A 143390-nucleotide genomic window follows, 5' to 3' on the forward strand; every position below is an offset into this window, starting at 1 on the left:
AGATTTTTGTCCTTTTAGCAGACCATGATACTTTTAATATTCTTCTCCAACAACACGGTGCAAACATATCAATTCTTCTTAAGTCTTCCTTATTCAGTGTCCAACTTTTACATGTATATGAGGCAATCAAAAATACCATGGGTGGAGTCAGGAGCACCTTATCCTAAAAGTAGCGTCCTTGATTTTCAATCCTCTAAAGAGGCCCTGAGCAAAGGATTTCCCACTTTTTAAAGCATTTTTGTACATGTATACTCACAACCACCTACTTCCTACCGCTGCCAACGTTGAGGGTCTAGTAGCAGTAAACACACCTAACACCCAGATCAGTGTAAATGTCATTCTCCAAAAAAATGAATCAGCGTTTCCTGAAGTAAAGTCCATTTTGAGAAGTCAGACTAAAAAAAAGACAAGACGGGCCTCGGGCACTGGCAGAAAGTACAATGGGGACATGAGAAATGAAATGAATCTACTTTAAGGACGCTCCTACTGACCACATTAAAAGCAATGGGAGTCAGAAAAGGAATACAAATTAGCGTAAACAGTTCTTTGTGGTGGACAGCCAACGAATTATACACGACCAGGAATTTCAGTTAAACCCTGTGAAGTTTATTACGTATTAGAATTGTCCCCTGCAGGAACTGAAGCCCTGCACCCTCTGTTCACTGGCAATGAGGTAGATCCTCCACCTCCCAACTGCTTGCTTTCACTGTAAGGAGCAGGCTGCAGACAGAGAGCCAGTAACATCACTCAGGGAGATACGCAGTGCAGGGTTTATGCCCCCATATTTGTTCTCCCCCTCACGTGGTCGCCCCATAGCAGGAGTTCAACAGTCTCATACGCCTTGACACTGTAGGACCAGGTGAGTGGGTGGTGGAGTGGGGGACGAGCGGTGAGAAAGACTACATGTGTGACAACACGGATGAACACTTTGCGATATGCACCAAAAACATGATCACTGTTGTTGTAGTACCACGTTAGAGATGATTTAGTCTCTCTGGAAGTCTTACTTTTAATGCATCCGAAGGGTACACTACACACATTACCCACGGTCATCACTTCAATTCCAAATCACAGTGAACACACAGGATGAACTTTTGGTCCTCGGGATTCCTGAAACCTTGCTCTGTAAAAGCAGGTGGCTTCGTGTATCTTCTGCAGAGTGGCTGGTGGGTTTGAATCAGCAACCTCAGGGTTTGTAGTTTAACCCACAGCACTTCCAGGGCTCCTTCTGTCTACTAAGACAATCATGTGACTAACTGACATCAGGTTAAGAACCACACATAACTTTTCTGACTGACATATAAATTCAACCAAGAGATTTAAGAATGGGGCACATTTGTCATCTGGGATGGTTATAAACATTTCAATATATAAATAAAGGGGTAACAAGTTGAGGGGTGGTGGGAAAACCTAAGCCTTGCAAATTTCAAATCAATGAATCCAGAAGGAATGATCAGAACAGGGAGGGGAAAAAACCCCATTTTTCAAAAAGCACAATCATAGTGAGTAATCACGAGAGAAAGCTGAATTAGTTGGCCTACGTTTGACGAAAAACAAGATAAGTTGCACATTGCCAAAGTACTGACCTGTGAAAGTGTTTGCAAATGAAAACGGTAAAATACAATGGGATTGAATGGAAGGTAATGTGTCACAAGGTGGAAACAAAACTCTGAGAGCCACTAAAAGATGATCGCATTTAATTGCACGCAAATGACATCCACAGAAACACATTTCCCCAAGCCTGCTCCCTGTAGTTTTCTTTGCATTAGCCATGAAATTAAGAAATGTAAAGTGTAACTTGGAATGAGAAATGAATAAACTCTGAAGAGGAAAACCTGCCTTTACAACGAAACTGTCATTTCTTCCAAAAGGGCAAAGACCCACTCCAAACTCATTGTCATTGGGTTGATTGTGACTCATAGTGATCCCATAGGACAGAGTAGAACTGCCCCTCTGGGATTCCCAGACTGTAGTTTGTTTGTTTTTTGTTTTTAGCCCCCTCACTCTCCCACCGACTGTAGCTCTTTATAGGAGTGGACAGCCTCGTCTTTCTCTCAAGGTGCAGCTTGTGGTTTCAAACTGATGATCCTATGGTTACCAGCCCAATGCATTATCATTACGCCAACAGGGCAAGGTGGATATAAAAACTCCTCTTTTGAGTTAGTCTTGGTTTCTTACTCACTGAGAAATGCTGTTATTTGATGGCAGACTTTGGAAAACTCGCTGTGTGGAATTATAGCATTAAGGATGGAATGTTCCATTTCTGACATCTGTCCACTAAGAATTCTTCCACTATTGGCAACCTCACCACTCTGTGTTTTTGTATGTTCAGGATGACCTGAGGAGCACTTACAGGCTCTGTCACATTCCTCACATTCATTAAGCCTTCCCCACTATGAATGATTTTTCTGGTTGGTTTCGGAATGAGGAACAGCAGAAAGATTGAGCACATTTCTTACACTCATAGGGTGTCTCTCCAGTGCGAGATCTTAAATGTCGACCGAAGACTGAGTTATCACTAAAGATTTTCCCACACCACTGACATTCATAAGGCTTTTCTCTATTGTGAGTTCGCATATGTGTGTGAGGGAGAAGGAACTGCTGAAAGCTTTCCCACACTCCTTACATTCATAAGATTTCTGCCTTCTGTGAGTTTGCCTGTGTCTAATGAGGTGGGAGGAACATCGAAATGTTTTCCCACATTCTTTACACTTAAAGGGCCTCTCGCCGCTATGAATTCTTTTGTGTTTAGTGACATCTGAGGCTTGCCGAAAGACTTTCCCACACTCTTCACATTCATAGGGTTTCTCCCCGCTGTGAGTTCGCATGTGCGTGGTGAGGGAGAAGGACCGACTAAAGGTTTTCCCACATTCCTTACATTCATGGGGCCTCTCTCCACTGTGAATCTGCATGTGCCTCGTGAGGTGGGAGGAGCACCTAAAGCTCTTTTCACATTCCTTACATTCGTAAGGCCTCTCCCCACTGTGGATTCTTCTATGCGTAATGAGGTCTGACGCTTGCCTAAAAACTTTCCCACATTCCTTACATTCATATGGCATCTCCCCACTGTGAATTCTTAGATGGTTAATTAGGAATGAGGAACAGCGGAAAGTTTTCCCACACTCCTTACATTCGTAAGGTTTCTCTCCAGTATGCGTTCTCGCGTGTTTCGTGAGGGCTGAGGCGTGACTGAAGGCTTTCCCACACGCTTTACATTCGTACGGTTTTTCTCCACTGTGAGTCCGCATATGTGTTTTGAGGGAGAAGGACCGGTTAAAGGCCTTCCCACATTCCTTACACTGGTACGGTTTCTCTCCACTGTGAGTTCTTTTATGTTGATTGAGGGATGAGGCCTCACTAAAAGCCTTTTCACATTCCTTACATTCATAGGGCCTCTCTCCACTGTGAATTCTTCTGTGTGTCGTGAGGGACGACAAACAGCTGAAGGTTTTCTCACATATCTTACATTCGTAAGGCTTATCTCTGTTACGGATTTTTTTATGTGAAAGGAAGGATGGGGGACGATTCGGGGATTTACAATAGTCCTGACATCCGTACTTATAACCTCTCCCATGGGTCCATACCGGTGAGAAATTACAGAATTCTTTCCCACACTTGTTACACGCACAGGATTTCTCACCAGTGAGAGTGGTCGCAGGATGACGAAGGGCCGAGACACACAGGAAGTCCTGCCCACATCCCTCACACCTGTGAGCCTGTTTCCCATTCACGGTTCTCACTGGAGTGGTGGGTTGAGAGGAGCAATTCCAGGCTTCTCCGCATTCATTACACTGGCAGATACTGCATCCAGCGTGAGGTCCAATCTGCTGGTTCTCTAGCGCGTGATCCATGAAGATGTTTCCGTACTCACAGCATTCAAACAGATTGACTTCTAGAGGATTTCTTTGTAGAACTGTAAGGCTTGGAATCTCACTGAAGGTTTTCCCACAGTGGCCGCCTTCATTCACTTCACACATGTTCTCTATCGCATGATTCCTATTAAAGACAGGCAGCATGCTGTTGGAAAATAAACATGTTTACACATGGCCATCACAAAACACAATGAATCTTCATGGGCTTTCCCCTGACTCGTGAAAACCCCTAAACAGCAATGTATGGACAGACTAGTACCAGTGAGAGCTCTTCCAAAAGTTCACAGAGCATCAAGGAAGGAATTGGAACAAACTTACGAACCTTGGCTCCGGGAACAATAGGCTAACTGCAATAGGGAAGGGCAGACACACAGGTGAACCTGAAGTCGACAAATAAGTTAGAGGAAGAATAAAACTCCTGTGTGTGTAAAAAGACTTCACCAAGAGCGTAACCAGGGAGCCCACTGACTGGGAGAGGATTTTTAGCAATGACACAACATACGAAGGGCTTATTACTAAAATCTACAACGCCCTCCTGGTCTGCAGAAAGAAAACAGCACTGTGAGGAAGTGGGAAAAAGACCTCAACAGAAGTTTCACTGGGGAGGAGACCCCAATGGCCAATAAACATGAGAAAATGCCCCCGATCATTAGTCATCAGAAAAATGCAGATTAAAACAAGCATGAGCTACTGCTTAACACGCTTGAGGCTAGCCTAAATCAGAAAATCACAGAGCAACAAATGTTGGAGGGATCTGTTGAGATAGAAACTGTCCTCCACTGCTGGGGGTCATGTAGATATTTACAGCCTCTGTGGAAAGTGACATGGCAATATTTAAGGCGAATGTAAATTAAGCTACCTTAGGACTCAGGTATCCCTCTACTGAGCATATACCCAGAAAAGGTAAGAAATAGACCACAACCAGTCATCCGTGCTCCAAAGCTCATTGTGGTGCAATTCACAATAGCAAAGAATTGGAAACAACCTCAATTCCCACCAATAGACGAGTGGATTAGAAAACTCTGGCACATACACACAATGGAGTACTACGCATGGCTAAAAAGCACTGATGATCACAGGAAGCGAGTCCTCTCATGGGAAGAGTTGGAGGAAATTATGTTAAGCGAAGCTAGCCAGTCACAAAACGACAAGTACAACCCGAGTCCCCTGAGGTAGTACAATCAGCCCAATAAAGTAAAGAAGAAATGCCACTATCTCACACTACATGGGTTGAGGAACGGGCAGTCGGGGAGGGGACAGACCACACCCAAGGTTGTACATGTTATTCCAACAAAAAGAAGGGGAAAAGAGAAGGGGGAGGAAGAAAAAGCAGGGCGGAATAAAGAGGGAGATGATGGCATTGGGGGGAGCAGGGCACTAACCCACCCAGGGGGGGAGTATTAGTTATGTCTCCAAAGAATTGGGAATGTGCCTGCAGACCCCACCATGGCACAACAAACCTTAAGGGCAACGTAACTACACGGAGCAACGCATGAATGGAGTAGGCTCCAGGGCCAGCCCCCATCAGAGCCAAGCTGCCCCCCTCCCTGGGAGCATGTGCTACAGAAGACAACACTAAACCTACAGATTGGGGAGAGGGGCCGCATGCCATGGCCACATGGGAATAAACCAAGAAGGAAAGACAGCGAGAGCCTAGATCCCCATATTGACACAGCAAGACCTGGGAATGGCAGTCCGGAATGGAGCTGCTAAGACACAGGGGGGACTGGAGGGTCGACAACAGCTCGAGACACCATGTCCACTCGCTGAAGCATACCGTGACAGAGGATAATACTGGGGACACATGGCAGGGAGTGAGTCCGGTCTAAACCCCTCCCCCCAGTGGGGTGAAACAAGAAGAGAATCTAACAGATCAGCAATGAGGGCAAAGCAAAGCCACAAAGCCCCCAAGGAGTCCTAAAAATAGACTTCAGACTAGGAGGAGCAGTTCCCAGAATCCCCCAGGACCAATAGGTCAGTGTTGTGACCTAGATTTATGTATGCTTTGGGGGTATTTTTTTTAAACAATTTATTAGGGGCTTATACAACTCTTATCACAGTCCATACATATACATACATCAATTGTATAAAGCTCATCTGTACATTCTTTGCCCTAATCATTTTCTTTTTTTCTCCTCTTTTCTTTTTTTTACATTTTATTAGGGGCTCACACAACTCTTACCACAATCCATACATATACATACATCAATTGTATAAAGCTCATCCATACATTCCCTGTCCCAATCATTCTCAAAGCATTTGCTCTCCACTTAAGCCCTTTGCATCAGGTCCTCTTTTTTTTTCCCTTCCCTCCCCGCTCCCCACTCCCTCATGTGCCCTTTGTAATTTATACCTCGTTATTTTGTCATATCGCTTTGGGGGTATTTTTTGCTAGGTTTTTTTTCCTTCTCTTTTTTTAAAAATCATTTTATTGGGGGCTCGTACAGCTCTTATCACAATCCATACATACATCACTTGTGTCAAGCACATTTGTATATTTGTTGCCATCATCATTCTCAAAACATTTGCTTTCTACTTGAGTCCTTGGTATCAGCTCCTTTCCCCCCTCCCACCCTCATTCTCCCTCCCCTCATAAACCCTTGATAATTTATAAATTATTATTTTTCATGTCTTACGCTGACCAATGTCTCCTTTCACTCACTTTTCTGTTGTTCATCTCCCAGGTAGGTGGTTATATCTAGATCATTGTGAGCGGTTCCCCTTTCTCTCCAAACCTTTCCCTAACCCTCCTGGTATTGCTACTCTCATTATTGGTCCTGAGGGGCTTATCTGTCCTGGATTCCCTGTGTTTCCAGCTCTTATCTGTACCAGTGTACATGCTCTGGTCTAGCCGGATTTGTAAAGGAGAATTGGGGTCATGATAGTGGGGGGGGGGGGGAGATAAGCATTAAAGAACTAGAGGAAACTTGTATGTTGCAATGGTGCTAGACTGCACCCTAACTGGCTTGGCTCCTCCCTGAGACCCTCCTGTAAGGGATGTCCATTGCCTACAGATAGGCTTTGGATCTCCACTCCGCACTTCCCCTCATTCACAGTGATATGATCTTTTTGTTCTGTGATGTCTGATACCTGATCCCAATGCCACTGTATGATCACAGAGGCTGGTGTGCTTCTTCCATGTAGGCTTGTTGCTTCTCAGCTAGATAGGTACTTGTTTATCTTCAAGCCTTTAAAACCCCAGACACTATATCTTTTGATAGCCGGGCACCATCAGCTTTCTTCACCACATTTGCTTATGCACCCATTTTCTTCTCTTTTTATTTCCTTTTTGGTTTTTGTCCATTATTGTTGGTTTGTCTGTCTGTGTAAGATAGGCATGGGAAGCAAGCAAAGGACAAAGCAACAGGGCTGACAGTTCCAGAGGGACTTGGAGGGAAGGGGAGGCGGGGAAAGGAGCGGTGAGCGAACAATGCCATAGACAGGGGAACAACTAGGGAATTAAAAGCAACAATGAGGAGGATGTAGAGATCCCGGTGGTGTTGGAGCAACAGCAGTCTGAGAGGAATTGCTAAGCGGCAGAAGAAGGGCACACATGGTGGGACAGGAGGAGTCTAAAAGGAAAAGAGAAAGATCTAGGAAGCAAAGCTATGGAAAGAGGTATGAACATAGATGTGCACTTATGCAAATATATTAATTCATGAAAATAGAAGTTTTGGCTTATAAACACATATTTATATGACACTTTGTTCTAACAACCTGGCATTCTATGATGCTTACCGTCCCAACAAGATCACTGAAGACAAAATGGGTGCACAAGCAAATATGGTGAAGAAAGCTGATGGTGTCCAGGTACAAAAGATATAGCTTCTGGGGTCTTAAAGGCTTAAAATTAACAAGCACCATCTAGCAGAGAAGCAACAAGTCCATATAGAAGAAGCACACCAGCCTGTGTGATCATGAGGTATTGATGACATTGGGCAACAGACATCCAAAGACCAAAAACAAACAAACAAAACATATTGTTGAGAATGGGGGTTGGAGCAGAGACCCAAAACCCATCTGTAGAAAATAGGACAGCCCCTCACAGAAGGGTCACACAAAGGGATGAGTGTATCAAGATACAGTACTGCACCAATGAAACACAATATTCCTCATCCCCCATTATCATGACTGTAGTCCTGCCTTTCACTGTGGACTAGACCGGAGCATGTACACCGGTACAGATAAGAGCTCAGGACACACAGAATCCAGGGCAGATAATCCCTCAGGAACAGGAATGGGAGTAGAGATACCAGAAGAGTAGGGAGAAGAGGGGAGGAAGGGGGAACCGATCGCAATGATCAACACACACACACACACACACCAGAGGGACTATCAACAGGAACCATGGGGAAGGGAGACAGCAGCCAGTGTAAGATATGAAAACAATAATAATTTACAATTTATCCAGGGGTCGTGAGGGTGGAAGAGGGAAAAAGGAAAGCCAACACCAAGGGCTCAAATAGAAAGTAAATGTTTAGAAAATAATGATGACAACCTACCAATAAATATGCTGGATACAATTGATGTAAACATTGTTATAAGAACTGTAAAAAGCCCCCAATAAAATGATCTTTTAAAAAAGAAAAAGTTCATGGGAAAATGGAATAAAGATATCATGAAATTTTTCCACAAATGTCTTGAAATTCTCTCATATGTCAGTTATATGAAGGCTTTGAAACAGTTTGTACAAGTCTAGCAATTGCCAAGATGGGACCAGTCAGAAAAAAAAATCAGTATTCCACTACAGTGAATGAGCGTCACTTCAAAGTCCGGCCAAGAGTTCAACTTCCCATGTGGATCCTAAAACTTTCAGTATCCTGATGCAGGAGACTGGATGATTAGCAAGACTGTGAAGAGCAATACTCATTCACAATGGATTAAAAATGTAATGATAAATAAATACAAAGAAGTAAGTAAGTAAACAGAAACAAAGTGGCCCAGTGAGTTGGATGTCTTTGAGTGGAGCAGGTAACTGTTTCCAATATAAAATCACTCAGGTAACAGATCTGGCTGTTCTGTGCCTCCCATCCTTTCTTAGTTTACCATGACAATAGGTTTGAGGTCCTGGCACACACACATGTAAATCAACATACACACATGTGTTTTATAGTCAGGACATCTCAAGACTCACCTCCAATGTGTCTCCTGGGTTCGATGGGGATCTTTATCGCCATGTGCTTCAGAGATGTCTCGTACCACGGGGGACAAGGTGTTGTTCTTCATGAACTGCACCATGATATGCTCACTGGATAATTCGTCTCCATCAGTGGGGTTTCCAGAGTCTGACCCAGAAGTTCAAGTTGAGGTTCATAAGGTGAAACACAAACATCGGCGTTATAAAGACAAAGAGGCTTCAGTGAACCAAGAAGCACTCTGATATCTTTTGCCGTGTCCCTGCTTCGCGGCGTTGGTCAGAAACCATTTACTAGGTACAGATAAGAGCTCAGGACACACAGAATCCAGGGCAGATAATCCCTCAGGAACAGGAATGGGAGTAGAGATACCAGAAGGGTAGGGAGAAGAGGGGAGGAAGGGGGAACTGATCGCAATGATCAAACCACACACACACACACACACCAGAGGGACTATCAACAGAAACCGTGAGGAAGGGAGACAGCAGCCAGTGTAAGATATGAAAACAATAATAATTTATAATTTATCCAGGGGTCGTGAGGGTGGAAGAGGGAAAAAGGAGAGCCAACACCAAGGGCTCAAATAGAAAGTAAACGTTTAGAAAATAATAATTGAGGATTGAGATCGACGGTGACAAAGATAGGCACGCTTAATAGAATTAAGTTTAAAAATACTTGATAGCTGTGGTTGAAGCGTCCAGTAAACCCCCTCTGGCCACAGACCAGGACTATGAAAAGCCGTGTTATCACACAGAATGCACTGGAAAATGGACTAATGCAGATGCAGGTGGGTTAAAGTTCAATGCCTTATCTTTGGGACTCCCTGTTGAGCCAAATCTGTTCCAGTTTTTAATATTTTATGCTTTCTTTTCTATTGAGATTTTTGTTTTACTTTTTATTGTACAGTTGTTTTTTTTGGGGGGGTTATTCTGTTTTGTATGTTCTTTCTGCCTATGAAATCCTGGAAAAGTGAATCTATACAGAAAGGAACTGGGTCAATAGTTTCTTACGGGGAATTGGGGGGACATGAGGTAACAAGTAAAAGACATAAGAAAATATTCTAAAACTGATCATGGTGTAAAATTAATCATGTAACTTCTTTTTAATACGAAAGAACTACTGCATTGTACATTATGTAAATTATATGCAAAAAAATAAAAAGGATACGGGGACAATACACATGTATTGAAAGAAAAAAGGAGGGCTTGTGAAACACAGAGGTGAGAGGTTCATAAAACCAGGGAAGGAAGCTCAGGCACCTGTGAAATTGCGTCCTCAACTCAAGAAGAGACTTTTTGCTAACTGACTGATTCAAATGTAACCCCCTGCACGAAATGCTGGTCTTGTGGGGAAAAAAAAAGTCTAGCTTTCCAGGTGCTGCTGTACACAGTGGCCCTGGATGAGCTCCATCTCCTGTGTGCCTGATGTTTACCGTGCTTCTCTGGGAAAACAAGCGACACAGCAGACATGGTGCTCAGAGAGAAGTAACACAAACTGAGGAAAACAGTAGAAAACCATACACATTTCCCTGGACGCTGGGTTAATACTTTGCTTTTATGGGGCTCCATAGATGAAGAGGTCTGAGTTTATGTCAGCAAAATAAATGGTCAAATTTGTGATCAACACTGAAACTCCCTACAGGGTCCAAAAAATTCTCAGGGCACCAAGGTGACTTCCGAAGCCACCGTGTATGCATTTACAACAACACAGAGCCAGTGAGCTTTTCACTGTGAGTTATGAAAGTTCGCTTTAATACAAAGAACTCTATTTTCGTGGGAAATTCAGGGATAGGAGTTCCACCTCTCAGCCCAAGGACAAGACTCAAAGTCAGTGAGCTGCTGTGTGGAAAATGAATTCGCTCTATAAACATCACAACAGAACGTGGCTTTATAACACATGCGATTCTTACCGACGGAGGCCACATTTTTCAAGGTCTCCATCATCACGTCCCTGTAGAGTTTCCGCTGAGCCAGATCCAGCAGAGCCCACTCCTCCCGGCTGAACACCACGGCCACGTCCTCAACATCCACGGAGTCCTGAAACAGTCCACACGTTCTGAATCAGCAAGGAGGCTGCTATGTAAAAGTACAAAGGGTGAGGAGGGTGGTCCTGGAAACCTGAGAAGTTGTGGGCGTTTGACATAAGGTCTGTGTTCTAGGGGGTCTAGTCTGGGGTACCGCCACCAGCCCCATCCTGTCCATGAGGACATACACTTTCTCAAGGAATATGCCCTGTCTCACAGACCAGACACATTGTAACAATCTCTCCACCGCTTAACAGACTTCTGACACATTGTAACAATCTCTCCACCACTTACTAGACTTCCAACACATAGTAACAATCTCTCCACCACTTGAGACTTCTGACACATTGTAACAACCTCTCCACCTCTTACTAGACTTCCAACACATTGTAACAACCTCTCCACCACTTAACAGACTTCTGACACATTGTAACAACCTCTCCACCACTTAACAGACTTCTGACACATTGTAACAACCTCTCCACCTCTTACTAGACTTCCAACACATTGAAACCATCTCTCCACCACTTAACAGACTTTGGACACACTCTAATAATCTCTCCACCGCTTGTAAGCGATAGCAGTCTTATTCTTCTCTCCTTAGGGACAAAGAGATGTAGAACATAAGCAGAAATGAGAGAGACATTTGCCTTCCAGCGATCACTGTGATTACTTGTGAACAGTGCACACCTCCTTCAGCACGATGCACCGGATCATTTAACAAAACACAAAGCAGAGGGTGAAGGCAAGGTTAACCACACGGGGAGGACAAGAAAGAATGCCAGTTTTTCCTTTGGCTCCAACCCCCAGGCCCTCTGCCATGGGAGAACCATGGGACTGTGCACACAAGCTGCCAACCCATGGCCCCCAGGGGTCAGATTTTCTTCAACTCTAGAATATCAAGAGAAGGGAGGCTCTACTAGCAGAAATGAAGAATTATAATTTTTTTACATGTCAGTCACTATTATAGATTTAATTGTGTCTCCTCAAAATGTGTGTCAATTTGGCTTGGCCTGGGCGCTTCCATTTTATGTAATTATCCCTAAGCCTTAAATCCTCATCTCTCTGATGTTAAAGAGGGAGAATCAGAGGCAGTTACGGCAGCAGGGTACAATCTACAAGATTAGGCTGTACCTTCAGCCAATCTCCTTTGTAACATAAAACATTAAGGGCACGAGCAAAGATTCAGAGAGATCTTGTCCCCACAAAGAAATATGAGCTGAGAGTGAAGCAGGTGCTTAGAAATTAGGGCCCCTGCCTTGAAAGGACTGCTAAGCCCAGGAAAAAGATTTATGACAAGGACCTTGAGAGCTGGCACCCTGAATTATGACTGTTAGCATCCTGAGGTGTGAAAAAATAATTTCTGTTTGCTAAAGCCATGCACTTGTGGTACTCTAAATAAAGTGTACTGCTAAAGAATGACGTCCATGGTGTCTTTAAAAATAAATTAAAACTCCGCTGCCCTGACATCCTCTCTGCCCCTTTCAGAGAGATAGGCAAAGATAACAGAAGTTGAAAGGCAGTCTGAGGGACTGGCCCCAATCCCAACTACGTGGATATCTCCCCCTTCCCACAGAAGAATTCACTCCAGAGGACAATAATGACACTGCAGCTCAGTGAGAGGGGCATGTCTGATCAAAGCACAAGGGAGCAAATGAAGGGGGAGGGAGAGAGAGTGGAGCACATCCTGGCCCACCAAGCCCTGAGGACGATATTCCCGCTCAGAGCACCCAATGCACAGAGAGGCCCAAAGGACCAGCCCCACGACACACGACGTCCCTCACTGACCCATAGCGCTACGGGGTACAGCACTAGAGACACAGTGAGGGGATTGCACCTGATCTGACCCCACCACACTGGGGCATAACACTAAGAGTGTGCAACAGCAAGGGGAACAGAGCAACAAATTCCCCAGGGAACACCAAAATTAGACTTTGGGGCCAGGGCATGGGACCCCATCAGACTCAACAGGAAAACAGTCCTAAAGGCCCACAAACAGACCTTGAACTATTTACAGGCTTTTCTTTCTTGGCGTTAGTTTTTTTGGGTTGTTGTTTTATTTCCTTTTGTTGCTTTGTTTTGCATTGTCTTGTTTTCTGTGCAAATTATTATCTCTGCAGGTCTATCTAGATAAGATAGACGGGCTACACAATCTGGAGGCAAAAACAACAGGACAGACCATTCTGGGGGGACATGAGAGAGGGGAAGGCGGGGAAAAGGAAGTGAGTGTTAACAAATCCAGAGACAAGGGAACAAGTGATCCAAATCGAAGGCAAGGAGGGTGTAGGAGACCTGGTATGGCTCGATCAAGGGCAATGTAATTGAGAGGAATTACTGAAACCCAAATGAAGGCTGAACATGACAGTAGGACAAGAGGAAAGTAAAAGGAAACAGAGGAAAAAACTAGGAGGCAAAGGGCATTTATAGACGTCTAAATACAGGCATGTACATGTAAAAATATTGATATATGATGATGGTGGAAAAGATCTATGTGCATATATTTATAGGTTTAGTATTAAGGTAGCGGATGGACAATAGAGCTCAAGTGCTCCGTCAATGGAAGAACACCTTGTTCTATTAAACTGCCATTCCATGATGCTCCCCTTCCCAACACGATCACTGAAAACAAAGCGGGTGCATAAGCAAATATGATAAAGAAAGTTGATGGTGCCTGGCTATCAAAAAATATAGTGTCTGGGGTCTTAAAGACTTGAAGATAAATAAGCGGCCATCTAGCTCAGAAGCAACAAAGCCCACATGGAAGAAGCACAACAGCCTCTGTGATCACGAGATGTGGACGGGATCAGGTATCAGGCATCAAAGAACAAAAAATCCCATCATTGTGAATGAGATGGTGTGTGGAGAGGAGACCCAAAGCCCACCTGTAGGCAACTGGACATCCCCTTACAGAAGGGCCTCGGGGAGGAGACGAGCCAGTCTGGGTGCATATAGCACCAATGAAATATATAACTTTCCTCTAGTTCTTTAATGCTTCCCATAACCCACCCCCACTATAATGATCCCAATTCTACCTTACACATCCGGCTAGACCAGAGCATGTACACTGTACAGATAAGAGCTGGAAACACAGGGAATCCAGGACAGATAAGCCCCTCATGACCAATAATGAATGTAGCAATACCAGGAGGGGAAGGGAAGGGTGGGGGAGAAAGGGGAAACCGATCACAAGGATCTACATATAACCCTCTCCCTGGGGGATGGACAACAGAAAAGTGGGTGAAGAGAGACATCGGACAGTGTAAGACGTTGACAAAATAATAATACCATATATACTCGAGTAGAAGCCGAGGTTCCTAACTTTACCACAAACATCTGGGGGGCTTTCTCAGCATAAAATGCTGAAAAAAATGTGACTGGTACTCAAGTATATATGGTAATTTATAAATTATCAAGGGTTCATGAGGAAAGAGGGTGAGGGAGGAAGGGGGAAAATGAGGAGCTGATACCAAGGGCTCAAGTAGAAAGAAAACGTTTTGAGAATGATGATGGCAACCAATGTACAAATGTGCTTGATACAATGGATGGATGGATGGTTTGTGATAAGGTATGTACGAGCCCCCAGTAAAATGATTTTAAAAAAGGAAAAAAGAAATGGGGAGCTAATAATAATGATTACAAGAAAGGATAAAGTGTTCTAAAATTGATGGCTGCACAACTCTTTAATATGTTAAACTACTGAACTGTACAATATGTGAATATGTAGATAGAGCTATTAAAATGTCAACAACAACAACAAAAGCAGTTGAAAAGAGCTAATTGAGACAGGAAACATGAGAATCCATAGCTTCTCCACATCAGCATTTCTAAGGCCCGGTGTATGCCCATTACGAGGGAATGCCCCTCAACAAAGCTAACGACAAGCACCCTCACACGAAGACAGTAACCGCGTGTAGTGGATGCAAACGTTAGGAAAAGCAACAAAATTATTATGACACAAGATACTAATTACACTGCGTTAGCCTGGGTGGACTAGAGAAACAAATTCATAGACACGCAGATGTGTCTAAGAAAGAGCTTTATAGACAAGAGCAACTGAATATTGAGAAAACATCCCAGCCCCGTCCAGATCAAGTCCATAAGTCCGATATTAGCCTGTACGTCTGATACCAATCTATAAAGTTCTCTTCAGACTCACGCAACACATGCAATAATGCCAAGTACAGGAAGGTCACAAGCTGGTGGGTGGAAATTCTTGTGGCTCCAGTGGTGGTAGAAGCATCTCAGTGCTGGCGTGGGTCTCCATGGCTCCAGCTCCAGGGCTCTAGTGTAACTCCATGTCTCTTCTCAACAGGAATATCTCGCAGGGCATGATCATGTGTACCGCCTCCAGGGAGCTTTTAAATGCCTTAGCACCTCCAAATGAGGTCATCAAGTTGTGACCTGAATGACAGGCTAAACTCCACCCCTTCACTCATTTCAAATTGACAACAGATTATGTAAGGACCACATACACCAAAGGGGCAGAATGCAGACTGTGGGTGATCGTGAAATCACAGGGGCCCTCAGCAGCATCCTACCTCCATGGCGCAGGTCTGTTTTCTTTACCCTTCACCCCATTCATCAACTATAAGGTTTCCTACGTCTGTCAGGAACACCCCATTTTAGAAGTGAAAAGAAACATGTACCATTTGTAAAATGGCACATACAAAGCACATGTCCCACATTCAAGCTCACTCCCACCGTCGAGTTGACTCTGACTCACAGTGACCCTACAGGACACGGAAGAACTGCCCGTGTGGGTTACTGAGACAGTAACTCGTAAGCAGAGTAGACGGCCTCATCTTTCACCTGCGCAGTGGCTAGCAGGTTTGAACTGCTGACATCAATCTAAGCAGCCCAGTGCGTAGCTCGCTGCACCTTAAGTGCCCCCATAAGTCCCAAGGCACAACATACGGAAGAATACACTTACCTAGGAAAAGCAGATAAAAAATAGTAACACCCTGTGGTCGTTACATGATCTGTTGTCAATGTGAGACTATTCAGAGTGAGGGGTGGAGTTTAGCCCGTCAATCAGATCACAGCTTGGTGACCTCATTTGGAGGTGAAGGGAGATAAATAGTTCCCTAGAGGCCAGACCCACACTCTCTGCTTTGTCTTCCTGCTGACAAGCCATGTGGAGTTTTGCTGATGACAGCCAGAGCCCTGGAGCTGGAGGAGCCACATGGAGACCCACACCAGCGCTGAGATGCTTCCACCGCCACTGGATCCACAAGACTTTCCACCCCCTGGCCTGTGATCCTCCTGCATTCGGCGTCATTGCACATGTTACATGAACCTGAAGAGGAATTTACAGATTGGTATTGGACATATGGGCTGATATCAGACGTACTGCCTTGATCTGGACTGGGCTGGGATGCTTTCTTAATCTACAATTACTCTTTGATATAACGTCCTCTATTACACACATATCAGTCTCCCTGCATTTGTTTCTCTAGTCTACCCGGACTCACACAATCTAGGAACACACAAAAAGGCCAGTGGGGATAAAACAATACTGGAAAAGGCTCTCACAATATAGAGAGTGGACGGAAGACACAGCAAGCACGGCCAGGCAGCGACAGAAGGCGCACACACACATCAATGCGTGGGGCAGTGATCATGGCATGGAATCTCTGAGTGGCACAAAAGGTTGAGCTCTCTGCTGCTAGCAGAAAGGTAGAGCCCACCTGTCAGCACCTAGGAAGAAAGGCCTGGAGGTCTACTTCCAAATAACTGGTCACTGCCAACCCCAGAGAGTGCATTCCGATTTGAAACACATTGGGTGGGCAGGTTGCCCTAACTCAGGATATGATCCGTGCAAGCCGTTTTAGGGAGTTTTCACATGGACCCAACTGAAATGATGAATCCATTCTGCTTGGTCCCGTACGTCAGAAATCAAGTCCAGGTAGATAAGTTTTATGCATGAAAGAGTAAAATCATCATTCCATAAGTTGAAAGCGAGTGAACTGTGACATCACACTAGAGAAAACAATGTTAAGGCACAAGACTGACCAATCCGACGATGTCACAAAGGGCTACCCTTTATCCCAGAGCAGAGTGGGATGAAGAGACCACATAGCTACACACCAGCTGAAACATTCCCCAGGTGTGTCAGAATGCACATCTTCCCAAAGTCATCTAAACCTAACCGTGAGAAAATAGGCAAAGGCTCACCAGGAGGCAAGTCGCGTAAGGTAACGACGGAATGTACTGGGAGAGCATTTCCCCCTCCTGATGACGGCAAAACTCCACACCAGGCGAGCAGTGAACAACGGAAGCCGCGTGCGCCATTGCGGGAGAAAACGTTGAAGGGCAAACACATCCGTATTCCCTAGATCTGAACGTAGGTTCCGTCGGTCACCCGGCCATTTCCCCGCACAGGGGAGTTGGGTGGGAGCAAGCACACAGAGCCCAGGTGAGCAGGTGAGGGGCAATACGCACAAGAGCAAAAAACACACTGCTGTTGTTAGGCTCCAACCCATACACGCCGGAATGAAGCACTAGTCCTTGTGTGATCCTCGCCATCATGGCTACACCTGAGCCCACGGATGCAGCCCACGTGTCCATCCGTCTTACCGGAGGACAATACAAACCCTGTAAGTTTCACGGACAACGGCTAGATGGAACATGGCCCATTTGTACCACGGGGGAGTAACAGCATCTAAATACAGACGGGTACGATCTCAAGGCAGGAGCCAAAGAGATCAGGGTGGGACACACAGGGTGTCTACGGAAACTCACTCCATGTATTACCAGAGACGCGGATGAGCATTCCAGCGATCGAAGAGAAGCTTATGATGCAGATGAGATGGTTGATCGTACATAATTTAAAACACTACGGCCATAGATGGGTCCAAACAGTATTTAAGACACATGAAAAGTATCAGGTATCAAATATACATATCGATTATATAGTCGCATGTTTGCTTTTTAATTTACGTACTTTTCTTCAGGCCTTTTATACCTACTCTGGTAACACTTGGACAGGAATAACTTATAGTTACTAAAACAAGTTTGTTTGTTTTTCAACGTCATGGCCACAACGAAAGCGTCCGTTCACGGTGACACAGTCAAAACCGACAACAACAGAAATAAACCTAACGCAAGCTCTATGTGGTCTTACACCATTTGGTAGGAATTTAGACCTACGCTCTCTATGTACTGTTATTAGACTTTTTTTTAAAGGAAAGGAAATGTGGGATATAAAAAGGCTTCTCCCCAACTTTGTCTTCCCCAAAGATATGCCAAACCCGAGAGTCTGTTTGCCAGCACTTGGTGGGAGGTCAGATGCTTAGAGATGTTCTCTCTGAAGGCATTCAGCCATCAGACTACTGTCTGGTCCACCGTGGGTGGGGCTCACATCCTACTGATAAGGACAGTGATTGTTCCCATGGGGAGACGAGAAGGGGTCAAACCTGCTCAGTGACATCCACAGTCAGGCTGCCATCCTGCATCTAGGATCCGCCCATCTTGTCGCATGTGCGCCCCCAATCCCTCCACTTCCTATTGTGTGTACATCCCTAGACCACCCCCCTCCCATTGCTGTTATTACCCACAGTACAACCCCTTCCTGTGACCTATGTCTGTCCCTGTAATCAGGGGGCTTACACGCCCCCCCCAAAGATATATAAACTTTGGTTAGAAATAAATCACTCTCCCCTGCCATTTCCACCTTTCTTCCACATCCCCAGGTGGACCACCATGCAGGACTGAGGTGAGCATGCTGCCGTGAAATGTGTCTGACTCCTTCCTTTTACTGTCTCTCTTCTCTCTCTCACTCTGTAAGACTTTACTGTAATCTTTACACATTATTGCTGTCCACTTGCGCCTGCCGGGCCTGTGACGAGTCGGTAGGGGCTGGCTCCCCTGACAAGGGACGACCACCAGGAGAATTCCTTCATTTGAAACTGAGAACCAAGCCAACCACCATCGAGTCTATTCTGACTCTCAGCCACCCTCTCCCGGGTTCCCAATGCTCTAAATCTTTATTCATGGGAGTTAACATCTTCATCTTTCCCGAGAAGCCATTGGTGGGTGTGAACTACCGAACCTATGATTAACCGTCCAACAATAACCTGAGAATGTAAGTTTCATACCATCAACTGGGGGAAATAATCATTTCTTCGTGCTATTCAATTGCTTCTACATCAACGCTGGCAAGAGGCCCCAGACGACAAAGGTGGTTATTTTAAAGGTAGCTGGGGAAACAGCGATGAGCTGGATTGAGGGCTAGTGTAGAAACACATCTTCATAAACTATTTTGAAAGCTTCTACTGAGTTTGAACTTCAAAGGTGCTACCTGCCGTGAAACGTTGATTTCGACAAACGATATGTTGCTTCTAAAAATGATAGTCAAAAAGATATTGTAGCTGTTACATGTCACTGCTTAACGGTACCTCCTTATGGGTGTGGCCTTCTCATAAGGAGGGCCCTGAGAACCTCCCCCTCTCTCACTACCTTCAACTTCCTGCTGGCAAGCCACGCTGGGACATGCCAGAGCCCTGTGGTGTGGACACCACCATCGGATCCACAAGATTTTGCATCCACCAGCCTGCGATCTGCCTGCCTCGTTGCATGTGGCTGCGTGAGTCTGAAGAGGTGCTGATGGGCTCGTATCAGACTTATGGACTTGATCTGGACTGGGCTGAGCTGGTTGCTGGATATAAAGCGCTTTCGTTTCTTTCTAAACCTCTTTCACTGTTTCTAAAGCTCAAACAGGAGTGTCACTGGATTTGTGTCTCTAGTCAACCCAGCCTGACACAGACACCCAAGGTTTTTAGGATGGATTCGTGTTTGCGTGAAACCATTGAACATTTAACCAGTTAGGGCCCAACTGTCAAAAGAGGAGGGACATAGACGAGCAGATCTCAGGTCCCACAGCCAAAGCTGCTGCACCCGCAGAGTTAGTAAGGGGGTCTGCCATGCAGCACAGAGCACCGAGGCCCCGGCTGGGGAATGTTCAGGCCCCACGGTGCCAGCTCTGAGGTGATCCCAGGCATCCAAACCTCCCAAAGGCAGATAACTAAAAAAAAAACCCTCACTGCTATTGAGTTGGTTCTGACTCATAGCAACCCTGCAGAGCAGGATAGAACTGCCCGTGGGGGTTACAAACCTGTCAATCATCATGGGAACAGAAAGCCTCGTTCGTCCTCCCTCAGAGTGCCTGGTGGTTTCGAACGGCTGCCCTTGCGGCTTGCAGCCCAGTGAGTTACCGCTACGTCCCCAGGGATCCTTCAAAGGCACATCCTCATAGGAGGAAGGACGCAGTGACAGCAGAGCAGGGAGTACGGGGCTTCGTCCTGCTCGGCCACCTTGTCTCTTCATGGAGAGAGCGGACCCAGCGGGGCCCCAGGCGTCACACCAGCCTCTCCCGCGATGGGTTAGAAGGACCCAGTTCTGCACAGAACTCACCATCTCCTGGCTCTGCCGTCTGAAGCGACTGTTGTCCCCGCGGCCAAGAAGCCACGTCAGGGTTGGCAGCAGAAGGGGGGCACGGGGCAGGCCGGAGGCAGGTGGGCACGCTTGGTCCGCACACCAGCCAGAGCGCTTGGAATCCTCCTGACGAACGGCGATGGCAATCCCGGAAGCTGGACTTGGCTTTCCAGAGGCCCGGGCTGGACGAGCCCCGCTGCACCACACGACACCTGAAATGGAAAGAGGGCGGGAGCAGACTGTGCAGCAAGCAGGCAGGGACGGGTGTTTGCCTTCCTCCAGGCCTCGGACCCGGGACCGGGACCCCGGGACCCGGCACCCGAGACTGGACCCGCCGCGGACACAGGGCGACCGGCACCCGAGAGAGCGCGGCGGCCGCTCGCGGACGCACAGCGCCGCTTCCGGTTTGGCTGGCGTTGGGTGCGTCGGGATAAGGCTTCCGGGCGGAAGCGCAGAGCGCACTGATTGGGACCGTGCGGCTCAGGGGTTCCGCCTCGGGTCCCGCAGCTGGTGCACCCGCGCAAGTTCCGACTCGCCGCGACCTCTAGCACGGAGGCAGGACACCGGCCGTGCAGACTCTGCGCTGAAGGGGAAATCGTGTTGGGATCGTTTTGCAATTAGCATCTTCAAGGGACCAGGCGCGGGCTGACCTGACCTCTGGGACCGAGAACTGGCTAGATTTCTGAAAGGCGTGCGTGAACGGAAACGCCCGTTTAAGCAGTTAATTAAGGCCCTTGGAGGTGGGGAGGGCAGAGAAAGATATTTGCTTTTTTTTTAAGTTGAAAAAAATCTGGATGATGCTCGTGAGCTTTAAGGTGGTGCCCATCCCGGGTTTGGCTTCAGGCTCTTGGATGCACATCAGATATGTCTCCCTGGGAACAAGGGACAGACTGCACTGTCCCAGGCTGCTTGCTCTCTGCAAGGCCTGGAGACGGAGCTAGTCCGTTAAGATTTAAACAAACCTTGCAGGGCTGGATAGGACAGAGGCTGTACACTGGTACATATGAGGGTTGGAGATACAGGGAATCCAGGGTGGATGATACCTCCAGGACCAAGGGCGTGAGGGACGATGCTGGGAGAGTGGAGGGTGAGTGGGTTGGAAAGGGGGAACTGATTACAAGGAGCCACATGTGACCTCTTCCCTGGGAGAGGGACAGCAGAGAAGGGGGGAAGGGAGACCCCGAATAGGGCAAGATATGACAAAATAACGAGGTATAAATTACCAAGGGCATATGAGGGAGGGGGGAAAAGGGAGGGAGGGGGGGAAAAAAAGGAGGACCTGATGCAAGGGGCTTAGGTGAAGAGCAAATGCCTTGAGAGTGATTGGCACAGGGAGTGTATGGGTGTGCTTTGTACAATTGATGTATGTATATGTATGGATTGTGGTAAGAGTTGTTGGAGTCCCTAATAAAATGTAAAAGAAGAAAAAAAAAAAAGATTTAAACAAATCGACTTAACAAAGAACGGGCTCACTCCTCCAACGGGGGCAGTGGACAACGAGCAGAGAGGATTAAAGAGGGCACCTGGAAGGATTAAAAATATATATTATTATTGATCATTTTATTGGGAGCTCTTACAGAGAGTATCACAATCCATAATTCAGTGAGACCCAGCATAATTGAACAGTTGCTGCCAGCATCAGTTTCAAAACATTTTCTTTCTTCTTGAACTCTTTGATATCAGCTCCTGGTTGTCCCCTCCCTCCCCCACTGGACTCCCAAGCAACCCTCTTATTATGTTATATATTGTTATTATTATTAATATTATCATTTTGCCGTATCTTACACCACTCCCTGTATCCACTCACCTACAATTCTGTTGTTTCCCTCCAGTGGGGTGATACAGTCATCATTGCTGTCAGCTCCCCCTTCCCTCCCCTTCCCACACCCTCATGGAATCATTACTCCCTTTACTGTTTCTGGAGGGTTATCTCTTCTAGGCTTGCAGGCATGTAATGAACTTAATTATATAAATGAACGTACACAGGTCTAACAAGATTAATGAGGTAAATCAAAGACCACGCTAGTAAGGTAAGGTGACCAGATTTTAATATTGATAAAGCGGGACACCATTGATAAAACTCATATCCTGGCAAAATAGCCACATGGCAGCCAAAAACCGTATACCCTAGCTTGTCATGCATTCTTTCCAAAAATTGGGACTTTTTTAAAAACGCCGTGGAACAGGGGAAATTGTTAAAAATCGGGACTGTCCTGTCAAAAGCGGGACATCTGATCACCTTATTTAAGGCAAAGAAATATTAAAGAACTAGAGGTTAGTTACGTGTTTCCTCACTGCTATACCACACCCTGGATATGTAATCTCTTCCTTATATTAACGTTTTTTTATATAAAAATAATTTTATTGGGGGCTTTTACATATCTTATCACAATCCATTAAATTCATCCAGTGTGTCAAGCACATTTGCACATATGCCACCATCATCATGTTCAAAGCATTCTCTTCCCACTTGAGTGAGCCCCTGACACCAGCTCCCCATTTCTTCCCCTTCCCTCCCTTTATATTAACATTCTTTCCCAAGGATATAATTCAAACGCGCCCGTTCTTCTGTCTTCCTTACTCACTGGCCAGGTTCCACAAGCTTTTGAGGTGACTGCAAAGACCGTGGTTGAGTGAGGTGCATCTTCGTCTCAACGTAGCATCTTTGTTTGTAACCATTTTAAAGGGTTCTTTCCAACATAACGTCATAGCAGGAACAGACAGTAGCACACACATGGTCACCACAGAACTATTCACACGAGCAAGACGCGGCCACAACCTCAATGTCCGTCCGGTGGGAGAAGAACTAAGTAAATAATGATGCCCACATGAGATAATGCGCATCGCTGAAGAACAAAGATGAAACTGAAACGCTTGGTGGCATGGATGGATCTGAAGGCCATCACGCTGAGGGAAGTGAGTGCATCTTGACAGGATATATTGCATGTGACAACTGCTCTAAATTAAATAAATTAGGATAAAGGTTTTTCATACCACAAGAAACCGACTTTGATTGTTGCCGGGAGCAGGAAGAGTGGAGACCAAAGAGATACAATAGACGAGAGAGCGGACAAATGTTAGCGAAGGGAAAGATAATATTCTACAAGAGGGAGAAGAAATTAAAATAAGTGATTTGGAGGTTTAATAACTTATTTAAATTGTTGCATACAAAAATGATGATCTGAGACGAGCCAGTCAGGGTGCAGTGTAGCATCAATGGAACATATAACTCTCCTCTAGTTCCTAAATGAGGAAAAATGAGCTGATGCCAAGGGCTTAAGTGGAGAGCAAATGTTTTGAGAATGATGAGGGCAACGAATGTTCAAATGTGCTTTACACAACTGATGTGTGGATGTGTTGTGATAAGAGTGGCATGAGCCCCCAATAAAATTATTTTTTTTAATCCCAAATCACACACACACCCAAAAAAATGATGATCTGCCTTCCAGATTCATTAGCCCTCAAACCCAAACAGTGGTGTCTGAGTGGCTTAAGGAAAAAAGGAGGAAAGTGAAACTGTAAAGGAACTGGAGTCTTGTGACAAACAAGTTCACTTCAAGCAATAACACACACACACACACACACAAATGATGATCAGTGTCAGGCATGAAAAAATAATAATTTATAAATTATCTTGGGTTCATGGGGATGGAAGAGTGGGGGACAAAGGGGGGGAAATGAGCTGATACCAAGGGCTCAAGTAGAAAGAAAATATTTTGAGAATGATGATGGCAACAGATGTACAAATGTGCTTGACACAATGTTTGGATGCGTGGATTGTGATGAGAGTTGTACGAGCCCCCAATAAAATTATTTTTTTAATAAAATTACTTTTTTAGCTTGGGCATGCACAGTTGTTCATTGCCATTCTTATAAATTTTGTTGTTAATAAAAGATATCAAATTTAAAAAGAAGAAAAATTATGATCTAAAATGTAAGCCCTACCCAATTCATCATACAAAGGTTTTTAAAGGAAAATATGATAGTCACTCAATATATCTAGAGAATCATTTGCAATGCACTAATTATAAATGATATATATGTCATTTGAACATTAAAAAGCGGTTTTTTGCTGTTAATTTGCTTACTGTGTGCGTCATTTTATTTACACTTACAGTATTTATTATCTACAGTTTTATTGATGTGTAATTCACAGACCATAAATTACTATGGTTTAAACACATAATCATGTTTTAAAACCACATTAACTAAATATGGTTTATACTTGAGTTTATAATTAAAGTTTAAACCATATTAAGAAGTTATTCAATCATCACTTCAATTTCTTTTTATTGGGGGGATTTTTAAAATCGTTTTATTGGGGTTCATACAACTCATCACAATCCATACATATATCAATTGTACGAAGCACATGTGTACATTCGTTACCCTCATCATTCTCAAAACATTTGCTCTCCACTTAAGACCCTGGCATCAGCTCCTCATATTTCCCCTCCCTCCATCCCTCCCCCCTCCCCCATGAACCCTTGAAAATTTATAAATTATTATTTTGCCATGTCTTACACTGTCTGACGTCTCCCTTTACCCACTTTTCTGTTGTCCATCCCCCAGGGAGGAGGTTATATGTAGATCCTTGTAATTGGTTCCCCCTTTCTACCCCACCTTCTCTCTACCCTCCTGGTATCGCCACTCTCACCACTGGTCCTGAGGGGTTCATCTGTCCTAGATTCGCTGTGTTTCCAGTTCCTATCTGTACCAGTGTCCATCCTCTGGTCTAGTCAGATTTTTAAGGTAGAATTGGGATCATGATTGTGGGGGGAGGAAGCATTTAGGAACTAGAGGAAAGTTGTATGTTTCATTGTTGCTACACTGCACCCTGACTGGCTCGTCTCCTCCCTAGAACACTTTCTTTATTTGACATTTTATTTTCTATTGTCTTGATGTATATGGATTAGGATCCAAGAAAAATAAAATCCCTAAAGACTTCAAGATTTTCTACATTTATTATTGACACACCTGTGAGAATTTTTGTTTTATGTCAGTGTGTAATCAGTATGAGCCAAAGGCAGTATTTGAACCACAGGCACAGAGATGGACGTTTCGTCACATGATTTGAGGGAATTCAATGCAGGATATGTGAATAAAATAACTTGTAGAAAGCGAAGGTTTTCGTGCTTCCAAGAGGCTGGAAGGATCGGGAAAGAGAAAGTGTTTGCTTAAAGGACTTATATTATTGGTATTAGAATTATTTCCAAAAGGCAAGTGAGAAGGTTGTACAACATGAATAATGTAATCATTGTCACTTCGTAGTTTAACTTCTGATGTTTCTGCGTTTTAATTATGTTTCGGTTCTATTTATTCTGGATGCCAGGGAACTTAGTGTTGCCCCTATTTTTTTTTTCTGTAATGTTTAAAGCTTTTTCTTTTATATTTAGTGTCGCAGTCACAGAATCTACAGTCAACTTGAGCGAAGGGGTGGACCTAGCCTGTCAATCAGGTCATAGTCAATGAGGCCTCTGTGTGGGCGTGGCCTTCTCTTGAGGATTCTGGAAACTCCCTGGAGGCGGGACACAGACTCTCTGCTTGATAGAGCCCTGGACCTGGAGGAGCCACGTGGAGACCCACACCAGTGCTGAGATGCTTCCACCACCACTGGATCCACAACTTTCCACCCACTGGACTGTGATCTTCCTGCATTTGGCGTCATTGCATATGTTGCGTGAGTCTGAAGAGGAATTTATAGACTGGTATCGGAGCTATGGGCTGATATTGAACTTGATCTGGACTGGGCTGGGATGTTTCCTTTGGGGGGGGATGTTTTCTTAATATACAATTACTCTTTTATATAAAGCTCTTTCTTATACACGCAAGTGTCTATGAATTTGTTTCTCTAGTCTGGGTAGTCCAGGTTGCCAGACAACTACATCAGTTTTGGAAATCTACAGCCAGAATGCTCCTCAGGTGCCTCGTGTAGTTTGTAGACTAGTCCTTGGAAAGGATAAAGTAGCGGGACACTGGGAAAGGAGAAAACTCTCCGAAAACTCTCTCCATTTCTCAGAGCAGCGGTTCTCAACCTGTGGGCCGCAACCCCACCCCCACAGGGGTTGAATGACCCTTTCACAGGGGTTGCCCAATTCATAACACTAGCCAAATGACAGTGATGAAGTAGCAACAAAAACAATTTTATGGTTGGGGGGGTCACCACACCCTGAGGAACTCTAGGAAGAAGAGTTGTGGCATCAGGAAGGTTGAGAAGCACTATCTTAGAAGCCTCATTCCAAGTCATAAAAAGGAAAGGGTTCGAACACTGGCAGAAATCACATTCAAATCGTAAGTGGGACCTGTCAAAAACTGGAGAAGCCTACTTCAGGAGGCCTTCTGATGGTAAAATCTAGGGCAATTTATGCAAAAAAAGACAAAATATATATGCATTACATAAAACAGATAGTCCCCAGACCACAATGTTCAACCCATAGTTATGAATTAACCCTCGTAAAGCTTCTTATGAACGATGCCCCTCTCTGGGTTAATGGAAACTCCAATCTACAGCTAAGTGAGTCTCCACTCCACTCAAAGGGTCCCCCCCTCAGTAACCCGACCCTTAAAAACCTCCGGGATGACCATCCCGGGGCAGCAAGTCCCTACAGTTGTCCGATTATCTTGTGGCGCTGTAACAAAAACACAACTTGGATCACTTTAGTACACAGACATTTATTATTTCACAATAAAGGAGAGTCTATCATTCTATATCCAGGGTTCCACCAATAGATTTCTCCCCCTGACCATGCAGGGGAATTGTCTTTGTCCCAGCATGTGTGGGGACTAGCATTTCTTGGAGATCTCCACGTGTCTTGGCAAAACTAGTTAAAATCCAAGTTCAAGAACTACTCAAGGTAGTGTTACAACGCGCTCCTCCTGGGTCTAGGAGGTTCTCCACTCAGTTCTCCTCAGTCCAATGTTCAGGCTCCACTCGGGCTCTTGTTTCTTTGTGGGGATGAGAGCCCCACCTCTGCCTGCTTCTCTCTCCTATAAATTCTTATACGATAAAGGGTGACTCAGGTAAAGGCATGACTTGAGTCTTACTCCTAGGAAAGAGGGGAGACAATACATAACACACCTTAATCCTGCCTAATTAACAAATGAACAACTCACTACTGTTAAGACAGGTATAATCTAAGATTTAAAGTACATCACCAATAGAAAGATAATTACATCAGATTTACACAGTAAAGGACAACCACATAATATGAGGTCTCACGTCACAGCCAAGTCAGCACATATTTTTGCGGGACACAAGTCAACCCACAAGGACGTACAGACAAATTTGACTTAAGAGAAACTCAGGAACAGAACTTGTTCTTATTCCGGGGACTGTCTGTAGTAGTCTAAAGCATTTAATAAATAAAGGGTACAGAAAGGAAAGTTACTTCTAGCATAATCACAATTAATACACAAAGAAGAAATGACAGGTGCAGGAACTGTCACTTGGTACGTAGCACAGTATTGTCATCATAGTTAACACATATCAATAGATACTAAAGCTATTAGGTCAGAGTACCACGGAAAGCAAAATATTTACAGGCTCATGTACTGCTTTCTGAGCAACTTACTAATTACAAAACAGAAAGTACGCTTACAATAAGAAGGAATAGAAGCAAGTGTTACATATGAAACCGCACAAAGCACTATTACAACAAATACAGGGTGTGTACTTAATTATAGGCACACAGCATTAACACAAACATTTAAACACACACGCACACAAATATTTTTTTTTGTTTTTTTCACGCAAATATTTTTAAGCGTATTCCTTGGCAGCTGTATTTCAGTCGCCAAAGCCTTCAGGAAAGCTGAAATGTTTCTTGCACTTGTAACGAACACTTCGGAGGACAGTCTCACAGCTGTGATGAAACTGCCTTTCTCCCAAAGGTCACAGAGTTCCTCTAATGACCCCTTCTCTTAGCGAATGATGCGTTCTTACTGTGTGGTTTCTCTCCCTTACAGAAAGACCTCTGAAAATGTGCTGCTTGAAATTCCAGCAGCAAGGATGACCTATTCCACTTTCCACCTGGTGCGTCTCAAACACCAGTTCTTACAGGTGAAATGAGGTGTGCAGCCTCAGCCTTCTACAGGCCTGACAGCCATAAGGCCTCTCCACTGTGAGTCTGCATCTGCAGTGAGGATGTGTACCCGACGAAAGCCTTTCCCACATTCCCAAGGCTTCCTAACACTGTCTCAGTCCTCTGTGCAGTAAAGATCGAAGGATGGCTAGAGCCTTTCCCACAACCCTTACACGTAGAAGGCCTCTGTTCACCCAGTTCTTACGTCCTGTGGTGCCGGGAAACAACAGAAGGCTGTTCCAGGCTCCTGACTGACACGGTTTCCCTGCACTTGAGCTCCGTGTGCATAAACTGAAGAGATGCGGATAAACGGAAGGATGTTCCATGCTGCTGAAATTGACAAGGGCGTACGCAGCTGTGAATTCTTGTGGGGCTAATTTCGAGATGAGGCACGACTGGAGGCTCACCCACATTCTGTACAATCAGGAGGCCTTTCTCCAACTGTGGGTCTGTGTGTGTCTGGTAAGGTTGAAGGAACATGGCATAAAGGTTGTCATAAGGCCTCGGCCCGATGAGTTACTGTATGTTTAGTGAGGGCCGAGGCAGGAGTAGAGATTATCCCACATTCGTTACATGCATAAAGCTTGGGTCTATCTTGAGTTATTTCATGTGTGATAAGGGCTGGTGAATAACGAAAAAAATTCCCACATTGCCGACACCCCGACTTTTTGTGTATTGTGTGTGGCAGGCCCGAAGGAAGGTAACAACAGGGCGTTCAGTCTTTCCGCTCGGAGCGCGTCTCTCCGTGGTGCGACCGCAGATGGGCAGTGAGGTGGGCGAGATGAACGAAGGCTTTCCCACACTGCCTACACATGTACGGCCTGGCTCTTCTGTGAGTGCGTTTGTGTCTCGTGAGGGAGGAGGAGCAGCTGAACACTTTCCCGCAGTCCTGACACTGGTACGGCCTCTCTCCGCTGTGTGTCCGCCGGTGGGTGTTGAGGTTGGAGGGCTGTCTGAAGGTTTTCCCACAGTCCTCACACTCAAACGGCCTCTCTCCGCTGTGAGTGCGCTTGTGTGTCGTGAGGTGCGCGGCCTGAATGAAGGTTTTCCCGCACTCCTGACACTCGTACGGCCTCTCCCCGCTGTGGGTGCGTATGTGTGTGGTGAAGGAGGAGGAGAAGCTGAACGCTTTCCCGCACACTTTACATTCGTAAGGCTTCTCTGAGGTGTGGGTCCTGTGGTGCGAACTGAGGGCTGAGAAGTAATTAAAGGTTTTCCCACACTCTCTACACTCGTACGGCTCGTTTCTCTTATGCATTTTCTTACGCAAAACGGACAAAGGGCTGCAGGCTTTAGAGTATCTCTTGAACGCACACTGACGATCGTTGATGTGCGTCCAGAAGGAGGAGAAAGTACAGAAATCCTGTCCGCACTTGTTACAGATGAAGCACTTCTCCTCGGTGAGCGCCGTCACGGGGTTCCTGAGGGCCGAGATGCAGAGGAAATCCTTCTCCCACACCTTACGCTTATGTGACTTCTTCCTTCTAAGAGTTCTCCCAGCAGTGGCTGGGTGAGACTGACAACAGCCTCCTTCTCCCCCTTCCTGGTCTGGGCAGCTGTGCCGTCCACTGTGGGGTCTCGTGGGATGACTGCGGGACGAGGGACCCCCAAAGTCTCTTCCAGACTCTCGGCCGTCAACATCGGCAGGATCTCGTGTTTCACTGAGATGCGGGATCCAGCTCGGGGTTTTCCAATCCTGATTCCCTTCGCTGTTTTCCAGGAGGCTCTCCACTGTGGGACTTCTGTTGAAAATAAGCGGCAGGCGGTTGGACATGCGTTTGTTCTCATTTCACCAGCACCAAACACCGTGACGGTGCATGATGGTTACCCTCCTTTCCATCCTGCTTCACGGGTGACAGCACCTCACAATCACAATCACACCTCCACTGCACCATCCCTCCTTTCCATCCTGTTCACAGTGACAGTATCATCTCACAATCATACCACCACTACACTATCACCCGGTTTCTGAAACACCAGGCTTTTGGGTCACTGTGTACAATTAAACTATGCATCAATACTATTTATCTGGCTTCCAGGTTTGAAAACGTTCTATAATAAATACATAAAATAGTGTTAAGAATGAACTTAAAACCATGATGGAAAAACTCTACCATCTTACAATCCATTGTTCAACTTTCTTTCTTTATTTATTTTATTTCTTTATTTTTTGCCTTTGAACCTTCTGCAGCTCCTTTGTATTGGGAAAATTTGCCCAACACCTAATCTCACAACTGTGGTCATAATGCAAGTGTAGAAGTAAACCTGTACGTGCGCATTCACATAGCAGCGTCTATCAGGTCTCTGAGCACATTGTTCATGCTCTGGCAACTGACAATGTAACTTGCAGCTTGAAGAGCGTCCCAATCCCAATCTGCTGTTGGATTTCGACCTGATTGGGGAGCAAACAACTACGCCCCACAGTTTATAATGTGTCCGTCGTCAGTCTTGCCAGTAAGCCCGTCCCCTGCCGGGGTCTCTGAGGTTTCAGGACCTGAACTGGAGGACTGGATTACCGGGAGGACTGTGAAGAGCGACACACATTCCAAGTGGCCCAGTCTGGATCCGTTGTTGGGCGAGACATCGCTTGGTGTGTCCGTTTGTCTGAGCAACATCCGACAGGTAACAAGACCCGGCTCCTACTCCCTGACTAGCCTACACTCATCTGAACCATCACTGACCCGCGCTGAACGTGCTCAACATCCCAGTAAATATGATTGTGGGGCCCAAAAGTTCATGGAAAAACGGAATGAAGAGATGATGTAACATCTTTCCCACAAACTTCCTCAAGCTCCCTCCTAAGTGCGGGGCGTGACAGCTGAGGCCTTTCTCTTTGGAATCATTTTTAAAATTTATTTTACATTTTCATTCATTCATTCACTCAGTCACGGATCCTCCTGTGACGGTCACTCACCCGAAATACCGCCCTTGGTTTTGGTTCTCATCTGGATTGTCACTTGACTCCGAGCTTCCCACCAACATGGAGAACCAGGCGTTGTTCCTGGTGAGCTGCCCCATTCTCTTGTCACCAGGTAACTTCTCCTCGTCACTAACGTTCTGAGAGACTGACCCGGTCATTCAGAGTGAGGTTGAGGGAAACAGAAAGGAAAGGGACTGTGAAGGCCACGGGCTGCGGCGAACACAGAAACCCTTCCCCACGGCACGCAGTACCGGCAACTTGGCTTACGGTGAAAAAGAAAGTCCCTGGGCAATCCTTCCATGGAAATGAATGAAAGGGCCGGTTCCATCGACAGGGGCCATCCCCACTGTCCACGTCCATCGAGTCAAAACCAACCCACAGGGACCTAATAGGGCAGAGAACTCTCCCTTCGGAGGTTCAAGGTAAAAAATCAGAGGTTCTCAAACTACCTGGCCTACTACCCTCTTTCCAGAAAAAAATAAAGGACATTATTCACTGCCACTGTGGCAGTTGAAAGCTTTGTACCCCAGCCCATAATGCAGGGATAAAGTGGGGGGGATCTGCCTCTGCTGCACCCTGGATTGTTTCCGTTTCCCCCAGGGGGCAGGGCAGCCCACTCTGGGGAGCACTAAGTATGGACAGATGGACACAGCCTCACCTCTGTGCTGCTGAGCAGCTGGTGGGTTTGAACTGCTGACCGTGCATTCAGCAGTCCAAGGCTTACCCAACAGAGCCCCAGGGGCTTCTTGAAGGGACAGTGCGGAGAGCTAAGTGGAAAGGTGCTGTACACCATATGTGCGTCACACAACTCCCTAGTGAGTGCTATCTCCGGACTCTTAAGGGTGGAGATGAAAAGAGACACAGGAAGAGGGTCCCCATGAAAGCAGCTGCTAGAAGATTATTAAAATCCTCTTGACAAAAACACGACCAGGTTCATCTGTGACGTGGTATCTTCAACACCAAAGTGATTTCCTGAACGTGGCTGATGCAAACCACTGTAACGCTTTCCCTCCAAGAATGCCCTGAAAACCGAACTGCTTTCCTGGTGCTTCTTGACACAAAGCGCATGAGGGGGTCCTTTCTCCAAGAGCCCAAAAGTCGGGGTGTCAGCAATGTGGGCTTCTCTGAGAAAACAAACGGGGACATCTGGCCCAGCGCTCGCGGAGAAATGTCCATCACACAGGGAAAACAGTAAAGAACAGGGAACTATTTCTTTGACATGGAACCTACACTTGGCTCTCCGGGGTGAAGATGGGCAAATGGGAGTTTACCTGCCACCAAATAACCATGAAAAACTCACCACAGGGAAACGTTCTACCAGGTCCCCAAACACAAGCTTCTTACTGCCCTACAGTGACGTGGAAGCCATTGCTTACACTTTCAACGTGTTAAAAACCTGTGTTTTATCAAAAGAGGTAGGAAAACTCCCAGGACTGCGTTTTCATGGAAAAACCAGGATGTGTGAGCGCCACATCTTTCTTATTAAAAATGTTTTCTCGTCTAGGAACTGAATAGAGTCCGGGTGCCTCCTGAAAGGGGAGTGGGGGGGAGTGGTTTCTTGAAGAGAATCTGAGGGTGAAAAACCAAAAAAAGAAATGACAGCTCATTCTGAACTCAATTATTTTTCAATGGAACATTCAAGAAGATGTGTGTGTCATGGATATTGACTTAAGATAACTTGTCACTGATCAGGTTGTATCTCAAAAAGGGACTCCCCCAATTATGTATTTTACATATTAAGGCAGCGCTCAAAGTAAAAATTACCAGACCTAATTATGAGTGATCAGGTCAAATTCATTGTGGAGAAGCTCAATAAAGATCCTTTTAGAAAGAGCTATAATTTAATCACATTTGACTCCCTGGAGCCAATGCAGCTATTACAAGTTCTCAATGATGTCCTGGCTGAGATTGACCCAAAGCAAGTTGTTGGTATCAGAGAGGAGATGCCAGAACAGACAGCCAAACGGATGTTGAGCCTTCTTGGTATCCTTAAATACAAGCCTCCAGGAAATGCTACAGACATGAGTACCTTCCGTCAGGGTGATTGGAAGTAAACCTGTCATCTACGCAGTGCTCCACTGGCTTCTTCAGAGGACTAATGAACTAAAGAAAAGAGCACATTTAGCCCGTTTTTTAATAAAACTTGAAGTACCAAGTGAGTTTCTTCAGGATGAAACTGTGGCTGATACCAATAAACAGTATGAAGAATTGATGGAAGCCTTTAAAATTTTGCATAAAGAATGTGAGCAACTTAAGACTTCTGGCTTTTCTACGGCAGAAATAAGAAAGGATATCGGTGCCATGGAGGAAGAAAAATATCAGCTCATTAAGAGAGTGGAACGCTTGAAGAAAAGGGTGGAGACAGTTCAGAATCACCAACGGATGCTTAAAATAGCCAGGGAACTTCGAGTTGAAAAATAGAGAGAGAAGAGTTCCTTGCACAGCAGAAGCAGGAACAAAAGAACCAGCTCTTTCATGCAGTGCAGCGATTGCAAAGAGTGCAAAACCAGCTCAAAAGCATGCGCCACGCAGCAGCAGATGCAAAGCCTGAAAGTTTAATGAAGAGGCTAGAGGAGGAGATAAAGTTTAATTCATACATTGTAACTGAAAAATTTCCCAAAGAACTAGAGAACAAGAAAAAAGAATTGCATTTTTTACAAAAAGTGGTTTCAGAGCCTGCTATGGGCCATTCTGATCTTCTTGAACTTGAATCTAAGATGAATGAAATAAACACAGAAATTAGCCAGCTGATTGAAAAGAAAATGATGAGGAATGAGCCAATTGAAGGCAAACTGTCCCTGTACAGGCAGCAGGCATCCATCATTTCTCGTAAAAAAGAGGCCAAAGCTGAAGAGCTTCAGGAGGCAAAGGAGAAGTTATCCATCCTCGAGAGAGGTGTCCTTGAAGACCAACCAGACCCGGGAGTTCGATGGCACTGAAGTCCTCAAGGGTGATGAGTTCAAGCGGTATGTCAGTAAACTTCGAAGCAAGAGTACAGTTTTCAAAAAGAAGCACCAGATAATAGCTGAATTCAAGGCAGAATTTGGCCTCTTACAGAGGACAGAAGAACTTCTTAAACAACAACATGAAAATATTCAACGTCAACTGCAAACGACTTAGGAGAAAAGGGGGATATCTGGATACAGTTACACCCAAGAAGAGCTAGAGAGAGTGTCTGCACTGAAGAGTGAAGTGGACGAGATGGAAGGACGGACACTGGACGACATGTCTGAAATGGTGAAAAAACTAAATTCACTGGTGGCTGAGAAGAAGTCTGCTCTAGCCCCAGTTATAAAAGAACTACGACAGTTGCGTCAGAAATGCCAAGAACTAACCCAGGAGTGCGATGGAAAGAAATCCCAGTATGATAGTTGTGCAGCAGGCCTGGAAAGCAACCGGTCCAAATTAGAACAGGAAGTCAGAGTACTCTGTGAGGAATGTCTTCAGGAAGAAAGTAAATGCCATTACACAAATGGTGTGATTAAGAACCTTGGAGTACAACTTCGCCGTGCTACTGACGAGATGAAGGCTTATGTCTCATCTGATCAACGAGAAAAGAAAGGCAATCAGGGAACAGTTTACCAAACACACTGCTGAACAGGAGAACCTTGGAAAGAAGCTCCGGGAAAAACAAAAAACTGTACGAGAAAGTCATGGTCCAAATAGGAAACAAGCAAAAATGTGGCGTGATTCTGAACAACTGATGGAATGTAAGAAACAGTGCTTTCTGAAACAGCAAAGCCAGACGTCCAGTGGTCAGGTAATTCAGGAGGGAGGCGAGGATCGACTGAAACTCTGAACGCCTGTGTCCCCTACATTGAGTTTTAATTAATGTCAGTAGTGATCAACACAACCCTATGATGCATTTCCCTGAAAGCAATTTATACCTTTTCCTTTCAGATTAGCCATCCCCTATTAAGTTTTCTTGGAACATAAAGTTACGGTAGATTTAAAGTTATAAAGTTTTTTAACATATAAATGCGACTTTTACTGCTCTGTTTAATTGAGACACCAGTGGTGTCTTCTCAGTTTCATGAGACAGGAAACTAAGTTTACTATCTATAAATGTAAACATATGTCCATTAAGAAGCATGTAGGTTTTAAAACACTAATAACTCAATGGCTTAATGTTTCTCTTAATCTTTTTTTTTTAACTTTAGAGGAATCTTTTAGGAACTAGTATCTCTTGTTTTGAAGAAACATTTATCTGAAGTTCAGCAATTCCTAGTTTCACTTCAGTTTCTTTTCCTTCTGTTAAATTCAAGAAAATTGCTTAAATATTCTAAGCAATGTGTTTGTACTATTCATGTAATTAAAAGGCAAATAAAACTTGTTGCATTAAAAAAAAGTTTTCTCATTCCACCATCCAAACACTTTTTTGGGGGGTGGGGGGTGGGTGTTGATGAGGAAAACTCTCTCCTTCCCTCCAGGATGACACTGTTTTAAAACATGCACATTCTTACCCACGGAGGCCAGGTTCCTCAAGGTCTCCATCATCACTTCCCGGTACAGCTTCTTCTGGGCAACGTCCAGCAGAGCCCACTCCTCCTGGGTAAAGACCACGGCCACGTCCTTGGCAAACAGTGAGTCCTAAAATATCACACACGTTCGAGATCAGCGAGGTCCCATGTCTCCCTCAGTCAACAAGAAGGAAGGCCAAGCAAATAAGCATAGGGAGCTGAGAGTCAGCAGGGACCTCACACGAGGGTCTGCGTTCTAGCCGGGTCCACTGCAGGGGACGCCATCCAGACACGTTCACCTCCCCACTGATGGAAGCCTGTCCCAGAGCCGCAGCCCCTGAACTCATCAGTCCCTGAGAACCACAACAGAAGAGGGCCGTGAGGCTTGCGCTCAGGAAGACTCCGACGCAGCATTAGAGAACCATCTCCTTGTGCTTCGCTCCACGACTGGGAAGGGAAAAGGAGCCGTTCTGGAAACTCCCAAGAAAGTTCGGCTCTCCCTCATAAGACCTGCCCTCGGAGACCCTATTTCACCAGAGTCGAGCTGACCAGCAAGGTGCTCTGGTGGGGTAGTGGGTGTGGTCGTTACATACTCTGGTGTCCATTTGAGGATTAAGAGTATACGGGTGGAGGCCATGCAGGAAATAGCCAATGAGGCGTCTGTGTGGGCATGGCCTAATCCTGAGGATTCTGGGAAATCCTGGTTTTCCTCCTTGGAGATGGGAGACACTCTCTGCTCACTCCCTGACAGATGCTCTACTGACAAGACACGTGGTGCTAAGATGATGGAGCCCGAGCCCTGGGAGCTGAAGGAACCACGTGGAGACCCACGCCAACGCTGAGATGCTTCCACCACCACTGGATCCACAAGACTTCCCACCCACTGGCCTGTGATCCTCCTGCATTCGACATCATTGCATGTGTGTCTTGAGTCTGGAGAGGACTTTATTGATTGGTATCAGACATATGGGCTAATATTGGACTTAGGTACTTGATCTGGACTGAACTGAGATGTTTTTTCAACATTCAATTTCTCTTGTATATAAAACTCTTTTTCATACACATGTGTGTGTCTCCCAGGATTTGTTTCTCTGGTCCACCGGGACTAATGCAGAGGGTAACGCAAAGGGCTGCTAACCAGAAGGTCGGCTATTCAAACCCACCAGCTGCTCTGCAGGCAGAAGAAGAGGCTGCGTGCTCCCATGAAGATACACGCCGTTGGACACCTGGGGGGGGTGGTTTTCTCTGCTTTACAGGGTCTCCAAGCACCAATCCACTCGACTGGCGTGGCTTTCCTTTCATGTGAACCGGCCTGGAGGGGTGGGACACCCACGCACAATCAGTCTGCTCTAGGGTTCAGTTCTCACCACAGTGAGTGAGGGGTGAGCTGGAGAAAGCCCCAGACACAGGCCCCCCAGACAACCGGGACGTCATCCTGTCCACTTCCCGGTTCCCCTCTGGTCCACACTGGACACATCCACGGGGCTCGCCCACGGGCACGGGGTGCCACAGAAAGACGGGCCGTCTCAGAGCTGATTCAACCCGTCCCCGGGAAGCAGACGAGGCTGCTGAGAAGGGAACTGAGAAGCGTCACCCACAACTAAAGGTGGAGAGGAAGCGTGACGCCACTCCCAGAAGGGGGCACACGGAATCCCACACGAGGCTTATGAAAGCCAGGACCGGAGGAAAAGACAGAAAGCTGGAAAGGAATCAACTGAACCCACGAGCCCCTCCTCAGGAGAAAGCCGGAGCAGTCGGTGTGCACACGCAACAGCCCTGGAAGCCGGCGGACACTGCGAACCGGAAGTGGTCCAACAGCTCAGAGATGACGACGCGAGTGAGAGCAAGCATCCAGCCCTGTGACCAGCCCGCGAGTGCTGCCGGGCTGTGTCACCATCGCCCTCCACGAGGGGAATGCACGATGCAGGACGAAAGGGCAGGAGATCCCAGGATCCCCGCGCGCAGGCACCTCTGTGAATGCTGAAGCAACGCTCTGAGCTATGACCTGGGCTAAAGGTCTGGTGGCTCCCTCACCAGGGTCGCCCAGAAAGGTCTCTCTCTCTTGGGAGCTCTTAGGAGCCAGAGGCCTGAGTGTGTCCTGAGGGCTGAGTCCTATGGGCGAAGCTTAATAAAACGCAAATGACTGTGCGTGGAAGAGGCCTGGGGAGGACGGGGGTAGAAATTCAACTCGGGGGTGCACATAAAATAGCATTTTCAGACAATGTAAGTTCCAGAACAAGGGATCTTATCACCGGATAGAGAGAAACATCACAAGATGAAAGCATCATATTGCTTCGACACAGAACCGCCTCCCAGGAGGGCGGACAGCAGCAAACTGGGTGAAGGGAGACAGCGGTCTGTTTAAGACGTAACAAATTTAATAAAAGGAAAATTAATAATGTATAAATCATCAAGGGACCGTGAGGGAGGGAGGGTGGGGGAAATGAGCGGATACCAAGGGCTCAAGTACAAAGAAAATGTTTTGAGAAGGATGATGGCAACCCATGGACAAACGTGCTGGACACGATGGACGTACGTATAGCTTGTGATAAGAGCTGTAAGAGCCCCCAACAAAATGATTTTAAAAGGGTCACATTGCTAAGATGACACATGCATGTGCCTAACAACAGACGGCCAAACGGTGAGGCAAACACCTGTACAGACGCAGAGAGTAAAATAAGGAAATCGACCGTGGTTGGAGACGTCGACACTTCTCAGTTAGGAACAGGCGGGAGACAAATCAACCCAATTGATAACAGGTCCTCGGCAGAGCCAACAGCATACTGAAGCACAGTCATCTTATGAGACTGCCCGTCCGGGAACCTTAAGGCTCCTTCTGAAGGAACGGGAACCAAGACAGTGAGGCACTGACCAAACCCAGACAAGCAAACAGAAGGGAAGCTTTCCTATCAGACCAGACAGAATCAACTGACCTTTGACTACGGCCCAACGGCAAGTCAATGTCCACAGGGCAGCTGACTCACAACATCATGCTGCAGGACTGACACATCCCAGAGAGGTGGACGGAGATCTCACACTTTTCACAAACCTTAATTCCCAGAGGGCCAAGCCGTCCACGTCAATGCAGGAGGACAAAGCTCTAAGACAACACCATGATGCATTGCCGGTGGTCGTGGGTTGTGCCGGGCTGTGAATCCTGTACTGTCTCCTCTAGCCAGTCTCCACCTCCACGAAAGGGCCTTTCCCTGCACGAGTCTGCTGTGAAGGTGGGGGGGATACTGATAGGATTCACCTGTAACTGCCAACAAGACTCCCTGGACTGGCATCCATCTGTGTGTAAAGTGAGGGAGGGGAGAGGGGAGAGAGGGAGGGAGGAGGAGGGGAGAGAGGGAGGGAGGGAGGTGGGAGGGAGGAGGGGAGAGGGAGGGAGGAGGAGGAGACAGAGGGAGGAGGAGGAGGGAGGAAGAGGAGGAGACAGAGGGAGGAGGACGAGGGTTCTCATTGCCAGCAAGAGCCAAGAGTGGAGTTCGCTCGGCCTCTGGACCCTGAGATCCCAGCACAGTGAACTGGACTCAGATGACAGCTGGACGATCAGAGGATCAGCGGCAGAACCAGGAGCCAGAGCACGGAACAGACTGATGGACTTCCAGCCCATGGAGTGAGTTAAAAAGACGGGGTTTTTGTGCAGGAGACTGGTGTGCAGACAGGATGCCTCTGGGCACTTAATTGGGGGGCAGTTAGAATCGCTGACCCACAGAAGCGGAGCTCAGTGCCTCTGAGCTGAGGCTTACTGGACAGAGGTGCCTCTGGACACTTCCTGCAGGGAGCTGGGTTTGCTCACACACAACTCTCTAAATCCCTAATAAACCCTTTAATCATGAAGGTGTCTGTGCGTTCCTCGATAGCCCTTGCCATGGGCATTAGAAACTAGAGATCACATTTAAGGCAACACAGGTCGTGTGACTGTCTAGAAACACTGAAAGCAGGGGGTGGGGAAGGGGTGGAGAGTGGATATGTGATGGGCAGGGTGGTTGACACGAACGCCCTGGTGAGGGAGACATGTCATGTGAACGACCAAACAACAAACCCACTGGCCTCGAGTCGGCCCTGACTCACAGGGAACCCCCGTTGGCCAAGGCAAAGTGGACTCTGTGGGCGTCCCAGGCTGCACATCTTCACAGGACAAGAAAGCCTCATCCTTCCCCCGAGCCCCCAGCTCGTTTTTGAAGTAGCATTAAACAATCGAGAGCTGAGACCTGCTTGCACAAAGACGACACCCCAGAAGCAGCGAGCCCACAGTTCTGCTCTGTACTGCCCGGGGCCACCGCTAGTCAGGACGGACTCAACCCAAAAGCAGGCTGGCTTCTCTTGTTCAAAACATACAAAGAATTCTTAAAATTCAACAAGCAAAAAACAAAAAACTTGAAGACCAGACAAACAGCTGCAGGAAAAGATGCTCGGCGTCAGGTCCTGAAGTCGCTGCCGATTACAGAATGGCATCGTTACAAACTCCCGAACCACTAAACAACCAAACTCAACCACACTCTCACAGCCCAGAGCCGATTAGGATTCAAGGCAAGATACAGGACTGGGCAGAACCGCCCCAGGGGGTTCTGAGACTGCCATCGTTAGAGGAGTGGACGCCTCGTCTCTCTCCTGGGAAGCCCAGCGCATAGGCCCTGTTACCCTGCAGGGATTCCGGTCACTAACGAGGGGATGCCCACTGATCAACCAAGTGGGCAGGTTCTGTACACTGAACATACTCAGCGTGTGACCAGTGATGGCATTCCCTGGAACTTGCTCCTGAGGGCTGAAAGCGATATCCACACAAAGGCACGCAAATCTTCCTATCAGCTTTATTCAAGTCTGCCCCCAGCACGAGGTCCTTCCCCGTGACGTGACGTGTGTGTGTGTGTGTGTGTGTGTGCGTGGTGCATCTAGAGGCTGAGCGACGGCTCAGCAGCGCCGAGAAACCAGCGTCTGAACGTCATGAAAAGACCCGGCGAGACACGAAGTTGCTAAGTGACAGCCGTCACCTACAGCTGGGGGAGGGGGCACCACCAGGATGGTGACGACACAACTCATTTAAAAGTGACTTAACCACGGGGGGGGGGGGGGGGGGGGGGGGGGGGAGGAGAGAAAGCTCCAAAAACTGACTGGTGAGGATCGTCCAGCTCTCCTTGGTATGACGAGGTGCTGAGTTGTATGATAGTGACATTAATGGGGGCAATAAAACTGTCAAAAAAGAGCTACAGATGGCAGCGTGTATAACCAGGTGTCCTCAAACTGCGGCCCGCCAGGGATTTATCCGGCCTGCCAGAATTTGTTCATAGTATTTTTTATTTAAACTATAGTCCGGCCCTCCAAAGGGTCTGAGGGACAGTGAACTGGCCCCGTTAAAAAAAGTTTGAGGAAAAAAACAAAAGTCTGAGGACCCCTGCTCCAGATCAGCACAAAACCACTGGCTGCAGACTTCAGGATCGAGCGGGACGGGTGAGCCCTTGGGATGTAAGGGGGCGTTTTAAACTCTCTCCCCCTCACTTCCTCCAGTCAGCTCTGACTCAGTGGGCCCCAGGGGAGGGGACAACTGCCCCTGTGCATTCTATAACTCATTTTAATCATTTCTTCGGGAGTTCTTACAGAGACTGTAGCATCTCAAAGTTCAATTGCATCAAGCAGGATTATACAACCGCTGCCTCAATGTTCAAAACATTCTCCTCCCCGCTGAATTTCTTGATATCAGCTCCCCCATAACCACCCCCCACCCCCAACGACCCTGATATAGTTACTGTTTGGGCTGCGTATTACGTCGTCCACAAACAACTCTGCTGTTCAGTCCCCTTGAGCGGGGTTACACGGTTCTCGATGCCGTCAGCTCCCCCTTCCCCCTCTAGACCTCCTTCAGGAGGAGAAAGCCCGGTCTTTCTACCACGGAGACCTGGTGCTTTCCAGCTGCGGGTCACGACACAAGGCAGGACCACGGGGCCAGGGCTGCTGTGTGGCCAAGGGGCTGGGGCGCACTGGGATCTTCCGTACGTGATAAGAGTGGACACGGGAGACTGTGTGTTAGCCACGTCCGATCGAGTCCTCACACACAGAGCGCCCTGATGCACACAGGTTTCTGCCAGTGACGCCAGATCCACCCTGGCGATCGCTGTCATGCAAGCAGCCCCCAAGCACTGCGACCGGGAAAGCCGAGTTCCTGGGCAGGAGGAAGTGGGGTCAGATGCGAACAATGTCCGTTCCACACAGTCCCTCTACACTCGAACTGCTCAACCATAGAAAATCTGCTTATTAGAAAGACAGACAAGCTAAAAGTCACAGAAGCTAAACAAATCTCAATGCGCCTAAAACCTGTCAAAAGTCAGAGAACTCACTGAACTCCAGGGCTGGTGGCTCCGCAGTCAGCAAGAGCACCTTCCACCAGGCGCACACAGGAGGGGGATAAGCAGCCCCGGGAAGAAACGTCGCTACTAGACAATGGAATGTCTCCATGAACTTCGGAAGTCAACCAGAAAGTACTGTGACTGGGGTTCAAGGTCACACGTGCACCGGTGTTCTCCACACTAAACACCCTGACGCATGTCTCTGCCACCAGTCCTGGGGCAGACGCGTCCTCTCGATCGCTTATCGGTCCTGGCTTGTGAAGGAACCTCCTGAACAAAACTCCGCTCCAAACAGTGGCTCCTCAGTGAAGGGCGAGGCCGGTGAAATTCAAGAATCGCATCTGCCCAAAGGGTGGTGGTGGCTGGTTTCTGGGACCCGAAAGGGGTTAATTTAAGTCTGGCAGAGTTTCTCAAAGAGCACAGGGCAGTTGTGGGGGTTACGGAGATGTGGTGACAAACTGGAGGGACGAGCTTTGCAGCCAGGAGGGTTGTCATGGAGACAGAGTGGCTGCTCACAACTTTAGGGCCGTCAGAGCTGAACCGTGCAGATTCTGCTGGGAAACAGCCTCCATCCGACCCCACAACCCTGGTCTTAGGCCTGCGGACCCCTTTCTCTTTCCCAACTTCAAGGACATTCAGGACATGAGTTTGAGTCCCGTTAGGCTGCCCAGACTGCTGCTTCAGGGGGATGTACCTGAACCCCCCAGATTTCTGTGGGAAAGGATTAGACCGAGGAACTATTATGTCCACAGAGGATCTGGTGGGAAACCAGTAGTTTTGATTTTCACAAATCTGATCCAATAAAGCTTTCTAGCAATAGTTTTTGACTTACCCTTATTTTTACGTATTTACGTGGGATTCTCTAAGAGCCTTGTCCACATGTAAGCTTTACATTCAGTCAGTTAAAATAAGCATCTATGTGAGAAGCTTACACAATAGGGCTTCGAAAAGCAGAAAAGTCCCATCAGGTTAAATTCTATTTTTCCCAGGAATGATGGAGATACAAACTTTTAAAATTCTCAATAGGAATCATCTATAAATTGTCTTCCAGTGAAAACTACAGTCTCAAGAACTTAAATACACACATTTCACGTGTTGAACTTCTCTGCCAAAATCAAGCCCTTTCCCTTGAGAGGCTAATTCAAGATGATGGAGAACAGGCACAGTGATGGGGATGAAAGGGCAGCTCTAGTCATAGGTGGGAGCCCCAGACTTAGCCTGGGAGTCATGCTCTGCTCACACTTGAAAGCATCAGAGCTGAAGCATTCTGTCCTGGAGGAGAATCAATCAATCAATCATCAATCCATCAACGAAAGGGACTGGACACTTCACGCAGATGAGGCTGGACTTACTTTGCAACGTCACACCTTTCGTGACATCAGGGGACCACAGACCACCCGGGACTCAGAAACAGACAAGGCCCTCCCGCTGTGAGCGGTCACATGCTGTGAGATGGAGCTGAAGCTGCACAACTGCCCTTCAGAGAGCCTCCAGCGCCGGACAAGCTCAGCTACGTGCTGAGAGAAGGGGCAGGGACGGCTCTGGGGGAGTGGGTCTCAGCCTCCACACCCACAGCTGCTCCACCCTCGGGCCCTGGACAGGGGACTCTGACATTCAACACAGAGCACTGAGACCCAGGGGGGATGTCCTTGCCCCACGGGGCCACTCTGAGCCACAAGGGAACGGCTGACCTTGGGATCCAACTCTTGACCAGCCAGACGTGACAAGAGAAGGGCCCACTATCAGTGGAGCAGGGCCCCAGAACGCCGCCCAGGTCTTAGACCCGTGGTCTCCTCGGCCACCATCTTCATTCACGGAGAAGCCACAGCTCCAGCACACACCTGGTCCCCCAACCACTCACTCCCAGCTTCATGCCAGGTTCTTCACACGACTTACCATTTCTTTCCGCGGCGGCTGCAAGTCTCAGGGAACGGTGTCTCTAAGGCCGAGAAGCCACTCGGGAAGAGCGCTGGGTCTGGAAGCAGAGAGCACCGGGCAGTGCGGGAGCAGATGAAGGCTTGGTGCACACACCGGGCGTCCCTGCGGTGACCCTTCCCTGCGGTGAGACACTGGCCAGGTGAAGACCCCGGGGCTCCAGGTGCCGGGGCTGGACTAGCTCTCCCTGCAGACACCAGAGATCTGCAAAGGGAAACGGAGGACAGGAAGCAGTGTCCAGAGAGATGGCGTGTGGCCTCCTTCCAGGCGCAGGGCAGTGATCCACACGGAGCACGTCTGCCCTGGAAGGAGACCAGCCCCACCTGCAGAGCACAGCCCTGCCTTCTCCACACAGCTGCGGGGCCTCCTCTTCCAGGCACCGAGGTCAGACGTGGAGGGGTTTGTTTAGGAGCAAGCTCAGCCAGGCTGGGAGGCTGGAAGCTACTTCCTCAGGGAGCACACGGCCCGTGCCGGCATTCTGGGACCCCCACATCCCCCCGTCCCTGGAAGAACAGCACCGCACTCACTGCTCTGTGACAGGAACACGGGGGTTTCCAGCAAGGCCCCGTTGTGTCCCTAACCCCTCATGGTTGACTCGCCAATTTTTAATGACGTAATTGAAGTCCCTCCGCTGTGCTCTCCCGTTTCATTTCTGTCACAGGACTGCAAGATGTCATCCGTCCTCCCGTTCATTTTATAACGAACATTTCATTCGTTCCTTGACCCCCCCTTTGTTCTCAGTGACATGACCGGTCCCTAAGCTTTGGGGAAATCTGGGAGGATTCCTGAACACTTAGTATTTCAACCTGATAACGAATCAATTGACAAAAAGATCAGAAAATGATGAAGCTTCCCCCAGGGCCGACCCCCTCCTCTGTTCCCTGTTCTTCCCACGCTGCCCCCCCTCCATTGACTCTGGGGGGACCTGTACGCCCCCGTCTCCCCCGGAAGCCTTAGTCTCGCATTTCTTCTCGTCTCTAAAGGCCTGCTCCCTGTTGATTCACTCCTGAATCTTATTTGCAGCAAACATCAGGTAGCTTGTTCCCTGCGTAGAATCTCAAGCCCAAAGCAAAATGTCTGAGCCCCAAATGCACCCTCTTAGCAGATTCCTGGTTGATTCAAATGCACCCTCTTAGCAGATTCCTGGTTGATTCAAATGCACCCTCTTAGCAGATTCCTGGTTGATTCAAATGCACCCTCTTAGCAGATTCCTGGTTGATTCAAATGCACCCTCTTAGCAGATTCCTGGTTGATTCAAATGCACCCTCTTAGCAGATTCCTGGTTGATTCAAATGCACCCTCTTAGCAGATTCCTGGTTGATTCAAATGCACCCTCTTAGCAGATTCCTGGTTGATTCAAATGCACCCTCTTAGCAGATTCCTGGTTGATTCAAATGCACCCTCTTAGCAGATTCCTGGTTGATTCAAATGCACCCTCTTAGCAGATTCCTGGTTGATTCAAATGCACCCTCTTAGCAGATTCCTGGTTGATTCAAATGCACCCTCTTAGCAGATTCCTGGTTGATTCAAATGCACACTCTTAGCAGATTCCTGGTTGATTCAAATGCACCCTCTTAGCAGATTCCTGGTTGATTCAAATCCTCACTCTTAGCAGATTCCGGGTTGACTCAAATGCACCCTCTTAGCAGATCCTGCTTTGCCCGCTCCGATAAACAGCTCCGAGACGCAGCGCGGGTCCCGGGAGCCCGCAGCGCAGGGAGTGGACGTCCTCTCAGGGCCCCTCTCACCCCTGCACCCCGAGCTCGCCTTAGCGTCCTCATCCAGCCCCAGCCTCCCGGGCGGCGTCGCTCAGCCTGCCGCGCGCATTCAGAGCAAGCTCGGCCCGACGCCGTCCATCCGGGGCCGGTTCCCAAGCCCGCGCGCAGCAGCCGCGGCCTCACGTCCGTCGGCGGCGCCCTCCGGCTGCAGAGGCCGCGACGTCAGCCCGGCTCCCAGCGACCTGCCGCGACCGCCTCCCCCACGGCGCGTACACCGACCCCCCATTTCTTTCTCTCAGCTGCGATTCCCAAGGGCGGGCTGACCCTGGGCTCCCCCCGCTCGGGACGGACGGACGCCTTCCCTCAGCGCCAGGACCGTGCACCCCCCGCCCCCCATCAACCGCAGCGGATGGAAACTGACGCCCCTCATCGCCTCCCTCAGGCAGGTTACGTCATCGCACCCCGCCCGTTGCCATGGAAACAGGCGCCCCTCCCCCGCCGGCTCCGCACTGCGGGCGGCCAGGTCTGCGCATAATAAACGGGGCGCGGGGCCCCCCCCCACACGGACACACACACACACACCCCGCAGGCCCCGACCCTGCTCCCGTCAGCTCCCCGCGGGGGACAACGACCTGCAGCCGCTCCTCAGCGTCCGGGCGGCGCGGCGGCTGAGGGGCCCGGGCCGGGCGCGCAGGCGGGCGGCCGCGGGTCGAGGAAGAACGGGGTCCGAGAGCGAGGACGAGCGAGGGCAGCGACTCAGAGCCGATCCAGGGACCTGCGGACGCGGAGAAACGTCCGCTCCAACGCCAGCCAGCAAATGCAGCTGCGTAGCAAGGCGACACCCCCGCTTCCGGCTTCTAGAACGTCGGGGGGCCGCAGCGGAAGGCTTCCGGCGGGAAACACAGCGGCTTCCGTCTCTCGCGGGCACACGGCGCCCCCTGGTGGGCGGACCCGGCCACGGCTGCCGGCCTTCCCGCGACGGGGAAGGGGCTGCATTGTGTGCCATGCGGGCTGACGCTCGGGCAACGTCTCCATGCGGGAACGCGCCATCACGTCCTTTAGGGAAACCTGTCTTTTGCGTCTGTTTCGGCACCTTTGGAACTGTTCGCGGCGCCCGTGCACAAGCGGAACCTCTGGCACGCACTAGACACGGAAGCGTTTCCCTGATGCACCAGTCGGTAGAGAAGCCGGAAGCAGGAAGAGGCCATGTCGTCAGACAGCCGAATTCCCGGGGTTTCTAGTCGTTTCCCAGCGCTGTGTGCGCGCCGAGGGCCAGCGTCGGAGCTGCGTGTGTCCGTGCGGTGACAACATCCCCGCCCTTCTGCTTCCCCACCCCCCGCGAGCCATCATTTTGTACAAAAACTCAGGTCACAATTCAAATGCCACCTCCTGATAGCGTGCCCCACCCCCCCCACCGCCCCCATTTTTTTTCAGAATGACGTCCATCTATTTTGTCCTGATACGGACCTGCGTGGAGCCAGGACAGGCGGATCGAGGGGCTTCTCCCACTTGGAATTCACAGTACGACTGACTGGCTTGCAGGACACAGAAAACGGATGGCCTGCCTGCGGGGTGGGGAGGAAGGCAGTTTTCACTCCCTCCCTGCTGTTTGGGTCGCTGAAGGTGAGTGCACTTGACCTGTGGTGTCCACCAGCAAAAGCCAAGCCAAGCTAGCTGCCCTGGTCAAAGCTGGCTCAGGGGGACCCAAGACTACGTGGTGTGCCTCATCTTTCTCCTGGGGAGTAGCTGGCTGTGTGAGTCTGGGTACTTTAGAGAAACAAATCCACAGAAACGCATGTATAAGAGAGTTTTATATCAAGGTTAACTGTGCATCACATCAAGAAAACATCCCAACCCAGTGCTGCCCAAGCCCACAAGTCCAACAAAGTCCAACACCAATCCACAAAGTCCTCCTCCATCTCACAAAACACACACATTGACGCCGACTGCAGGAGGAAAGCCGAGTCAGTGAGTGTGTAAGCATCTCAGTGCTGGCAGGGTCTCCACACGGCTGCTCCAGCTCCCAGGGCTGCATCGAGGTAGGTGCATGTGGCTTCTCCTGGGGGATGTCTTGCAGGAAGTCAGCCTTGCCAGCAGAAGCAGGCAGCTGCACCCTGGTCCGACTATCAGAAAGCAAGAGACCCAAGAACTAGAAAGGCGAGGCTCACCCAGCCCTTTATCCCTCCTCCCTTCACTTAGCCCCACGTGTGTTTATTGGCCAGGTTGGCACAATAAACTAACACGAATGGCTAACCTTGTGGCCAGCAGCCTCTCATGCCAACACCTGCCACCAGGGCTCCCTCCAGTAGCCAGATGTCAACGTTTTGCCCAAAGTTCATTTTAAAAGAAAAACGTCACAGAGAAAAAACGTCTAGTTTCTTAGTTGCAGCAATCATCTATCCAAAACTCACTACAGTCTAATCAGTTCCAACCCACAATGACCCCAAGTTAACAAGAGCAGAACTGCCCGCCTATGAATTTCTGAGGTGGTGCATCCTGAAGGGAGCAGGCTGCCTCATCTCCCTCCCTGGGGTCAACTGGTAGGCTTGATGCATGATGTTTTCCATTTGCAACTCAGTCCTTAAGCCACCGTGCTAAAAGCATTCACATGTTGCTAGCGGCGGCCGTGTTGGCCTTTGCAGGAACAACATGTCTTTCTTAGAACATTCTCTCGGACGTCCCTGCTGAAGAGTATATAAAACCGGTGATGGCCTGTGTGTCACTAATGATCAGCTTCAGAGGCCAGCAGGAACAAGAAAACACAGGGTGTCTGCCCCAATTGATGTACAATCTAGCATACATAAGAGACTGGCCTGAATAAATCATGAAAACCCAGGCACATGTGTAACAGAAAGGCGTAAGCTGGCAGTCACGGGAGAATGATTGGAAAAGGGCATTGTGTATGTGACCTGCCAGAGGATGGGTTTTCTTTGCGTGTGTGGTTGTTTGGGGCTGGTAACGTGGTGTGATTGAAGGATGAGAGTGTAACTCTGAAAATGAATGTATGGATCCTGGAGGCAGCAGAGAACCCCACATCCCTTGCTGGACATCAGAGATGATTGAAGCAGAGGAAATGGCATGTGGGCCTTTACATTCGTGAGGCAGACTGGAGGTGGCAGTGTCTATAACCGTGCTGACTTCTGTGGGCTCTTTCAAGGTCAGTGAACAGCCACTGGGACGCATCTGTCCTGGAAGTAGATTCTGGATGCACCAACCATGTTTGAAGGATACCAGGCAGTGTCGTACATGAGCCGGACAAGGACAACTGAGACGTGAGATTGAAAGAAATAGAAAAGTTTATTAGCAAAAAAAGAAGAAGATGAAGAACCTGTGCAGGGGCCAGAGACCTGAAAAGAAAAAAATGGATCGCCGGTCCCCCTTGCTTAGAGACTTGGGTTTTTATAAGGTTTTATTAAACTGCTGAGCTGTGCAAGCAAGCTGGTACAGAAGCAGAACTTGTGGTTAAGCAGCACAACTGAGCAAGCAGACTTTGCAGTTGCACAAGTTCCTGGTACAAGATAGTCTTTTGCTGGTTTTTAGGAACAAGGGCTCTTTGGTTTTGTTTGTTTGTTTGTTTTTGCTATAAGGCCTGAGGTTGCACTTAGGACTGGTGCAGAATGATTGCTTAATATAAAATGACTTTATTTAGCCTACCTATTACAGCAGAAGCTTTTTATGAAGATGTTAAGGAAGACTGAGGAGGCCTGGAACTGGATCAGGAAGCTAGCACAGAGATCTCATCAATAAAAACCTTTTCTAAAACCCCAATCCAAACTCGCTGCCTTCGAGTCAATGCCGATTCACAGTGACCCTGCAGGACAGCTCTCCCCTATCGGGTCGCCAGGATGAACTCCATGCAGTGAGTTTGAGTTGGATTCGCATGGTGAAAGGAAGAGGCATGTATATAAGGGAGATGGTGGTTGAAGATCATTCAAGAGAACACTGGCATGGAAACCAAGAGTTAAAAGAGCAGGAGTGTGTTAGTCCGGTCAACTAGAGAAACAAACCAGGGAGCCTCGTGTGTGTGTGTAACAGAGAACTTTTGATCAAAGAGCAGGTGTACATTAAGAAAACATCCCAGCCCAGTCCAGATCAAGTCCATAAGTCTGATATTAGCCCATATGTCCAATACTAGTCCATAAATTCCTGTTTAGACTCACACAGCCATGCAATGAGGCTGAGTACAGGAAGATCACAGGTCAGTGGGTGGAAAGTGTGGATCCAGTGGCGGTGGAAATATCTCAGCGCTGGCAGGGGTCTCCCCGTGGCTCCTCCAGCTCCAGGGCTCTAGCGTAGCTCCATGTGTCTTGTCAGCAGGAAGATGAAACAGAGAGTCTGTGTGTATCTGGCCTCCAGTGAGCTGGTTATCTCCGTGTTGCCTCCAAATGAGGTCATCAAGCTGTGCCTGATTGGCAGGCTAAACTCCACCCCATTTGCAAGTTGACACCAGATGATGTTGCCGCCAAGTGACTTTGTGAACAGAGGTGAGGGGTGGCAAGTTAGAAGTAAACAGATTGGTTTTCTGATGGATTTATTATAGATTTGAAAGATAGTGTTTACAAAAATCCTTCCCAATGTGCCCCAAGGATTTCTTCTTCGTAAGTAACTTCCTCTTTTAATTCGCTTTATGGTGCGTCAGGTGGTGCACTGCTTCCCCCACAGTTCAGACACGCGTCCCTCCACCTTGTTCATTGCCATCACCTGCAGGCACTGTCCTGTCTCCCCCAGGGGGGGCGGGTGTCTCCTGTCTCCCCTCCTGCTATCTTAACCCTCTGTCATTTGTCCTTGGATACAGGGTGCTTTTTTGGCCTGAGACAGGGTGTGTGTGTGGGGGGTGGGGTGGGGATTCAGTTGCAGACCTGAAGGATGAGTAAGGGATTTTATGGTTCTCCTGCTCTGGGATAAGTGATTCCGCCATCTCTGGCTGTTAGAGAGAAGAGGCCCGGGGAAGTACGTGCAGAATGAATGCAGGGGTGTGCCCAGGACGCTGCAGCGTGTTCATCCTGTGTGCATCGGCCCTCGGTGCAGAACATTGTCCCACGCCTGGGAGAAAGCCACACACACCCCTCTCCTCCTCTTGCGTCTATCCCAGGTCTCAAATGTGCTGCAGGGAGAACTAGCCCACACCTGTGCATCCGAAATCACAAGGCAGGGTCCCAGCCGCCCAGACGAGCGTGTGGACCAACCTTCTTCAGCTCCTGCCTGCCCTCTGCTCCACTTACACTCCTCACTCTTTCTGAAGCATCTTCGGGGCTGACAGGCGCCAGTGCCTAGAACCTCCAGAAGGTGGCACAAGGAAGCAGTGAGCTCCGTGGAGAGCTGGGATATGCTTACTGTCAGGGGGTGAGATTGGATAAGAAAGGTTGGGGTGCACCTCCGTGCTGTGAGACTGTGATTCCTCCCTGGAAAGGTGTTTGTGATAGTTACATAATCTGGTGTCAGCTTGCACAGGGATGGAGTATAGCCTGCCAATCAGGTCACGGCTTGATGACCTCATTGGGAGGTGCCACGGTGATCAATAGCTCACTTGATGTGGGACACTCCGTCCCTGCAATGCATTCCAGAGGACAAGACACATGGAGCTCAGCTGGAGCCCTGAAGCTGGAGGAGCCACGTGGAGACTCCTGCCAGCGCTGAGATGCTTCTCTGCCACACTGGATCACAAGACTTTCCCACTGGCCTGTGATCTTCCTGCATTTTGTGTCATTCCATGTGTTGCATGAGTTGGAAGAGGAATTTATAGATTGGTATTGGACATATGGGCTAATATCGGACTTACGGACTTGATCTGGACTGGGCTGGGATGTTTTCTCAATATTCAATGGCTCTTGTCTATAAACCTCTTTCTTATCTACATATGAGCATCTATGAATTTGTTTCTCTAGTCAACGTAGACTAACACAATGGGGTAGCTATGTCATCTCATGTCAACTTGATATATAAAAGTGTAGGGATAGAGTCTAGCTTGTCAATAAAGGTCACAGGCCGGACGGTGACTCCTGATGGGCACGGCCTTCCCATCAGGATGGTCCTGGGAATCTTCCCCTTCTCCCTTCACCTTCCTGCTGGCAAGTCATGCTGAGGCCTGCCAGAGCCTGTGACGCTTACACCACCATTGGACACACGTGACTTTGAAGCTGCCAGCCTGTGATCTTCTTGCATCCTGCATCATTGCATGTGGCTGCGTGAGTCTGGAGAGGGACTTATGGACTGGTATTGGACTTGTGGACTTGATCTGGAGTGGGATGTCTGCTTGATATGTAATTACTTCTTGATATAAATCTCTCTCTTATACAACTCTGAGTGTTTCTGGGTTTTTCTAGTCAGCCCAGCCCAACACAAAGGGGAAGTTGGCAGAGGAGGCCACAGGACTGAATCCTAGGCGGCATACAGAAGCCCTGCTCCACTGCCATTGGCCCTTCCTGTACACAGGTGACGTTTCAAGACCTCAGTACCTGGAGTCACCTGGTCTGTGTGTCTTCCAGGACTGGCGCTGTGGGCTACCTTGGTGCCCTGTGTGGACTGACAAGGTCTCCTAAGCGGAGCAAAACCAAACTCGCTGCCATCCAGTCAGTTCACACTCGCAGTGATCTATAAGGGGCAATGGTGGCCTAGTGGTTATTAATTATGCTGCCTGCCCCAAAGTGATCAGTTCAAAACCACCACCCACTCCAAGGGGGGAAAGTTGAGGCTTTATAGTCCTGAGAAGAGTTAGAAGCTTGGAAACTCACAGGGGCCAGTTCTGTCCTGTTCCATACGGTCACAGTGAGTTGGCATTGATGCCATAGCAGTGAGTTGGGTTGATTTCGACATGAAAAAAATTCCAAATTTCCAAACACAACATCCTTTGTTTTCTCCTAGCAGATGGACCTCTCCTGATCTCTTAGAGCTCATGACAATGAGACCACTCTGGGCCATGAATTTCCATTGTTCATGCAGGCCCGTGGCAATAGGAAACCGTACTGTCTCTCGGTGCTTCCTGTGGGCTTGTTTTTGCTTTATTGTAGTGTTATCATGAATCTTACAGCACCAAGTGTCATTATTTGATCCGAGTGAGAGCCCGTCTTTTTTCTGCTTCATTTTCTCGCTGTTCCAGGCCACAGACGGTGAGAGACTGTGGCTGCGGTCCACTGCGGTTGAACTGTGAAGAGGGTTGTCTTAGTCTGGGTGGACTAGAGACACAAATTCATAGACACTCATGTGTACAAGAAAGAAATCCATATCCAAGAATCATTGTGTATTGAGAAAACGTCCCAGCCCAGTCCAGATTAAGTCCATAAGTCTAATATTAACCCATATGTCCAATGCCAGTCCATAAATTCCTCTTCACACACATGCAACACATGGAATGCAGGAAGACCAAATGCAGGAAGATCACAGGTCATGCGCACTGGGAAAGTGAATGTAGTTGGAGAAGGAACAGGCTGGTGGCTAAACCTAAAATAGATCTTCCTGGAACAAGGAAGATCCGTGTGTGTGCAGAGCCTGCGATTCTCAGTTGCTCAGGGATTCTACCCTCACGTTTATAGTCTTGTAATCATTGGAATACACGATACCTCTCTGACCCAGATCGTGTGGGATGCTTTAGGGCTCAGTTGTCATCGAGGATGTGGTCTGTAGCCAGGAGGAGCCGGCTTTGCTGAACCTTGCTCAGAAGAAACTCTGCAGGGACGAGGTAATGATAGAGACCTTGAGGAACCTGGCTTCCATAGATAAGAAATCATTTAAATAAATCTAATCCCCTCAGGGCAAACTCACTGCCATCTCCCTGCTCTAAAAATCCATTTACTATGTTGATATTAAATTGATAAGAACAGATGCCACACTGGATCTTAGCCAAAAGGCCGAGAAGCGATCAGGCTCAGTTCTCACAGACCTTTCTAACAGACTGCTGAAGTGCTGCAAGAGGGCGGTGTGCAGAAGCCTTCCTTTGCCCACAGCACCACCTTTTGTGCAAATAATTTCATTTTTCGTTTCATATTGTGGATCTCAATTGGAATTACGAGGTCAAACTCTGCAGTCATGAAGATTAACACTTGGTCCAATGTCCTAAGAGACACTGTCAGGGACCAGCCTCCACAACCCAGTGGGTCCTGGGGGGTGGGGGGATGTCATTGAAGTGTAAATTAAAGAAACAACAAAGACATGCAAGGGCTCACCTCTCCCATGGCGACTGGAACCAGAGTGAGGGCTGAATGCATTCTCTCACAGTTTATATAATCTCAGCACTCAATCCCTGTCACACGCATACGTAACAGGAATGGGCTGTATTAAAGGCAAACTACTAACAGGAAGGGGACGAGCTAGGGGTAGACACGCTATAGGGAGGAGAGGTACTAGCGGCACCCATGTCATAGGAAGGTGCACACGTAACACGATGGGTGGGCTCTAGAGCCAAGATGGCAGCCTAACCTTGACCTTCTCTGAGCTGGTTTGACCTTAAGTGTCCCTGAGCATTTCTCTGGTCGAACAATCTATGATCAATCTATCAGAAGGGAGTGGGCCCTACTTAGGGTTTTCTCAGGGGAGCCAGCCCTTAACAAATCATCACAAGCCCGGCAGGTGCAATTGTGCAGCGATAATAAGTAAAGATCATAGTAAAGTCATAGAGAATAAGAGAGAAGAGAGAGTGGCATAAAGGAGTCAGATTGATCTCATGGTCGCATGCTCACCTCAGCTCCTCTTGGTGGTACAGGGTCAGAGAGAGAGATTTATTTCTAACCACGGCTTATATGTCTTTGGGGGCATACATGCCCCCTAATTACAGGTAAAGACATCCATCACAGGAAGGGGTTGTACTATAGGTAATACAGTAATGGGAAGGGGGGTCATCTAGGCGTGTACACACAAAAGGAAGTGGAGGGATTGGGGGCGCACATGCGACAAGATGGGCGGATCCTAGATGCAGGATGGCAGCCTAACTGGATGTCATTGAGCAGGTTTGACCCCTTCTCGTCTCCCCATGGGAACAATCAGTGTCCTTATCAGTAGGATGTGAGCCTCACCCATGGTGGACCAGACAGTAGTCTGATGGCTGAATGCCTTCAGGGAGATTATCTCTAAGCATCTGACCTCCCACCAAGTGCTGGCAAACAGACTCTCTGGATTTGGCATATCTTTGGGGGAGACAAAGCTGGGGGGGGGAGTATTTTTACATCCCACAGGGTTTAGATGATCTGATTGCTTTTGGTGGCAAATAACCTCAAAGTAGTTAACCCTTGGGAGTGTAATAGCAACCATGCGCTTTCAAACAGCACCTTAAAAGTGGCGTTATTACCGGGGGATATTGTGGGGAACAACTTTCACTTACGACAGGGAGGGAGTGTCTACCACCCAAGTAGCGCCCGCTCCCTTCGGATATGGAGAATGGATTGTTTCCCTGAAGGAGAGTTCAAAGACACTTAAGGTCAAGCCCGCTCAGGGCGGACCAAGGTTAGGTTGCCATCTTGACTCTAGAGCCTGCCCATCTTGTTACGTATGTGCCTACCTGTCACACGTGTGGCCCTAGCGCCTCCCCTTCCTATTGCGTGTATTCCCCCTAGCTCATCTCCCTCCTGTAGGCATATGCCTATTGTCCGATCCCTCCCTGTTGCATATGTGCTTACCCTGACCTGAATGCCTGAGATGAAATCAAGCGGTGAGATTACATTACTTGCCCTCTGCTCAGACCTTGCTTTATCTTGTCCGATGCCTCTTTCATTTACCCTTCGATTACACAACTGTCCTTTAGATCTGTTCTGTGGTGGGGAAGCTGGTCCCCCACATTTCCAGCAAACAGTCGAGTAAAGAGTGTGGTCCTATCTGCCCTCTTGTTGGCCGAATAAGAAAAACTACCATGAGGGAGAGGTCAGACAAGCATCCACTCTCCATCTTCATGACTCTTTTCTCTAGTACCCAACTCCCAAGGGACCATCTTGTGTTAGGCAGATTGAGTAGAGAAATACATTCGCTAACGCTCATATAGGTGTAAAAAAGGAGCTTTATATAACAGGAAAGCGTCCCAGCCCCGTCCAACTCAAGTCGATAGGTGCCTCTTCAGACTTACGCAGCTGTGCGCAATGCTGCAGGCTGCAGGAAGAACACAGGCCGGTGGGTACACGGTCACGTGCATCCAAAGGTGCAGTTCATCCCAGGCTCTGGCAGGAGCCAGAGTCGGACAGCAGGAAGGTGAAGGCAGAGAGAGAGAGCGAGGTTCCCAGGTCTCTCTTTATGAGAAGGCTGCGCCCACAAGGAGGCACCATCAGGCTGTAGCCTGATTGACAGGCTAAACTCCACGCCTACACTTTTCTATTTCTCAGATACTGCTGTGGTTCTTACTTGGGCCACACTCCAACGGACAACAGATGTAGTGGCTACAGAATGTGTACACTGTTTATGCCTGCAATTGCTGAACGACTGAACCTGCTGAAAACCTTGACATCTAGCGATATATATAACACGTATGTGTTAGTGACACATATAACACGTATGTGTTCCTATATATAAGCCTTGTTGTAACATCCTGTGTTCCGAGAATGTTAACAGTACATCGTTTTTATAACTGTGTTAGATACTCAGAAAACTTACCTTTTTGAAAAGCTGTGTCATTCATCATCTCTGAGAGATGATATAACTTACGAGCTACGAGACAAGCCAAGGCAAAAGCCATTCACGTTCACTGCGTTTGATGCTGTGAAATGGACACAAATTTATTTCCAATAAAGTGTTGCTTCTTTGTTAACAGAAGTCAAACAGTAGAAACTTTCATGAACACAATGAAGGCTATCCATGTGGGAAAACATGCAGCCGTGTGGCAAACTTGATTGTGCAACAAAGAAATCTTCCAGCCATAAATCTCTTCGACTCCTTTCAGCGTGGGAAAGCCTGTCTGGATCATTCATTACCTAACCATTGCTGTGAACTTCACACTGGATTCAAGGCCTCTCAGGTTAAAGAAAGTGGGGACAATGGCCGGTGTTCCTTTCAATTTACTGTTAGGTTTCTGGAACGAGTTATAGCTTGATTCATGGCTTCACACACAAAGAATTCAGACAGAAGTATGATAAGTGAGTTTTCATGAAGGAAAGGAAAAGGTTTTTCAGGTTCTACAGTCTCAAAAGGGTACACGCTGTCTGGAAAGCGTGCCAGGCCGGGCAGAAGGTGCGCTGGGGTGCGGAGCAGGCCCTGAGGGGCATTCAGGCTTGTAATCACTCTCCTTACAGCACGCCCCGCTGAGCGAGGGCAGAGCAAATGAGACCGGCGCTTGGCCAAGAGGGCGAGGACTGAAGAGCAGTGCTTTCAGCCTTGACTCTACCCGGCCCCCTGGCCAGGGGAGGTGTGGTTGTAGGTACTGGATGGCCTCCTCGGCTGAGTTCAGGCCCACCTGTGTGATGTACCTAAGGTGGGTGTGTCCAAGGTGTTGGTTTTGCCTGGGCCGGGGTGGGGGTCTTGTGTCTGAGCATGCTCAGTTCTGGGTTTCTCCCACAGGTGTTTTAATTGGGTGCATGATTTCTTTCCAACCTCATCTATGGGGGCCTTCGCAGGCATGGGAGGGCCAGCACCCTAAATCTCGCTACCTAACATAACCACTCCTGAGAGCAGTTTTAATGGGAAAATAACCATAAATACGTCATGTGAAAAGGGCTTGAATTCTGTCTGAACCCTTAAGAATCCTGTGACATCGCTCACAGGGGAAACAGTATGAATGTCAGGAATGTGGGAAAGGTTTCTGTAGTTGGTCATTACTTTGGATTACACCTGTGAGAGGTCATAAGTGGGAATGTAAAACTTTTTTTAAATCATTTTATTGGGGGCACATACAACTCCTATCACAATACACACATACATCAATTGTGTAAAGCACATTTGTACATTCGTTGCCCTCATCATTCTCAAAACACTTGCTCTCCACTTAAGCCCCTGGCATCAGGGTCTCATTCTCCCCGCCGCCCCCCCCATGAACTCTTGATAATTTATAAATTATTATTTTGTCATGTCTTACACTGTCCGACGCCTCCCTTCACCCTTTCTGTTGTCCGTCCCCCAGGGAGGAGGTTTTATGTAGATCCTTATAATCGGTTCCCCCTTTCCACACACACCCTCCCTCCACGCGAATGTAAAACTTACATTCTTCACCCCTCCTTTCATTACATGAAAGGTTTTATAAGTCTGATAAACTTTATGAATGTAAGGAATGTGGGAGAGTATTTAGTCAGCATTCACAACTCACTAGATGTGGCAGTTACATAATCTGTCCATTTACAAAGGGGTGGAGTCTAGCCTGTCAATCAGGTCATAGCTCAATGACCTCAGTTGGAGGTGCAACAGAGATAAATAGCTCACTGGAGGGCAGACACACTCTTTCTGTGAGACATTCCTGCTGATAAGCCACATGGAGCCACCCTTGACGGAGCCAGAGCCCTGGAGCTGGAGGAGCCCCATGGAAACCCACACCAGTGCTGAGATGTTTCCACCACCACTGGAGCAACAACACTCTCCACCCTCTGGCCTGTGACCTTGCCCTGTTTGGCGTCATTGCATGTGTGAGTCTGAAGAAGGTTTTGAAGACCGGTTTCAGACATATGGGCTGATATCAGACTTGTGGACTTGATCTGGACTAGGCTGGGATGTTTCCTTAATAAACAATTACTCTTTATATACAGTTCTTTCTTATTCACATATGTGTCTATGAATTTGTTTCTCTAGTCCACCCAGACTAACACACTACACATATAAAAACTCAGGATGGAGAAAAACCTCATGAATGTAAGGAATGTGGACACTGTTGGGGGTTCAAATAAATGGCAGCCACTATACTGTCTTGCTAATTTACAAGAATCTTTATTTGGTTACAGCCGGACTGCTAAAATCTAAAAGCGATTCTTTGATTGCAGTCCCAAGTCCACATTCAGTCCATCTTTTAAAAACAAAAAACTCATTTTCCACAGAAAGCTAAATTAGTGTTGTCATTCTTTGGGGTTAGGGAGCATTACAGGGCATAGCATTGATTATAACATTCTGGTAACATCAAGAAGACCAGGCATGCATTTCCAAGGTACATTCCTGATCATAAAAGAAACAATACCAAAAACCAATGGTTCTCAAACTTCCTAATGCTGTGACCCTTTACTTTAATGCAGTTCCTCATGGTGTGGTGACCCCCAACCATAAAATTATTTTTGTTGCTACTTCATAACTGTAATTTTGCTACTGTTATGAATTGGGTGACCCCTGTGAGAGGGTCGTTCGACCCCCAAAGGGGGGTCCACAACCTACAGGTTGAGAACCACTGAATTATAACATCCTGAATTATAACATCAAGATTAACTATAACATCAAGATTAAGAGGACCTGATGCAAGGGGCTTAAGTGGAGAGCAAATGCTTTGAGAATGATTGGGGCAGGGAATGTATGGATATGCTTTATACAATTGATGTATGTATATGTATGGATTGTGGTAAGAGTTGTATGAGTCCCTAATAAAATGTAAAAAAAGAAAAGAGAAAAAAATGATTAGGGCAGAGACTGTACAGATGTGCTTTATACAATTGATGTATGTATATGTATGAACTGTGATAAGAATTGTATGAGCCCCTAATAAATTGTTAAAATTAAAAAAAAACATCAAGATTAACTATAACATCAAGATTAACTATAACATTAAGATTAATTATAACAACCGCTGAATTATAACATCAAGATTAACTACACCTTCAGATTACAGCATCAAAAGGAACTATATTAAAACAAACGAGATCTTGAAGACGACCGGTAGTTGAAACTAATTGTAGTGTCCAGACCTGGGACCAAGGGAGTCCATGCAAAAATCAATCACCAGTGGACTTTCCCAACAGGGGAGGGAGAACAAGCAGGTCAACTAGCTGTCAACTTCCTGAGTTTGGAGGAAAGGGCAAGTTACTTAGCAGCTTACAAAAATGGAGTTTCTCTTGCTTGTCTGCCTCCGACAGTTCTGTAGAGAAGCCTCAGACCTCACTGTACGTGGAAGAATCCAGAGTGGAGGCAGACCCTTTCAATGTAAGGAATGTGGCAAAACTTTAATTCGTCCCTATTGCCTATCTGAACACTTAAGACTCCACAGCGGAGAGCAAGCTCGTGACTGTAAGGAACGTGGGAAAGGCTTTAGATGTTTCTCAGACCTTACTAAACATGGAACTCCCAGTGGGGAGGGGCCCTTTGAATGTAAGCAATGGGGGGAAGTCTTTCTCTCGAGGTTCAAACCTCATGCACAGGAGACTGCAGAGTGGAGAGAGACTTTACGCGTCTAAGAAGTGACCTCACCCCTTACCACACATATAAAAAATCATCGTACAGAGATTATTCTTGGTCAAAAGTTGCACGTTTTGTCCTTACTGCTTTAAGTGTACACAAGGAATTTCTGAAAATTCGTGATCCGAGAACCAAGTTTCTCCATAATCATAATACCAACCCAATTCAGGGTTCACTAGACCGACTTTGTGGGTTAGGAAAAAAAGTGACAGCTTCATTTATCTGCAGCCCCGTCTTCGTAAGCGTTTACGTTCTCATTCCAAACTAAACTGTACCTTTATTAAAGTCTTCATACTCTTTTATGTAAGAGTGTAAGCAAGACAACTGAGGAAACGGACCTTCCTCATTTCAATGCTTTCATTGATGGTTTTACATAGGAATAAAATGCGCTAATCTTGTGTTTGGTTTTAACACATTTCTGCTAGGTAGCTGGATCAGGGACAAGGGGGGGGGAAGGGGTTGTCCCTCCCATGCCTGCAAAGGCCCCCATCAAGGAGATTGGGAAGAACACAGGCCACCATTAGACACCAATGAAGTCCCTAACTGAGCATGCTCAAATTCAGGCCCCCTGAGCCACATGGGAGGTATCTGGTCAGTACAAACTAGGCCCAGGCCCAGAACATCGCCCAGGTGGGGCTTAGCACAGCCAATGGGTCAGCCAGTACCTTCAACCACCCCTCGGTCCCTGCGATCCCTCCCCCAGTTCGCTGTGGGTGCACTGTCCCAGGAGGCTGCTCCTGACTAACTGTAAGCAGCTTGTGTGAGCTCAACACCCTTTCCCGAAACAGCGTGTACTCTTTCGAGACTGAACCTGAAACGTCTGCCGTCCTTCATAAAAAACCCACTGGATGACAGACGAGCTTCGGCGTGAACTCTTTCTCCTGTGAAGCCAAGACCCGAGGTGTCACCCGCCCGAAAAAACTGCCATCTCCTCCCATTCTTCCCCACTATCAAACTCACTCTCACTGGTTCATCCCAGGAAATAGTTTGATTCCGTGAAAACAATGGTTTGCAAAAAGCACACAAATAAACAAAAACACTGGTTTGCACCATACTTTGGCCTAAGAATAACGATACCTTTTATAATTGTAACCTATATTCATTACTTCTGAGTGATTTACGGTTTCCGTGAGGATCATGGATGGCTTCTTCCCTGAGTTACTAGAATTCTGCAAGGCATTCCGCAAGCCTTCTCTCCTTTTTTCACCGCTCCCGTCCCTCCCTGAAATGTGTCAAACACTAATCATCTAGTTTATAAAATGTTATAGGAAGAACAAGTGAGAGCGAACTTAAGACAATTCATCGAAACATTCCATGACCTTAAAATTCCCTTTTGTCTTTGAACTTTCCTTAGCGCCCTCGGGTTGAGGAGACTCGCAGAACACATCATCCGACAGCTATGGTTGTAGTGATAAAAAACAGAAACAAAACGTGTGCATATACACCGCTGTATCTACCAGGGGCTGTTATTGTTTTTAACTCATTGGTAAGGGCTCAAAAATCGTCATCATGATTGAGGGCAGCATCCAGTTTGGACAGCAACTAAATCTGCAAACTAGGATTTTTACCTGTAGATTCGATTAGATTATTGGGAGGGCCGTGCAGGGACCCACATTCCAAGTGCTTGATGCCCCAGAGGGGCCCGCGCGACGCTGTCTGTCTGTCTTTCTGTCTGTGTCGGGGAGCTGCGGCCTTGAGATTTGGGGCTGAGGCTGGAACTTACCCTGGAACCTACGAAGGCGGGAAGTGCACAGAGCGGCCCGATCCTGCACCTGTCACCTCTGCGTCCCCCACGGGGACGCTGTGCCTGGGGACGCGCAGCTCCACCGCTGCTCCCCGGGCTCCGGGGGGCGCCGGACCCGGGAGAAGACACCCCGGAGCCTAGGCCGGGAGCGCGAGGCGCGGGCGGCGCTTCCGACCCAGACGGGGACCGCGTCCACGGCGTACGCACGCCAACAGGGACGCCCGCCAACCCGGCTGCCGAACGCGGACGTGCACTTCCGCTTCCGGTGTCTAGGCTGGTTGGTGTTCCACTGTAGCATGTCCGTGTGGAACGCGCGACGGTGGGGTTCAATGGTTCCGCCTGGGCGTGTGCGCGCAGGGAAATTCTCAATGTGGGAAATTGTTATGCGGAAGCAAAGGATTGATTTCTATATATTTTTTAAATGAAGACGTTTTCTCCAGGGGCTTCCGAGCCCATCCGCGCGGAAAAGAAAACCTGGACGTTAAGGGAAGTGCGGACAGCCGCGGGCCTAGCGCGAGGGGGGCCCAAATCAGCGCCCTCTTTGTTCCCGCCCGGAAATCGTCGCGTGCGGAGCCCACCGTCCCGGAGCCGGAAGTGGGGCGTGCAGGCTGGTCACGCAGTGGGGTTTGCAGCCTCCCGCGCGAGTGGACGTTCCTCGGCGTCCACGGTGGGCCCAGCGCCCCGCCCGGTGGCCCGTGGGCACCGGCACCCTGCGGTTTCCCGGCCTGGGCGCTGCGCGGACGCGAGGAGCCGGGCTGCAGCTGCGAGTCTCGGTGCGGTCACGGGTGGCGCCCGGCCCGGGGGAGCCCGGCGGGGGGGCCCGTGCAGGGGCTGGGTCTGCACGTCCAGCGAGAGCCAATGGCGTCGAAGCCGGTGGTGTTGATCCCCGGGGGCTGGGCGCCCAACTGGGGGCTGCAAGCACCGTGCCTCCTGTACGGACGGGCGTGCACTGGGGGGGCTTTTCTGCAGGGAGGGGGAAGGTTGCAATGACGTCACCTACCCCTGGACCAGGCCCGGCACGGGGACGGTGATGGAAGCGACGATTCAGATCAGTAGTTCCAATGAGCTGCGGTTACTTGGGGGAGGGGGGGCAGGGGGTGCACAGCGGGGCCCGCAGAGCGGGGTGCACGGTCCTGGCGCTCGGGGAAGGCGTGCGTCCGTCCCGAGCGGGGGGAGCCCACGGTCAGCCCGCCCTTGGGGATCGCAGCTCAGACAATGAAATGGGGGTTTGGTGTGCTCGCCTTGGGGGAGGCGGTCGTGGCAGGTCGCTGGGAGTCGGGCTGACGTCGCTGCCCCTCTGCGGCCCCTCTGCAAAGAGGGTGCATTTGAATCAACCAGGAATCTGCTAAGAGTGTTCATTTTAATCAACCAGGAATCTGCTAAGAGGGTGCATTTGAATCAACCAGGAATCTGCTAAGAGGGTGCATTTGAATCAACCAGGAATCTGCTAAGAGTGTGCATTTGGGGCTCAGACATTTTGCTTTGGGCTTCAGATTCTACGCAGGGAACAAGCTACCTGATGTTTGCTGCAAATAAGATTCAGGTGTGAATCAACAGGGAGCACGCCTTTAGAGACAAGAAGAAATGCGAGACTAAGGCTTCCGGGGGAGACGGAGGCGTACAGGTCCCCCCAGAGTCAATGGAGGGGGGCAGCGTGGGAAGAACAGGGAACAGAGGAGGGGGTCGGCCCTCGGGGAAGCTTCATCATTTTCTGATCTATTTGTCAATTGATTCGTTATCAGGTTGAAATACTAAGTGTTCAGGAATCCTCCCAGATTTCCCCAAAGCTTAGGGACCGGTCATGTCACTGAGAACAAAGGGGGGGGTCAAGGAACGAATGAAATGTTCGTTATAAAATGAACGGGAGGACGGATGACATCTTGCAGTCCTCTGACAGAAATGAAACGGGAGAGCACAGCGGAGGGACTTCAATTACGTCATTAAAAATTGGCGAGTCAACCATGAAGAGTTAGGGACACAACGGGGCCTTCCTGGAAACCCCCGTGTTCCTGTCACAGAGCAGTGAGTGCGGTGCGGTTCTTCCAGGGACGGGGATGTGGGGGTCCCAGAATGCCTGCACGGGCCCTGTACTCCCTGAGGAAGTAGCTTCCAGCCTCCCAGCCTGGCTGAGCCTGCTCCTAAACAAATCCCTCCACGTCTGATCTCGGTGCCTGAAGAGGAGGCCCCGCAGCTGTGTGGAGAAGGCAGGGCTGTGCTCTGCAGGTGGGGCTGGTCTCCTTCCAGGGCAGACGTGCTCCGTGTGGATCACTGCCCTGCGCCTGGAAGGAGGCCACACGCCATCTCTCTGGACACTGCTTCCTGTCCTCCGTTTCCCTTTGCAGATCTCTGGTGTCTGCAGGGAGAGCTAGTCCAGCCCCGGCACCTGGAGCCCCGGGGTCTTCACCTGGCCAGTGTCTCACCCCAGGGAAGGGTCACCGCAGGGACGCCCGGTGTGTGCACCAAGCCTTCATCTGCTCCCGCACTGCCCGGTGCTCTCTGCTTCCAGACCCAGCGCTCTTCCCGAGTGGCTTCTCGGCCTTAGAGACACCGTTCCCTGAGACTTGCAGCAGCTGCGGAAAGAAATGGTAAGTCATGTGAAGAACCTGGCATGAAGCTGGGAGTGAGTGGTTGGGGGACCAGGTGTGTGCTGGGGCTGTGGCTTCTCCGTGAATGAAGATGGTGGCCGAGGAGACCACGGGTCTAAGACCTGGGCGGCGTTCTGGGGCCCTGCTCCACTGATGTTGGGCCCTTCTCTTGTCACGTCTGGCTGGTCACGAGTTGGATGCCAAGGTCAGCCGTTCCCATGTGACTCAGAGCGGCCCCGTGGGGCAAGGACACCCCCACCCTGGGTCTCAGTGCTCTGTGTTGAATGTCAGAGTCCCCTGTCCAGGGCCCGAGGGCGGAGCAGCTGTGGGTGTGGAGGCTGAGACCCGCTCCCCCAGAGCCGTCCCTGCCCCTTCTCTCAGCACGTAGCTGAGCTTGTCCGGCGCTGGAGGCTCTCTGAAGGGCAGTTGTGCAGCTTCAGCTCCATCTCACAGCATGTGACCGCTCACAGGGGGTGGCCCTTGTCTGTTTCTGAGTCCCGGGTGGTCTGTGGTCCCCTGATGTCACGAAAGGTGTGACGTTGCAAAGTAAGTCCAGCCTCATCTGCGTGAAGTGTCCAGTCCCTTTCGTTGATGGATGGATGGATTGATTCTCCTCCAGGACAGAATGCTTCAGCTCTGATGCTTTCAAGTGTGAGCAGAGCATGACTCCCAGGCTAAGTCTGGGGCTCCCACCTATGACTAGAGCTGCCATTCCATCCCCATCACTGTGCCTATTCTCCATCATCTCGAATTAGCCTCTCAAGGGAAAGGGCTTGATTTTGGCAGAGAAGTTCAACACGTGAAATGTGTGTATTTATGTTCTTGAGACTGTCGTTTCCACTGGAAGACAATTTATAGATGATTCCTATTGAGAATTTTTACACAGTTGTGTAAAAATTGCCCGTACGATTCCTAGAAAAATGCAATGGAAAGATCATGGAATTCTTCCACTTTTAGAAGCCCCCCCCCCCTCCTTGTATCAACTTCTCAAATTGAGAGGTTTGTTTCTTTTAACTGACCTGAAAGTGACTCTAGGGCTTATTGAAATCTTGAGAAGGTCCATAGAGATTCCTGCGTCTGTGTAAATGAGGACAAGCGGAAATTAGTGTTGGAACAGACATGAAATCATCAAAGCTGTTATTTTTCAACGTTGCCCTCCGTCTACGTCGATGACCTTTCCATCTCGCTAATCCTTTAGGAAATCTGTCGTGTTCGATTTCTATTTCCTTAAGACAGCAGTTTGGGCTTCCAAGGGGTTTCAAATTCCACATTTCCTTTTATTGTATTTATTCATTTATTTTCACCTTCCCTTCAAACATCCTTTTAGTTTGGGGAAGAGAAAGTCTGAAGTGGTGTGAGGAACAAAAAGTCCCTGGGGGACGACATAATTTGGAAATAAGTTAATGTTTCTGCGATCTGAAGCAGCCCTGGGTGTGTGCGTTGTGCGCGCCGGATGGAAGGAAGGTGCTCTTGCTGACTGCGGAGCCACCAGCCCTGGACTTCAGTGAGTTCTCCGACTTTTGCAGTGACAGGTTTTAGGCGCATTGAGATTTGTTTAGCTTCTGTGACTTTTAGCTTGTCTGTGTTTCTAATAAGCAGATTTTCTATGGTTGAGCAGTTCGAGTGTAGAGGGACTGTGGAACGGACATTGTTCGCATCTGACCCCACTTCCTCCTGCCCAGGAACTCGGCTTTCCCGGTCGCAGTGCTTGGGGGCTGCTTGCAGGACAGTGATCGCCAGGGTGGATCCGGCGTCACTGACAGAAACCTGTGTGCATCAGGGCGCTCTGTGTGTGAGGACTCGATAGGACGTGGCTAACACACAGTCTCCCGTGTCCACTCTTATCACGTACGGAAGATCCCAGTGCGCCCCCAGCCCCTTGGCCACACAGCAGCCCTGGCCCCGTGGTCCTGCCTTGGCTGCCAGTAGGAGGCCAGCAGTTGGAAACCCCCAGCGTGTCCTGGGTAGAATGGCCTCTCTTTCCTCTCCCGTAATGAGCTGCAGTCTTGGAGACCCGCAGGGGGCGGTTGCCCCTGCTGGTTGGGGTCTCTGTGGGACAGAAGCTGATTCGAGGGCAGGGGGTTCGTTGTTTTGGTGGTTTAACATCTTGGCGGTGGTTTGGGGAGTTGGCCATTTTAATCCACGTGTCCTGCTGTCATTGCCGTTTCTCCAAGATCCGTGGGTGGTCTCCTCTCACGCACCTCATTTTCCAGTTGATTTTCGGCTCCCTTACTGTGGGATTTTAAGAATTCTTTGTATGTTTTGAACAAGAGAAGCCAGCCTGCTTTTGGGTTGAGTCCGTCCTGACTAGCGGTGGCCCCGGGCAGTACAGAGCGGAACTGTGGGCTCGCTGCTTCTGGGGTGTCGTCTTTGTGCAAGCAGGTCTCAGCTCCTTATTTTAATGGTAGTTGGTGGGCTCGGGGGAAGGACGAGGCTGTCTTGTCCTGTGAAGATGTGCAGCCTGGGACGCCCACAGAGTTCACTTTGCCTTGTCCAACGGGGGGTTCCCTGTGAGTCAGGGCCGACTCGGGGCCAGTGATTTTGTTGTTGTTGGTTTGGTTTGGTCGCTCAAACGACACGTCTTTACATTAGCATTCAGGTCCACGCCGTTTACCTCACGAGGGCGCTCCGTGTTGACCGCCGATCCTGCATGTTACCGACGCATTTGATTAAGCTGGTCTGCTGGCGTTCGGCTTGTCTGTTCGTTTTCCCCACAGTGTGTTTGACGTAGCACGGGTGTGTAAGCCGTTTGGGGGGACTAAGAACGGAGGGAACCGTTTTTAATTTGAATGGAGTCCAATTTATCCACCCACCCCCTGCTTTCAGTGTTTCCAAACAGTCACACGACCTGTGTTGCCTTAATTGTGATCTCTAGTTTCTAATGCCCATGGCAAGGGGTACAGAGGAACGCACAGACACCTTCATGATTGAAGGGTTTATGGAGGATGTTAGAGAGTTGTGTGTGAGCAAACCCAGCTCCCTGCAAGAAGTGTCCAGAGGCACCTCTGTCCAGTAAGCCTCAGCTCAGACGCACTGAGCTCCGCTTCTGTGGGTCAGCGATTCTAACTGCCCCCAATTAAGTGCCCAGAGGCACCCGGTCTGCCCGTGTCTGATCAGGTAGACTCTTGTTTCGTTGAATGACTGTGTGTGTGTGTGTCTGTCTGTCTCACTGTCCCGATTACTGTATCTTCAGAGCTAGTCGTGAAAGCGCTGGAGGGTCAGTCTCTGAACTTTATTGTTTTTGGTATTATGTTGGCTCTTCTGAAATTCTGCTGTTTCTACTGCTTTCTATGATCCTGTTGTTTCCAAGAACCCGGTGTAAACTGTGGACCAGAGGGACACCTGGTATTCTAAAGTTACATCTCAGTCTCCCGGGAGCCTGTGTCTGGGGGTTTCTCTGATGCCCCCCCTCACTCGCTGTGGTGAGAGCCGAACCCTAGATTGGACTGAAACTGGGTGCCCCCCACTCCAGGTCGGTTCACATCAAAGTAAAGACACGGAGTCAAGTGGATGGGGATGCTTAGGGACCCTATAAAACACAGCTTCCCAAGTTACCCAGCAGTGTAAACCATTGTTTGTATAAAGATCCTTTAATTGGGGGCTCACACACCTCTTATCCAGGTATCAACTGTGTCATTTGTACATATGTTGCCATTGTCCTTCTCCAAACCTTTTCTTTCTATTTGAGTCCTTGGAATCGGCTCCTCTTTTTTCTCTCCCTCACCCCTCCCGCCCGCATGACCCCTTGGTAAATTATAAATTATTTTCATATCTTGCACCTATTGCTGTCTCCATTTCCCCCCACAGTTTCTCTTGTTTGCCCCCCTGAGGGAAGGGGGTGCTATGTGTCTATCACTGCGATCAGTACCCCCTTCCCTGCATACCTCCCCCCAACCACTTCCTCTGCCCTCCTGGTATTGCTCCTCCCATTTCTGTACCTGAGGGGTTTATCTGACCTGGATTTCATGTATCATGAGCTCTTATCTGACCAGTGCACATGATCCGGTCTAGCCAGAACTGAAAGGCAGGACTGGGGTCATGATAGTGGGGTGTGTGTGTGTGAGGAAGTGTCAGAGAACCAGAGGAACATTGTGTGCTTCATCGGTGCTGTACTGCACCCTGGTTGACTCATCCCTTCCTTGTGACCCATCTGTGAAGGGATGTCCCATTGTCTACAGATGGATTTTGGGTCTCTGCTCCCACCCCCCCTCGTTCTCAACAACACGTTGTTTTTGTTGTTTGGGTTTTCTGATGCCTGTTACCTGATCCCATTGACATCTCATGATCTCACAGGCTGACGTGCTTCTTCCATGTGGCCTTGTTGCTTCCCTGCTAGATGGCTGCTTGTTCAACTTCAAGCCCTTAAAACCCAGACACTGTATCATTTGATAGCCGGGCACCATCAGCTTTCCTCACCACATTTGCATACGGACCATTTTGACTTCAGTGGTCATGTTGGGAGGGTGAGCATCACAGAATGCCAGGTTGTTAGAACAAGGTGTTCTTCTGTTAAGGCAGGGCTTGAGCAGAGGCCCAAAGGCTGTCTACTTCCTCACTGTATTGCCATGTCAATACATGTACGTAGGCCAATACCTCTATGTTTATGAATTGAGATATTTACATATGTACACCTATGTTTATACCTCTATCCATACCTTTGCTTCCTAGGTCTCTCCTCTGTTTCCTTTACCTTCCTCCTGCTCCACCATCATGCTCGCCCTTCATCTGCCTCTTAGTGATTTCTCTTCGCTCGGTTGCTGTTGCTTTAACATCCCCGGGATCCCTACATCCCCCCCTTGTGGTTGATTTTAATTCCCTAGTTGTTCCCCTGTCTATGGTGTTGTGAGCTCCCTGCTCCCTTCCCCTGCTTGCTCCTCCCCCCAAGTCCCTCCAGAACCATCGGCCCTGCTGCTCTCTCCTCAAGCCTGCTTCCCATGCCTGTCTCACAGCTAGGGAGGCAAAGCAACAATTACGGAGACAAGACAAAAGAATGAATAAAAAGAGAAAAACAACTAGCAAAATAAAATCTGGAAAGGCACACATAATCCTGGTCTGTCCTCTGACCTTTGTGACTAACTCCCCACTGATCCTGGGGGTTCTGGGAACTGCCCCTCCTAACCTGACGCCTTATGGGTTCTCCTCAGGGGTTTATGGCTTGGCTTTGCTCCCCTTGCTGATCTGTTCTGTTCCGTTCTTGATTGACCCCACTGTGGCGGGCAGTCAGACCAGACTCACTCCCTGCCGTGTGTCCCCAGTTTTGTCCTCTGTCTCGGTGTGCTCCAGCAAGGGGACACCATGTCGAGATCTGTTGTCAGCCCTACATCCTCTCTGCCTTAGCAGCTCCGTGCAGGGACGTCGTCCTCAGAGCTTGGTGTGCCAGCATGGGTCTAGTCCCCCTCTCTCTTTTTCTTTCTTGGTTTGCTTCTGTGCGGTCATGGCAGGCCAGCCCTTCTCCCCAACATGTAGGTCCAGTGCTGTCTTCTGCAGCACATATTTCCAGGGAGGTGGTCAGTTTGGCTCTGACTGGGGCCGGCCCTGTAGCCCTGTCTGTCCATGAGTTGCTCCATGTGGTTACGTTGCCCTCAAGGTTTGGCACTCTGTGGTGGGGGGGGGGTCTGCGCACGCACGCCCATGTCGGGGGAGACATACACAGTACCCTCCCCCTTGGCGGATTAGTGCCCTGCTCTGTCAGGGCATCGTCTCCCCCCCTTTCTCGCTCCCCCACCCCTTCCCCCTCTGTGTGTTGGAATGGCATGTACAGCCCTGGGCTTGGTCTGCCCCCTCCCTGCCCAGTTGCCTGAACCTCAGCCCGTAGATTGTGAGATGGCGGCTGTGTTTCTGTACCCGTGTGCTGACTATCGTCACCCCCCAGGCCTTATGTCGTGCTTCTCGTCTTGTGATCGGCTGACGTCGCTAAACATCATCTCCTCCTCCTCCTCTTCCCATGAGACGCTGTGCTTCATGTGCTTCTGAGCGACGCCTGGTACGCCGTTGTGTGTGTCTGCCAGTTTTCTAATCCGCTCGTTGGGCATTTAGGTGGCTTCCAAGTCTTTGTGGCTGTGAGTTGTGCTGCAGTAAACACTGGAGCGCAGATGACTGGTCAAGGATGATTTCTTACCTCCCCTGGGTAATGATAGCTGGGTCATAAGGTAATTATTTCCATTTGCTGTAAACAGAGCCAGGTTATTTTCTCAGAGGCCGTGTGTATCTCCACGACCACCAGCAGTGGAGGGGAGTTCCTGTCTCGCCACATCCCCTCCGACAGTTCTTGCTCTGATGTTGGCTGTCCATGAGGTGGTGCCTTGTGCTTGTTTTAATTTGCGTTTCTCGGATGGCTGATGACTGGGAGCATTTTCTCATATGTTTATTGACCATTCAGGTCTCCTCCCTACGGAAACTTTTTTTCAGGTCTTTGGCCCACTTCCTCGGGGGGTTATCTGTTTTCTTCTTTTTGCAGACAAGGAGGGTATTGTAGATTTTAGCAATAAGCCTTTTTTCTGTTGTATCACTGCTAAAAATCCTCTCCCAGGCTGTGGGTTCTCTTGGTGAAGTCTTTCAAAGCACACAGGTGTTTTTTTTTAAATCATTTTATTAGGGGCTCATACAACTCCTATCACAATGCACACACACATCAATTGTGTAAAGCACATTTGTACATTCGTTGCCTCATCATTCTCAAAACATTTGCTCTCCACCCAAGCCCCTGGCATCAGGTCCTCATTTTTTTCCCTCCCTCCCCACTCCCCCTCCCTCATGAGCGCTTGATAATTTATAAATTATTATTTTGTCATATCTTACACTGTCCCATGTCTTCCTTCACCCATTTTTCTGTTGTCTGTCCCCCAGGGAGGAGGTCACAGGTAGATCCTTGAAATCAGTTCACACTTTCCAACCCACCCTCTCTATGCCCTCCCAATATCACCAATGTTCCTGAAGGGATCATCCGCCCTGTATCCCCTGTGTTTCCAGTTCCCATCTGTACCAGTGTACGTCCTCTGGTCTAGTCAGACTTGCAAGGTAGGATTCTTTTCCATTGGTCTGAGTCTCTGTCATTATTCCAGTACCACGCTGCTTTGACCTCTGCGGCTGTGTAGGTGTGAAAGTCAGCTAAGGGGAGCCCTCCGACCTTGTCCTTCTTCTCATGGAGTTCTCTGCCAATTCGGGGCTTCTTCCCTCTCCATGTGAAGTTGGTGGTCAGTTTTTCCAGTTCTTTGAAGAAGGTTGCTTTTATTTCAATCTGGAGAGCATCAGAACTAGATCGACACCTTTGCTATATGGAGTCTCTTCCATTTGTGGGGATCAGTTTTGGTTTTATATAGTCGGGTTCTGTAGTTTTCCTTGTTTAACTCTTTAATTTTTTTGTTAGATATATACTTAGATATTTCTATTTGTTCTTGGCTATTGGCACTGCTGTTTGGTCTGGCCTGACTTATATAGCAAACCAGTAGACTTCTGTCTGTTGATCTTGTACCCGGCCACTCTTCCATATTCCTTTGTCGCTGCCAGTACTCCTGTGTGGAGCTTTCAATGCACAGAATCATGTCATCTCCAAATAGCGATAGTCTCACTTCCTTTAATGTCCTTCCACTGCCTTATGTTGTTAGCGAGGACCTCCAGTCTGGTGTTGAATAGAAGTGGGGGCAAGGGCATCCTTGCCCGCTCCCCCTTTTTCAGTTGGATTACTTTCTTCTTTTCTCGTGGTAGTTAGTTCTGACTCTCCATGTGAAATTGTTGGCTTTTCCTGGTTTGTTGTGTTAAAATCCTAAGCTGTGATCTGGGAATTAGAGTTCTTCCTGTGTTGTTAGGTTGATGTTATGCTAATGGACCATGTTTCTGGTGATTTACATTCAGCGTTACACAAAGGAACGCAGCCTGGAATTGAAAGTGTTTTAAAATGTTTTTCTTTTTATAATGGGTTGGAAATTTTTTTTCTTTTTATACTGGATTTTAAAAGAAAAAAAATATTTCTTTTGTGGGGTGCCCTGGTATCATGTCCCCCAGGGAAGGGGGACTAAATTAGCCAAGTAGGTTTGGGGCTAACTAGATCTGAATTCTCCCCCGGCTGCACTCCTGTGTCACCCCCGGCTCTCTCCTGCACAGCTCTGCAGACAGTACGAGTAAATATCCCAGGGTCTCTTTAATTGTGGCAAGTTAGTGTCTTAATTATCTATTGTTGCCCACGCTGGCAGGCGTGGAGCTGGGGAGAGTGGGTAAGGGGATGGCTGATGTTGTCACTCCGTTCCTGGCTGGGGAGGGATGATGCAAAGCCCCGGAATGCAGGAGTGGGATGGACAGCAGAGAGGGGAACTCTGGTGTGAGGGCTTTGGCCTAGTTCTGGGAGCCTCTCTGCGAGCCTCGGATTATGACCACCTTTAGGCAGCAGTGTGGGGAAATTACTGCATGCTGTGGGTCTGGGATCTTGTCCACTGGAAGGGGTGGTGGACACCATCCCACTGGACCTGGTGAGGGATTAGTGGAGCACTCTGATGGTAGACATGGTGAATTTAGAGCATTTCAGCGAGTTCTCGTATCACTCCGTGGAGGAAAATCTAACTGGGAGGTCTGGATCAGACCTGGTACACTAAATCTGTTTTCAGACCCAGACTCCCAATGTTGGCCTCTTAATTTTCTGACCTACCGAGAGGAGCATCGGGTGGGCGATTTTACTTGGACGATATCTTGACTCTCCTCCAGTGTAGATCTTTATGGGAACAAGCAGTCTTATCTTTTTTTTCCTGCAGAGAAGCTGGTGGGTTTGAAGAGCTGACCTTGTGGTTAGCTGTGGTTTGAGGTGGGGCCAGCCCAAGTAGCACAGTTGTACGGTTGAGATATATAAATATTACATTAAAGCCATCGAGCGCATGAGAGATAACAGAGTCAAGTAATGGAGTCAGACACGTTTCGTGGCAGCAGTGCTCACCTCAGCCCCGCTTGGTGGTCCACATGGAGAGAAGGGGAGGGGGAGGAGGACTAGGGAACAAGGAAGGGAGAGGAGAGGGGCAACCGACAAGAAGCCAAGGGAGGAGCCGAGAGGGAGGGAGAGCTCTTTCTCTTGCTAACCCAGGTCTGTATACTTTTGAGGACGTGCAAGCCCACTAATTGCAGGTAAAGACATACCTCACAGGAAGGGGTTGCATACAGGTTATACAGCAATGACGGGGGAAATCTAGGAATTTACATGCAATAGGAAGAGGAGGGATTGGGGTTTACATGTGACAACATGGGTGGATCCTAGGTTTAGGATGGCAGCTCAACTTTGACCTGTTCTCTGGGTCTCCATGGGAACCATTATCAGTAGGGTGTAACCCCACCTACAGGAACCAAATAGGTGACTGCAGGCCTGTCCATTGTCCTCAACAGCAGGGAGTGGGGGCACTGCAGTCTGGCAACTGATCACCCTCAGGGAGGATGCCTGTGAGCATCTGACCTCCCTCCACAGTTAGCACCCTTTTGCTCAATCCACTGTGCCACCACAGCGCCTTGCTGGTCAGCTCAAGTCTGGTGAAATTGGGTCTCCGAGGGCAGGTCTTATGAGGGAGAGCCGAACTTTCTTGGGAGTTTCCAGAACGGCTCCTTTTCCCTTCCCAGTCGTGGAGCGAAGCACAAGGAGATGGTTCTCTAATGCTGCGTCGGAGTCTTCCTGAGCGCAAGCCTCACGGCCCTCTTCTGTTGTGGTTCTCAGGGACTGATGAGTTCAGGGGCTGCGGCTCTGGGACAGGCTTCCATCAGTGGGGAGGTGAACGTGTCTGGATGGCGTCCCCTGCAGTGGACCCGGCTAGAACGCAGACCCTCGTGTGAGGTCCCTGCTGACTCTCAGCTCCCGACGGTTATTTGCTTGGCCTTCCTTCTTGTTGACTGAGGGAGACATGGGACCTCGCTGATCTCGAATGTGTGTGATATTTTAGGACTCACTGTTTGCTGAGGACGTGGCCGTGGTCTTTACCCAGGAGGAGTGGGCGCTGCTGGATGTTGCCCAGAAGAAGCTGTACCGGGAAGTGATGATGGAGACCTTGAGGAACCTGGCCTCCGTGGGTAAGAATGCGCATGTTTTAAAACAGCGTCATCCTGGAGGGAAGGAGAGAGTTTTCTTTATCAGGGTTGCCCCTCATTGTATGGAATGAAGAGTGGGGATGGATTTTTAAATAAGCAAGATCTGCTCTCTGGGGCTGTGGAGTCATGAAGAATAAAGCTTCCTATATCCAAGCGAACTCTCTCCTTTGATGAGAAACACTTCTCTTCAAGTTCGCTAAGTGTGAGCATTGGCTTCGGGTCACCTTAGGGCACTAGGAAATTTGTGTTTGGGGATCTCATGGAGAGTTTTCTTGGGATAGGTTTAATAAACTCACACTTACCCATCTTTAAGACCCCAGAAAGCAAAGTTTCGGCTCAGTTTCAGAAAAATACAATTTAATTGTTCTTTGCTGTGTTCCCCGCGTGATGTACATTTCTCCCTGAGCACCCTGACAGCTCCAGGAGGGCCTGAAAAGCAGATGCCCACGCTTTAACCTCGATTACGGGAGTACCATACAAAAGTTTTCAGCTGCCCGATTGACATTGAGTGGTTTTTTTTTTCTGGGAAGAGGACAGTACGGCAAGTTGTTTAAGAACCTCTGGTTTATATATAACCTTGAAAACCCCAAAAGAGAATTTTACTCTTAATTTGAAATTGAGTCGATGGCAGTGGACAGTAGGAGTTGTGCTACACCTATTAATGTAGCCATAACTTTCAATCCTCATGGAAGTATTTTCCAGTAACTTCCTTCTTCACCATCACCAAACTGGTGACATACTGTAATAAGGCTGTGTCTTTGCTCAAGTTCTCCCAGACATCAAGTTGGTGCCAACTCATGAGGGACCTTGTAATACAGACTAGAACTGCCCCCGTCAGTTTCTGTGGCTGTAACTCTTTTATATGGAGCTTTAAAACCTCAACTGTCTCCTGTAGAGCTGCTCCTGGTTTTGAACTGCTGACTTTGAGTTAGCAGCCCGAGCTGTAATCACGGCACCACTAGGGCTCCTGCAAAACCAGTCCTCTTTCTTTCCTTCCGTTTCCCGTCCTTCTTGTGTCGTGTTGTCAACCTCACCTGGAATGGCTGAGTCAGTCTCGCAGAACCTGAGTGATGAAAAGCTTCCCCGTGAGCATAAGACGGTGAGGTTCACGAGGAGCAACACCAGGTCCTCCGTCTCAGCGGAGCGCTCCCCATCACCTGACAACAGAGACCAGCATCACAGCCAAGGGAGATTCTTGGGGTGAGTGTCCTTCAAATAAGAAAAAAACACAGAGAATTCAAGGTGAAACTCAAGGTCTCATGACATTAAAACCCACATACTTATGAGGGAGCTGGAAGAAGTTTGTGGAAAAATTCTCTTAATTCGATTTTCCCGTAAACTTTTGCTTCCAGTCACGTTTATTTACATGTGCTGGGGCTTTGAACGTGTTCAGGACGGTTCAGTAATTGTTCAAGTAAATGACTGTAGCTTCCTCACTGATTAGTAGCCGGATATAGTCACTTCTCGGCTTTTGATCACAGGGAGACGCACTCAGCGATGTCCCACTCCCATGTGGATACCGTCTGCTGCCTGGAGGGTGTGCCACTCTTCAGAGTCCACCCAGCAAGCTCCTCTTTCAGATCAAGGTCAAATTAAGTTCCTGGGACTTCAAAAGCCCACGCAGGAGACTGGTTTATCGGCACAATTGTGAAGATTGGGACATTGAAATCCATGGCACAGGGCTGTTTGCTTCCCAATTCAGTCAAAATCTAAGCGTTAGCAGATACAGGCTCTATTCAAAATATGTTTCCCTAATTTATGTTGGCAATTGGCACACCAATGAGTTCAAAGCCCAGCTATATATACTGACTACTATGTTTAGGCACACATAGTTTTATGCTTGCATATTAATATATAATCATAGTGGTTGGATTTTGTGTTCAGAGAACTTCCAAATATAAGGGACCTACAGAAATTTCAAAGGAAGAATGGCATGGTAAGAAAATAGAAACTTTACACACACACACACAAAAGAAAATAGACAATTTCCTTGAATTGTTTCAGGTTCACTCTTAGCGTGTTTTGTTTACTTTCCTTATAGCATTTTTTAAAAACTGTAAACCACATAAGTAGTGTTTGATGCAGAGTTGAGTAGTGCACGGTTATCCGAAAGCCTTGTGTTTTAAAAAGCCAGGCATGGTGCAGTGGTATGATTGTGAGATGCTGTCACTGTGAACAGGATGCCAAAGAGGGTAATCACCATGCACAGTCACGGTGTTTGGTGCTGGTGAAATGAGAACAAACGCATGTCCAACCGCCTGCCGCTTATTTTCAACAGAAGTCCCACAGTGGAGAGCCTCCTGGAAAACAGCGAAGGGAATCAGGATTGGAAAACCCTGAGCTGGATCCCGCATCTCAGTGAAACACAAAGAAATGTTCCAGAAGGAAAACCCTTTGACCACCGTGAGTCTGGAAGAGACTTCGCGGATCCATCATCCTGCAGTCGCCCTACTAGACCCCACAGTGGATGGAACACCTGCAGAGATCAGGAATGTGGAGAAGCCGGCCGTTATCACGCTCACATGACCACTCTCAAAGGGAAAAAATCGCATAAATGGGAGAAGGATTTCCTCTGCATCTCGGCCCTCAGGAACCCCGTGACGGCGCTCACCGAGGAGAAGTGCTTCATCTGTAATGAGTGCGGACAGGATTTCTGTACTTTCTCCTCTTTCTGGACGCACATGAGGGATCATAAGCATAATTGTAAAAGATACTCTAAAACCCGTACTCCTTTGTCCTTCATTTTGCGTAAAAAAATGCATAAGAGAGATAAGCCGTATGAGTGTAGAGAATGTGGGAAAACCTTTACTTATTTCTCGGCGCTCACTACACATCACAGGATCCACACGTCAGAGAAACCGTACGAATGCAAGGAATGCGGGAAAGCGTTCACGTTCTCCTCCTCCCTCACCACACACATACGCACCCACAGCGGGGAGAGGCCGTACGAGTGTCAGGAATGCGGGAAAACCTTCATTCAGGCCGCGCACCTCACGACACACAAGCGCACTCACAGCGGAGAGAGGCCGTACGAGTGTAAGGAATGTGGGAAAACCTTCAGGCAGCCCTCCAACCTCACCACGCATAAGCGGACCCACAGCGGAGAGAGGCCGTACGAATGTCAGGAATGTGGGAAAGTGTTCAGTTACTCCTCCTCCCTCACTACGCATAAAAGGACTCACAGCGGGGGGAGGCCTTACGTGTGTAAGCAGTGTGGGAAAGCCTTTGGTCAGGCCGCACACCTCACTTCCCATTTAAAATCTCATAACAGAAGCAAGCTTTATGAGTGTAAAGATTGTGGCAAGGCCTTTGGCTTTTACTCTGCCCTTACAGTGCACAGAAGAACCCACATTAGAGAGCGGTCTTATGAGTGTAAGCAGTGTGGGAAAATTTTTAGTTATTATTCAGCGCTCATTACACATAAAAGAACTCACAGTAAAGACAGGCCCTCCGAGTGTCAAGAATGTGGGAAAATCTTCAGTCAGGCCTCAGCCCTCACTAAACATACAATAACTCACAGTGGGGAGAGGCCCTATGAATGCAGGGAATGTGGGAAAACCTTTCGGCGTTCTTCAAACCTTACCAGACACGTAAAAACCCACAGTGGAGAAAGGCCTTATGAATGCACAGAATGTGGGAGAGCCTTCAGTCGTGCCTCGTCTCTGACTCAGCACAAAAGAACTCACAGTGGAGTCAGTCCTTACGAGTGTAAGCAGTGTGGGAAATTCTTCAGTTCATCTTCGGCCCTCACTATGCATAAGAGAACGCACAGTGGAGAGAAACCCTTTAAGTGTAAGGAGTGTGGAACAGCCTTCCGTTGTTTCTCAGGCCTCACTAGGCACATGCGGACTCACAGCGGGGAGAGGCCTTATAAGTGTACGGATTGTGGGAAAGGCTTTAGCCGCCCTTCAGTCCTCACCACGCACATAAGGACTCACAGTGGGGAGAGGCCTTACAAATGTGAGCAATGCGGGAAAGGCTTCAGTCAGGTTTATTCCCTCACGACACATATGCGAACTCACAGCGGAGAGAGGCCTTACGAATGTCAGGACTGTGGGAAAGGTTTCAGTCAGACTTCAAAGCTCACGATACATAGAAGAATTCACAGCGGAGAGAGGCCGTACGGATGTAAGGCCTGTGGCAAGACTTTTAGACAAGCTGCACACCTCACTTCACATATACGAACGCACAGTGGAGAAACGCCCAGTCAGAAGTGGGACATTGTGCCCTTACTGATATAATTGCAAATAGAACATTTCTGAAAATCTTCTATGAGGGGAGGGAGAAAGATCCACAAACCAGTATCATCAAACAACCAGGTTCATTAGAATCAATGCTATGACCTTTGAAGAAATGACAGTTTCACTCTATCTGTGAAACGGTCCTTAGGTATTTGTTGAGTCTAAGATAAACTTTAGCTTTCTTGAAACCTTTGGCTAATAAAACAAAGCAGCCGGGAAGCGTGCTTACAAATATTTTATGTGTTTAGATGTTGTTGTTATTGCTATTTACATATAGTTAAATAGACATCTTGTATTTGATGTGATGGTGCTTTGTTTGATTTCATATTTAACACACTTCTTATTGTAAACTTGTTCTTTTTGTAAGTAGTAAGTTCATTGTAGAGCATTAATGAGCCTGTAAATATTTTGGTTCTTATACTTTGACTTAATAATTTTAAGGTCTTCTCAAGTATTAACTATGATGATGTTACTGTTTACCAAGTGATATGTCTGTCCTTCTTTGCTTACTCATTGTGACTATGCTAAGCATAACTATTCCTCGTTACCCTTTAATTATTAAGTTTTTTTATAATACTACAGACAATTCTTGAATTAAGAACAAATGCTGTTCCTAAGTTTTTCTTTTAATCAGATCTGTTTGTATTTCCCTGTTATGTCTGGTTCCCACAAAACTATGTGTCATCTTGGCTGTGATGTGATACTAGTATTACGTGGTTGTCCTCTAGCTTGTAATCTGATGTAATTACCCTCCATTTTGTGATATATTGTAAATTGTTATATTGGGTTATATGAGTATTGATATATTGTAACACCCATGTTAACAGTAGTGCGTTGTTCGTTTTGTTAATTAGGCAGGATTAAGATGGGTTATACATGATCCCCTCTTTCCTAGGGGTAAGACAAATCATGCCCTTACCTGAGTCACCCTTTATCTTACAAGAATGAATAGGGAGAGAAGCAGGCAGAGATGGGGCCCTCATTCCTGCCAAGAAAGAAGACCCCGAATGAAGCCTGAGAATTGGACTGAGGAGAACTGAGCGGAGACCCTCCCAGACCCAGGAGGAGCGCGTTGTAACACTACCTTGAGAGGTCTTTGTTGAGTGGTTATTTTTTTTTTAAACTTTTTTTTTGACAAATCTCCTTAATTTTTAATGATCAGAGATTACAAGTGTATAATAATCCTTTAAATTCTCATATATATATATATATATATATATATACATTATCTTCGCACAAGGAACAATTTCACATGACTCATTAAACTAGAGTCCAGGGACAGTGAATGAAAGCGCTTCCCTCTGGTCTTATCATGGGCTACTGAGCTCAGGTGAGCATAAAAATGGGTTGATTTCCCAAGAGAAATGCACCTATCCTCAATTTAAAACCCTTTTCTTTACTTTCAGATGAAACATAATGGTTAATATCTTCACCTTTACTCGTTTCTCTTATTTTTACATTTTATTAGGGGCTCATACAACTCTTAATCACAATCCATACATATACATACATCAATTGTATAAAGCACATCTGTACATTCTTTGCCCTAATCATTTTCAAAGCATTTGCTCTCCACTTAAGCCCTTTGCATCAGGTCCTCTTTTTTTTTCCCCTCCCTCCCTGTTGAGTGGTTCTGATCCTGAATGTTAACCCATTTTGAAAAGACACATGGAGTCTCCAAGGAATGCTGGGCCCACACAAGCTGAGACAAAGGCCCTTCCCCGGCACTGTCAGGGATAGGAATCTCTTAAAGGTGGAACCCTGAATACAGAGTGATAAATTCCTAAACTAATAAATTGTGTTTACTAAAGCCATGCCATTGCGGTGTTTCTGTTCTGATGGCATTCGATAATCAGACAGCGGTAGCAGCTGGCTACGCCATGTCGTCAGACCAGAGTTTATTAGGGGTCGGGTTACTGAGGGGGGAACCCTTGGAGGCAGCAGTGAGTGGAGTGAAGACTCACTAACCTTTAGATTTGAGTCTCCATTACCCCGGAGGGTAGCATAATTCATAGTAAGCTCTTTGAGGGTTTAGTTCATAGCTATGGAGTTGAACATAAGTTGAACATAGTGGGCCTGGAAGTATCTATATGATAATCCCTCTTATGTATGTTTCTTTTTTGCTCAAATTTCCCAGATTTTGTTAGTCCTTTAAATGGGCACCTCTGTTTTTGACACGTCTCTAGTAAAATTTGAACGTCTCTGCCAGTGTTCAAGATGGACTTTTTCCTTTCTAAGCTGGAATTAGACTTTTCTCCAAGAAACCATTCTTCTTTTATTAGAAAATGGTACTGAGGAATAGACCTCTGAGTATTAGGATTGCATGTTACCTCTGAATCCTCAGAGTGTAAAGAGCTCAGAAATACGAGGGGTCTTCAAATGAAGTGTGTGGGGAAAATGCAATTAATAAGTATTGGTGATTTTTTCACGAACATTCTGAGATCATCCTGTGTATGAGAGTATGCACATACCTATACATACTTGTCATTATGTCTACTTACATATTCATAGAAAAATGGAATTAAAAGAAGAGTGAAACATTTTAAAAGCCACCTCAGACAGATCTTTCTGATTCCAGTCCATCACAGGTTTTATTTTTAGCTTTCTCTTGTGGTAGTATCATTGGCTTTAGTGATCTACAAAACATTATTTGAAAAATCTTACAATATATGTACGTGATTCAGATTGCTAGCTTCCTGCGTGTTCCATTGAAGTCTGATTTATGTAATCAGTGGCCTGGTGCTGACCTCTTCAGACATACTTTAGCTTCCGTGCAAGACTGGCCAAGAGACTCAGAGAAGCTGGAGGTTTCAGAGAGCTGCTGGGCTGACAAGAAACCTCTCTCCACTGGTTGCTGGCTATCACTTCCAAGTCAGTCATGTCCCTGCTTGATTCTTGCCCCCATGAAATGAGCCTGAAGGGATGGGTGCTGTAGCAGAGTGTGGTGGAAACAGACGGTGCTTGGTTATCAGAACGAACAGCCTTTGTGGTCCTAGGTGCCTTTCTTAGAACAAGCAGTCAGCTAAGTGAGGTGTCAGCAAAGGCCACACAGGAGGAGCGCAGCAGCCCAGGTGATTCAAGGAGATCCAAGATCACAGGAGGGGATTGTACTACAATATACATTCTGAGCACCAGTTTGTGGAAGGCTAAGGATCCAATGAAAGTCCCAAAGCCATCTGTAGAGTCCTCACTCCGATGAGGCCTTCGATGTCTTAACTCTCTCTGACCATTGACCAGGCATAAGAATAGCCTTGCTCTCAGAGGGCATTGCAAAACGGATGACTGCAGTGATTGTTAGGTTAAAACTGAGCACATTGTCATTTGTCTTCCCATTGGACCCATTTTGAAGTGCTCACAGTTTTGATTAACTTATTTCTGTTAGAGGTTTTCCTGTCATTTGTCAGCATTAACGTTTTCGTGTGATTTTCTTTATGTGAAGACCAGGTTGTTAAATTCGTAGAGACAGTTAGTAGATTAATAGTTCCTTAGGGTTATGGCGGGAGAGGTTGAGGGTAATAGAAGAACTAATAAGGGTACATGAATGAAGAAACTAATACAATTGATTGTGGTATTGATTGCACAACTCATTTGAATATACTTGAGCCATTAAATTGTATGGTAAATGAGTTACATGCCAGTAAATTTTTTTAAAAATCCATGTAGCATGTCCACAGAACCTGGAATCTCTGCACTGGGACGTCCAGACCTTGTTCCATGAATCTTTTAATTTATATTTAATTATTTTATTCTTTGTTTACTGGGATATGTCTAGGCCATTGTGGGGGATCACTTTTTCATAGTTTCTCATAAGCTGTTGAACCAGAAAGAGGCTTGAAAGTCTGGAGCTGGTAACCCCGATCCTGAGGCTAGTATTCTAACGGCATTCGGTGTAACCCCCAGCCTTTTAGCCGGAAGTTCAGAAAGTAACAATCATTAAGGCTTCAAACCTTATGACTGGTGTATGTCTCATGGCCAGTCTGAAGGAGAGTGTCCTAACTTGTAAGATCTGCCCTGGCCGCAGATGGTCCCAGACGGGAAATCCGACCTCATTGGCTTGTGTTTGAACTAAAGATCAGAATCCAGTTTCCTTGTGACACAATCTACTTGACCTAGATAGGAAGTAGTTGAAACCATGATACCTGTATTTGGTCCTGACACGGGTGTCTCAACTACTGTGTTACACGGTTGGTGGAATTTTAGTATGGGAGCGTTGGAAAGGGGGTTGCAACTGTTAGTGCACTTGATGTCCGTATATCGTAGGAAGTCCATAACTGATTCTTAATGACCGAGTAAATAAATGAATGAATACATTTGGAGAAATCCAGGCAGGGACCTCCTCAATTTCCTACTTCTCCCTTCCAAACTGAACTCCCACACCCACCCAGGGCTTGACATCCCTGTGTCTCAGTGAAAGGGCTGCCCCTTTCCATCAGCTCTAGAGACGCCCCCTTCTTTCCTGATCCACCACACCACACGGGCTCTCGCTCCAGCAACTTCAGGATCTCCTGTTTACTGTTTGCCAAACGTATCAAATTTCTCCAGCTTCATCGAACCATCTCGCAGCTGTTTCAGCTCTTTTGAGAGCCTCCGTCCATCTGCTTCTGAGAAAAGGCGTGGCGTCACCCATGGTCTTGCCTTCAGCCAATGGAATCTGACAGGACCAGCAGAGATCTCTCTTAAGAGACTGAGATGGAGTTACTCAATTAATATGGTCCTTCTAGCCAAAGCCCTCCTTTCTTGTGGTGCAAATTCCATCCTCTATACCTGTGGATATAATACCATTTTTCAGAAAGTAACCAAGTATGGCCACGTGGCAGCATTAAGCCAGGATTTTTATTGAATCTAGTTAACTACAAGATGTGACTCAAGCCAACACTCTGTTTCCTTGGTGGTTAGGCCCGCAGAAAGGAAAGACCACGTCTCCGTCAAAGCCATCCTTGTGATCTCCCATTCCAGCCTTAATGTGTGTCAAAAACTGGTGCTGCGTCACCGGGGAGGATCACCAATCAGATGGCAGGTGACCCTGGAACACTGCTGAAAAACAGGTTCAGATTGGGACCAACCAGCTCCCACAAACACATGAGCCATTTCCTTAACTGCTCCTGGGTTCTGTAAGACATCGCAGCAAATTGCAAAACCCTAGGATGTGAGGGGAGGAGATAAACAAGGCTTTCTACTCCTGCAAACAGTTACCATCTCAGAAACCCACAGGGACAGAGCTCTGCCCTGTCCTGTGGGGTTGCCATGAGTCAGCATTGACTCAATAGCAGTGAGAGAGAGAGAGAGAGAGGAGACTTGAGAAACTAAAAATAAAAAAATAAAAAGACTTGAGGGACTATCGCGAGGGGAGGAATGGGGGAGATAGCAGGGACATTGTAGTGGGGAAGTTAGTCATTTGGGACATCTTCACTTCACCTAACTGGAGCCAGTCTTACATTAACATATCAAAAAGAAATTATTTTTGACTAGGCCTGAGCCCCCAACTGTCTATCCTCATTGCCATGACCTTGGGAGAGTAATATGTCATCATCATACTCAGTTTCACACTTCACTCTGCCAGGAACATGTTGACTTTTAACCTCGACCTCTGAGGAGATCTTTTTCCAGATTGGCATCCATGTATCCACCCCACCTGTCTAAAAGGCTCCTCCCTCTCTGTCTGTTTTTTGTTTGTTTGTTTGATGTCAGGTCGGGTAACCCTTCTAGTAGCACCCCAGCTGACTGCTCAGTCTACTACCTTGTTCATCTTGTCTGGGACCTAGCATTCCATGAGTTATGCTGTGCCTCTGTACAAATAGAGCTTCACTTCTTGGGATCGAGCTCACACTCTGCTTTGTCTCCCTTTGTTTCTGCTTCTCTTGGTCTCTGTCTGTCTGCTTGTCTCATGCATCTCTCTAAGAAGACACACTCAAACAGCTAAAACAAAGGGTAGATGGGAAGGCATTCCTGTGACACCGGGTCCTTACTGTGTGATTATAAAAAATAAAAACACAGAGCTGTCTTTTCATGAATATTCTCAAAACTCACTCAGCACCATGAAGTCGATCCTGAGTCATAGATATCCCATGTAAGACAGGCGAGGACTGCCTCTGTTGGCTTTCAAGAGGGTAACTGTGTAGAGGAGTAGAAAGCCTCCTCTTTGGGACTCCAAACTGCTCACCCCAGCATCCCAGTTTGAACTTGCTTTTTATTCTTCTTGCTTGGCTGAGCACACCACAGCTATTCCTTGAAGGTGGACAGAGACGGAATGCCCTGCCTGCTGCAGTCATGCCTTCTGCTGCCACCACCAGGGCCATTAAGATTGGAATAAACCAACAAAGTCCCCAGGGAATCCCAAAAATAGACTTCAGACTTGGAGGGCAGGGCTTGGCACCTCATCAGACTCAATTGGAAAACATATATAAAGGTCAGCAGACATACCTGGAACTATTTATGGGCTACAGTCGCCCCCCTTCCCTCCTTTTTTTCATGTCTATCTATCTGATAGGCAAGATAAACAATCCCGAAGCGAAAACAACAGGACCGAAGGTTTCAGGGTGACTGGGGAGAAGGGGAGGTGAGAGGAAGGGAGGAGGGAACCGACAAACCCAGGGTCAAGGGAATCATAAGTGATCTAAAATCGATGGTGAGGAGGGGGTAGAATGTCTGGTGGGGTTTGATCAAATGCAGTGTAGCCAAGAGGAATTACGGAGAGCCAAATGAAGGTCAAGCATGATAGTGGATAGGAGGAAAGTAAAAGGAAATAGGAGAAAGAACTAGGAGGCAAAAGACATTTATAGAGTTATAACTATAGGCGTGGATATATGTAAATATGTTAATATATATACTAGGGATATAGGTCTATGTACGTATATGTTTAGCATCAAGGTACCAGAGAGACATTGGGATTCAAGCCCTCTCTCAATGCAAGAATATTTTATTCTAATAACCTGGAATTCTGTGATGCTCACCTTCCCGACATGATCACTGAAGTCAAAATGGGTGCATAAGCAAATGTGATGAAGAAAGCTGATGGTGCCTGGCTATCAGAAGATACACCTTCTGGGATCTTAAAGGCTTGAAGTTAAGCAAAGTGTCCATTTAGCTGAAAAGCAACAACGTCCACATAGAAGAAGCATACCAACAGGTGTGATCACTAGGTGTTGATGGGATCAGGTATCAGATATCAGAAGACCCAAAACAATCATATCCGTGTGAGTGAGGGGGGAGTGCACAGTGGAGACACAAAGCCCACCTGTAGGCAATTGGACATCCCCCCACAGAAGGGCCACAAGGAAGAGATGAGGCAGCCGAGTGCAGTACAGCACCCACCAAACACAGCATTTCTCTAGTCCTTTGATGCTCCTCCCCCCACCAACCCCACTATCATGACCCCAGTTCTACCTTACAAATCCAGCTAGACCAGAACATGTACACTGCTACAGATAAGAACTCTCGACACATTGAATCCAAGACAGATAAACTCCTCAGGAACAATAATGGGAGTAGCGATACCATGAGGGTGGGGAGAAGGGGGAGAAAGGGGGAACTGATAGGAATGATCAATGTTTAGCACCCCCCCCCCCACCAGGGGGATGAACAACAGAAACATGGGTTAAAGGAGACAGTTGACAGTGTAAGATATGAAAATAATAATAAGTTATAATTTATCAAGGGTTCATGTGGATGGGGGAGGTAGGGGAAAATGAGCTAATACCTAGGGCTGAAGTAGAAAAAAATGTTTTCAAAGGGATGATGGCAACATATGTACAAATGTACTTGACACAATGGATGTATAGATTGTTATAAGAACCCCCAATAAAATTATTTTTAAAAATTGGAATCATTGGTGGACATAGACTGGAAGACCCAGGGATTTTAGATGGACAAACTAAAAAATATGTGGGTACTCCGTTTGGCAAGCCACTTGATTCCTTAACTTTGGAAAACAGAAAACATTGGTTGTAACCTTGGGGGCACAGGCAGCAGCACAGGGTCAAGCCTTCCAAAGTCAACTTCCAGGCAAATGTCTGGGCTCTGAAGGAGAAGGATTGTACACATGTCACAGTGACCTGAGGGAGGAGATACAGCCCAGGGACATCATCATCACCAATCCGTGCATAGAGAGGACCTCCACGAGGTCTTAGACCTTCTATGATGGGAGCTAATTCCATGCCATATTCCAAAAGCAAGATGAGAAATCCCCAGGGAAACTTCCAAGAAACCAGGACTCCGATGTCTCCACTTGAAGGGGACCATGGTCACAATGGTGGGGGCCCAGTTTAGCTCCCAAACTGGATCCTTCAAGTTCTGTACCCGGGGGTGAGGCTGCAGGGGTGAATGGTTATCAACCTGACCTACTGTCCCAGCAGTGATTCTTGCTAAAGAGGCTGGAATTTGCTATCCAAGTATCGCCATGGTAACGGATGAACGCTCACTGGAAGGACTGAGCAGGCTATTTCCGCAGGTCTTAAAGGCCCTGAAGAAAATGCTACAAGGACAAAAGTTTATTCCTGACTGCCAGACCTCAGGTAGGGTCCCTAGAACGGTCTGAAACAACTCCATACACTGAAGAATGCAGCCCAGTTTTTAGTTTTATTGCAGAGACATGGAAGTGACTTTTTTATTTCCGTGTGAAAGAGGCTTGTTCATGGATACACAGAACGCTGGAGTTCTCTTTAAGAAGGTGATTCTTCATCGGGACTGATCATGGGCATCAGAAGACACTTAACAAACAAACCAACAAAAACATTGTTGAGGACGAGGGGGGTTGGAGCAGAGACCCAAAGCCCATCTGTAGGCAATGGGACAACCCCCCACAGAGGGGCCACAGGGACGGGATGAGTCAACCAGGGTGCAGTAAAGCATCAATGAAACACACAGACACTGATGGTTGGGAAATTCCCTAGACCTACATTTATCCTGGGGCCATTGGACCACCCTCCCTGGAAGTTTCAGGTGTCCTGTGTACCATTCCTGAGTCGGGACATCCCTGATGGTTATGCTTAAAAGGGATATTTTCACAAGGGAAGTATGTTCCCAGTTACATGTGGATTTCTTTTTTTGGGGGGGGGGGAATTCTACATTTATTTAAAAGACCCACAGAACACAAGCGGCTTCCACTGGTCGGCCAGCACATGGTGATGGTCCCACTGTCCTCCATACGCTCGGGACCGGCGGTCTTCTGCCATTCCCAATGTCCCCAGACAAGTCTCCTGCACTGCTGCTGGTGCCGGGCAGAGACTGAGATGTGCCCTGCAACCACCTCCAGTGCTTTTCCCGGAACCTGTTTCCTGCGGGAAGTCTGGTCTCTGTACTTGAGAGCCCCGCCTGGATCTGGATGTGGAGGGGCAGCCGGGGTCCTGCACAAAGCCAGCTACCTCATGTGTGCTTTTGGCACCGGTTCCACTGCCAGGCCGGCAAGGAGTGAGTGGCACCGACTGGAGGGTGGAGGCTGGGTTGGCTGAGCCCGATTGGCATGGCAATGACTCATCCTACAGAGGCTTATTTGAAAAAGTGACACACGATACAGCAAAGCTCAATTTCCAGGGGCAGGTCAGAGGACCCCGCCACCTGCCCTGCAAGAGCCTGTCACTCTGGAAAGTGCCAACCAGATGGAGATCGCTCACATGCTGCCTGCTGGGTGGCAGGAGAAGGCAGGCAGAGATCCCACCACTAAGTATCCAGGTGTGGGACCCCCTGAGGGGGAAGTCTGGGCATCCTCAGATCCAAAAACCCCTGTCCCCCTCCAGCCCACTCCCCAGGGCCAGGAATGCTGGCTAAGAGGATCCTAGTTCAAGCGGACAGGGCAGGCCTCCAATACCACCCCAGGAGCACAGACCAGCGCACATCCCCTGAAAGCAGAGGCCCCCACAAGGCACCTGGGGGTGGGGTCGCTGCTCCCAGGCCCAGGCAGCGCTAAGGCATGGCACAGCCCCCTCACCCCCTCCGGCTGCACCTGTCTGTGCAGAGCAAGAGCTGCACAGTTTATGAAGTTTCCCTGAATGGTTGTGTGAATGTCAAAAAAAAACTTGGTTTGCCCAGCAATACAAAAGAGGACAGAGACCCACGCAGTAAAAACATTTGGGGAGTGTGTGTGGCTAGGAGCCAACAGGGCACCCATCTGTCCTGAGTCCAGCTCGCACCCAGCATGAACTGCCAGGGCCCTGAGGCCTCGGAAAGTGACCGGATTGGGGGCTCAGGATAGGAGTGGCTGAGGGGCCCCTGCCAGGCCAGAGACACTCCCCGAATGGCTCTCCAGGAAGCAACCAGGAAAAGAGCCAGGAAGCAACCAGGAAAGGAGCCAAAGGCAGGGCAGTGCCCACCCGCCCCCAGTTGCACAGACACCAGTCCACTGGGAGGGCACAGGGCGGGAGCCAGGCTCTGTCACAATGATGTCTAGACGGCTCTGCAGCCGGACAAGCCCAAGTGACACCAGCCTGCACAGCCGTGAACAAAACCACTGCCCACAGACCCACCACTTCACACCAGATGTGCAGCCGGACCTTGGGTAGGCTGGCGCTCACTGCAGGATGAAGCCCGGGGGGTAGGGCGGGAGTCTCTGCCCCTTTAGCACCAGCTCCTGGAGCTTCTCCATCTTCACTCTGCTCATGTGCGCCCGTGTCCATCGGGTCAGATAGACATCAATGAAGGAGTCCAGGGGCACCTCTGCGTCCAGAAATTTCTCTGCCATGTTCTCCGTGTCTTCCTCAATCTTGGCCCCTTCGGCTTGAAGAAGTGCCAGGAGAGTCTCTAAGGAAGCACTGTTGGACTGTCTGTCTAGTTTGATCTTCTTTATCTGATAGGCTTCAAACAGCAGCTGCAACTCCTGGCATTTCTGGCACAGGCTGGCTCTCAGTGAGTCCAGCTGGGGCTGCTACAGCAGGTTCCCTTCCACCAGGCTCCGGTTGCTAGTGAGAGTCATCTCCTTGCTGAGCTGCAGGTTCTGCGTCTCCTCCATCTTCTGGACCATGTCCGCCAGCTGCCCCTCATCCTCCAGCAGCTCGTTGAGCTGCATCAGCGACAGCCCTGCGAAGCGGGCCTCGGTCCCGGCGCCCGCCATCCCCGCGCCTCGGCTGTCGGGCCGCTCCAGCCCACATGTGGATTTCTATCACACTAAATCTTAAATTATGTTGTATTTCTAGTATTCGTTTTCCCTGTATCAATGGTAGACCCATGTTTCCACACGTTTTCTTTTAAACAACGCTGTATATGTAAGGAATGTTCATTGACCTTCATAGAAACAAGTTGAAGGCTGCCCAGGGCTGGGGAATGAAGAGGTGGCCAGCATCTGAAGGCCAACAGGTGTATGCAGTAAAGGTGCTGCCTGGTCAGAAGGCCACCCAGGTGTGGATAGAGAGGAGGTGAATGGGATTAGAAAGGAAATAGAGTCCAAAGGGGATTGATGGTTAACAGTGAGATGTGGCAGGGGAGAAAGTCAAATGGCTCTTTCACAGGGGTCTCCCGATGCATAACAGTAGCAAAATGACAGTGATGAAGTAGCAACGAAAATGATTTTATGATTGGGGAATTCACCACCACATAAGGAACTGTATTAAAGGGTCGTAGCACTAGGAAGGTTGAGAACCACTGGCTTAAGGAAAAGTGACATTCTGTTTGGAGTGATGAAAATGCTTTGACAATCGACAGTGGAGATGGTTGCAGACATTATGAATGTAATCATTGCTCACCAAATTGTATATTTCAAACCAATTTAAATAGCAATTTATACATAAATATATCTAAAACATTAACATCTAAAATAGAGTAGTATGATATATTGAAATATATTAATATATGTAACCGTTAGGTTTATTATGCCGACGTGAGCAATAGGAACAGGTGGGATTCATCAGGTCACAGTTTGATTGGAGGGCAAAGAGACCAATGGCTCTGCAAGGCCTGCTTCTTTCTCTCTTGCTTTCTGGTGATCGGACCAGCCTGCGGCTGCTTTACCTAACTCTCTGTCTCAACTTGTGAGCTACACTACCTCTGGGACAGCCAACATGTGGACCATGTTGCTCGAGTTTGAGGTTCCTTTGAGACCTGCTTCACCACACTGCTGGTGCGCACACTGCTTGAGCTTGAGGCTGGTGTATCCTGTCATCTTGCACTGCTTGAGTCCAATATCCCATCCGGGCGGGCTTTGCTAAGCTCCCAAGCTACTGCTGATTGTGGACCCTACTCTGCTGCTTTCTGTCTGTGGGCAGACTCTGCCTGCCTTGCCCAAGGACTCTGCTGTCTGCTTCCTTGACCTTGGATCCAGCAGCCCACGGGGGTTGAAGGACTTCCAGTATATTTACTGTTCCACAGAAGTGAGTTGAACTGAACCCTCTGTGCTGCTGTGTGGACTAATTAGCTGTTATATCCCTTCTCGCTGTATAAACCTATCCTCAGATATAATCATAAGTGTCCTGCTTTTGTTTCTCTAGATAACCCCGCCTAACACAATATGTAAATTTAATATATCAAGTATTAAGGTATATTAAACGGATAAGAACAGATAGATGCTACACTTGATCTTAGCCAAAAGGCCGAGAAATGGTGAGTATAAAATATATTAATATATATCACCATCATTTAAAAAGTAGCAAGCAAAAAAAATTTTTTTTTAATTTTTTAAGTAGCAAGCAACTCTTTTCAGTGCAGCCAACACACAATACTAAGTTATTTAAATGAGACTTAAAGCTTCAGAAAACCTTCCATGCAATCCAGGACAGATGAACCCCTGAGGACCAGTGGTGAGAATGGCAATACTGGGAGGGTGGAGGGAGGGCGGGGTAGAAAGGGGAACCAATCACAATGATCTATGTAAAATCCCCTTCCTGGGGAATGGACAACAGAAAAGTGGGTGGCGGGAGATGTTGGACAGTGTAAGACATGAAAAAATAATAATGTATAAATTATCAAGGGTTCATGAGGGAGGGGGAAATGAGGAGCTGATACCGAGGGCTCAAGTAGAAAGCAAATGTTTTGAGAATGACGATGGCAACAAATGTGCAAATGTGCTGACACAATGGGTGGATGGATGGATTGTGATAAGAGCTGTACAAGCCCCCAATAAAATGATTTTTAAGAAAAAATAAAGAAAACCTTCCATGCTTAAAAAAAAGAAAAGTCAACAAGTGTTGTCATTCTGACAAAAGGTCACCCCCACACCCTCCACCCCATGCCCACATTCACATACTCCTAAGGTACAGGGCTGCATGGTGCTCACTTCTGCTGTGGGGTCAATTTCCCCTCGGATTCTCCAATCCAACATGAACACGTGTGCTCTCACAACACTGACGTCACAGGGGGACATGAGGCTTGCCTCCGAGGAAGAGAGGACCCCTACATCCTGGAAAAGAGACCGTGGGACAGCTTGATCTCGGCACATGTCCACAGCACACAACGTGGACAGGCAGAGGTGTCAGGTGGAGGGAGGGAGACTCCCAGGTTCTCAGGGTCTTGTTTGGGCCAGCCCATCACCAGAGCATGCCAGAAAGGACATCTGCCCCTGCAGCCACTGCTCTGAGTCTCTGCAGCTAGAAGAACCCCTCTCAGATTGGAGGCTATGCAAGAGAAAGGTCCCAGCTTCCTTCTCTGTACATTCAGTGCTTAGTGTGAGCCAAAGTAAGCTATCTATTGAGCTGAAAACCAAAAGATCATCGGTTCAAACCAAGCAGTTGCTCGTTGGAAAAAAAGATACGGCTGTCTGCTCCTGCAATAATATATTCTCAGGAACGCAAAGGGGCACGTCGACTCTGTCCTACAGGGTGCTCAGAATCAGTGCGGACGGCAGTGGGTTTTGATCTGAGAGTTTCAGAGTGGTTGCCCTCCTAAGTCCCAAGTCTCTAATAAGTATCTGTTGGTCTTGGTTCTCCATCCATGACCGACTTCACCCTGTGGCCGTAGGACAATGCTTTCTATTCCTACAAGAGACTAGCTCCTGAAAGAGCAGTGGTGTGTGGGGATCAGGACCTGGAGCCAGGCAGATCAAGGCAGAGCCATAGACCATGAGGCCATGCCTGCAGGCAGAACCATCCTTGGTAGAGCCTGAGGTCCCCTGAGGAAACTGAGTCACCGTTTGAGCTCTGACAGTGGGGAGGATGCCCCAGGAGTGAGCTGGACAACCCAGGAACGGTGGGTGCAGAGGACCCAGGAGAGTCTCCGGATGTCATCCACATTGCACAGGGACCTGCAGGTGTTTTCTCAACTGCCCAGGCCCCGACCTGCCCGGGGACATGGGTGAGCCACTGCAACACAGGTGTGTGTTTGGGGGTGAGTGTCCTACAGAGTTCATACTGGCCACAGGGGAGTGGTGGCATCTCTTCATCATGATGCCTGACGGCCTTTGTTGGGTAAAGTGGACGCAGGGATATTCATGCCAAGGTCATTCTGGACATCCCCTCCTCCCCATCTCTGAGATGCACCCCCAGCTGCCACCATCCAGGTCCACAGTCTGAGCTAGTCAGAAGTGGAGTGGAACAAGTCCTCTCATTTATCTAGCAGTGATACCCAAACGCTTGCCCTGGACCAAGTCGGTGATGGATCTGGGTGTGAGGCAAAAATCAACCCAGGGGGACCAAAGCGTGCAAAGCCAGAGGTCAGGTAAAGCCACACTATTTACTCGGGTGTTTTCTGGGAAAATAAGGGAAGTCTGAAAATAGAAAGGTTGCAAGCCACTTGCTTTGAGCTATTAAAATTTGATCTTTAAATGGGTTTAGGCCATGCCTTCAAAGAAAGCTGTGTATGGAAAGATATGTCCCACCCAGTACTTTGGATTACTCAGGAACCAGTAGTCTTTGTCATGCACTGGAAAAAATCTGGAACCATGAAGAAAACCCTTCTCTGGGATGGAACATTAAAGGGAGTCAGTGGGCAGGCTGAGATGTTTGCTAGGTAACCACCTGGATCTACTTGTTGAGTGGAAGTGGGAGAAATGCCGCAATAAAGAGACAGTTGAGTTTGGTTACTGACACCTGTGGTCTTGGTTTACAGGATAAAAGAGAAGGTGAGAACGGGCTGACTGATCTAAAGTTCATGACCTAGCACGAGGGGGCTAGGCTTGTTGAAGATTGGTGAGAGCTCATGGTCTAAAGGCAAGGCAACCAATGGGCACCCTGTGGAGGCCAAGTGAGGCAGCCCACATTGAGTTGACCAGAACCTGACCAGCCGGAGATTTTTGAGCCTATGAAGTAGTGCATATTGTTGCTGACTTCATGGATGACCTGTCCGGATTTGACTTTGTTTATGGATGCAGACTTCACAAAGTTCCAACTGGAATGAAGACTCTGCATGTGGGCAGTATGTAAATTGGATACCCAAAATTTGGAGATAAAGGCATGAAATGGTTGGCTTACAAACTTTCATAGGTGGGGGGAGAGGGGAGAAATTCACAGGATTATAGGGTTAAGGTTTAGGTGTTACTTAATTGCAATTTTGAGGCTAAAGAATGATGTAAAGATGCCAAGTTGGCAAGGGGTGAATTGAGTTAGTTTATTGTGCCACAATAAACACGTGGGGTTAATTGAAGGGCGGAGGGATACATGGTTTGGTGAGCCTCACCTTTCGAGTTCTTGGGTCTCTTGCTTTGTGATGGTCGGACCAGGGTGCAGCTGCCTTAGCCAGTTCCTGCTCCAGCTGGCAAGAGTCACCTCAGGCAAGACATCCCTGAGAAGCCACATGGACCTACCCCAATGCAGTCCTGGATACTAGAGCAGGCGTGTGGAGACCCCTGCCAGCACTGAGATGCTTACACGCTCACCGATTTGGCTTTCCTCCTGCAGTTGACATCATTCTGTGTTTTGGGAGATGGAGGAAGACTTTGTAGATTGGTGTTGGACATATGGGTTAATGAGTTAATGTTGGACTTGTGGGCTTGGGCAGCACTGGGTTGGAAATTTTTCTTGATGTGCAGTTGACCTTTGTATAAAAGACTCTCTTATACATGAGTTTCTGTGGATTTGTTTCTCTAAAGTCCCCAGACTAACACATTGGGTCTTAAAGGCTTGAATTAAACAAGCGGCCATCTAGCTCAGAAGCAACAAATCTCACATGGAAGCACACCAGCCGGTGTGACCATGAGGTGTCGAAGGGATCAGGTACCAGGCATCTAAGACCCAGAACAAAATCATACCCAATGTGAATGATGGTGAAAGGAGTGGCGACCCAATGCCCATCTGTGGACAATTGGACATCCCCTAACAGGGTTCACAGGAAGAGAGGAGCCAGTCAGGGTACAGTGTGGGTATAGTATAGCACCGGTGAAACACACAATTTTCCTCTAGCTCTTTGGTACTCCTTCACCCAAGATCATGACCTCAATTCTATATTACAAATCAGATTAGACAAGAACATGCAAAGTGCTACAGATAACAGCCCAAAACACAAGGAATCAAAGATAGATAAACTCCCAAGGGCCAAAAATGAGTAGAGCTACCACAAGGATTAGGGGGTAGTGGGGGAGAAAGGGGTAATCAATCACAAGTATCCACCCATAACTCCCTCCCAGGGGGATGAACAATGGAAAAGTGGATGAGAGGCGACAGAGGATCATCTAAGGCATGAAAATAATAAGCTATAACTTATCAAGGGTGGGGTAGGGTGGGGGGAAGAAATGGGGAGCTGATATCAGGAACTCAAGTGGGAGGAGAATGCTTTGAAAATGATGATGGTGACATATGTGGAAATGTGCTTGACACCCAGAATGAATGTATGGATTGTGGTAAAAGATGTAAGAGTCCCCTATAAAAGAGAAAAAAGAGGGGTGATATCAGCAGACATCAGAGTACCCACAAGCTGCAGATGCCTGCAGATGAGTGGGAGAGACGGAAGAACACCCACACTGCGCCCGGAGAAATTTTAAGTGGGACCCTCACTTGAGTATAAGCTGAAGGGGAGGGGGCGGTGGTTTCAGCATAAAATATGTGCTGGAAAACGGCTCATACACAAGTATACACAGTATATCTCAATCTGAAAGAACTGAAGAAAAACTCAAGGCACAAGCTGCATCATTGAAAGATTCTATGGGGAAAATATTGAACTTTGCAGAAAGCATCAGAAGATGGAATGAAGGAATACCGAGGGTGACTGAACTAAAGGCTTGAACAGATATGGAAGGAAGAAGTCGTAAGATGCCCCGAAGGCAATAGCCCAAAACAAGCCTCCAGGAACTGACAGGGTACCAGTAAGGTGATAAAACACCCAAAGCACTCATTAACCTGCCAAGATATCAGGATGCAAGCTCCCTGGACAACTGACTGGAAGACGGCCATACTTATGCCCATTCCAAAAAGAGGTGACCACAGAATGCACCAATTATCAAATGATGTCATAATCTCACACGAAAGCCAATTTTTACTGATCGTAATTCAACCATGGTTGAACTGCCTGAAATCCGAACTGATCAGAAGAGGATGTCACCTGTGAGCTATCACTGATGGCATGAGGCATTTCTTGGATGCAACCACTGAACACCAGAAAGATGCCTACCTCTATTTTATTGACTATGTACACACATTCAATGGTGTGGATCCTAACAAACTATGGATCAGTTTGAGAGGAATGAGAACTCTAAAACACGTCTTTGTGTTCCTGCAGAACCTGTACACGAATCAAAAGGCAGTTGTTGGCAGGGGTCAAGGTGGGAGGAGATATGGGAAGGGGGTGGGAATATAAGAAAGGAGTGAGGGTAAGAAAATGACAATATACATATACAGGGATGGGAGACAATGAGATACTGCCCGTGATTTAATGTGATGGGATGTGCCACTACCCAGAATGCCTTTCTTCACTTGTCTTAGATCCCACATAAAAGCTTGCTAACCTTAGAGGCAGGAGGGGGGAAGACAAAAAAGCTTGCTAACCTTGCAGTGAGCAGCCCAATGAATGAGCAGCCCAATGAATGACCCCTATGCCACCATGGAACCCGTGGGGGCTGTGCACTGGGCTGCTAACTGCAAGGTCAGCAGTTTAAAGGTACCAGTTATACCATGCAGGGAAAGATGATGCTTCTACTCCCATAAAGGGCTACAGCCTTGGAAACCACTGAGGGAAGTAAAACCTTGTCTTGTAGTATTACCATGAGTGAGAGTCGACTCTGTGGCAGTAAGTTTGGGATACAAATATATACACATACCAAAGTATATACATGTACATACACCAAAATATAGTGTGTACTCTTAGAAAAACTTTAACGAGAAAAAAAGCATCACATTTTTAAACACCACCCATACCTCTACCCCCAGCCCAGACTCATCACCAATCAGTTCTAAACACTGTTCTGGGTGGCTACAAAAAAAGAAAAAAATGGAGACAAATTTGGATGATCTTGTGACATACACGTTGGTTTCAAAGAAACAATTATATGACTTTCAGAAATGTATTAACTTACTTTAAAATCAAAACCACTGAACTGTTCACTCTACAGGCACAGTAGGAATGCCCACAGGATTGTAAATGCACTCATGACAACTGCATCACCTTTATTCCTGAAGTGCCTGGTGGGTATAAAATGCTCACTTTTCCACTAGCACCCCAATGTCTAATTCCAAAAACCATCCTGCTGCCAAAGAAACAATGTGAGCCGGTGGGTTTCTGAGACTGAACATTTTATGGGAGTAGAAAGGCCAGTCTTTTTCCAGCAGAGCACCTGGTGGTAACCACCCACCGACCATTCCGATTGCAGCCCAGCAAGTGACCAGGGGCGCATTTATTTTCATGAGACACGATTCAATAACTCTGCATGCGTTTCAGTAATCTTTCTTATGCACAAAACAGTCACTAGAATCAAACTGTATTCAGTTCATTCCCACATCAGGGAGAATCTGACTTACTGATAGACTGAGAAGGATCTGTTCATAATATGGGGACTGCTTGCAAGGTTCTCATAAGTACCTGAACGCCAATTAGTACACATCAGTAAAAACAACTGAAGAGAAAGTTCCATTGGTAATTTGAAAATTCCATTTGGAATATCTCACTAATTATGTGGTGAATAATTATCAGCGGACACTAAAATCGGTAAGATGAGCTATGAAGAAAACCAAACATCTGCAAATCTCAAAATGTCACGATAAATACACTATTGATAAGGGGAAAATAGTAACATGGAAAGACATTAGAAACAAACCCTCTTGAAAGAAACACAAGGAGAATATCGATAATTATAGTGAAATTTAATTATAGTAAAAACAAAAGGAAGGAAATTAATATAGAATGAGAGTCCTCGTTTGGTGAAGGCAACTTACACATTCTTTGTAATAGCTACAGAAACTAAGAAATAGCTAGCTTATAACTAACCCCCTAAATACACAAGATCATGTTTTTTCTTTGAATAGATTTGTATTAAATTTTCTTGGCATCAATATTGCTTACTAGGAAACATTGTTCTTTAATAAAACAGTTGGTGAGTTACACTTTTAAATTTTAGAACGAAAACATTGTATTTTTAAAATCTACACAGTAAATTCCTAAACGTGATGTATATCAGGCCTTATAGTCCTAACACCGCTCTACTGTTAAGTTCTGACACAATTCTCCCACATTACTTAGGGCTTCTCCTTCCTGTGAATTTTCCTGTGTTTTCTGAGGTTAGAGGACTGCCTGAGACTTTGCCGCAGTCATCACATTTGTAAGGCATTTCGCCACTGTGCATTCTCAGATGACACTTTAGCATTGAGGAAGAAATGAACACTTTCCCACACGGTTGACATTCATAAGGCTTCTCCCCACTATGGGTTCTTAGATGGACAGTGAGAGCTGAAGACTGAGCAAAGCCTTTGCCACATTGTTTACACTCAAAAGGCTTTTCTCCAATGAGTTCTTTTGTGCATAATGAAAGCAGTGGAATCCCGAAAAGCGTTCCCACATTCTTTACACTCATAAGGCCTTTCCCCACTTTGAGTTCTCTTATGTGTAGTTAGGTGTGTGGCCTGTCTAAAGGCCTTCCCACAAACACTGCATTTATATGGTTTCTCTCCACTGTGGGTTCTTATGTGTGATTTGAGCACAGGTTGAGAAACAAAGGCCTTCCCACATTCCTTGCATTTGTAAGGCTTCTCCCCACTGTGAATCCGCAAATGTGTGGTAAGAGGTTTTCCCACACTCTTTACATTCATAAAGTCTTCCTCCACTATGAGTTTTTCTGTGTGTCCTGAGAGTTGAGGATTGTGTGAAGGCTCTCCCACATTCCTCACACTGATAAGGCCGGACTCCACTGTGAGTTTGCATGTGTGTAGTCAGAGATGCGGAACAAGTAAAAGCTTTCCCACATTCTCTACATTTAAAAGGTTTCTGCCCACTGTGAATTCATTGATGAATAGTTAGGACTGAAGAAAAACGAAAGTGCTTCCCACACTGGTTACATTCAAAAGGTTTCTCTTCACTGTGAGTTCTTCTATGTGAATTGAGGTGTGGAGAACCTTTAAAGGTTTTTCCACATTCCTGACACTGATAGGGTCGATCTGCTCTGTGAGTTTTCCTATGTGAAATAATAGCTGAAGAGTCTTTAAAAGTTTTCCCACATTCCTTACATTCATAAGGCTTCTCATCACCGTGAGAACTTAAGTGGCGACAGAGAGATGAGGAATAGTGAAAAGTTTCCCACATTGTTTACATTCAAAAGGTTTCTCTGCACTGTGAGTTCTTTTATGGTTAATGAGTGTTGAATATAGACTAAACCCTTTCCCGCACTGCTTACATTGATAAGGTTTCTCTCCGCTGTGAGTTTTTTGATGAAAAACAAGGTGTGATGAAATACGAAAGGCTTTCCCACATTCTTTACATTCATAAGGTTTCTCTCCGCTGTGAATTCTTTTATGCACATTCAGAGTTGAGGATTGACTAAACCCTTTCCCGCACTGCTTACATTTATACGGTTTCTCTCCACTGTGTGTCGTTCTATGAGAAGCAATATGTGATGATGCACGAAAAGCTTTCCCACATTCTCTACATTCATAAGGCCTTTCTTCACTGGGGGTTTTCAAATGTTTACTGAGGGCTGAGGAACTTTTGAAGCCTTTCCTACAGTCTTTACATTCATAAGGCCTTTCTTCACTGTGAGTTTTTAAATGTTCACTGTGGGTTGAAGAACTTTTGAAAGCTGCACCACATTCTCCACATTCATAAGGACTTTCTTCACTGTGAGTTTTTAAATGTTCACTGAGGGTGGAAGTACGTTCGAAACCTTTCCCACATTCTTGACACTGATAAAGCCTTTCTGCACTGTGGGATTTTAAATGTGCACTGAGGGCTGAGGAATATCTGAAAGCTTTCCCACAGTGCTTACATTCAAGAGTTTTCTCTGCACTATGAGTTCTTGAGTGTCTGGTGAGGGCTGCGGGAACCCTAAAGACTTTTCCACGTTCTTTACAACCATGCCGTTCCACACCAGTGAGTTCCGTCACAGGAGTTTCATGGGCAGAGAGACAAGGGGCATCCTTCTCCCGATCCTGACATGTAAGAGAGTTCTTTCCTTTAGGAGCACTCACAGGAGTGCTTAAGTGACAAAGGCACCTGCAGGATTCTTGACATTCCTTACACAGACTGGTGGTACATTCAGTGTGACACAGGATGTGCTGGCTATAAGATGCCTGATCCACGAACACTTTTCCACAAGTAGAACATTCAAAATGATTGAGTTGGAGGGCGTTTCTTTGTGGCACATTAAGAAATGGAAGCTGACCAAAGGGTTTCACACAAGGAAAGACTCCATTCACTTCAGCATCGCTCTTTACATTATGGATCCTGTTAAAAACAGGTAGCATACAGTTAGAAATGCACAAGTCAGCCATTTCCGAAGACCAGACACTGTGTCTGTGTATGGTATTGATGCCAACTCATATCATGTTTAGTGGGTTAAATTATCTGCCAGAAATGTTACCACTTCAATCACTGAATTGAGATTGAGGGTAATGTGTTTCAAATACTCATTATGTTAAACTTATGAAAAGGTTTTACTGTAAAAACTCCATAAATACTTCATGTGTGATCTTTTATTTCAGGATTCTCAATCCCTAGGATATCTTAGCAGATATTGTATTACTACCAGGAATGATAGGGCTGGACACATTCCAAGTGGAAATATCTGTCACCACCTTTGGACAGGACAGCACTGAATCTTTCCTGCTTGGGTCAGTATCTGGTTGAAATAGAACATGGACACGATCCTCATTTAGGCTGGTAAGCATTAGTAATTGTTGACTCAGTAGAAGCTGATTTGAAGCCAAGGTACACAAGGGGACTTCCAAAAGTTCATTGAAATATTCCATAGCTTCTAATTTTTCTGTGAACTTTTCAAAGCCTAATCAGAAATTGTTTTTCTTGACACCGGATGATTGTTCCCCTATGCACTGTCTAACCTTGCGTGAAAGATACCTCAAATGCTTCCCCTGGTATCTCTGCTGATCTTTACTGCCATGTGCCTCCAATATTTCCGCTAACAATGGGGACCAGGCACTAATGTTTCTGAATGTTGACAGAATATGTTCACTGGATAACTTTTCTCCATCTTTATGTCTTCCAGAACCTGATCCAGTAATACAGGTTGAGATTCTCAATAAACAGGAAAAAAACAAGAAGTATGCAACAACAAAAAAAACCTGACAACAACCGCAAACTCAGACAAAGATGGAAATAGCCACATTTTTACATTTTTCACTACATCAGGAAGGCTAAAAATAATTTATGAGGAAATATTTCCACAAAGATTGAGAGTGATGGGGACATAAAGAGCTGCAATTCCATAGGACGGCAATGTCTACCATATACACGCAACTCTTGAAGGGGAGACGGGGTATCAGGACGCAGAGAGGAGAGGTCTGCTCATCAATGCAGTGTGCTCAGCCACTGGTGGGGCTTTGTCCTAACAACACATGCTGATCTGTAAAGTGCTGGACGCATGACCACTTCCCACCCTGCAATGCCGTCATCCAAAGATTCCCTCCTTTCTTGGTGCTCCCTCTGCAGTCTCCCGGGATACAGCTGATCTCCATGGTCCTCTCTACTCCAGGAAAATGAGCAGCTATAGCTGGGATTGGACTTGTCACCAATGTATGTTCTACAGGATTGCAGTCCACAACAATGGACATTTCTCCATAACAAATACTTTGCTCTTTCGTCTCCCAAGATGGGCAGCTGTGTATTTACTTGCAGCAAAATATTCAAACAAATTTGTAGTAGATACAGTAAATGCTACAACTGTGTTTCAGATAAAACGGTGATCCTGTCCCCCATGGGGTACCAGAAGGATACACAAGGGCTGCAAATGCAGACACCAATACTGCATCCTTCAAGAAGGGTTAAAGTACCAGAGTTGTCCATTTTTTGGGAAAAAAATACGTTTATTGGGGGCCCTTACTTCTCTTATCACAATCCATACATTCATCCAGTGTCAAGCACATTTGCTGCCATCATTTTCAAGGCATTCTTTCCACAAGCCACGGAAATCAGCTCATTTCTGCTCTCTCCCTCACAAGCCCTTGATAAGTTATACATTATTATTTCCTTATCTTACATCATCCTCCATCACTCCTAACCCACTTTACTGTTATTTGTCCCGCTGGGTGTGGGTTCTCGATCAATCCTTGTGATGAATTCCTAGTTTCTCCCCCTACCCTCACCTAATCCTCCTGGTATCTCTACTCTCCTTGTTGGCCCTGAGAGGTTTGTCTACACTCGATTCCCTGTGTTGTAAGCTCACTGTAGCACTGTGTATGCTTTGGTCTAATACGATTTGTAAGGAAGAATTGAGGTCGTGATAGTGGGGGGAAGTAAGCTACAAAGAACTAGAGGAAAGTTATGTGTTTCATTGGTGCTATACTGCACCCTGACTGGCTCATCTCTTCTCTGTGACCCATCTGTGAGAGGATGTTCAATTGTTTAATGATAGGAATTGGGTCTCCACTCCAGGGCCCTCACCATTCACATTGGGTATGATTTGTTCTGGGTCTTAGATGTCTGATACCTGACTCCATCACAACACCTCATGATCTCACAGGATGGTGTGCTTCTTCCATGTGAGCTTAGCGGCATCTCAGCTAGACGGCGCTTATTTATCTTCAAGCCTTGAAGACCCCACATATCTCTGGATAGCCGGGCTCCATCAGCTTTCTTCACCACATTTGCTTAAGCACCCATTTTGTCTTCAGTGAACGTGTGGGGAAGGTGAGCATCATAGAATGCCGTGTTGTTACAACAAAGTGTTCGTGTGTTGAGGGAGTACTTGAGTCGAGGCCCAATGTCCATCTGCAACCTTAATTCTTAACAAAGAGATAAGAGTACAAAGTCTATAGTATCACTTTTCATTGCCAGCGGGAGAAATGAACGCATACTTAATACAAAAAACTTTAGACTCGTGAGGAAACCAAGATAATATGAGCTCCATCAGCAAGGGTGATGGCCTTTTAATTTTTAAATGCATTTCCATTCCGCAGCCCAAGTATACTGGAACAATTGGAACCAATAAAACATTTTATTTACTGAGGTGGGGCAAAAAGTTCATCATTCTTACCCACTGACGCTAGATAGTGCAAACTTTGCAACATCACATCTCGGTAGATTTTCTTCTGAGAAGGATCAAGCAGAGCCCACTCTTCCTGGCTGAAGACCACAAGCACATCCTCAATGTCCACTGGGTCCTACAATGACCACACACTCAACATAAGCAAGGTATCACATATCCCAATATTTACAAGAATAAACAGTGAAGCTGATAGCTGAGGGAAACTGAGGATTCATAGAAACATTAACACAAACATTTGAAACGTAGTAAGCATCATGCAATGCTGTCTGGAATGCAAAAAAAAAAAAAAACATCAGCTGTGGAAAAGTTTGGCAGTTGCTAAAAAGAAAGTTTGACAAAATAACTATGATGACCCAGTAATCTCTAGGCAAAAAACACAAAAGAATTCAAAGCAAAATATCATGAACAACCACTGAGAAGAGCAATATGGTACTATCTCTAAACACTTAGAACAGAACCGCCATGGACCAGCTGTACCTCTATACTGGGAATTTACTCTAACAAGAACACATCAGCACTCCCATGTTCATCACAGCACTGTTTACAGCAGCAAGAAGCTGGAAACAGCCCAGATGGTCATCAACAGATGAATGGATGCAGCTATCTGTACAAATATGCAATGGAATACTATATATGATTGAAAAAGGATGAAAAAGTGGAACACTTCATACCACAGATAGACCCGGAAAACATTATTCTAAGTCAGTCAATCACAAAAGCATATATATTGATGGATTGTGATAAGAGTTGTATGAGGCCCCAATAAGATGATTGGGGAAAAAGGGCTATTTATTGTATTAGACCACTCCTGTAAGGATAAAATCTGAGGGCAACTATTTGCATACCAAAAGGAACAGAAGTTGCAGATTCCTCAGACTGAGAGGAACAAGATGGGAAGATAAAGCAATGGATCAGAAGGCTGACTGACACCTACTGCCTCTGGTAAAGGAAGCATGAACCCTGGCTAGCATCAGACTTATGGACTCCAGGTGGCATGGGCTGGGATGCTTTCGCAACATAAGATTATTTCTTGATATAAGGCTCTGCTGTATGCATACATGAGTGAGCACTGGTTGTTTCCCGAGGCAAGCCAGACCAATACAGCCTCCTGTGATCACACAGTACCTATGCACCCTGGGCAAGTGTGATTTACTCTCAGTGCCTAAGGCTAGTAGCCAGGACAATATCACCTGCCATGACTCATCACTTCAACAGGTTAAACAAGGAAAAAGCATATGAACACAGGCAGAGAGATTATTGAACAAAACACAACACCCGTTCAAAATAAAAATCTTTAGCAAAGTGGGCGCTGAGAGAAATAGCTTCTTAATGAAAAGGAACGTCTGACCGCACCCTACACCGATGTCACGACCATGAACAAGAAACCAGGATCTTTCTGGCTGACATGGGAAACAAGGCATGGTGTCCAAGCTCACCACTGGACCCATCTTACGAGAAGTCCGGGGTCATGAAAAAAAAAAAACCACCACCAAAAAGGAAAGTCAACTGACTTTCATGAAAAAATTATAGTCCGCATAGAACACTCCCAACAACCAATAAAACAGTGATGAAATCAACAATCCATCGAATCACAGTTACTGGATAAAACATTAATATACAGTTCAATTGCGCTCTTGTGCGTAGGTAAAAAGAAATTGCAATTTGAAACTCAAATTACATGGGTAACAAAATGAAATGCTCTAATCTAAAAAATCATCAAATCAACGTAAGAAAACGGGAGGCCTGATGAATACCTTGAAAGCCCCAAATAACAGAAAATCCAATAGTTAAGATGTCACTCGTTTTCTAACCTGATCTACACAATCAATGCAGTTCCAATCGAATACCAAACGAGTCAACACGCTTTGTAGAACTTTGCATGGGAAGAGACAAGGGAGGACAAGGAACACGATACTGAAGGAGTAAGTCTGAGGCCTGTTGCTGACCAGTGTCCCCTGAGAGCTGCAGCGGCAGTGAATGAGACAGCGGAGCATCTCAATAACATGCAAGAAAGAACCAAAAACCAAGTCATCTAGTCTGTCAGAAAGGACCAAAGAATGTCCCAGGCAGAAAAAATCGTCTTTCCAATACATGGTGCTTAGACAGCTTTACATCAACTAACAAAACAAAGAAAAGGAAACGCATACAGAGGTTTTACAGCTTTTGCAAACAGTAACTCTAGCCAAACGTCAGTGCACAGCAAGGAAACTCCCACAAGACAGCAGATGAGAACACTGAGGTGACCTGGAGTTCCAAACTCATGACCATCACAGGGACTTTGACGCACGGCAACCTCGTGTGACACACAACCGACTCTGGGGGTCTCCAAGGCTGTAGACCTTTACAGGAGCAGAAAAGGCCATCTTTGCTGCAGCCCCAGGGGAGCTATTATGTCAATAAAACACTACAAGCACAATCCATGAGGAAACGAGCAGCTAGAAATTGTTAAAATTAAAGACAAGTCTCCTGCACATTGTCTACAACAAAGCGGCTCTAGAACAACAACAACGCCTGTTCTGCAATAGGGCCTGTGAAGAGAACAAAAACACTAAGAGCAAAACCTGTCTAAAGCACCCAGGACAGCAGACCTGCAGTGGAGATGGAAAGAGGCTGGTGAGGCTAACGGCTGAGACTTCACATGCTGATGCTAAGCTTTGCAGTCAGTTTGGCTCCATGGGACTGTGCCCGAGGATAATGGCCTGGTGCTGGAACTCCTGTAAAGATTCCAGCCGAGAAAAAGCCCTCTGCACAGGTCAGCCTCTTCAGGATGCGGGAGGTGTCTTAGTAGAGGTCTGGGTTGAGCTGGGCTCCAAATTTGAGGTCAGTATTTGGAAAGCCCAGCCACTCCACGGGAGAAAGATCAGGCTTTCAGCACCCAAAAGGTTGTACAACCTCGGGGACCCAAAGGGGCCCTTTTACTCTATCCTACAGGGTCACTATGATTCAGACTGACTTGATGGCAGCAAATAACATGGGGTTTTCTTAGTTGGGACACAATGGACAGGCTATTTAAGCTTTCAGGCTTTTTAACCCCAAATATACGAAAAACTATCCAATCTCGCTGATCCGACTCAAACCTCAACTTGACAACGAGCAGAGAGATGTGAACGCAAAGGTGACCGGCAGGGACGTGAGAAACGATTCAGCATCACATTTAATTAAGAAGTTGCAAGTTACAACAATGAGATCCCGTTACTCGTGCAGTTGAGAAAGCTTCAGCTCCAAACCAATCACAACCTCAGGAGGAGCACCCACGGGACACTTCAAGTCACGGCTACTGGGACACGAGATGGTTTTCCTGTGCTGTCGGCCTCTTAAAGACCTGAACACATTCTTAGCTAACTCACTGCCATCGAGTCCATGCGACTATAGGACAGGGTAGAATTGCCGCTCTGGGTCCTGAGGTTGTACATCTTCCTCAGAGCAGCTGGTGGTTTCTAAAGCTGACTTTGGGATTAGCAGCCAAATGAGTAACCATAACACCAACAGGGCCCCAGGGATCACCCCCTTTGTGATTTACCACACTGAGCTGAAGACAGATGTACACACAGAAAACTGTAAACAAATGCCAGATTCACTCGAGAAGCCCCAAAAATGGAGGGGTCTCCAAGAAGCCCCTCACAAGATTAATGACTAAGGAAACTGTGTATCCACACACGGGAGTAATACTCTTAACAAAGAGAAACCAACAATCCAAATCCAGGTAAACATATTACAGAATCTTTATTCAATGCTAAGAAAAAGGAAGCCACAGGGGAAAAGGTCCAGGCCACAAGGTTCCAATGATCAGCTTTTGGAAAAGGAACAAGACGACGGAAGACAAGTAGTTTTCAGCATTTGGATAAGAAGGGATGGTATTGGGGTGAGGGGTGGAATAGGCATAGCGATTTGGGGGGAGCTGTGAAACTATTCTCAATGATGCGATGAGGAATCCATGAGGTTTGGCATTTGTCACATCCTAAGAAGTGTGCAACACGGAGAAGCTGCTTGGATTTACATGATAGCTGTATGCTGACCACAGCTGTGGTCCTTAACACAATTTCATGTCAACGTGAAGATCTATGAAAGTGCAGGGACAACCTGATGCCAGGGGCTTGGGTGGAGAGCAAATGTTTGGGGAATGATGAGGGCAACGGACGTACAAATGAGCTTTACACAGTTGATGTATGTATGGTGATAGGAGTTGTGAGTCCCTAACAAATGATTTTTTTTAAAAAAGAAAGTAAGTCAGGGGCAGGGTTCAGCCTGTGAATCAGATCACAGACTTTGGTAGTTAATTTGGTGTCATAATCTGGTACATAATCGGGCATCAATTTGGAACTTGAGAGGATTAAAAGTGAAGGCATTGAACTTGAGAGGATTAAAAGTGAAGGCGTGGAGCCTAGTCTGTCAATCGGTTGATAGAAAATGAAGCCTGTGTGGGCATGGACTTTCCCTGAGATTCTGGGAACACTGGGATTTCCTGCAAGGGGAAGGAAGACACTGTCACTATCTGCTCACTCACTTGAAGACTCTGTACAGAGAAGGCTCACTTCCTGTGAGACATCCCTTATGAGGAGCCACATGGACTTACCTTGATGCAGCCCTGGGTGCTGGAGAGGCCACCTGGAGGCCGCTGCCAACACTGAGAAGCTTACAATGCCACTGGATGCACAGGACTTCTCATCCATTGGCTTGTGATGGTCCTGCACTTGGTGTCATTGCATGAATCTGAAGAGGACTTTAGAGATTGGTATCGGACAAACGGACTTGATCTGCACTGGGTTGGGATGCTTTCTAATGTATAATATCCTTTATATGAAACTGTCTCTTATACACGAGTGTCTATGAATTTCTTTCTCAAATCTACCCAGATTTGCACACAGTCTGATGGAGTCTCTTGTGGGTGTGAACTTCCAAGAAGGAGGGTCCTAAAAACGTGCTCCACACTCTGCCTTTGCCTTCCAGCTCGCTGACCATGAAGCTTCCAAACGTCTGCGAGGACTACCGCCACGTACCCACTGTCCTCTGACCTCCTGCATTCTGCATCATGTGGCTGTGTGACTCTGAAGAAGGCCTTGGGACTGGTATAAGACTTACAGACTTGAGTTGGCCTGGGCTGCGATGTTTTCTTGGTATGTTATTACTTATTGCGATAAAGCCCTTTCTTACACATAAGTGAGTATCACTCTATTTGTTTCTCTAGTCAACCGAGACTAACACAATCACATATCAAAAACGATCAATTATACCACATTTATCAGGCTTATGCAAGACACGTTGAAACCTGAAAGGGGAGGAGGAAAGAGGAACAAGTAAGGGGTCATGGGAACTCTGCAGGATCCATTTCATTCTCTAATCAACTAATCTCAGACACCTCTTTGAAAGAAAATCATGAGTGGAAAACAAAAATGAATGACACACTATCAGAGAAGCTAAAATGTGTAAGACAGTCCTTATGTAATGGTGATATATTCTTGACAATTCAAAGGATTCCCCGACTCTACAGGTAGGGAGATGAGCAAAACAGGAATCAGCAATACATTAAATCCCTCACTCATGAAAGGTGGAGAAGAACAATGGAGACACCAGCAACACAGCGGGGTGCAGAGCGGTGGCCGGGCTGAGAGTGAACGCAGCAGCACTCATAGGGATCCTCAGACTGAACTTCACCAAACAGACGCAACAGAGATGAGACTTGAGGCTGCAAAGGGCTGATCCAGAGGATCTCTGAGGAGTGATTTCCCAGACAGAGGAAACAGGCAGAGAACAAACCTCAAGGTGGGAAGGCGTCTTGTGTATTTCAGGAAGAGCCAAACACTGGGCGTCACTGGAACAGACCAAGATGTGGGAGAGCAAGGGGAGAGGAACCTGACGGGTGATTTGTGGTCAGAGGAAAGATATTCTCAGGAACGGGTTGGTACTGAAGAGAGTCTGACTTCTTTCTCATCAGGGTGCAGAGCAAGGTCATCTTTCTGAATACAAGAGGAAACTGATCACACAGCTGTACAAGAATTGAGGTGCACAAAAGAGACAGGAGGAAACCTTGAGTTATGGACAAAACCAGGTTAGAAATGATGAGTTTAACCTGTGCCAGTGTCTAAGAAACGTTCAGAAACACAGATCCACCACAAACACTTGGGCCCACACACCACATTTCCACATAAAGGAAAGACTAGTAGCACTTAACAGCGCACACTGCAGAGTCGAGCATAGAAGATCAAAGCACACATGACTTAAACGGTTAAAACGTTGGCAGGAGATTCCCCCCCTTGGATGCGTGCTAGAAATAATCTGGTTTCCAACATTTTCTGTTTTTGGGGTTGGTATTTTTGTTTGCTCTTTGTTTGTACACAGGAGGTGGTGTTTGGTGACTGGGGTCACCCTCGTGAAGTTGTGTTATATGTTATTTCGTTTTTTGGTATATGAAGCTCGAAATGCATGAACTTAGATAGGAAATGGAAGGTTTGAGGGAGGAGGGGATACATTGTTGGTGACGAGATGAAGTGGAGATGTCAAGGAGCCCATGTAGAAAAGGAATCTTTGGAAACTGATTGCGGAGCAAACGTACAATTCTGCTCACATGATGGAACTATGGACCGACATAGGTATTAATTCCCAATAATACAATATTTTTTAAAGTAAAGAAATACACAAAACAGCCCAAAAGATTGGCACAGGTACCCCAGCACTCACCGTATCTTGGCTGCAGTTTTGAGGTGTAAGGGTGTGTGGTCTAGACAGTCAACAAAGCCCTTCAGGAGGAGGAATGGAGCGGGATAAAGAGCACAGGGCAGGCTGGAGTCCGATGAGGAATGTTCCGGCCACACACAGGTCAGAGCACTTGAAGTCCTGCCTTGACACTGGTGGATGTGCAAGATGAACACCCAGGTCCCCAGCTGCCTGGGTCTCCTGCACCAGAGGGAGAGCTGAAATGGAAGCAGCACAGGGAGGAGACAGAGGTGAGTAAGCACCAGGCAGCAACAAGAGTTTGGTTTCTCCCAGCACTGCTCCTCTCTGGGGACAAGTGCATTGAAGGCCGAACAATAACCAGAATTCATGGGTCCAGGAACCAAGGGGTGGAAGCTGGAGTGGCACCACTCACTATTACTCCTAGTGATCCCCTTGCAGCATTTTTGCTTCCTGTCCCAGCAACCCTGTGTTCCTCAGGCCTGGAGGTCCTGGTCCCGAAGAAAGGAACTCTCCCACCTGGAAACACAGCATGGATTCCACTGAACTGGCAGCTGAGAATGCCCCCTGGGCACTTTGGACTTCTCATGCCTTTGGATCAACAGGTCAGGAAGGGTGTCACCGTACTAAGTGGTGTGATTGATCCTGATTACCAAGGAGAAATTGGACTGGTACTACATAATGGAGGTAAAGAAGAATATGTCTGGAATCCAGGAGATCCCATAGGCTGACTCTTAGTGTTACCATGCCCTGTGATTAAAGTAAATGGTAAGTTGCAGCAACCCAATCCTGACAGGGCTTATAATGACCCAGACCCCTCAGGAATGGTCTGGGTCACCCCACCAGGCAAAAAATCACAGCCAGCTGAGGTGCTTGCTGAGGGCAAAGGTAACACAGAATGGGTAGCAGTAGAAGGTAGTTCTACCTATCAATTACGACCACGTGATCAATTGCAAAAGCAAGGCTTGTAATTGTCAATGTATTTTCTTTGTATGTGATTATTGCGCATATTTCCTTTGTTCAAGTATGTTATATCAAATATAATTTGACTGCGTTTTCATCTATATGTATGATAGATGATTGATGATAAGTATAAGTGTGATTTCATTAATATGTGGAAATTATATAAGTATGTATGGGTAAAGAATTGTGTATAGGTGCCAGGCTGGCAAGGGGTGGATTGCTATACTTGATTGTGCCAGCCTGGCCGATAAACACAAGTAGGATTAACTGAAGGGCAGAGGGATAAATGGCTTGCTTGTTCTGTGCCTCAGTTTAAAGGGGTGCACTACCTGTGGGGTGCCTAGCATGTGGACTGTGTAAATCCTACTTTCTTCATTTCCAATTCCCCAATCTAAACCTCATCCATCTCCCAGGACTTCCTACATGACTTTTTGACGTTATAAAATAATCATTAGAAATGCTGAGTTTTTCCAGTGGAGAGGTCTGAGGGGCTGGTCCCAATCCCAACTTCTAAGTGGACACCTGTCCCTTCCCCCACAAGAATTTATTTGAAGGATGGCACTGAATCTACAGCTCCGGGAGAGGGACATGTCTGATAGGAGCACCGGGGAGCTGGTGAAGGGGGAGGAGGAGGGAGGAGCACATTCTGGCCCACCAGGCCTAGAGGACGATGATCCCCAGAAGAGCAGCCAGTCCACAGAGAGCACCCCAGCACCAGGAGACACAGCAAACAAAGCGGTGCCACCTTCAGGTCGCGGACTGTACCCGAGACCACGCCCTTGACGACGGAAGTCACACCTGATTTTGAGTCCAGGCCGTGAACACCTGAGATAAGCGTCCAGTCAGTTAACGCTCCTAGTTGACTCCTTGTCTGGAAGCCGCCCACGATCCCTACCTCACACTGCACTTCCGTGCGTTACAGCAGGCGCCGTGCGGACCTGCTCCAACTGCTGCCCCTCCGACCGGCGGAGGCGGCCTTCCTGAGGGGGCTCCGCGTGACGGGCCGAGGGGGGAGGGGAGGCCACGTGACGGAGCGCGCGCCACTCTGAGGACCGAACACGACGTTAAAAGAGAAAGAAAAGCAAGGGCCCCGCGTGGGGACTGCGGGGCGCGCACGGGGACGGGGCGCAGGCCGTCAGCCCGGGGTCCGGACGCTGCACGTGTCTCCACACGCGGGGCGCCGGCAGAGACGCCGAGACCGCGCGGAGACGGGCGACCCCCGCCCGGCGGGCTGCGGACGGGCGCGCAGGGGGCGCTGGGGACCCGGGAGGACGCGGAGGGCGCCCTCGGGCCGCGGCAGGGGCTGCGGGACCCCGGACGGGGCGCTGGGACGCCGGGAAAACTCACCTCAGACGCGCGCGGAGAAGCGCGACCAAGCGCGGCGGCCTCGCAAGGAAGAGCACTTCCGCTTCCGGTCTCGCGGTGCCCCCGGCTTGAACTTCCGGCCGGGAACACGCCCCGTTTCATTCCTAACCGAGCTGTTCCTCGGTTCCCCTGGGTTTAGATGCAACCACGTGATCCAATTCAGACTCACACGGAGCCCAACTCCCTGCCCCCAAGGCGATGCCGACTGGACTTGACTCCGCGCGACCTTGAGGAGCAGGCAACCCTCCCTGGGAGATTTCGGAAACTTCATTCTGCACAGGAGCAGGAGCCCCGTCTACCTTCCCCTGTGGGGCTGCGACTCCAGCTGCTGACCCTGCAGAAGCCTGGATCTCTTCAATGCATGGAAGAGCTCTTATGCTAATTAGAGAAGTCAGAGACCCCTTTGTAAGGAATTCTGGGGCGCGAAACAGATCCAGAGATCCAATCGGCAAAGTTTAGAAAGCAGGCTTTTTTGAGAGGCTTGCGGGGGGGATTCAGCAACTCGGGATTGAGCTATTGAAACTGCGTCTTGAGGAATTTAGGCTGTGTTTTTATACCCCTGGTAGCAGGCACAGCTGGGAAGGATCAAAGCTGGGGAGGATCAGTGCACACCGAGATTCAGGAGTTCGTTAATTTTATCTATATTTCCAGGATGGGCAGAGAGGGGTGTGCTTCTCTTCATAAAACATTCTGGCTTTTGGATGAGCCTGCATGGTGTTTGGGGTGGAACAGGGGAGGGGAAGGTCAGTGAGAGGAAGGTCAATGAGAGGTGAATTCTAAGAGCCAAGCTGAAGGCACGGGATTTAAAATGGAGTCCCTTTTGCCAAGACCAGGCACCCTTGGGGAGCAGTTGCTGTCTGCAGAAGTGGAAATTTGAGAAAAATTAACACGTGTGTTAGAGAAATGATTTCTTTACTCCTCAAATAATAGTTCCCCCATCTTGAGAAATGTTGACGCCTCTGGTTTGCCTTATAGTTTATAGTCTGTCACCTTTTGCATCTCAGGTGTCATGACCTATGAGCAGGACAGACTGTGCTAACTCAGTTTGATCTCTCCAGGTTCTGATGACTCATCCCGAGGGAGATTGAGATGACTCATCTAGAGGGAGACTAGGTCTATCTATTAAGGTTTAAAGCAAATACGGAGGATAACTACAAATCTGGAGCTACACAAAGTTACAAAAAAAGACAGGAAATGTTCTAGGTTAAAAAGGCATCTAGCAGGATTCATGTATTTAATCATCTTTGCCAATATCATAATTAAAAATATCAATTACTCTTCACTATTTCTTATTCATTGTCTGGTTTTTGAAGCCATAGGAGGCAATTGAAAACATCATGGCTTCAGTGATGAAAGCATGAAGCACTTGGCCGCATGGGAAGAACGGGAAGAAGTTATGCTATGTAAACTAAGCCAAGCAAAAAAGGACAATTACAACATGACTCCACTGAGGCAAGCTTTCAAAATGGGGCATAGCAGAAAACTTATTATATACATACACTTCTGGGTTGAGGTACAGGTACTATGGCAGGGGCCAAACTCAATCAAGGGATACATATGAAAGTCAACTGAATCGGAAGGGGAAAGAAAGAGAAAGGGGGGAAAAGACATGGATAGGTGGGTAGCACTAACCCACCCAGGGAGAGGGTGTTGTTGTTTATATTTCCACAGGAGAGGAGGATAGAGAGCCTAGGGTTCAATGTAGTGCACCAAGACCTGAATACAACCTAAAGACATGTAGCTGGGAACCAACAGAGAGGTCCGTGAGTCTGGCCCCAATCCCAACGATGTGGACCCCTCTCCCTCCCAGAAGAATGCACTTCGGAGGACAGCACTGATGCTACAGCTTGTGGAGAGGGGCACGTCTGATCAGAGCATACAGGAGCAAAGGAAGAGGGGAGGAGCATCACAGGATCAACATAAAACCCCCTCCCAGGGGGACAAACAAGAGAAGTGGGTGAAGGGAGACAACAAAGTGATATGAAAATAATAATTTGTAATTTATCAATGGTTCATGTAGAGGGAGGGTGGGGGGAGGAGGGCAAAATAAGGAGCTGATAGCAAGAGCTCAAGTAGAAAGAAAATGCTTTGAAAATGATGGTGGCAACATATGTACACATGTGCTTGACACAATGGATGGATGTAGGGATTGTGGTAAGAGCCCCCAATAAAAGTATTTTTTACAAGAAAACATCATGGCTTCATTTAGGTGTATTTAATCCTCAACGTGATTCTCAATTTCTGTTTCCATTGATCTCTTGGTTTTTTGCTTTCCAGCAGGTGAAGGAACATCCAGGCCTTGTACAGCTCACTGCATCACCATTACTGTCTACAGTGACACCCTGCAAAGAGAACCAGGTACAGCGATCACATGTAACAAACCTCACTGCAATGGAGTCGATTGCTATAGGACAGTGTGGGACTGTCCCAGTGGGTCTCCAAGACTGTCACTCTTTACAAGAGTAGAACGCTTTTGTCTTTCTCTAGGGTCTTGAACTGCTGCCCTTGAGGTTAGCAGCCCAACATGTAACCACCACACCACCAAGAAGTTAAAGGAATATTTGACCACTATGGACCTTAAATGATCTTATGAATATCTGAGTGAGCCTCGGCAGAAAAGAAGATTCCCTACTGCTGTTGTACAGCGTCTGGGGAATAGGACTGCAACTTTGACATCTTCAGAAAGCTGGACGGTATGATCTTCACCGGTGCTTCATTCAAGTTGTCTTCCTTTTGCAAGGTTGCATCCGTGAACATTGCAGGTTAATGTGATTATGTTTTTTATACTTCCAGGTATGTCTGTTGACCTGTGTGAGTGTTTTCCTGTGGAGCCAAATGAGGTGCCCTGCCCTGACCCAAAGACTGTTTTGGGTGTTCCTCGGGGACTTTGTTGCTTTGCTCTTCCTGCTGCTCCACTGTACACCCGGATTGTTTTTCCCTGGTGTGGTTGGGTTGGGTTGGGCACAACTCCCACACCGTGTCTCCAGTGTTGTCCCTCATAGCGATTTGGATCATTGAGCGATAATGTGTCTCCTGGTGGGGCCAGTTCTATGGTCCTCTCTGTGCATAGGCCGCTCTGAGGAAGAATATTGTCCTCCAGGCTTGGTGGGCCAGGCTGTGTTCCACTCTCTCTCCTTCCCTCTTCATTTGCTGCTGATCAGAGGTGCCGCTCTCCCTGATCTACAGCTTCAGTGCTGTCCTCTGTAGTGCATTCTTCTGTGGTGGAGGGTGGGGGCACATAGCAGGGTATTAATGAGACGTCCTTCAGTCCTGATGCTACATTCTTGATGCTATATTCCAGCATTTTGAATGATTTCCTCAGCAAACAAATTCGGTAAGTATACAGAGAACGGATACAACTTGACAAACTCTTCCTGATATGAAACCGTGCAGTAACCAGTTGTTCATTTCAAATATTGCCTTTATTATTTTCTATGTACAGGTTCACATCAGTCAGATTTAGTGTTCTAGAATCCCATTCTTCATCATTTTAGCCATGATTTCTTATAAGCACTCGGTCTAATACCTTTGTTTCTTCTGTAGGACACAGGATAATTTCTTTCTGATATCTTCTATTGCAAATCAAGATCCTATAGACATCAGCAATAAGAGGTCTCATTCTGTGTTCTCCTGGATTCAGTTGTGTTTCCCCGATATACATGTAAACTGGGCAGGGCCATGAATCTTGGTGGTTTTAACAATTATTCCATGAGGTAATTTGGCAGTTATGTAATTTACATGTAAACTACACAGGGGCCATGCCTAAAATGAACTGGAACATTTTTAAAGCTATGTACTTAATTTTTAAAAAACAAAACCACCTTACCCTTCAAAGTATTCTCCATGACACATAATACATTTGTCAAATATGATTCCATTCTTGTAAACATTTGTCAAACTCATCTGTCCTGATGGCTGTCAGCACCTCACTCATTTTCTTCACCTTGTCTATGTGGTCAAAACACTGTCCTTTCAAGTCCCTCTTCATTTGTAGAAAGAAAATGAAGTTGCACACAGCGACGTCAGACTTCTAAGGTCTGTGGGGCAAGAGGCATGCTGGGTTTTGCCAAAAACTGGCACACCGAGATGGCTGCCAGAGCAGGTGCATTGTCGTGGTGGCAAAACCCATCCCCCATCTGCCACAAATCAGGTCTCTTTGTTGCACACTCTTATGCTATCTTTTTTCAGTTTGATTAACAGTCTGACCTGGTGGGACAAACTCCTCCAAATTCACTATGAGTCAACGTTTTCATCTGTTCCAGAACGAGGCTTGACACCAATCAACATTTCACCTTTTCTGAAATGGGAAAACCATTCATACACTCGCGTTTCTCACATAACACTGTCCTTGTAAGCTGTGTTCAACTTCACAACAGCATCTGCAGCACTTTTCCCAGTGGACAAAATTACATGGCCCCACGGTGTTCTCTTAAATCGTCCATCACAAAGGACAACGTTCTAGTGAAATTGCTTTGATGAAAAAAATTCACTGTGACCAGAGATCATTCCCAGGAAATGCCACTGCATACACTGACTCACGGCGTGTTACCCCATGCTCGCCTCTGTGGGACAAATGAGCACTGGAAAATCTACACTGTGCCCAGCACAATTCCAGTTTTCCCAGGGTACCTCCTCATATAAAGAACATGTAGATACACATATATATTTAGATATACATATATCACCATCATTTTAAAAGCATAAGGCAGCTATTTCAGGTGCATCCAACACGGTGCACCCAACACACAATATAGAGTTAAGTAAATGAAAGATTTAATGTCTCAGAAAACTTTCTATCCTGGGAGGGAGGGAGGAATCATCAAGAATTCCCTTTCTGACAGAAGGCCGGCCACACATCCCCACATTCCCATACCCTAAGGTACGGGGGATCCATGATGTTCACTTCTGTTGTGGGGTCGAGTTCCCATGGATTCCCTACTCCCATGCGCGCAAGGGCGCTCTCTCACACACACTGACTTCTCAGAGGGACATGGATTTTGGATGAAAGGAAGAGAGACACAGAGTAGCCCCAGCCACTGTAGCACCATCTTGTTGACTGCTGAATGACCTGACTGCTTCCATCCCATCTCAGAATGTCCTAAGAATGATTGGTTTTAGAATGTACTCTTGTGCTTTCGAGATCAGCACATTACAATGAATAATATTGTGACTTTTGAGGTGGTCACCAGGATATTACTATTTTCATTTTATTTACAGGATGTTATTATCAATGCTGTACCTTGGGTGGTAGTTACATAATCTGTTGTCAATTTGAGACTTAAGGGCGAAGGGGTGGAGTTTAGCCTGCCAATCACATTGCAGCTTGATGACCTCATTTGGAGGCACTAAGAAGATGAATACCTAACAACAGGTGGGACACAGGCTGACTCCCTTCAAGACATTCCTGACAGCAAGCCACATGAAGCTATGTATCCTTTCTGTATCCCACACAATGCATCACTTATAAACTTTTGGATGGGGCAACGGTCAGAATTATGTTATGGTGTCAAACTTCTGGGCTGACAGAAGGAAACCTTTCGGTTTGGGTCATGTTTCTGATTACCTTGAGTATAAATTAACTTCATTGAGCTTGTTAAATTAAGAGAAAATAAAATCTTATGCTTGACAGTCTGACTTAAGACAATATTTGTACACAGTCTAGGAAATCTAGTTAACAACCTTAGTCAAATGGACACACCAAGCACTAAACTAGACACTGAAGAAATTGAAGAATTTCCATCTGAGTTTGCTCAAATTTGCCATCAAGATATATTCATCATTATGGGCGATTGGAATAGGAAAATTGGGGAAAAGGTCAATGGCTCAGTAGTTGGACAAACAAGGCCTTGGTGATAGAAATGAAGCTGGAGAATGCATGAGGGAAATTTGCAAGACCAAGAAATGTCTCCAATGCAAATATGCTTTTGTCAACAACAAACACGACTATACATGCAGAATTCTCCATATGGAATACAGGAATCAAGCAGAGGATGGGAAGATGACAGGCAAGCTCAATGCCACCAGAACACGATCAGAGAAATCTCACCATCCATTGTTCCTCTGGAAGTTGAAAGAAATGAAAGCACGTCCACATGAACCAGAATGTGACCTTGAATAAATCCCATGGACATTTCAAGAACATCTCAGAAACATGAGAATTATTGAACACAAATGAAATAAAACTGAGCCAGCTTTGGGAGGAACTAAAGAACAGGAACCATGAAGAAAGCAGAAGATCACTAAGAACATCGGGGAGATGCTGCACAACAACTCTATATTAATAAAAATAAATAAAGTTGAATTAAAAAAAGACAAGAAAAGAACAGAATACAAAAGTGGATGTGACAAGAGACCCACACTTGTTCTTGAAAGTTGAGCAACTAAAGAAAACAGGGAGCAAATGAAGGGGGAGGAAGAGAGAGTGGAGCACATCCTGGCCCACCAGGCTTTGAGGAAGATACTCCTGCTCAGAGCAGTCAATGTGCACAGAGGACCATATGGCCGGTCCACTGTCAGACAGGACATCCCTCACGGACCTATAGCCCTAGAGGAGGCAAGACTGGAGACACAGTGGGCATTCCACTCGATCAGATCCACCACACCTAGGCCAAACACTACGAGGGCGCAACAGAACAGCCAGGGGAGCAGAGCAACCAAGTCCCCAGTGAATACCAAAAATAGACTTTGGGGCAGGATTTGGCGCCACAAAAGATTCAACTGGAAAACACTCCTAAAAGCCAAAAAACACTCCTTGAACTAACTACAGGTTTTTCTGTCTTCTGTTTGGTTTGGTTTTTTTGTCTTTGGCCTTTTGTTGTTTTTTTTATTTTGTTGCTTGGTTTTGCTCTCTCTTGTTTTTGTGCATGTTATTATCTCCACAGGGATGTCTAAAATAGGCTGGATGAACAATCTTGAGGAGGAAACAATGGGACTGACAGTTCCGGAAGGACATGGGAGAGGGAGAGGTGGGCAGCGGTGTTAACAAACCCAAGTGATCTAAACAAGTGATCTAAACCGGTGGTGAAGTGGGTGTAGGCGGCCTTGGAGGGTATGATCAAAGGTAATGTAAATTCTGGGTTGAGAGGAATTACTGCAACCCAAACAAAGGCTGAACATGATAGTGGAACAAGAGGAAAGTCAGAGGAAATAGAGAAAAGAGCTGGGAGGCAAAGGGCATTTACAGAAGTCTAAGTAAAGGTGTGTACATATGTAAATGTATTTTTATATGGGATAGGGTCCCTCAATGCAAGAATATTTGATTCTATTAAACTGACATTCCATGATGCTCATCTTCCAGACACAATTGCTGAAGACAAAGCGAGTGCATAAGCAAATGTTGGGAAGAAAGCTGATGATGCCCGGCTATCAAGAGATATAGCATCTGGGGTCTTAAAGGCTTGAATGAAAACAAGGGACCATCTAGCTCAGAAGCAAAAAAAGTCCACGTGGAACAAGTACACCAGCCTGTGTGCTCACAAGGTGTCGAAGGGATCAGTTATCCGGTATCATCAGAAAAATTATATCATCGTGAATGAGGGGAGGTGTAGAGTGTTGACCCAAAGCCCATATATAGGCAACTGGATATCCCCTTCCAGAAGGGACATGGGGAGGAGACAAGCAAGTCAGGGTGTGATGCAGCAACAATGAAACATACAACTTTCCTCTAGTTCCTAAAGACTTCCTCTTCTCCCCTTACTATCATAACCCCAATTCAACCTTACAAATCTAGCTAGACAAGAGGATGCACACTGGTCCAGAAAGAAACTGGAAACACAGGGGATCCAAGGCAGATGATCCCTTCAGGACCAGTGGTGAGAGTGGTGATACAGGGAGGTTGGAGGGAGGGTGGGGTAGAAACGGGGAACCGGTTACACAGTGCAATTTATTACAAAATAATAATGCATAAATTATCAAGGGTTCATGACGGAGGGGGAAGTGGAGAGGAAGGGGAAATGAGGAGCTGATGTCATGGACTTAAGTGGAGAGCAAATGTTTTGAGAATGATGATGGCAACAAATGTAAAAATGTTCTTCACACAATATATGTAAGTATGGATTGTGATAAGAGTTGTACGAACTCCCAATAAAATGATTTTTTAAGGAAAATGAAAGAAGGGATGAAGAGAGATGAACACAAAATTTCAAAAGGAGACTTGAGAAGACAGAATATTGTTCTGTAATGTGCAGAAACCTCCAGTTAGAAAAGGAAACATGTACCCAGTCTATCTCAAGATGTGCTTATACCTCAGTATATACAAGATATACTTAAGAAAGAACTGAACAAAAATTCAAGCGACAAGTTGCAATATTCAAAGATACTATGGGCAAAATACTGAACAAAGCAGGAAGCATCAGACAAAAGCATCGGATTCAGCAATAAAGGACTCACATTAATGAATCCTACTCAGCAGGGAATAGGGATAGGATCTTGATGCAAACCCTGCCCATCAGAGCGTGGGAGAGGCAGCTCAGACACAACTCAGAACAGGAATCCTTAAACATCAGGAACACCTATCACCCAGCCTCACAGCAAGGAAGGGTACCTCACCAAACAGCAAATGCCCAGGCTTGATTCTCCCTTTGGGAAATTTGACTAACCAAGAAAAGGCTCAAGAGCCCCCACCGCAGTTTGTTAATACCAAAATGCAGGAGCCTCTGCTTGAAACAGTAGTAAAATCTTTATCAGGGAAATTTAACCTAACTATTCAAGGCATTCAAATGGATACTAAGAATATTAATCAAACTTGTGAAGAAAACTTAAGAGCTGTAATTAAACTCAAATGATTAAAACTGGCACTTAGGGGTCATAATGTAAAAGAACTATATGGCATTCATTAAGACGATCTAACCTAATTCTAATGGTGTTCAGATAGTTACTGGATTTATTGATCCAGATTGTGACGGAGACATTAGGGCAATGATTAAATCTGATGTACCTTAGTTTATGAAGAGGAAGATTGCTGAAGGGTTAGTTGTACAAGCCTCCAATGAAGTGATTATTAAACTTTTTTACAAAGAAAGAAGATTGCATAAACCAATCATTTTTGGTTCCTTTCATCACTAGAGTTAAAATTTATACCTCTCAGGCAAAAGCATCTGAGAAGTCTGACCACCGTATGAATCGGTCTGAGATTCGGTGTTCTGTTCTGGGAAAGCAAAAGCACCCCTACATGGAATTAAAAACTGAAGGTGGAAATGTTTTTAAATTCTGGATATTGGGTCAGTCCCTTAGAGCACCAGAGAGGGGCTAGGACCTCCCCACTAACTTCCCTGAAATCCAGCATGAAGGGAGTAAGAGAAGTTACCCAAGAAAGAATATCGCAAAACGGTAAAATCCTACACTACAAAAGGCCTACAAGGCAGGACCACTTAATTAAGCCTGGAGTCACATCTGTAAACTTATAGGGAAAAGATCTGTTTTATGTTAGTTCCAAAATGGCTTAACAAGTGTTTTGAAAAAGCTTTCAGATTGTCCCGAGTATGTTAAAACTCGGCAGTTTCATCTGCTGTCGGTTTTTTGTAAGCTCCCTCTACAGCAGCGGTTCTCAGCCTTCCTAGTGCTGAGACCCTTTAATACAGTTCCTCGTAATGTGGTGACCCCCTATGTGGGTGTACCCACCTGTAGACACAAGAGGAGTGGGGATTCGATTCCTAAAGCCATCGGAAATAGGGACTTAGGCAACCCCTGTGAATGGGTCATTCAAACCTCAGGTTGAGAACCACTGTTCTACAGCTAATGAGCTATATTGAATCTCTGAGAGCAAGGAGCTGAAATTTCCATAATCGTGAAGTCTATTGGAGGGGGGGATGGGCTGATTCCAAGGATTCAAGTAAAACTAAAATGTTTCGAAATTGATGATGGCAGCATGTACAAATTGTTCAAAGCAAAGGAGATGAAAAGAAATTCTATGCATGACAAATTTCTTTGACTCTTTTTCACGAATTATATTTTCTCCTTCCTGAAAGCTTCTAAAAAAATTCAGGCAGATAAACACATTTCACGTCTATAGAAAAAAGCTGATCCTGAGATGTCCCAGGAAGGTGCAATTCGCATTTGGGATCCAGGTCCACTAATCACCTGAAGGAAGTGGTATCCCCTTATGTTGTTGCAGAAGAAAGCTGACAGACTCCCATTAGCAGGATGCAACTATGAGTACAGAAAGATCAACGACAAGGAAAAAATGATGAACCCACCCAATCTTAACACAGATTATTTTTCCAGGTTGTTAAAAGCCTAAAGGGAGGGGCTATTTATGGTTTGACAGGTAAAGGAGGCAAGTGGGTTTCTCCATTGCCAGCGAGGCACAGATGAAATGAAGCTGATGTGGTGACCTGAGAGTTGAGAAAACAGCCCAGAGACCTCTGTCCTATGGCTAAAGTCATCCACAACATCGAAAGGACCTGATTCCTGAGAATGGCAAATTCCTGCCTGCTGAGACATTTCCACAATCGCTCATGCTGCCTGAGATGCTCTAGGATGCTTTAATAACTAAGAGTCTTATGCAAAAGTGACTGGACTAGGACAAGACTGTTCATTTGCTACAGAAACCAAGATTATGGATTTGCAACATCAATAAATGCAAAAATGTGATTGGAATGGAGCTGATTTCTGCGTAACTCCTGTCACACATGACATTGCATGATTGGGATTTGATTAGGAAACATTCGCAAGGGTTTAAGGGAAACAATTTGTTTGATGTTAACCAGCTAACAAAGTGTATTTTCTATACATTCTGACAGACTGCAAGTATCCCGTAGCTCTGAGGTGATTAAACAATTGGCGGATGGTAGAAAGCAAGGGTCCTCAAACTACAGCCCACATAGGGTCTGCCGAGGACATTTATTGGGCTCACTGGTTGTTTTTGCCCATTTGTTTTTTACTTCAAAATAAGAAATGGGCATTGTGCATAGGAATTTGCTCACAGTATTTTTTTTTAAACTATAGTCCGGCCCTCGAAAGGTCCTTGGTATAGTCAACAGGCTCCCAGTTTAAAAAGTTTGAGGATCCCCTGCTCTGATGCCTTAAAATCTAAGAATTAGGGCCAAATGCACTGGATGGAAGAGTGATGACTCGGGAGGCTCAGGCTCCCAAGGGCACGTGGGGCAAGGCTGTCATTCCAGAAGTAGGAAATCCTACTCCCGACTTTGATGTAAGAAAGATGTCAACTTCTATCTTGTTTTTTAGTCACTGTAATTTGAATCTTTGGTTGTTCATTCTTTTCAGCCTCGGCTGTTCTCCTGAGCTATTCCGTGGACTGCTAAAAAGGACAAACAGATCTGTCTTGGAAGAAGTAAGGCTAGAGTGCTACTTAGAGGCAAGGATGGCAAGACTTCGTCCTACACACTTTGGATATGTTGTCAGAAGAGATCAGTCCCTGGAAAAGTACATCATGTCTGGGAAAGTGAAGGTGCGGGTGAAAAGGAGGCAGGCCCTCGGTGAGCTGGGTGGACAAGTGGCTATGACCAGGGACTCAGGCATAGGAGCCAATGAGGAGGGGGCAGGACTGTGCAGTTTTGTGCTGTTATGCACAGGTTAAAGCCGACTCGAAGGCACCTAACAATAATCTGAGCTGAGAAGAGCTTAGAAATGATTGCCACATGGTACTGAACACCAGTACACCATCTATCACGCAACGTAATCAGTTCATAACTGCCTTCTAAAGGATCTCTCTCCTTATCACCAATAGAGGGAAGGGATGCACGTGCATGGGTTCAAAGGATTTTACATAGACTTTATTCTAGTCTGACTGTACTGTTCATTGCAGAAATTTTGATACTTGCAAGTCTCATTCGGCTTCTATAGGACCTAAGAGATATAAAAAGGGGCCGTGTTGCTTCTTTCACCCTATTACATTTTTAAACATAATACAGAAAGGGGAAATGTGAGAAACTAACACTGAGGGAAGTACAAGTTCTATATTCCTTAATTTAGAGGGAATCTGGGAAGCTGGTATTCCTCATAAGAAAACCTCCACTTTGATAAATTAGAAATCCAAGTACATTATCCTACTTTGTTAACAATCGCACAGGTTTTCCCCTATAATCAGTAACGTCCTGGTTGATGATTATCTCCCTATCGAAGCAGACATCGTTTTGCTTTACTTGCTGTGACACCCAACCCTGTATATGTACCCCCAATGTGGGTATTAGTTTTCCCCACCTTTGACCTCAGGGACCTTAATGTTGATAACACCTGCTTTGGGCTGATGTAACTACTGAACATGCATGTCCTAAAGCTACCTAAAAAGACCCAAGAGAATAAAGGCTCTCTCCCACTTCTCCCAGTTCTACGTGCTCCATCCAGAGGTGGTTTGGAGAGGACGCTACCATAGAAGGTATCTGACTCCTTCATTCTCCACCCTCTTTCCTATCCTTTATGATTTTAGTATAATCTTTCTTCTATATTAACACCGAACAAGGCTGTGGCCCTTCGGTTGTTGGAGAGTGGTTTCCTCTGACCCCAACAACATACGTATATGGTGGAAGGGAGGCATAATGTCCCTCATCTAATGTGATAGGCGGTGCAACTACCCAGAATGCTTTTCTTCGTATGTCTTAAATCCCACAAGGAATCCTTGTTGACCTTGCAGTGAGTAGCCACCAGGACACCTGTAGGCGCTGTGTGCTGGGCTGTTCACTGGAAGGTCAGCAGTTTAAAGCTACCAAAAGAGGAAAACTAAAACAGACCAATTTGGATGATTTGGTGACATACACGTTGGTTTCAAAGAAACAAATAAATGATGACTTTCAGAAACGTATCAAATTACTTTAAAACTGAAGTGTTCACTCTACAGGCACAGAAATGTCTACAGTACTGTAAAAGCTTGTAAATGCGCTCATGTGACAACTGCATCACCTTTTTTGGAAGCGCCCTTTGGAATGAAATGCTCGCTTTTACACTTGCACCCCGATGTCTAACTCCACGAACCATCCTGCTGCCGAAGAAACAATGTGAGCCCTTAGGTTTCTGAGACTGAACATTTTACGGGAGTAGAAAGGCCAGTCTTCAGCACAGCACCTGCTGGTTACCACCTGCCATCTATTCTGACAGCAGCAGAGCACGTGATCATGACATCACCAGGGGCCCCTTTATTTTCCTGAGATGATTCAATAACTCTGCGTGCATTTCGGTAATCTTTCTTATGCACACAACACTGTCATTAGAAACAACCTGTATTCAGTTCATTCCCACATAGGGGGGAATCTGACTTACTGATAGGCTGAGAAGGATCTGTCAAGCTTCTCATAAATACCTGAACGCCAATCAGTACACCATCTGGAAAAACAACTGAAGAGACAGTTCCATTTGTAATTTGAAAATTCTGTTTGGAATATCCCACTAATTATGTAGTGCTTATCAACGAACACCAAAATAGGTAAGGTCAGATATGAAGAAAAGCAGACATCTGCAAATCTCAAAATGTCATGAAGAAAACACTATTCATAAGGGGAAAAATAGTAACACGGAAAGTCATTAGAAACAAAACCCTCTTCAATGAAACAAAAGATTATATAAAATTATAGTAAAATTTAATTATAGTAAAAACAAAATCAAGCAAATTAGTAAAGAATGAGAGTCCTGTTTTGGTGAAGGCTAACGTGACACATTCTTTTTAAGAGTTACAGAAACTAAGACATATCTAGCTTATAACTAACCCACTAAATACTCAAGATCATTTGTCCTTTTCAATATTATTTATCTTAAAGGCACAAAATAGTTGTATTAAGTTTTCTTGGCATCAATATTCCTTACTAAGAAACACTGTTCTTTGATAAAAAACCTTAGTGAGTTACATTTTGAAAGTGTAGGGGCAAGAACGAAACATCATAGTTTTGAAATCTTCACAGTATATTCCTAAAGCTGATGTATATCAGGCTTTATATTCCTAAGACCTCTCTCCTGTAAGTTCTGACACAGCTCGTGGTGTCAGAACTTAAGGTTCTTCCAAATTACTTAAGGCTTCTCTTTCCTGTGAATTTTCATGTGTGTTTTGAGGTTAGAGGATTGCCTGAAGACTTTGCCAGTGTTCACATTTCTAAGGCATTTCCCCACTGTGCAATCTCAGATGGTTATTTAGCCTTGAGGAAGAAATGAACACTTTCCCACACTGCTGACATTCATAAGGCTTCTCTCCACTATGGGTTCTTAGATGGACAGTGAGAGCTGAAGGATGAGCAAAGCCTTTCCCACATTGTTTGCACTCAAAAGGCTTTATTCCACTGTGAGTTCTTTTGTGCCCAGTTAAAGCAGTGGAATCTTTAAAAGCGTTCCCACATTCTTTACATTCATAAGGCCTTTCTCCACTGTGAGTTCTCTTATGTGTAGTTAGGTGAGTGGCCTCTCTAAAGGCCTTCCCACAAACACCGCATTTATATGGTTTCTCTCCACTGTGGGTTCTTATGTGTGATTTGAGCACACTTTGAGAAACAAAGGCCTTCCCACATTCTGTGCATTTATAAGGCTTCTCCCCACTGTGAGAACGTATGTGGCGACGGAGAGAGAAGGAACAATTAAAGGCTTTCCCACATTGCTTACATTCATAAGGTTTCTCTGCACTGTGAGTTCTTTTATGGTTAGTGAGTGTTGAAGATAGACTAAACCCTTTTCCGCACTGCTTACATTTATATGGTTTCTCTCCACTGTGAATTTTTCGATGAGAAGCAAGGTGTGATGAAACGCGGAAAGCTTTCCCACATTCTTTACATTCATAAGGCCTTTCTTCACTGTGGGATTTTAAATGTGCACTGAGGGATGAAGAATATTTGAAAGCTTTCCCACATTCTCTGCATTCATAAGGCCTTTCTTCACTGTGGAATTTCAAATGCACACGGAGGGATGAAGAATATTTGAAAGCTTTCCCACATTCTCTGCATTCATAAAGCCTTTCTTCACTGTGGGATTTTAAATGCAGACTGAGGGTTGAGGTACACTTGAAAGCTTTCCCACATTCTCTACATTGATAAAGCCCTTCTTCACTCTCAGACTTTAATTGTGCACAGAGGGCTGAGGAATGTCTGAAAGCTTCCCCACACTGCTTACATTCAAGAGGTTTCTCTGCACTATGAGTTCCTGAGTGTCTGGTGAGGGCTGCGGGAACCCTAAAGACTTTTCCACGTTCTTTACAACCATGCCGTTCCACACCAGTGAGTTCCGTCAAGGGAGTTTCATGGGCAGAGAGACAAGGGGCATCCTTCTCCCGATCCTGACATGTAAGAGGGTTCTTTCTTTTAGGAGCACTCACAGGAGTGCTTAAGTGACAAAGACACCTGCAGGATTCTTGACATTCCGTACACGGACAGGTGGTACATTGAGTGTGACACTGGATTTGCTGGCTATAATATGCCTGATCCAAGAAAGCTTTTCCAAAAGTAGAGCTTTGAAAACAATTGGGTTGGGGGGCGTTTCTTTGTGGCACATCACGACATGGAAGCTGGCCAAAGGGTTTCTCACAAGGATGGCCTCCATTCACTGCAGCATCACTCTTTACTTTATGGATCCTGTTAAAAACAGGCAGCATATAGTTAGAAATGCATGTCAGCCATTTCCGAAGACCAGACACTGTGTCTGTGGTATGAAATTTATGCCAACTCATATCATGTTTAATGGGTTAAATTATCTGCCAGAAATGTTACCACTTCAGTCACTGAATTGAGACTGAGAGAAATGTCTTGAAATACTCGTTATGTTAAATTTATGAAAAGGTTTCACTGTAAAAACTCCCTGAATACTTCATGTCTGGTCTTTTCCTTCAGGATTCTCAATCCCTAGGAAATCTTAGCAGATATTGTATTACTACCAGGAATAATAGAGATTGACACATATTCCAAGTGGAAAAACCTGTCATCATCTTTAGACAGGACAGCACTGAATTTTTCCTGCTTTGGTCAAAATCTGGTTGATATGCAACATGTCCACGATTCTCACTTAGGCTGGTAAACATTAGTAATTGCTGATGCTATAGAAGCTGATAAGCCATGGTACACAAGGGGACTTCTGAAAGTTCATTGAAATATTCCATAGCTTCTATTTCCAATTTTCTGTGAACTTTTTAAAGCCTAATCAGAAATTGATTTTCTTGACACCTGATGATTTTTCCCCTATGCACTGTCTATCCTTGCGTGAAAGATACTCACCTCAAATGCCTCCTCTGGTATTTCTGCTGGTCTTTACTGCCATGTGTCCCCCATATTTCTGCTAACAACGGGGACCAGGCACTACTGTTTCTGAATGTGGCCAGAATATGTTCACTGGATAACTTTTCTCCATGATTAAGTCTTCCAGACCCTGATCCAGTAATACAGGTTGAGATTCTCAATAAACAGCCAAAAAAACCCCAACAAAACATGTGCGACAAAAAAAAAAAAAAAAAACTCACAATAGCAAACTCATACACAATGATAGACATGGCAACATTTTTACAATTTCATTACGCGAAGAAGGTTGAAAATAATTCATGAGGACATACTTCCACAAAGATTGAGTGATAGGGGCATAAAGAGCAGCAATTCCATAGAAAGGCAATGTCCACCATATACATGGAACTCTTGAAGGGTAGATGGGATCTCAGGACGCAGGGATGAGGGGTCTGCTCATCAAAGCAGTGTGCTTAGCCATTGGTGGGGCTTTGTCCTCCCACCACATGCTGATCTGTAAATGGCTCTACTCAAGACCACTTCCCACCCTGCAATGCCGTCATCCAAAGATTCCCTCCTTTCCTGGTGCTCCCTCTGCAGTATCCCTGGATAAAGCTGATCTCCATGGTCCTCTCTACTCCAGGAAAATGAGCAGCTATAGCTGGGATTGGACTTGTCACCAATGTATGTTCTACAGGATTGCAGTCCACAACAATGGACATTTCTCCATAACAAATACTTTGCTCTTTCGTCTCCCAAGATGGGCAGCTATTCATTTACTTACAGCAAAATATATATGCAAACTTGTAGCAGATACAGTAAATGTTACAACAGCGTTTCAAATAAAAGGGTGATCCTGTCCCCCATGGGGTACCAGAAGGATACACAAATGCTGTGAGGGGATGTTCAATTATTTAATGATAGGAATTGAGTCTCCACTCCAGGGCCCTCACCATTCACATGGGGTATGATTTTGTTCTGGGTCTTAGATGTCTGATACCTAACTCCATTACAACACCTCATGATCTCACAGGATCATGTGCTTCTTCCATGTGAGCTTAGCGGCATCTCAGCTAGACAGCCGCTTATTTATCTTCAAGCCTTGAAGACCCCAGATAACTCTGGATAGCCGGGCACCATCAGCTTTCTTCACCACATTTGCCTAAGCACCCACTTTGTCTTCAGTGAACGTGTGGGGAAGGTAAGCATCATAGAATGCCGTGTTGTTTGAACAAAGTGTTCGTGTGTTGAGGGAGTACTTGAGTCGAGGCCCAATGTCCATCTGCAACCTTAATTCTTAACAAAGAGATAAGAGTACAAAGTCTATAGTATCACTTTTCATTGCCAGCGGGAGAAATGAACGCATACTTAATACAAAAAACTTCAGACTCGTGAGGAAACCAAGATAATATGAGCTCCATCAGCAAGGGTGATGGCTTTTTAATATTTAAATGCATTTCCATTCCGCAGCCCAAGTATACTGGAACAATTGGAACCAATAAAACATTTTATTTACTGAGGTGGGGCAAAAAGTTCATCATTCTTACCCACTGACGCTAGATGTTGCAAAGTTTGCACCATCACATCTCGGTAGATTTTCTTCTGAGAAGGATCAAGCAGAGCCCACTCTTCCTGGCTGAAGACCACAAGCACATCCTCAATGTCCACTGGGTCCTACAATGACCACACACTCAACATAAGCAAGGTATCACATATCCCAATATTTACAAGAATAAACAGTGAAGCTGATAGCTGATGGAAACAGAGGATTCACAGAAACATTAACACAAACATCCGAAATAAATGCTGGTGCTCAGATTAGTACTTTCAGAAGAACTACACACACATTCTAGAGTTTTTTGGGCCTAATAAAATTTTTAATATGTATATATATAAACAGTTGGGTCGCAAGGCACCCTGAAGATATTTGAATGCCTTTAACCTATTTATTACATGATAGGACCTGAAACATGAAAATTCACGACCTTGAAGAGATATAGAGTTTTGTATAACTACTCAAACCTAATGTGCAGAAAGAAGATGGAACAGGACATACAAGACCCAAGTCACAATGTTAAAAGGGACTCATCGACTCATTTAATATATCATGAAGGAAAGAAATACAGATGACCAGTATTCTTGCGTGAGGTCCTAAGAGCTGAGAAATTTAGAAAGTGAATTATGCATACCAAGTCAAAGAAGTCAAGAAATTCAGGAAAACATGGCCTTGGTTAAAACAAAAAACTTAAATCTAGTGAAATGTTGACACTACACAAAATCTAACAGAAAACAGTAGAAGAACCCACGGGGTGGATTGGGGAGGAAGTCCTGTGGGTTCAGATTATTGGAGAGTTGACTACAAGGTCGGCAGTTCAAAACTATCAGATACAACAGGGAAGAAAGATGAAGCTTCCCATTCCTAATAAATCAGCAGCCTTGGAATCCCACAATGTACCTTAGGTGTGTATCCTAGTTACATAATCTTATGTCAACTGAAGGGGAAAACAAACAAACAAACAAAAAAGACAGAAGGGGTGGAATCCAGCCTGTCAATCAGGTCACAGGCTAATGCCTCCTGTGGGCGTGGCCTTCTCATGAGGATTCTGGGACCTTCCACTCTTTCTCCCTGGAGGCAGCCTAACACTTTCATTGATCAGACTCAAACCTCAACTTGAAAACGAGCAGAAAAATGTGAACGCAAAGGTGACCGTCAGGGACGTGAGAAACGATTCAGCACCACATTTCATTAAGAAGTTGCAAGTTACAACAATGAGATCCCGTTACTCGTGAGGTTGAGAAAGCTTCAGCTCCAAACCAATTACAACCTCAGGAGGAGCACCCACGGGACACTTCCAAGTCACGGCTACTGGGGACACGAGATGGTTTTCCTTTGCTGTCGGCCTCTTAAAGACCTGAACACATTCTTAGCTAACTCAATGCCATTGAGTCCATACGAATATAGGACAGGGTATAATTCCCGCTCTGGGTCCTGAGGTTGTACATCTTCCTCAGAGCAGCTGGTGGTTTCTAAAGCTGACTTTGGGATTAGCAGCCAAATGAGTAACCATAAGACCAACAGGGCCCCAGGGATCACACTCTTTGTGATTTACCACACTGAGCTGAAGACAGACGCACACACAGAAACCTGCAAACAAATACCACAGATTCACTCCTGAAGGCCAGAAAATTGGAGGGGTCTCCAAGAAGCCCTTCACAAGATTAATGACTAAGGAAACTGTGTATCCACACACGGGAGTAATACTCTTAACAAAGAGAAACCAAGGTCAAAATCCAACTAAACATATTACAGAATCTTTATTCAATGCTAAGAAAAAGGAAGCCACAAAGGTCCAGGACATAAGGTTCCAATGATCAGCTTTTTGGAAAAGTAACAAGACGACGGAAGACAAGTGGTCAGCATTCAGAAAAGAAGGGATGGTATTGGGGTGAGGGGTGGAATAGGCATAGCGATTTGGGGGGGCTGTGAAACTATTCTCAATGATGTGATAAGGAATCCATGAGGTTTGGCATTTGTCACATCCTAAGAAGTGTGCAACACGGAGAAGCTGCTGGATTTACATGATAGCTGTATGCTGACCACAGCTGTGGTCCTTAACACAATTTCATGTCAACGTGAAGATCTATGGAAGTGCAGGGACAACCTGATGCCAGGGGCTTGGGTGGAGAGCAAATGTTTGGGGAATGATGAGGGCAACGGACGTACAAATGAGCTTTACACAGTTGATGTATGTATGGTGATAGGAGTTGTGAATCCTTAACAAAATGATTTAAAAAAAGAAAGTGCAGGGGCAGGGTTCAGCCTGTGAATCAGATCACAGACTTTGGTAGTTAACTTGGTGTCATAATCTGGTACATAATCGGGCATCAATTTGGAACTTGAGAGGATTAAAAGTGAAGGCGTGGAGCCTAGTTTGTCAATCGGTTGATAGAAAATGAAGCCTGTGTGGGCATGGACTTTCCCTGAGATTCTGGGAACACTGGGATTTCCTGCACAGAGAAGGAAGACACTGTCACTATCTGCTCACTCACTTGGAAACTCTCTACAGAGAAGGCTAACTTCCTGTGAGACATCCCTGACGAGAAGACACATGGACTTACCTTGATGCAGCCCTTGGTGCTGGAGAGGCCACCTGGAGGCCGCTGCCAACACTGAGAAGCCTACAATGCCACTGGATGCACAGGACTTCTCATCCATTGGCTTGTGATGGTCCTGTACTTGGTGTCATTCCACGAATCTGAAGAGGACTTTAGAGATTGGTATCGGACAAACGGACTTGATCTGCACTGGGCTGGGATGCTTTCTTAATGTACAATTATCCTTCATATAAAAATGTCTCTTATACACATGAGTGTCTATGAATTTCGTTCTCTAGTCTACCCAGACTCACACACAGTCTGATGGAGTCTCTTGTGGGTGTGAACTTCCAAGAAGGAGGGTCCTGAGAACCTCCACCCCAACTCTGCCTTTGCCTCCCAGCTCGCTGACCCTGACGCTTCCAGAGGCCTGCGAGGACTACCTCCCCGTACCCACTGTCCTCTGACCTCCTGCATTCTGCATCATGTGGCTGTGTGACTCTGAAGAAGGCCTTGGGACTGGTATGAGACTTACAGACTTGAGTTGGCCTGGGCTGCGATGTTTTCTTGGTATGTTATTACTTACTGCGATAAACCCCTTTCTTACACATAAGTGAGTATCACTCTATTTGTTTCTCTAGTCAACCGAGACTAACACAATCACATATCAAAAATGATCAATTATGCCACATTTATCAGGCTAATGCAAGACACGTTGAAACCTGAAACAGGAGGAGTACAGAGGAACAAGTAAGGGGTCATGGACTCTGCAGGATCCATTCCATTCTCTAATCAACTAATCTCAGACACCTCTTTAAAAGAAAATTATGAGTGGAAAACAAAAATGAATGACACACTATCAGAGAAGCTAAAATGTGTAGGATAGTCCTTATGTAATGGTGATATATTCTTGACAATTCAAAGGATTCCCTGACTCTACAGGTAGGGACATGAGCAAAACAGGAATCAGCAATACATTAAATCCCTCACTCATGGAAGGTGGAGAAGAACAATGGAGACACCAGCAACACATCGGGGTGCAGAGCGGTGGCCAGGCCAAGAGTGAACACAGCAGCACTCACTGGACTCTTCAGACTGGACTTCACCAAACATGCACCAGAGATGAGACTTGAGGCTGCAAAGGGCTGATCCAGAGGATCTCTGAGGAGTGATTTCCCAGACAGAGGAAACAGGCAGAGAACAAACCTCAAGGTGGGAAGGTGTCTTGTGTGTTTCAGGAAGAGCCATAGGTTGGGTGTCACTGGAACAGACCTAGATGTGGGAGAGCAAGGGGAGAGGAACCTGACCGGTGATTTGTTGTCAGAGGACAGATATTCTCAGGAACCTGTTGGAACTGAAGAGAGTCTACCTTCTTTCTCATCGGGGTGCAGAGCAAGGTAACCTTTCTGAACACAAGAGGAAACTGATCACACAGCTGTACAAGAATTGATGTGGACAAGAGACAGCAGGAAACCTTGAGTTATGAAAAAACCAGGTTAGAAATAATGACAGTCCCACACCCATTCATGTTGTATTTTGGACTCCTCCTTCTCCAGCCTCATCACCTGCTATTCCACCCTAGCCTCACTCTGGCCTCACTCTCCCCTCCCTCCCCAAGCAGGGCCTCTGTATTGGCTATTCCCTTGCTCAGTGTATCTTACCCTCCCTCACTTTCTTCAGGCGATTGCTTAAATTTCACCCTCTCAGTAGCGAGGCCTTCTTCAGGAACGACACTTGCTGCAAGCCCCCTGTTCTCTACTGTCCTTTCCCCCACTGCATTTACACTATCTGATACATTACCTCGTTGATTCACGGCCATTTTTGTTCTCACTGGGCTGCAAGCTCCAGGAGGGCATATTTCTAGAGAAAGAACCCTGGTGGGGAAATGGTTGCACATTGGAAGGCTAACCACAAGGTCAGTAGTTGAAAACCACCAGGTGCTCGTCGGGAGAAAGGGGAGGTTTTCTATTCTAGCAGAATGACGTTCTCAGAAACCCATAGGGTGTAAGCAGTTCTACCGTGTCTTATAGATTCGGAATGACTAAATAGCAGTGAGTATGTATGGACCAGTTCAGTTCACTGCTGCATATCCAGCACTTGAACTTGAGTGAGGACATCATATGTCCTCAGCCCTTATTGATTAAATGAAGGCATGTAGGAATGGCATGCGCTGCTGATAAGTGTACAGATTTGTAAAGGGCAGTGTAAAGTATGCTGGTAAAACAGAACAGGTTACAGCCCTAAGGATCATGGGCAGCCTGAAGGCTGGGAGGGCCTTTGAACTGAGCCCTTCTGTAAACCTCCCATCAAGCCTGCAGGCCAGTCCATTCGTATCCAAATTTAGTCCACAGCTGGGTGCCCTGGTGGAGGAAGGGATATGAAGGTGTCCCTGTGGGGGAGTGGTTTAGATCACCTTCAAGTATGTTCTCAGGGGCTCTAATGCCTTGGAGCAAGTAAACAAATTTAGGAGTTTGTTAAATATGGTTTTGAATGCATGGATGTGCTTTATACAATTGATGTATGTATATGTATGGATTGTGATAAGAGTTGTATGAGCCCCTAATAAATTGTTTAAAAAAAAAGAAATAATGACAGTTTAACCTGTGCCAGTGTCTAAGAACGTTCAGAAACACAGATCCACTGAACACAGCTGGCACACACGCATTTGCACATAGAGCAAAGATTAGTAGCACTAAACAGCGCACACTGCAGTCGAGCATAGAAGATCAAAGGACACATTTGACTTGAACGGTTAAAACGTTGGCAGCAGATTCCCCCCCTTGGATGCGTGCTAGAAATGATCTGGTTTCCAACATTTTTTGTTTTATGGTTGGTATTTTTTGTTTGCTTTTTCTTTGTACACATGCGGTGTTTGGTCACTGGGGTCACCCTCGTGAAGTTGTGTTATATGTTATTTCGTTTTTTGATATATGAAGCTTGAAATGCATGAACATATATAGCAAATGGAAGGTTTGAGGGAGGAGGGGATACATTGTTGGTGACGAGGTGAAATGGAGATGTCAAGGAGTTCATGTAGAAAAGGAATGTTTGGAAACTGATTGCGGAGCAAACGTACAATTCTGCTCACATGATGGAACTATGGATCGACAGATATTAATTCCCAATAATACAATATTTTTTAAAGTAAAGAAATACACAAAACAGCCCAAAAGATTGTCACAGGTACCCCAGCACTCACCATATCTTGGCTGCAGTTTTGAGGTGTCAAGGGTGTGTGGTCTATACAGTCAACAAAGCCCTTCAGGAGGAGGAATGGAGCGAGATACAGAGCACAGGGCAGGCTGGAGTCCGATGAGGAATGTTCCGGCCACACACAGGTCAGAGCACTTGAAGTCCTGCCTTGACACTGGTGGATGTGCAAGATGAACACCCAGGTCCCCAGCTGCCTGGGCTGCACTGGGTCTCCTGCACCAGAGGGAGAGCTGAAATGGAAGCAGCACAGGGAGGACACAGAGGTGAGTAAGCACCAGGCAGCAACAAGAGTTTGGTTTCTCCCTGGTGCCAGCACTGCTCCACTCTAGGGACAAGTGCATTGAAGGCAGAACAGGCTCCGCACCCACAGTAAATCCTGCTTTCTTCATTTCCAATTCCCCAATCTAAACCTCATCCATCTCCCAGGACTTCCTACATGACTTTTGACGTTATAAAATAATCATCAGAAATGCTGAGTTTTTCCAGTGGAGAGGTCTGAGGGGCTGGTCCCTATCCCAACTTCTAAGTGGACACCTGTCCCTTCCCCCACAAGAATTTATTTGAAGGATGGCACTGAATGTACAGTTCCGGGAGAGGGACATTATCTGTTAGGAGCACCTGGGAGCAGGTAAAGGGGGAGGAGGAGGCAGTGGAGCACATTCTGGCCCACCAGGCCTTGAGGACGATGATCCCCAGAAGAGCAGGTAGTCCACAGAGAGCACCACATGGCCGGACCTACAGTGAAACAGGATGATCCCTCAATAACCCATAGCCCTACAGAAGACAACACCGGAGACATAGTGGGAACTGCACCCGATCTGATCCCGCCACAATGAGGCAAAACACTAAGGGGGTACAAGGGAACAGAGCGGCGAGCTCCCCAGGAAATGCTGAAAGTGGACTTTGGCATCAAGGGTTAGTTCCCCAACAGACTGGATGGTAAAATACTCCTAAAGGCCAACAAACAGTCCTTGAACTAACTACAATATATTCTTTCCTGTTATGTTTTGTTCACTTTTTTATCATTGGGTTGTTGTTCTGTGGCTGCATATTGTTGATTGGTGTTGCTCTTTCTTTTGTGTATGTTACCTCCACAGGTGTGTCTACCTGAGATAGGCTGGATGAATAATCTGGAGGAGAAAACAACAGGCCCGACAGTTCCAGGGGGACATGGGAGAGGGGTAGGTTGGTGGAAAGGTAGTGGTGTTAACAAACCCAGGGACAAGGGAACAACAAATGATCCAAATTGGTGGTGAGGAGGGTGTAGCACGCCTGGTAGGGTGTGATCAAGGGTAATGTAACCAAGAAGAATTACTGAAACCCAAATGAAGACTGAGCATGATAGTGGGACAAGAGGAAAGTCAAGGGAAATAGCGGCCATCTAGCTGAGAAGCAACAAATACCCCACGGAAGAAGCACACCAGTCTGTGTGATCACGAGCCTGTGTGATGACGAAGGGATCAGTTATCAGGCATCAAATCAGAAAAATTTCATTATGCATCGCTGAAGACAAGCGATGCATAAGCAAATGTGGCAAAGAAAGCTGATTGTGCCTGGCTATCAATAGATATAGTGTCTGGGGTATTAAAGGGTTGAATGAAAATAGGCGGCCATCTAGCTCAGAAGCAACAAAGCCCATATGGAAGAAGCACATCAGCCTGTGTAATCATGAGGTGTGGAAAGAATCAGGTATCAGCAGAACGCAAAAGCCTATGGTAGTGAATGAGCGGGGGAGTGTGGATAGGAGACACAAAGCCCATTTGTAGGCCACTGGACACCCCTTACAGAAGGGCATAGGGAAGGAGACAAGCCAGTAAGGGTGTGATGTAGCAACGATGAAAAATACAACTTTCCTCTAGTTCCTAAATGCTCCCCGCTCTCTGACTATCATGATCCCAATTCTACCTTACAAATCTGGCTAGACCAGAGGATGTACCCAGGTACAGATAGGAACTGGAAACAGGGAATGGAGGGCAGATGACCCCTTCAGGACCACTGGGAGGGTGTAGGGAGGGTGGGTTGGAAAGCGGGAACCAATTACAAGCAGCTACAAGTGACCTCCTTCCTGGGGAACGGACAACAGATATGTGGGTGAAAGGAGACGTCAGACAGGGCAAAAGATGAGAAAATAATAATTTATAAATTATCAAGAGCTGATGAGGGAGGGGGGGGGGGAAGAATAAATGAGGACTTGATGGCGGGGCTTTTCTTTTTTAAACATTTAGCTAGGGACTCACACAACTTTGCATCAGGTCCTCTTTTTTTCCCCCCTTCTTCCCCATTCTCCCTCCCTCATGAGACCTTGATAATTTATAAATTATTATTTGGTCCTATGATGCCAGAGGCTTAAGTGGAGAGCAAATGTTTTGAGAATGATGAGGGCAATGAATGTACAAATGGGTTTTTTTTGTTGTTTTTTTTTAATCTTTTTATTGGGGCTCATAAGGCTCTTATCACAATCTGTACATACATCAAACAAATGTTTTTATACCATTGATGTATGTATGGATTGTGGTAAGAGTTGTCTGAGGCCGTAATAAAACGATTAAAAAATAAATTTAAAAAAAGAAAAAAGTTGTACACAGTGTGATGTTTGCCCTTCAAGGAAGGGGGTACACTCCTCACCATCCTCAGTCTACCTGACCCGCAGGATGAATTCTTCCCTGGGTGCCTGGTCTGGGTCAGGAGCAGTCCTCACAAGTCCGGCGCCAGGAGACACAGCAAACAAAGCGGGGTCACCTTCAGGTCGCGGCCTGTACCCGAGACCACGCCCTTGACGGAAGTCACACCTGATTTTGAGTCCAGGCCGTGAACACCTGAGATAAGCGTCCAGTCAGTTAACGTTCCTAGTTGACTCCTTGTCTGGAAGCCGCCCACGATCCCTACCTCACACTGCACTTCCGTGCGTTACAGCAGGCGCCGTGCGGACCTGCTCCAACTGCTGCCCCTCCGACCGGCGGAGGCGGCCTTCCTGAGGGGGCTCCGCGTGACGGGCCGAGGGGGGAGGGGAGGCCACGTGACGGAGCGCGCGCCACTCTGAGGACCGAACACGACGTTAAAAGAGAAAGAAAAGCAAGGGCCCCGCGTGGGGACTGCGGGGCGCGCACGGGGACGGGGCGCAGGCCGTCCGCCCGGGGTCCGGACGCTGCACGTGTCTCCACACGCGGGGCGCCGGCAGAGACGCCGAGACCGCGCGGAGACGGGCGACCCCCGCCCGGCGGGCTGCGGACGGGCGCGCAGGGGGCGCTGGGGACCCGGGAGGACGCGGAGGGCGCCCTCGGGCCGCGGCAGGGGCTGCGGGACCCCGGACGGGGCGCTGGGACCCCGGGAAAACTCACCTCAGACGCGCGCGGAGAAGCGCGACCAAGCGCGCGGCCTTTCAGGGAAGAGCACTTCCGCTTCCGGTCTCGCGGTGCCCTTGCTTGAGCTTCCGGGCGGGAACGCGGTGCGTTTGATTCGTGACCGTGCGGTTCATCGGTTCCGCTGGCGTTTAGTTCCAGCCGCGAGATCCAAGTGGGCCTCACGAGGAGCAGAACTCCCTACCAGGAAGGGGAGGCGGTCTGGGAGCGACCTTGCGGAGCAGGCGGCATCCTCCCTGGGAGATTTCGGAGACGGTAACTCAGGACAGATGCACGAGCCCTGGCTGCCTCCCGCGGTGGGGCTGCGACTCCAGCTGCTGACCCTGCAGAAGCAGCTTGTCCCCACAGGGCATCTCCTAGGTCGACCCCGGCCGTCCTCCATCCCGGGTCGAGACAAGCCTGGATTTCCTTCCACACGTGTGTGAGGTAGATTTTGCAACGCACAGAAAGCAAGCAAAAGCAGAAACCAGTGTCAGAGGTTTAAATTCACAGCTCCCTGGTGAGGTTCTGGGGTCCTCAGGATGAAGGTGAGTTTTATAACCCAGGTCTGGGGGTGGAGGGTAATGGGAGCTGTAGATTTTCCATTGCAACTTTGCTACCTGCAGATCCTGGGCTGAGCAGCAGTGTTCTAAGTTCTCTGTCACAGCCCTCCTGCTGCACCTGGGCCTGGAGGGCCACCCAAGTGGAGGGGAGCCCTGACCTCGGGCAGCATCCCTGAAGTGCTTTCACAGGTCTGGGTGTCTCTTCATTCACCTGCCCTGCCATTCCCGCTTCTGCCTGACAGCAAGGAAGAGCTCAGAGGCTGATTGGAGAAATCAGAGACACATTGGGGAGCAGTCGTTCGTTGCAGAAGTGGACATTTGAGAAAAATCAACATGTGTGTTAGAGAAATGATTTCTTCTCAAATGATAGTTCCCCCATCTTGAGAAATGTTGACGTCTCTACCTTTCCTTATAGTTTATAACCTGTCACTGTTAGGAGCCATCCCAGCCATGCTGTCTAGCAAAGCTACAGCCGGGGGAAGATGCTGGAAGGGAAGAGCTTCCCAGGGAGGGTTTCCAACATTCCTCAAACATTTTACTGTTGTTAAATCCATTCTTGAGAATGCTGTGCATTGTCATGGTTAGCGCACCTGGAGCGGATGTGAAGGCAGTTTTGAGAAGTACGAATGGAACCAGATCTAAAACTTGCTTCAATATGATGGGGCTTTCCTTAACTGAGGCATTGGGGAGGCTTAGACAGAGATATCTTTGGGAATTCTGAGAAGGTTATGTGGGAATTGAGTGAGGAAGAAACCCCAAAGTTGAGATCAAAGCAGAAAATGAAACCCACTGAAAAAACCTGGATTCCATTCAGATTACATCGTGGGAGACTCTTTTGGCCTCCCTGATATAGAGGACCTTATAGACTGCCTCCCCCAACTGACGCCCCTTTTCCTCGGACAGGGGCTGACATAGGAGAGAGAATGGTTAACATTAAAAAAAAAACACGTAAAAGAGGAAACATTAAGTCGTTGGCAAAGAATCAGACGGTTTGGCTCCCCGTGGTGCCTCAGGAGTATAAAAGACAAAAGAGACATAGGTAGACAATGGAAGTTACCCTGGCAAAGCTTATAAAGGAAAATATTTGAAAAGCATTTAACTCTGCTTGTAGGTATTAGGCTCTGAAGTAGCACATGAGTTAGTTTCACTGTTAGTCAACCAGGAAAGAAACATTGTGAGCAAAAATAGGGCAGTGAGTAGGATATGAGTCTAACAAAATTTTCTGAACGCCTCAATCAAGAATAGTATGTGACGTACAAGACCAAGAAAGAAAGAACCAGGAAGAGGACAGAAAGTGATAGAAAAAAGTACAGACCTTATAATGGTCTTTTATCAGGTTTTAGTGGAAACAATACGGGTGACTTTGGAGTTAATCATAAGGCGTTTTTATATAGTGGTCTGCAAAACTTTTTATGGTATCGATAAAGCTGTTTGGAAGAACTCAGCAGGAATTGCTTCCACCGGAACATCTCTCCTGTCTGTCTCATCTGTGTTCGCGATTCCACACCTCCTTCAGGTGTGCAGTTCAACCCTCCTGGAGCTGGACTCCAGCATGTCACCTTTTGCATCTCAGGTGTCATGACCTGTGAGGAAAATATATAGACTGTGCTGACTCGGTTCGATCTCTCCAGGTTCAGATGACTCATCTAGAGTGAAATTGGGTCTCTATTAAGGTTTAAAGCAAATGGATTTAATAAGGAGAATAACAGTTCAAATATGGTGCTACACAGAGTTACAAAAAGACAGGAAATGTTCTAGGTTAAAAAGGCATCTAGCAGGATTCATGTATTTAATCATCTTTGTCAATATCATAATTAAAAATATCAATTACTCTTTAGTATTCCTTATTCATTGTGTGGCTTTTGAAGACAGAGGAGGTGATTGAAAGCATCATGGCTCCATTTAGGTGTATTTAATCCTCAATGTAATGATCTATTTCTGTTTTCAATGATCTTTGCTCTACAGCCAGGTATAGGGGATATCTGGGCCTTAAGTAGCTCCCAAAATAATCAATCCTAAGATTACATTTCATCAAAGAGAAACACAGCTATCACGTTTTACAAAACACATCGCCATTGAGTCGATTCCTTCAGGACAATGTGGAACTGCCCCTGTGGGTTTCCGAGGCTGTAACTATTTACGGGAGTAGAAATCTCCGTCTTTCTCTCCAGATATTGAACAGCTGATCTTGAGGTTCGCAGCTGAACATGTCACCGCCAAGCCACCAGGGAGTTAATTGGATGTTTGACCAACATGGCCCTTGAGTGATATTATAAGTATCTGAATGGCCATTGGCAGAAAAAGTTCTCTACTCTTGTTGTACAGGGTCGGTGTAGCATGACTGCTAGTTCGACATCTTCAGAAGGCAGGACTCTGTGGTCTTCACCAGCGAGGGCTTCACATTGTCTTCCTCCAGCAAGCGAGCGTGCGTCCTTGCCTCTGGCAGGTTATTAATGAGTCTTCCTTCAGTACTGATGCTGTACTCTGGATGCTGCATCCCTGCATGTTGAATGCTTTTCTTGGTGTGTTAGTCTGGGGAGACTAGAGAAACAAATCCAGGGACACACATAGGTGCATAAGAAAGAGATTTATAGACAAGAGCAATTGAACATGGAGAAAACATCCCAGCCCAGTCCTGATCAAGTCTATAAGTCTGATCTTAGCCCATGTGTCTGATACCAATCTATAAATTCCTCTTCAGACTCACCAAACACATGCAATGACGCCGAATGCAGGAAGATCAGAGGCCAGTGGGTGGAAAGTCTTTGGATCCAGTGTCAATGGAAACATCAGCTCTGGCAGGGGTCTCTGCATCACAGTGGGTTCATGTGTCTTGTAAGCTGCTAACTCTCCCAGGGTGTGAACAGAGAGTCTCCCATTTCCAAAGAGGAAGTACCGGATTTCCTAGAATTCTCAGAAGGCTATGCCTACACAGTGGTCTCATTGTCTATCATCTGATTGACAAGCTAGACTCTGCCCCTACACTCTTCAGCCTCAAATTGACCAACGATTATATATCTACCACACTCAGCACACAGATTCCATAAGTCAGGAAAAGGTTGCAACATGACACAAGCCTTCCCTGATATTAAGCAACCGTTTGTTCTTTTCCAATAATTATGTTTTGTTCTAAGTTCAGGTTTACATAAACCAGATTTAGTATTTTGAAATTTCCATGTATTACAATTTTACCCGTAATTTATTATAATCAATACAGTTTAATACAAGAGGACACAGGGAAATTTCTTTCTGATAGCACATGCTTTCAGGAGAGATCCTATGTACTTTAGCAATGATAGGTCTCATTCAATGTCCTCCTGGATTCGAGTGTTTCTCCCTGTGGTTGTGATGTCATCTGTTGTCAACTTGAGACTATTAGTGAAGGGGTGGAGTTTAGCCTGTCAATCAGGTCGCAGCTGGATGACCTGATGTGGAGGCTCGAACAAGAAAAATAGCTCACCGGAGGTGGACACAGGATACAATCCCTGGAAGACATTGCAACTCACAAGCCACATGGAGTCACGCTAGAGCCCTGGAGCTGGAGGAGCCACGTGGAGACCCACGCCAGCACTGAGCTGCTTCCACCACCACGGGATCCACAAGGCTTCCCACCCACTGGCCTGTGATCCTCCTGCATTTGGTGTCCTTGCATGTGTTGTGTGAGTCTGAAGAGGAATTTCCAGACTGGGATCAGCCATATGAACTAATATCAGACTTATGGACTCGATCTGGATTGGGCTGGGATGTTTTGCTTCTCAA

The 143390-nt window shown here is 46.8% G+C and overlaps 5 protein-coding genes, 1 long non-coding RNA gene and 5 pseudogenes across 8 annotated transcripts; 3 read left to right on the forward strand and 8 right to left on the reverse strand.

The window, feature by feature from the left end:
- Positions 1 to 2354: 2354 nt before the first annotated feature.
- LOC142435602 (uncharacterized) lies at positions 2355 to 20872 on the reverse strand. The gene is made up of 4 exons (XM_075539829.1): positions 20442 to 20872; positions 10917 to 11043; positions 9007 to 9157; positions 2355 to 4017 (listed from the first exon to the last, which is right to left on the reverse strand). Exons 1-4 carry the CDS (start codon positions 20442 to 20444, stop codon positions 2490 to 2492), a joined length of 1809 nt encoding a protein of 602 aa, XP_075395944.1. The 5' UTR covers positions 20445 to 20872; the 3' UTR covers positions 2355 to 2489.
- Positions 20873 to 27120: 6248 nt separating this feature from the next.
- On the reverse strand, positions 27121 to 46784 carry LOC142435606 (uncharacterized). Of its 2 annotated transcripts, XM_075539837.1 has the most exons (5): positions 46556 to 46784; positions 44167 to 44409; positions 35927 to 36053; positions 31458 to 31608; positions 27121 to 30285 (listed from the first exon to the last, which is right to left on the reverse strand). In XM_075539837.1, exons 2-5 carry the CDS (start codon positions 44167 to 44169, stop codon positions 29259 to 29261), a joined length of 1308 nt encoding a protein of 435 aa, XP_075395952.1. In that variant the 5' UTR covers positions 44170 to 44409; positions 46556 to 46784; the 3' UTR covers positions 27121 to 29258. The 2 variants fall into 2 exon arrangements, with proteins under 2 accessions (XP_075395952.1, XP_075395953.1); XM_075539838.1 differs by lacking the exon at positions 46556 to 46784 and having other exon boundaries at positions 44167 to 45042.
- LOC142435605 (intraflagellar transport protein 81 homolog pseudogene) lies at positions 33219 to 35259 on the forward strand (annotated as a pseudogene).
- Positions 46785 to 53557: 6773 nt separating the features above from the next.
- LOC142435716 (U2 spliceosomal RNA) lies at positions 53558 to 53779 on the reverse strand (annotated as a pseudogene).
- Positions 53780 to 62409: 8630 nt separating this feature from the next.
- LOC142435582 (uncharacterized) lies at positions 62410 to 80622 on the forward strand. The gene is made up of 5 exons (XM_075539813.1): positions 62410 to 62705; positions 64275 to 64517; positions 74423 to 74549; positions 75620 to 75767; positions 76846 to 80622. The coding sequence occupies exons 2-5, from the start codon at positions 64515 to 64517 to the stop codon at positions 78806 to 78808; spliced, it is 2241 nt and encodes a 746-aa protein (XP_075395928.1). The 5' UTR covers positions 62410 to 62705; positions 64275 to 64514; the 3' UTR covers positions 78809 to 80622.
- LOC142435585 (uncharacterized) lies at positions 71267 to 112339 on the reverse strand. Its single transcript, XR_012781581.1, has 3 exons — positions 112272 to 112339; positions 109968 to 110200; positions 71267 to 75776 (listed from the first exon to the last, which is right to left on the reverse strand). It is a non-coding gene; the product is annotated as an uncharacterized LOC142435585 (long non-coding RNA).
- Positions 85076 to 87424, forward strand: LOC142435614 (S-methyl-5'-thioadenosine phosphorylase-like; annotated as a pseudogene).
- Positions 89310 to 89849, reverse strand: LOC142435615 (vacuolar protein sorting-associated protein 37B pseudogene; annotated as a pseudogene).
- On the reverse strand, positions 91193 to 91332 carry LOC142435717 (U2 spliceosomal RNA; annotated as a pseudogene).
- On the reverse strand, positions 98000 to 100563 carry LOC142435616 (uncharacterized). The gene has a single exon (XM_075539841.1). The coding sequence runs from the start codon at positions 100561 to 100563 to the stop codon at positions 99334 to 99336; it is 1230 nt and encodes a 409-aa protein (XP_075395956.1). The 3' UTR covers positions 98000 to 99333.
- Positions 112340 to 125357: 13018 nt separating the features above from the next.
- On the reverse strand, positions 125358 to 139148 carry LOC142435583 (uncharacterized). Of its 2 annotated transcripts, none has more exons than XM_075539815.1 (5): positions 139069 to 139148; positions 135717 to 135960; positions 129970 to 130096; positions 128423 to 128573; positions 125358 to 127786 (listed from the first exon to the last, which is right to left on the reverse strand). In XM_075539815.1, the coding sequence occupies exons 2-5, from the start codon at positions 135717 to 135719 to the stop codon at positions 126325 to 126327; spliced, it is 1743 nt and encodes a 580-aa protein (XP_075395930.1). In that variant the 5' UTR covers positions 135720 to 135960; positions 139069 to 139148; the 3' UTR covers positions 125358 to 126324. The 2 variants fall into 2 exon arrangements, with proteins under 2 accessions (XP_075395930.1, XP_075395929.1); XM_075539814.1 differs by lacking the exon at positions 139069 to 139148 and adding an exon at positions 138370 to 139062.
- Between the last annotated feature and the right edge of the window lie 4242 nt (positions 139149 to 143390).

The sequence above is a fragment of the Tenrec ecaudatus genome, chromosome Y (assembly GCF_050624435.1).
Source record: "Tenrec ecaudatus isolate mTenEca1 chromosome Y, mTenEca1.hap1, whole genome shotgun sequence".
Lineage (NCBI taxonomy): Eukaryota > Metazoa > Chordata > Mammalia > Afrosoricida > Tenrecidae > Tenrec > Tenrec ecaudatus.

What these genes read in the sequence shown, in the direction of transcription:
- LOC142435606 (XM_075539837.1), bottom strand. An exon ending in GAGGAACCTGGCCTCCGTGG is followed by an intron (nt 31,609 to 35,926) that starts GTAAGAATGTGC and finishes TGACCGGGTCAG; the next exon opens with TCTCTCAGAACGTTAGTGAC. An exon ending in AACCAAGGGCGGTATTTCGG is followed by an intron (nt 30,286 to 31,457) that starts GTGAGTGACCGT and finishes TATTTTCAACAG; the next exon opens with AAGTCCCACAGTGGAGAGCC.
- LOC142435602 (XM_075539829.1), bottom strand. An exon ending in GAAAAATGTGGCCTCCGTCG is followed by an intron (nt 9,158 to 10,916) that starts GTAAGAATCGCA and finishes CTTCTGGGTCAG; the next exon opens with ACTCTGGAAACCCCACTGAT. An exon ending in ACCCAGGAGACACATTGGAG is followed by an intron (nt 4,018 to 9,006) that starts GTGAGTCTTGAG and finishes ATTTTCCAACAG; the next exon opens with CATGCTGCCTGTCTTTAATA.
- LOC142435582 (XM_075539813.1), top strand. An exon ending in GAGGAACCTGGCCTCCGTGG is followed by an intron (nt 74,550 to 75,619) that starts GTAAGAATGCGC and finishes TGGCTGAGTCAG; the next exon opens with TCTCGCAGAACCTGAGTGAT. An exon ending in AGCCAAGGGAGATTCTTGGG is followed by an intron (nt 75,768 to 76,845) that starts GTGAGTGTCCTT and finishes TATTTTCAACAG; the next exon opens with AAGTCCCACAGTGGAGAGCC.
- LOC142435583 (XM_075539815.1), bottom strand. An exon ending in GCAACATCTAGCGTCAGTGG is followed by an intron (nt 128,574 to 129,969) that starts GTAAGAATGATG and finishes TTACTGGATCAG; the next exon opens with GGTCTGGAAGACTTAATCAT. An exon ending in TACCAGAGGAGGCATTTGAG is followed by an intron (nt 127,787 to 128,422) that starts GTGAGTATCTTT and finishes TGTTTTTAACAG; the next exon opens with GATCCATAAAGTAAAGAGTG.
- LOC142435616 (XM_075539841.1), bottom strand. Translation starts at nt 100,563, where the DNA reads ATGGCTGACTTGTGCATTTCTAACTGTATGCTACCTGTTTTTAACAGG.